At 40.9% G+C, this 119,254-nt stretch overlaps 5 protein-coding genes and 2 long non-coding RNA genes across 8 annotated transcripts; 5 read left to right on the forward strand and 2 right to left on the reverse strand.

Moving 5' to 3' along the window:
• Positions 1 to 4,161: 4,161 nt before the first annotated feature.
• Positions 4,162 to 9,585, forward strand: LOC100564338 (serine/threonine-protein kinase SBK1). Its single transcript, XM_008116487.3, has 4 exons — positions 4,162 to 4,335; positions 5,946 to 6,110; positions 7,108 to 7,310; positions 8,329 to 9,585. The coding sequence occupies exons 2-4, from the start codon at positions 5,948 to 5,950 to the stop codon at positions 8,920 to 8,922; spliced, it is 960 nt and encodes a 319-aa protein (XP_008114694.1). The 5' UTR covers positions 4,162 to 4,335; positions 5,946 to 5,947; the 3' UTR covers positions 8,923 to 9,585.
• Positions 9,586 to 15,544: 5,959 nt separating this feature from the next.
• On the reverse strand, positions 15,545 to 23,864 carry LOC134299878 (uncharacterized). Its single transcript, XR_010007126.1, has 2 exons — positions 23,624 to 23,864; positions 15,545 to 16,675 (listed from the first exon to the last, which is right to left on the reverse strand). It is a non-coding gene; the product is annotated as an uncharacterized LOC134299878 (long non-coding RNA).
• Positions 23,865 to 23,905: 41 nt separating this feature from the next.
• On the forward strand, positions 23,906 to 31,130 carry znf628 (zinc finger protein 628). Its single transcript, XM_008116486.2, has 2 exons — positions 23,906 to 24,045; positions 26,628 to 31,130. Exon 2 carries the CDS (start codon positions 26,643 to 26,645, stop codon positions 30,276 to 30,278), a length of 3,636 nt encoding a protein of 1,211 aa, XP_008114693.1. The 5' UTR covers positions 23,906 to 24,045; positions 26,628 to 26,642; the 3' UTR covers positions 30,279 to 31,130.
• Positions 31,131 to 36,264: 5,134 nt separating this feature from the next.
• Positions 36,265 to 41,917, forward strand: nat14 (N-acetyltransferase 14 (putative)). Its single transcript, XM_003224507.4, has 3 exons — positions 36,265 to 36,542; positions 39,374 to 39,478; positions 40,616 to 41,917. The coding sequence occupies exons 2-3, from the start codon at positions 39,398 to 39,400 to the stop codon at positions 41,156 to 41,158; spliced, it is 624 nt and encodes a 207-aa protein (XP_003224555.1). The 5' UTR covers positions 36,265 to 36,542; positions 39,374 to 39,397; the 3' UTR covers positions 41,159 to 41,917.
• A 2,537-nt stretch (positions 41,918 to 44,454) lies between these two features.
• ssc5d (scavenger receptor cysteine rich family member with 5 domains) lies at positions 44,455 to 63,084 on the forward strand. Its single transcript, XM_062983870.1, has 11 exons — positions 44,455 to 46,565; positions 47,341 to 47,529; positions 49,661 to 49,687; positions 50,863 to 51,177; positions 52,117 to 52,227; positions 53,121 to 53,435; positions 54,953 to 55,153; positions 57,909 to 58,223; positions 58,556 to 60,100; positions 61,047 to 61,196; positions 61,855 to 63,084. Exons 2-11 carry the CDS (start codon positions 47,505 to 47,507, stop codon positions 62,244 to 62,246), a joined length of 3,396 nt encoding a protein of 1,131 aa, XP_062839940.1. The 5' UTR covers positions 44,455 to 46,565; positions 47,341 to 47,504; the 3' UTR covers positions 62,247 to 63,084.
• LOC134299877 (uncharacterized) lies at positions 57,849 to 61,858 on the reverse strand. 2 transcript variants are annotated; one of them, XR_010007125.1, is made up of 2 exons: positions 61,526 to 61,858; positions 57,849 to 58,251 (listed from the first exon to the last, which is right to left on the reverse strand). It is a non-coding gene; the product is annotated as an uncharacterized LOC134299877 (long non-coding RNA). The 2 variants fall into 2 exon arrangements; XR_010007124.1 differs by lacking the exon at positions 61,526 to 61,858 and adding an exon at positions 60,939 to 61,075.
• A 20,872-nt stretch (positions 63,085 to 83,956) lies between the features above and the next one.
• sbk3 (SH3 domain binding kinase family member 3) lies at positions 83,957 to 108,036 on the forward strand. Its single transcript, XM_003224582.4, has 4 exons — positions 83,957 to 84,240; positions 102,429 to 102,626; positions 104,960 to 105,162; positions 105,727 to 108,036. The coding sequence occupies exons 1-4, from the start codon at positions 84,120 to 84,122 to the stop codon at positions 106,507 to 106,509; spliced, it is 1,305 nt and encodes a 434-aa protein (XP_003224630.2). The 5' UTR covers positions 83,957 to 84,119; the 3' UTR covers positions 106,510 to 108,036.
• Positions 108,037 to 119,254: the final 11,218 nt, after the last annotated feature.

Raw genomic sequence — 119,254 nt, forward strand, 5'->3', positions numbered from 1 at the left:
CTGCAACTTGCAGGAATACTTCAGCAAGCGAGAATCCAAATGTGGCAGGTTAAATCCTGGAACCTCAATCCATAGCTGGTACTGGATGAGAAATTCCCTTCTGGGCACACAGAAGACTGGGAGACTTGAACGGACTGAGCTGTGGGACCACAAGACACAAAGCTAATCTTAAGAAATAGATCTACAAAGTGGAATGCGAGTGTGGAGAAGAGCAAACCACAGACCATTTACTGCAATGCAGCCTGAACATGCATTATGGGGGACCTTCTCACAGCAACATCAGACGCACTCCAAGTGGCCAGCTTTTGGTCAAAGGCAATCTAGTACAATGTGAAGTTTTAACTTTGTGTTTTTTAAGAATACATTATAACTGTACTCTCAATTCACTTCTGACACAACAAATAAATAAATAAATAAACAAACAAACAAACAAACAACATGCAGTTAAGAGTTTACTGTAGTTCAAGTTCCCAGTCCTTTTGATACTCATTGCCCTGGCTGTGAAGTGAACACAGCTGTGTGGGTGTACCACAAGGAAAGGTGACCTGTTTTTCCCAGCAAACATCTTAGACTGTATTACAGTGCCCGTGGGGTTTGTTAAAAGCTCAGCTTGGATATTGAAACAAGCTTTTTATAATTTCTCCCTTTGCTTCGCCAGTGAGAAACCATTCCGGTGAGTGACTCTCCATGGAAACCCAGCCCTGGGGCACAACAAACAGTGTACTTAACACCTGCCCACTTAAGCCCCCCACGTCCGTCCCCAGAGGCAACTTGCATGTGGACATCAATAAGCCCCATTGGCAGAAGGCAGTCCGCATGTTAGGCAAAGGCTGCCAATGTTTAAGGAAAGGTCAGGGCAAATCTGTCTCCTCTTGAGGGACAAGTTACTACCAAGCAGGTGGGTATGAACGATTCTTCTGGAAACAGATGGGCCTTGCTGCAAAAAATAAAAAAATCTCCAGCCAGCAAAGTGGCCATAGTGTAAATTAACAAACCCACTGGGCAGACGAAACCAATGTTCTAGGAAAGACCTTCTCTATTTTGAGTTTTTTATGGTTCACCCTCAAGATCAATTATCAGGAATTTAGGCACAGGTTGGGTATCCCTTATCTGGAATTCCTGAATTCAAAACCCTCTAAAATTGTCCACTTGGGAGATTGAAATAGTAACATCATTGCTTTCTGATGGTTCAATGTGCACAAATTTGCACTATTTTCATGCACAAATTTATTAAAATATTGTGTATAAACGAACTTCAGGCTATGCGTAAAAGGTGCACATGAAACATACATGCAGTTTTTGTTCAGACTTGGGTCCCATCTCCAAGATACCTCATTATACATACCCAAGGTTTTCAAAAACTGAAAAAACCAGAAATTCAAGACTCTTCTGGCCATGATTTGGGAACAGCTCCTTTAGCTAAAATGTCTGTCCTAACTTTGTTCCTTTCCTCTTTCTGTTTGACAACTTGTGAGCAAGGATCCTTGGTACTTTTAATGCATAATGCTACATGATATTACTAGAGCTTGCCCCCAAATCTCAAGTTTTGACCCCAAAGCCTCTGGGCTGGGACAACTCTAACTCATATCTTAAATAGATGATTAAAGAAAATAGTTTGTGTGAGTGAATAATCTTTTGAGCCTCTTCTGTAATTTAAAGTGGTCCATATAAAACTTACCTGTATGATCATGGTGAAAACTAGGTCTACTTTTTTTGGTAGCAACCTCTTTCTCCCTATCTGAGCAAAAGTGGTATGTGTTTGATGCATCTGTCAGCCATGCGTACAGCTGTGAATGACAAATCAATAAAGGCCCTATAAAGTTCATAAATACATTTGGTCCAATTGCCTGGAGGGGTGATAGGGTCTCTTTCTCTGGACATCTTCATAAAAAGCTGGATAGCAACTTGCTTGGGGATGCTTTAGCACTGAGCCAGGGGGTGTTGGATGCAATGGCCCATAAGGTCCCTTCTAGCAATATGATACTATGATTCTGGTGGCAGTCATAAATCATGAGAGGGCTTTTTTATTCATTGATTTAATCTGTGTCCTTTCTCAAAGTATCCCATAACTTGGCTTCTCTTTGGAATGTGGTCTTCAGGCACTATTGTGCCTTTGAACTAGGCATCTGCCCAAGTGAAAAAGGAATGGTACAAAATGGCAGCTTCTTAATAAAATTTTTGCATTGCCTGTTATTTGATGGACAGTGGCTATTTTCAGCCACTGGAATGTGCCCTGGTGGGGCTGGAAAAGGGATAGCTTGTGCTGTTTGAATTTAGCCAAAGGAAAACAAGTTCCACTAAGATGTTCCTGGCGAGTAAAAGCAGATTTTTTAAATATTAGAGGGCTGGACAAATTATTCCTGTTTGTTTATTGCTTGTTGTTCCTGTTCATTTGTAAAGAAACAGATAATGCTAAACAAGATTTAGGTCTCTCGTTGTTAGTCCACTGAAAAAACTAGCCTTGTTAACGTCCCTTTGGTGCAAACTGAATGCAAAGTACAAGAATAGATTGTACACAATTAACTCAGAAGCAGGCCAGGAGAAAGCAAAATCTTGCTCTTCCCAGTAACTAGTGCATTTTTTCTCATTGATAACGTTTGTTATCTTGACCATACCTTGGTAATGTTTGGCCACATTTGTCCCAGAGCTATCCAAAAGAATTTGCTTCTTAAAGGAGGCATTCCTGCATTTTAGTTGAATTCAGCAGTTTGGAAGACGACTCATAGTTGTGAACTGGCAAGAGAAAGGAGCCAGCATGTTACAGTAGTCTGAGTGCTGGTCTAGGAGACCAGGGGTCAAATGGAAACCCAACAGGCAACCTTGGACATGCAATAATCTTGCAGCCTCAGGAGACTTTCTCTATTGCTACCAAAAGTTAACTGGAAAGTACATAATTACAAAGGAAAGAAGGTTATCTACCACTTTTTTTTAAAGCAGGAGACTTATTGATAGACTAAGGCTGTATCTGGGTGAGGCAGATAAAGCTAGGGTCTTTGTGCCCTAGATCCAGTATGTACCTGCCATATGTCCAGACAGTGCTGTCTGGACATATGTTCACTTTCTGGCTCATTACCTTATCTGTGTGTCATAGCTGTTGCTCCTTGCTGACCATAGAGGTACCTGCAAGTGTCTGGCAGTTATCTGTTATATTACTGGCCACGGTGGCACAATGGGTTAAAACCTTGTGCTGGCTGAACTGCTGACCTGAAGCCTCCTGCAGGATGGTAACACATCTGGGTGTTCCCTGGGCATCGTCTTTGAAGAAGACAGCCAATTCCCTCACACCAGAAGCAACTTGTCTCAATTTGTTTTTGACACGATAAAAAAAATCTGTTAGGTTTGCTGCAATTATAACAGGGTGAACATACCATTACCAAGGAGATACTTGAGACTCCCTTCTTTCTTTCTGATCATGAGAATAACCCATTCTGACCTCATCGGACACGGCAGGTAATGGCAATGTTTTTATAGGGATCTCTATGGCTGGCAGTGTGATACAAGAATGATCCATCCCCTGGAAAGGTGATGGCTGGGGTGTGCATCTGAACAGTGGATCAGGCTGAAACAGACCTGATCCAGATGTCTACATGCCCTCAAAGCTCCAACAGATCCCAGAGCTTCTTGTAATCTAGGGTATTCCTCAACTCTAAGCAAGTGGAGCAAAGTCAGGTTGAGAGCAAAGACTCAGGATGCTTACCGGACATTCCCATGTTTAATTTGTGTAGACAAGCCCTAAAACACCTGTCCTTTAAAAGAGGGGAAAGGCCGGGAAGCTGAGGAGTAACTGCTAGTGGGGGCTGCCCTTCTGCTGTCTTGCAACATCTGCAACCCATGGTTACGTTTTGATGTGATTTGGTGGGTCTTAAGAAGCTTGGACTAGCAAGAGAAAAAAAAAGATCAGCCTGTATAGGTGCAGGGGTATTTATTCTCAAGTCTGATATGCTTTGAGCCATTTATGCCTTGAAGAAAAAGAAGAAACAAGAGTCAATCCTTCTTTCCAGGAACATCTGGGACATAAGCATAAAAGCAGCTGGGCCACTGGAGGTAAAAATAACCTTGATAAGTGGCTGCTAATCTTGCCCCATGAAACTGCTTGGACTCCAGAGCCCTGACCTTTTAGAGCAGAGCAAGGAAAGTGAGAGGGGTGGCTTGGCCTCTTTCCCTGTTTGTGGGGCTGGACTGAACCAGATGGGAAATAGTCTCTATAAAAGGCTCATGAGGATCTACACGCAGCAGGTAGCAATCGAAGAGCTAAGGCAGGGGTGAAAAGCCCCGCAAGTCAACAAGACGCTCTGGACAAGGAAAGGTGCAAGTACTCCACCTCCACCGTGGCAGGTAAGTCAGTGTCTGAGTCACAGAGTGCTGCTTGCAAATGCCTGGGACTGTGATGCAAATGCAAAACTTAAAAGCTACAAATGCGCATTCAATTTTCAGTGCCTCTTTCACTTGTTTTCTTTTTTGCATCAAGAGCATTTGCAGGTGATGCACGCTGAGCTCAAAGGCACTTGCAGAGGCAATTCCCAACATGCTGCTGTTGTGAAAATGCATTATTGTTGCCTGAAGTGCAACAATTTAGGTTGCTTCCCCTGCCTATCCCATCCACCAGATACCTGTATTATATTGAGGCTGAAACCCACTTACTTGCAAATTGTATTGGTTGTGATTGTGGTGTGAAAAGTCATTCAGCACATAGAGAGTAAGGGTCTCTTCTTACCACTCAGTGTCTGAATTCTAGCCAAGGCTTCAAGGGAAAGAGCAACCAGGGCAATTTGCACTGGGCCCTCACAAAGCAGTCTTTTGAATTCCTGTTTGCAGCATTGTCCTCAGGATGAATTACGTTGCATTGTTGACTATAGCTCAGGCCTTCCAAGTGTTTTGGACTACAACTCCCACAATTCATAACAGCAGGTAGGAGGGCCGAAGTTTGTCCATGCCTGTTATAGCCTCTTGCACACATGGATCTTTGGTGAAGGCAAGGCCCCTACCATCACATCTTCCAAGGATCTTCTTTTGGAATGAATTCTTCTTTTGGAATAAATTCTACACCCAGCAGGACAAGGCTTTTGTGCTTTGTGCTTATGCCAAGATGAAAAAAATAAAAATAAAAATCAGACAGCATCTAACTGTACTCCAAAGGCAGTTACGTCTGCAACCTAACCCAATACTTTGCTCCCTGTTTATGTCATCTGTCCAGTGTTGTCATTTCTGAAGCTGTGCCAAAGGGAATTATAGCTCTCACATGGGACTACAAGCTGTTTTGGTATGACTTTGGAGATATTAGATATTGGAGTGGGATGGGAAAGATAGCTCATTCTAGGACAAATTAGTTGGAAGCCTCCTATTCGGCTCAGGAACTCCAGCTAAGGCTTCTCCAGTCAAGGTTGTTCAGCCTCTCTTTGAAGATGTCTTGAGAAAGAGACATCACTATTTCCACAGGAAATTGGTTCCATTGCCTTACTATTCTTACAATCAAAAAAGAACTCCCAATGTTCAATCAATATCTGCCTTTCTGAAATTAAAAACCATTAGACTTGGTCTTACACTTTGGGACAGCAGAGAATAAAACTGTGCCTTTCTGTTACACTTCTGTTTAGTTTTCCTCCGTTAAGTCTTCTTTTAATTAAACACGCACAACTCATTTTGTCATATGTTTCCAATCTATGTTTAGAATTTACTTCATGTTTAACTCCTTCCATAGATTTTAGAAGTGACACCAGGACTTCTTTGTCACACCCATCATATGGCAATATGTTTACCTTCTATTGTTCAAAACAGAATTATGCCATGTGTCTATTTCAAACTGAAAACCCAGGGAAACTATGGAATTATGAATCTATTGTCACTATTTGATAAGATATTATAGACATATCCAAGACAGTGCATATGGAAGTAAACAACCGCTTCTTGGTAGTCTTTTGAATTCACATTTATTGTCCCCTTTGCAGCCATGAAGCTCGTCTCTGGCGACATTGCAAAACGACTGGAAGAGATGGTGCTTCTGACAGCCCAGAACCTACCTCAGGTGGAGGTGGCTAGTAGTTACACCATCCTCCGTGAACTGGGCAGTGGTTCATATGGGCATGTACTAATGGCAGTCCACCAACTCCAAGGTATGTCAAAAGCAACGAGGTGGAGGAAGGGATGGAAAAGGTTATGATACAGAATTTGGAACTAATGCAGTAGAGCTGAGACCAGGGGCATAAGTAGTAAGAAAAAAACACAGTGTGCTCCTCTTTCAGTGTCGATATAGAGCTTAATTATCAATGATGTGATAACGTGTTTTTGGACTGAACCATACCAGATTGCAAGTGAGCTTACAGAATTGAAGAGTTCTGCATCCCATCTCCTTCACAAACAGATACATGCTCCTAGAAACGTATCACATCAAGGACAAGGCTAAAACTTTTCTATCCAACATACTAGCTTTTTCTGGGGATTGTTTATGCAGAGAAATAATTTTATTATGTGGACCCTCACATATGCTTTGAGGTGATAAAAGCCAACCACAAGTTTGTCACCTTATCCGTTATCCACAGAACAGTCCTTTGTTCACAGCGTCAAATGACATTCACGGTATTCTCCTATCACGAAAATTGTGGCATAATCTAAGCCAGCATTTGTTATTGCATTCGGAGGGCAGACCTAAGAGGGTAGATTGCTGGTGAAGTAGCAGTTTAAATGGTGAGTAGGGAGGGGGCTCATAGAGGACGGGTAAGAACAGACATTTTTCCCACTGAAGCCAAGAAACATGTATCTCATTTTAATCTGTCTCTCCAAAAGGAGAAATAGAATGCAGTAACATAAGGTGCATCTACATTGAAGATTTAATGCACTTTGACACCACTTTCACTGCCATGGCTCAATACTATGGAAGACTTGTTGTGTGGTGAGTCACCAGCACTATTTTGCAGAGAAGATTAAAGACCGTACAATACAACAATTCCCATGATTTCATAGCATTGAGCCATGGCAGTTTTGACATAAGTGCATAATTAGCAGATAGATAGACAGACAAGCAGACTGTTAATTTATATGAAAGGATGCAAGCTGATTTGAAGTGAGAACTCATTCATAAACTTAACATTTTAAATGTTTCTCCTCTTTCAGGAACTCCCATGGCTTTGAAATTTGTACACAAGAAGAATACCGAATTGCAAGATTTTTTGAGCGAATACTGCATCGCACTGACTTTGGGGGCTCATCCTTGCATTGCCACAGCACTGGGAATTGCCTTTCAAACCCCTAAACATTACGTCTTTGCACAAGAATTGGCTTTATCCAGGGACCTCTTCTCTCTCATGGTACCACAGGTAACGAGAACCAAACATTCAATTATACCGATAGCCAAGTATGGCAACTGGTAAATTATGCCTTCCAAAGTTATTAGATCTTTCCTCATTTCACTTAAAAAAAAAAACAGCCTCAAAGCATGCATCTACACCAGGGGTCCTTATACTTTTTAAGCAGTGGGCCGGTTTGCAGTCCCTCCACAGTTGGGGGACCTAAGTATAGTTTGGAAAAAAACAGGAAAGAAACTGCACATATCTTGTTTGTAGTGCAAAAAGACATGAAGGAACAACACAATACTGAAAATGAAGGACAATTTTAACCAATATAAATTTACCAGTATTTCAATGGGAAGTGTGGGTCTGCTTTTGGCTGATGAGATAGTCAAGTTAATTAGGGTTATTGTTGTTGTAGTAGTTGTTGTGTGCCTTTGTTTCAGACTTTGGTCAAGTCTAAAGTTTAGGATGGGGGATGGGTAAAAGACCTTGAAGAGTCACATCTGGCCTGCGGGGATGAATTTGGGGAACCTTGATCTACACTATAGAATTAAAGCAGTTTAACACCACTTTAACTGCCATGGTTCAATGCTGTGTGATCATGGGCACTGTACAAGGTATTTAGTCTTCTCTAGCAAAGAGGCTTCCCTAGCAAAGAGGGCTGAGGGCTCATCAAGTAACAACTATGATCCATAGCATTGAGCCATGGCTGTTAAAGCAGTGTTAAACTACATTAATTCTACAGTGTAGATACATACAATGACGAGATGAGAGCGAAATAGAGGGGACAAAGTATTCTTCATTCTCATGCCTCAGCATCTCCTTTCTCTAAACCATTTAAGATATTGAAAAATCTACCTTACGACTGTAATGATACAATGGACTCTGAGCAGGTGCCCCTCCGTATTGTAGATTTAGAATGTTCTTTTCCCTGGCTTTACTTACTCCTTACATTCTCTGTGGAAAACTGAGGAGTAATGCATGACATTTCTCACTGACTTCAGGGAGTTTTGTCTGAGTTTTGGATTTTCCTGTTTTTTTCCAGGTTGGTATACCTGAGCAGCGGGTGAAGCGCTGTGTCCTCCAGCTTGCCAGTGCCCTGGAGTACATGGAAACCAAGGGGTTGGTTCACCGTGACGTCAAGCCAGAGAACGTGTTGCTGTGTGACCCTGAATGTCGGCGCATCAAACTGACAGACTTTGGGCTAAGCTGCCCACGAGGCCGGGCCATTGAAGCCTTGCCCGAGAGCCTGCCCTACACAGCACCTGAGTTGTGTGTTCTCGGTCCTAAAACTCGCATGGAGGCCCAACCCAGCCTTGATACTTGGGCGCTGGGAGTGCTGCTCTTCTGCGTGTTAACTGGCTACTTCCCGTGGCTCACAGCTATTCCTGCTGACCGGCATTACCGCAGCTTTGTCACCTGGCATCGCAGCCCCCGCTTTGCCCCACAGCCACCCCATTGGGAGCGCTTCACCCCCGAAGCATTGGAGATGCTGCAGGGTCTCTTGAGACCCAACCCAGCTCACCGTAGTCATGCTAAAGAGGTCATGAATTACATCAAATTACCATGGTTGGTGCCAGAGGTCCAGAGCCGTGTCTGGTCCAGCAGGGAACTTCTTGGCATCAGTCGGCGATGCTAAAGACCAGGCTAGCCCAGTGGAGAAGGGTGAAGATGGTACCACCAATTCAAAATCTTGCCGTAGTGGTTGAGGGACCAAAATCATTCGTCATCAAGACAATACCTTGTTCTCGGTAGGGAGAAAACAAGGCCAGAGCAACACAGAAAAAGCTACCACTTTCAGAAAATAAAGCAAGTTGCCCCCAATAAGCACAGAATACCTCAGGGACTCTCACCCTCCTTTACTCATAGCAATGTTGCCTTTCTAGTCCTATCTTCAAACTCTAGATCAGAAATCCATAGATTTGGTTTTAGGCTCTTCTAGTTGGCCTTCTTATCTTGGAAATAAAGGAGCCACAGAGTCACATGTACTGGGCCCTAAAACCTTGATATTTCTTCTCACCTTTTCTTGAACTGACCAAATAGAGTTCACTTAGAATGGCCTTTGAATGAATGGGTTGGAAACGAGTTGCCTTACTTTCCACAACAGCACTGCTCAAATTTACAAAATGCGTATTTCTTATTGTCGCCCATGGTGTCCTGTCATTCAAAGTCTGCTTGGCATGGACAAGCAATTGATGCTGCTGTGATTTTATCACTACTTGCCTATGCACTTGTCTATATGCTGTTGTACTACTGACTCAGTTTGTATATTTGTAAATAAAGATGTTGAGTTTAAGTAAAATTAGGTGTTCTAATCCTTGGCTGGAACACTGTACTACTTCAGAAATTAATCCATCTGTTCCATTTTTTCCCTCACACTCATTACAAAAATCACAGAGTCTTTCCATTAAATTTAAAATGAAATGTAGGAATTTTCTGATAAAAAAAATAATGGAACAAAATTCTCAGTTTTTTATCTGATCAAGCTATGATTGTTGGCCCTTCATGTCTATGCATTCTCCATATGCTGATTCCAATATCCATGGATTGAACCTCCACCTAATCTTCAAAAAACCTGTAAATTTTGCCATTTTTAGTAATTGACACCATTTCACTATGCTGTGGTATATAATGGGACTTGCTCATTCATGGGTTTTGGCATTGATGGCATGTCTTGGAACTAAACCTCTATAGATACTAAGGGCCCACTGTATTTAAAACATGCTTCCTTATTCTAGACTTCTTTTTAAACAACACACAGTGTGTCCTGCTCTACCACTTCTTCTAATTTATACTAGGGTAGAACTCAGAATAAATATCTCTTGCCTACAATCTGAAATACTAGTTTACTCCATCCATTTACAATTCTGTCGTCACATTGTGCTGCAAGTATAGAGCCATTCCATTCCCCTTCTCACGAAGCATGATATATCTGGCATCATCCTTAGCTGCACAAAATGCACCATTCAGATAAAAAAAACACACAAGGATAATAAAAGAAATGCCCTCACCCTGAGATTTCTTTTATTTGTCTTGAGGACTAGAAGAAAAGGTTCTGGGTCCTGATATCTGGCAGTCATAGCAAAAAACTCTCCCAGAAAAAGAGCTTGGGAAATTGACTTTTGGGGATGACAACTTCTACAGCCAGAATTTTCCAAGCTCTTCCATAATCAATGCAAACCAAATAAGTCACAAAGCAGAGTAAGTGCCTTTGATCCAAAATGGTTGCTCTGAAGAGGGGGTGCTTCTTTATACATCACACTTGTCCCACACCCTGAATGATTTTTAACTTCTCGAGTCTTATCCAGCATGGAGCTCTTCAATCTATGAAACACAGACATCCAAGAACAGCTGTAACCGGAAACGATTAACAAGCGGCCAGTTTGGCTGGGTCTGGTGCATCCTCTCACGCACTAACTGCTAAATATAACTCAATGCTGAAGATGGCCACAGCAGATGGGTGGGAGAAAAATATAGTCCTCTTTTTTGATTAACTTAAGGAGAGAGATCAAACCATGGGGTCACAGACTTGAAAAGCTTGTTTGGAATTTGTGGACTTATCTACACTTAAGACCAGTGTACATAGATTTCCAAGTACTAAAGTAGCTTGAAATCAATTATCTCAGAAGGGAGGAGAAGAGAGGGCAACATTCTGCTCTTCCCAAGAGGCTCAGGCAAAATCAAACTGCTGCAGCCTTTTCTAGTTTGTGTGTTATTCCTCATGAACAACTTCGGCCATATTCACTGCACTCTGATGTTGCTTGGTCACGTGTCTCTCTGTTTCATCTGTGATGTTGGAGCACATGCAAATTTATCTTCTACTTATGGGGCTCTACACTAGAGAAAGAAGAGGTTATGTCTCTTGAAGCTGGGACTATATTTTGTAAATGAAAATCCCTAAGAAATTGAAGCAATAAGAAATTTAACCTAAGCAATTGAAGTTATCCAATATTGGCTTTCTTCACTTAATTCTGTAGCTACATTGGTTTCTAGAACTGTCAGTAGGAGTGCTAAGCATCTCTGCTTTCCTATGGACAGCAGACTGAAGAGAATAGAAACACTTCTGAGTTTTGTTAATGGAGAATCAATGTTTGTATAATGGGCCTTCAGTGTCCTCTGAGGTTTGATTCCAAGACTTCTTGTAGATACCAACATTCATGGATGCTCAAATCCCATTATATAGAAGGAAGTAGTAAAATGGTGTCCCTCATATAAAATGGCAAACTGCTTCTTCAAAGATTTGCTTTTCGAATTTTTCAAAAATATTTTCAAGCTGTTGATGGTGGAATTTGTGAATAAGCAGGTTCAACTGCACAGTTTTGTCTTGCTTGCTTGCTGCAAATGAAAGGGAGGAAATCACCATTCTTTTTTATAACCAGACTAGTTGCTGCTTTTTCCTTTTTCATCAAAAGTATCTCATAATGACATTAACAGCAGTTTGGTACAGTATTGGCATATATAATGAAGAGTCGAATGCAAAGAAACAGTGACTATTTATAAGGAAATCTACTGCAGACAATTGCATCCTGCAGCAGAAAAGGTAAAAAAACCTCATCACCTTTTCACATCTCGTGTCCATCCATCATCAGTGTCACTGCTTTTGCTTCAGGTGCCTTACAAAGCATCCCTGTATATTTCCAGCTGGTAGCTTCTGGGAAGCAAATTATGTGCGGGAGACATTAAACTGTCAGCCCCTGTGGTGAAATAGTGGAGCTGGCAGGGCTTGGAGAGTTTAAAACAGAGTAAACTAAGTAAAGTTGATACCATCATCTGGAGGCTAGTTTCAAATAAGCCTGGATAGTTTTTCTGCCACCTGGACCATGAATGTGTTCCTCCCATCTCCCCGCACACTGACCTCAGCTTTAGTTTAAAATAGATTAACATATGCCATCGATTAATAGCTTCTAAAGAAGGGTCTCTATGGGAAAGTAACTTCACATGTTGGGCCACTGATCTTCAACAGGTATGCCAGAATGCACTTAGTTTTGCTGGATAGTATTCTCAACAAATTTGCAGACTATAATTTGGGGGGGGGGGGGGGGTTGAGAGAAGAGAAGCAGGAGGGACTTAATATCCTAGAGGTCAGGATCAGGATTCAAAGTGACCTTGACATATTGGAAAGTAGCAAAACAAATTTAAACATAAAAGATGTGCCATCTAAGAGGGAAAATATATACAACTATAGAATAGGTAACACCTACCTTGAAAGTAGTATATGTGAAACAGATATAGGGATTTAGGCAGGCTACAAGAGATAACAATGTGATCTGGTGACCACAAAAAAAGTAAATGCAATTCTAGGCTGCATCAACAGAAGCAATTTCCAGATCAACGTTGCATTTTGTTCTGCTTTGGTCAGACCTCACCTGGAATACTATGTCCAGTTCTGGACACCAGAATATTGATAAACTACCATGTGTATGGAGAAGGAAAACAAAAATGATCAGAGATTTGAAAACCATGCCTTATGTAGTTCAACTTAGGGACTGGGTATGTCTAGCTTGGAGACTATGAGATGGCATGATACCTATCTTTAAATACCTGAAAGGATGCCATACATAAAATGGGGTGTGGTTTGTTTTCTGCTGCTCTGGAGATTGGAACACAAATCAGTAGATTCAGATGATAAGAAACAAGACTCCATTTAAAGATTTAGAAAGACTTCTATACAGTAAAAAGTTTTTGATAGTGGAATAAACTGCCTGAAATACTGGTTGCGTTTCTTTCTTTGGAAGTCTTTAAACAGAGCATGTTTGTGGAGTGCTTAAACTGTGTATTCCTGCATGGTAAAAGGAGAAAGTTTGGAATAGATGGCCCTTCCGTTCCCTTGCAATTATAACAATCCATGATTCTGTGAATTCTGACACTATAATTGGGGTCCATGATATAAACAAAAGAATTTTCACAATAAATTTACTATTACATACTTTTTTTGTGAAGGTAAGCAGTTTGATTCAAATTAGATCTAATCCATTCTGGATTAGTCAGATAATATGTAAGGTTCTACTCATTTGTTGAAGGATTTAGAATTGCCATTTCTTGAGCTAGTACTGTTACTGTAAATAAATCGCATTTCATTTAAGAATTCACTCAAATTAGAACTATATGATTCACTTATCATAACAGTACTATGTGCTTGATCCAGAATGGATTGTATCTCATTTTTTTTTAATCCCTGCCAGATTTACTATGGCTCCAACACTGTATTATGAGCAATCTGAAGAATGACAGGTTGGGAAACTTCTGGATTTTTCCCCCCAAAAGAGACCATGACAGACATTGGAAAATAGTACATAAGGGATACTAGGAAACTTGTAAAAACAACTGTCTTGTAAACAGCTCTTTTGACTTAGCAGCAAAACTTATTTCAATTAATGTAGAGAAGCCGACTTGCAAAATACTTCCTTCAATTTAATAAGCTGTTTTGGGGGCTATAAAATATTGTGTGAATGATGAAATAAAAAGATGTTATGAAACAGAGTAAGGTGGATTTACCACTTAATTTGTTACCTAGATATTAGAAAACAATTATGTTTGTCTCGTTACAAACATGAAACTATCTGTGATGACAACTAAAGATAGAGATATAGAGATGCGCAGGGTCACAGGTATATATAGAGATGTGTAGGGTCACAAACATAATTGTAAGGCCGAGGAGCACAAGATCTCTGCTCACCACTAGGCAAGAAGCTGGGGTTGATCTGATACTGAGGGCAGCACCCTAGACTTCACAAGAGTTGACCGTTTTATCACTAACAGCCAAGGAGAGAGTCTTGTTACTGCCAAAGGATTTGTTTTCTTGGATCCTCGCAAAGTGCAGTTCGTGGTTTGGAGTCAAAACATTAAATTTTGTTAAGAGAGCACTGGATGTACTTTGCTGCTTGTCAGTCTTCCTGACCTTTGGGCAGGTGCTGGTAGCTCTAATCCTTTGCCACTCTAAAAAGTTGCTTGAAAACTGATAGCTCAGGTGTGAAGATCTAAAGGGGGACGAAGACTTAGCCAAGGTGCTTATCTGAACTGTTGTGACAGGGCCACATTGGAAATGCTGTTCCTAGATTAATGTACTGTTTGCACAGCTCAGTTTTTATTCTTAGCTAACAATAGCCAAAGTCCACAAATAGCTAGCTGTAGGCCGTTGGGATTGGGAATGGGGGAATGATTCTATGCACCCAACTGCTCAACTTGGTTTTGATGCTATGACCTTGCTTAGCTTACACCACAGGGAAGAAGGATAGAAGGGGAAAATGTCATGATCACCTACCTTTGCCATCTTTTTTCAGCAAGTGCATATAATGTCCCTAAATCTGACCACCTTCTACTCCAACTTGTAGGTGGGTTGTTGTGTTTGCTTAGTGTCAGGGCATCAGTCAATTGATGAGTTAAATGTTTTCAGCTGGCCGATCAAGTGACACTGTTTGACAACGACAAGAGATTATTTAATCACCCAAATACTGTCAACAAGTTCCATGATGTTGTGATGTTGGGTAAATGGCAGCTGGCCATTTTTAGTGCACCCTGCAGTCATCTGATAGCTGTGTCAAGACTGAGGATTGCTGGCTCTATGGCTTTCCTAAAGTCACAAACTTAGGAACAAGTATCATGAGAGTCAATGTGGTATAGTAGTTTGAGTTTTGGATTGGGATACTTGGAAATCAGGGTTTAAAACATTACTCGGCTGTGGGGACCTAGTGGAGAACCTTGGGCACATCATACTCTTCCAGCCTCAGAGGAAGGCAATGGCAAACTGACTCTAGACAACATCTGCCAAGAAAACTCCATGCTAGGGTCGCCTTAAGTTTGCCATAAGTCAGAAAAGGAGCTCATCCTTGTTAGGCAGAAAACAGTTTCTATCTTGCTTGCTAGGACATCACATGGGTGACAATCTGAGGCATTGTTGAGAGGATGACATCCCAATAGAAAGCTACATCTAAATGTTTGGGCATACAATTGAATCATCATGCCTACTGGACTATCATACTTTCCTCTGTACAAAATGTGCCAAAAGCTTTATCTGAATAGTCAAGTATCCTGCAATCTTAGCCCCAATTAGTCTGTACCAGCCAGCTTTGCAGCTGACGCTAAGAGCTTTACAGAGGGCATGCAAGATTTGAAGTCCTCTATTCACTCTCCAGTAAACATCCACACATTATCACTCATTTTCCAATAGACGATTATTGTTGTTGGCTTGGTGTGAAAGTAAACTTATGTAGGCCAGTGCGTCAGAGGCTTCAGAGAGTTTTTAACAATGCCGCTCTAGAGCCTTCAAGAGTTAGTCATAATTTTATTGTAACTAACAAGCAGCTATTATTTTACAAACACAACTTTTGATCTTTACACACAAATATAAGGCAAAAGCCAAGTGTTATCAGTTCTTTAAAAAGTGTCATATTTGTTATGTTCACTCAGTATAAAGCAGTTTTCCCAGGGCATGGGGAAACAAAACAGTCCATAGAGCTAAATTTGAAAGAAAGTTATATAAAGTAAGGGTTATTTCTATAATTTTTACATTTAAAAAGCATGTTTAAAATACATTGCTATTAAATGCAGAGTACATATCCACACTATGTAAGTATAAGGAGCTAAGCTTCCAGGACATCTTGAGACACATCTTCTCACCCCATCATCTTGGGGATGTATTTTTATTACTGATTTAATACCACTCCAGCCCCAACATGATCTGTTTATTCTCAGCCCATTTACAATGACCCAACCCTTTCTATGTTTAGAAAAGGGTGGCTGTCTTACTAAGAGCTGGGCTCTGATGGAAGGTAAATAACGACAAAAATAAGGGGGTGAAGTTAGCATCTCTTTTTATTGGCTGTTACTAAGGCCACACGTTATAAGCATAGTCAACCATAACATTTACTTTTAACCTTGCATTAAATATTTTCACAGGTTCTATTTAGTGCCTGGTGGTTGGATTCTACAATCTAACATCACATTGGGAGTATTATGAGAAGGGTGAATAATTATCAACCAAGATGTGTTAACATCAATTTAACCAATGCCAGGTGGGCAACATTGAAAAGCAGTGATTTTTTGTTGTTCTCCTACAAAACAGAAAGTAAGTCCTGTCTCTTGGGCTATCTGGAACTGAAGTTGTGTTGTGACTCCCCTGCTGGCACTTCAGGAGAACAGCCAAAGGACTGTTGTGTAACAGCAAAAGTGTTTGTGTAATCTCTTGTCAACAATGCAGAGAATTTGCTCTCACACCCAGAGTCCATGGCACGATGGACCCTCTCCAGCAAACTAGAAGCTCAGGCTGGCCCCTAAGATGCCATTCAGCTGTTCGGACAACTCAACAGGTCATCCAGGTCCTCTCTCTCCTCCACAGCAGAAACAACACACACATACAAATAAACATGGTGTTTTTTTTAAAAGGCTTCCTTGACCTAGAAAGGAAGATACTGTGTTGAATCATGTTGATCAGAATGAATGCAAAATAAAAATATTAGAAGTGACAAAAAAGGCTATTTAGTACATTCCACCTGCTCAGTAATAGTGCCCTCTATCTATCCACTCTATCCAACCTATACAATACTTATCAATCAAAAGCTACAAACAAAGGCCTCAAGGAAGGTTACTCAAAGAGCAAAGCGACAGAAATGAACTGAATTTGCTGCCACAAACATTAAAACTTTTGGTAGTGTGATACTATCACTAAAAGCTCATATCATTATCTGTAATATATTTCAGCGCCAGCTTAAGGTTCTGTTCTTGAGCTTAATATTCTGAATGAATACACTGACATCTCACCAGGTCATTTGCCTTCCTTTCAGCTGTCAAATATTCAAATAATTTAGTTCATCATCTACTTGCCTACTAATCAGAGAGTAAGAATGTCGCCATGCCTTAGTCTCATTCAGGCTGGACTGTAGCAATATACTCCAGATGGAGGTGCTTTTGGGGAAGACAAGGTTTAGAAACAACATGCTAAAGGATACAAGGGACATATTGCTCCAGTCCACTTCACTAACTTCTTTGAATTTGAGTCCAAAAGTTTGCTAGGTTTTATTTTCAGTGCCCTGAACATTACAAGATTTGGATTATTCCTGTCCACTTTGTTACAGAAGTAATGTCCAGGAATACATTTACTTTGTTAACTAATGTATATCTGGAATTCCAAACATACCAAACAGCCTGCAAATTAAATGCAGCCCCTTTGCCATTTTACCCATTTTTGTAATCAACCAAGATGCTCCAAGTGCATTTTATCGGACTTTTTATTTAGCTGAAGATTCTCACCTAATTTTGGTAGAATGAGTGAACAAAACTGAGTGCTCTTCCCAAATGAATAAAGGATATTGTATAGTTTATCTACATTGTTTGTTCTACACCAGTGGTTCTCAACCTGTGGGTCTCCAGGTGTTTTGGCCTATAACTCTCACAAATCCCAGCCAGTTTACCAGCTATTAGGATTTCTGGGAGTTGAAGGCCAAAACATCTGGGGACCCACAGGTTGAGAACCACTGCTCTACACTTTTAGCTCAATGGTATCCTAGGAATGGTAGTTTTACAAAGCCTTTAGTAGTCTCTGCCAAATAGGGCTGGACCTTACCAAACTACAATTTCTAGGATTCTGGCAGGTAAGGTGGTTCCAGATTTCATTAATTCTACTGTGTAAATGCACCCTTAGCCAACCATGACTTCATGAAACATAACAGTTTTTCTCTGAGTTACTGTGTATGGTTCTGATTGACATATTGTTAATGTCCTTATTAACCAGTGTGTTTGGAAGAAATAGGACATGTGAGTTCTGGAAACGAAATCCTGTGCCAAACAGATAGATATGTTTAGCCTTGGAGAAATTTAAAGGGAGACATGATAGCTCTCTTTTATAAATAGAAATCTATCGGTCTCATCCTTCTAGTCCCCATGTGACACTCAAGATTGGATCACCGCAATTTAAAATAACAATAAAAGCGAGAACAAAACGCGTAAGAACAAAAGAAGGGACTACAGATAAAACAGCATCTATTTTTAAACTTAACTACAGGTAAAATCCCACAAATATAGAAATGTTATCATCAAATGAAAATATGATACTGACAAGGTGTACCTTCTCTGCCTGTAGGTGTACCTTCTCTGCCTGTAGGTGTACCTTCTCTGGCACTAGGTGTACCTTCTCTGCCATTAGGTGTACCTTCTATGGCATTAGGTGTACCTTCTTTGCCACTAGGTGTACCTTCAGTGCCACTAGGTGTACCTTCAGTGCCACTAGGTGTACCTTCACTGCCACTAGGTGTACCTTCACTGCCACTAGGTGTACCTTCTCTGCCATTAGGTGTACCTTCTCTGCCACTAGGTGTACCTTCTCTGCCATTAGGTGTACCTTCTCTGCCACTAGGTGTACCTTCACTGGCACTAGGTGTACCTTCACTGGCACTAGGTGTACCTTCTCTGCCACTAGGTGTACCTTCTCTGCCACTAGGTGTACCTTCTCTGCCATTAGGTGTACCTTCTCTGCCACTAGGTGTACCTTCTCTGTCACTAGATGTACCTTCTCTGCCACTAGGTGTACCTTCTCTGCTACTAGGTGTACCTTCTCTGCCACTAGGTGTACCTTCTCTGCCATTAGGTGTAGCTTCTCTACCATTAGGTGTACCTTCTATGCTATTAGGTGTACCTTCTCTGCCACTGGGAGTCAGGAAAGGGAGAAGCGAGGTCAAGCATTTAAAGGTTATTAAGCAGCCTTGCTTAAGAGGAAAATAATAAGACCAAGAGATGGAAATTGCAATAAAACTGACAATTTTAGTTAGAAATATGAGAAGAAACATCATAACTGAAAGAGTTGGCAGTAGACAGAAGGGTCAGGAGGCGATTCAGTTTTCTTGATTGAAGGAATTTAAGCCAATGTTGTTGCAAAATTTGTTGCATTATGCACAGATTGGATTAGAGCAGAGCTTCTTAAGCTTTTTCCATTCGTGATCCTTTTCTATCTGAGAATTTTTTACGTGACCTCACATATATAAAATAGGTATAAAAACCAAATATTTACTGAAAACAGCATTTTGTAAGGCTTGCTAGCCAGGCTGATTTTCCTTCTCATGAAGTACAGCCATAGCAATTTCCGCAAAGTCCACCGTAAACACTGCATGTTGTTGCTAACAGATTTACGTAAAATGGTGGCATTTAGAAACCTTTTACTGTTGCCAAATATTTGTGACCGCAACATTCAGCTAAGGGGATCTCATTTAGAGTCAGGGCCCACAGTTTAAGAAATGTATTAGACAATTTCCACAATGCCTTCTAACTCTAGAATTCTGCAATTCAACAAACAATAGCTTATGTGTGAAAAGAAGGGTTATGGAGTTGTTTTTCTCTTAAGATGTATATGCAAGTTGTCAAAGCAGTATATCTGTTTCACACTAGTATTTTTAAAATCAGATTTGTGTGTATTTTAATACCTACAGACTTCGTATGGTCTTTCTGCCAACACACATTTGTTTTTCATTTTATTTCTGTAACACTGACCAACACACAGTTTAGTATCTCACATGTTATAACAGTTTCTGGATATATTTCATGAATAATAATATTATTAATAATAAACTTTATTTATATCCTGCCCCACCTCCCAAAGGGACTCTGGGCGACTCACAACATAAATAATACAATAAAAATATAATACAATAAACTACATAGAGTAGGACAAACATAAAGATATTTGACCTGTGGATTCCAAAAATGGCAGTTTCCCCATTCAGCTCTAGTTTTTGAGACAGAACACATGCCATCTACCAGTTGCCATCAGCTTGCCCATAGAAAAATATAACTATATCTAAGAAACCAGAACTAATGCTGTCTATCCAATGCAATTTTATGAATGAGTGCTACAAATAACCTCAGAAATATGCCTTAAAACCATGGCACCATGTTTTTTTTGTTGGGCTGTGCAATACTTCAAAGCTGAAAAGAATGAGAGAAAATCGTCAGTTAAATTAATTTCAATTGGCTATCTTTAAAGTAGGTTTCTTCTCTATTTTATTTATGTAGATTTTAAAAATATGTATATGTGTGTATATACATATTTAAAAATTCTATATAGTAAGGAGGAAAACTACTTTAAAGATGTGTGCTTGTGTGTATGCATATATGTGTGTGTGAAGTATGTATGTATGTGGCAGTGTATGTTTGAGGCAGCTTTCCTATTGCCTCCCACTTTCAGACACCACTGTGACCCCCACCAATGTCTGATCTGGACCAAACTTGGCATACAGAACCCTCATTACCAACAGAACATGCTGGAGGGATTTGTGTGGGGACTGACACCCGAGTGGGAGTTGCAGTTCACCCTGCACCCAGAGAGCATTCTGAAGCCCACCAATGATAGAGCTGGACAAAACTTGGCACACAGATGGCCCAACAGAACATACTGGGTTTGTGGGGGGATTGACCCATCCTGGTGGGAGTTGTATTTCACCTTGCACCCAGAGAGCACTCTGAACCCCACTGATGATGGATCTGGACCAAACTTGGCACACAGACCCATCATGGTCAACTTTGAATACTGGCAGGGTTTGGGGTGATTGATTCACAATTTTGGGTACTGTAATTCACCCACATCCATACACATTTTGCAGTTTAATAAACCTTTCCCATGTGTTTATGATAGAACCAATTAGGAAATGAGATTTATAACCCAAAAACAAAAATCATAGTCCAGGAGAGGAGGCATTTCTTTTCACAAAGAAAACTGGGGAGGGACAATGGGCAGGAACAACTCTCTACAATATGATGGCAAATCAATGGAATAAAATGGATAAAAACCTGAATAAAACAGGTAGTTTGCTAGTGTGTGATGGAGGTAGGAAAATCATCAATTTAATTTCAAAACGGAGTATGCCTGAACTGTATGGTAATCTACTCTTCCAAACATTTGACATGTTGAGTGGGATGTTCAGCTTTAAAGCCCATGCTTGACTGATTGGTTGCTCTCCTCTGTCATGGTGCCTTTGTATTCTGCTTTGGTTAGACCTCATCTGGAATACTGTGTCCAATTCTGGGCACCATAGTTCAAAAGAAATACAGTAGAGTCTCACTTATCCAACACTCACTTATCTAACATTCTGGATTATCCAACACATTTTTGTAGTCAATGTTTTCAATTTATCATGATATTTTAGTGCTAAATTCGTAAATACAGTAATTACTACGTAGCATTACTGCATATTGAACTACTTTTTCTGTCAAATTTGTTGTATAACATGATGTTTTGGTGCTTAATTTGTAAAATCATAACCTAATTTAATATTTAATAGGCTTTTCCTTAATCTCTCCTTATTATCCAACATATTCGCTTATCCAACATTCTGCCAGCCCGTTTACATTGGATAAGCAAGACTCTACTGTACTGACAAGCTGGAATGTGTCCAGGGGAGGGCAACTAAACTGATCATAGGTCTGGAAACCATGCCCTATGAGGAGCCTCTTAAAGAACTGGGTATGCTTAGCCTGCAGAAGTGATTTTTTAAATCGTGTCAGAAGCAGCTTGTGAACATACTGCAAATTGCTTCTGGTGTGAGAGATTTGGCCGTCTTCAGAGACGTTGCCCGGGGACACCTGGATGTGTTGCTGGAAGGCTTTTTTCATTTCCCCACAAGCTAGAGCTGACAGGTGGAAGCTCACCCCATCTCATGGATTCGAACCGGCAGCCTTCAGGTCAGCAAACCATTGTGCCACTGCAGCTCCCAGAAGAGAAGTTTGAGGAGACATGATAGCCATGTATAAATACAGTAGAGTCTCACTTATCCAAGACTCGCTTATCCAAGTTTCTGGATTATCCAAGCCATTTTTGTAGTCAATGTTTTCAATATATCGTGATAGTTTGCTGTTAAATTTGTAAATACAGTAATTACAACATAACATTACTGTGTATTGAACTGCTTTTTCTGTCAAATTTGTTGTAAAACATGATGTTTTGGTGCTTAATTTGTAAAATCATAACCTGATTTGATGTTTAATAGGCTTTTCCTTAATCCCTCCTTATTATCCAAGATATTCGCTTATCCAAGCTTCTGCCAGCCCGTTTAGCTTGGATAAGTGAGACTCTACTGTATGTGAAAGGGGGTCATAAGGAAAAGTAGCAGGCTTGTTTTCTGCTGCCCTTGAAACTAGGCGCAATGGGCTCAAATTACAGGAAAGGACATTCCACCTGAACATTAGAAAGAACCACCTCAGAGCTGTTCAACTGTGGAACTCTTTGCCCTGGAGTGAGGTGGAAGGTCCTTAGAATCATAGAATGAGTTGGAAGAGACCTCATGGGCCATCCAGTCCAACCCCCTGCCAAGAAGCAGGAAATCGCATTCAAAGCACCCCCAACAGATGGCCATCCAGCCTCTGCTTAAGAGCCTCCAAAGAAGGAGCCTCCACTACACTCTGGGGCAGAGAGTTCCACTGCCGAATAGCTCTCACAGTGAGGAAGTTCTTCCTAATGTTAAGGTAGAATCTCCTTTTCTGTAGTTTGAAGCCATTGTTCCGCGTCCTAGTCTCCAGAGCAGCAGAAAACAAGCTTGCTCCCTCCTCCCTATGACTTCCCCTTACATATTAATACATGGCCCTCATCATGTCTCCTCTTAGCCTTCCCTTCTGCAGGTTAAACATGCCCAGCTCTTTTAAGTACTCCTCATAGGGCTTGTTCTCCAGACCCTTAATCATTTTAGTCGCCCTCCTTTGGACGCTTTCCAGCATGTCAACATCTCTCTTCAACTGTGGTGCCCAGAATTGGATACAGTATTCCTGGTGTGGTCTGACTAAGACAGAATAGAGGGGTAGCATGACTTCCTTGGATCTAGACACTATACCCCTATTGATGCAGGCCAAAATCCCATTGGCCTTTTTCACTGCCGCATCACATTGTAGGCTCATGTTTAACTTGTTGTCCACGAGGACTCTAAGATCTTTTTCACACATACTGTTGTCAAGCCAGGCGTCCCCCATTCTGTATCTTTGCATTTCATTTTTTCTGCCTAAGTGAAGTATCTTGCATTTGTCCCTGTTGAACTTAATTTTGTTTGTTTCGGCCCATCTCTCTAATCTGTTAAGATCGTTTTGAATTCTGCTCCTGTCTTCTGGAGTGTTGGCTATCCCAGAGCTGTTCAACTGGTGCCTGCGTCTGTCTCTGTCCCTGTTCTATGTTATGGCATTGAATGTTTGCCTTTATGTGTGCAATGTGATCCGCCCTAAGTCCCCTTCGGGGTGAGAAGGGCGGAATATAAATGCTGTAAATAAATAAATAAATAAATAAATAAATAAACTGTGGAACTCTCTGCCCCGGAGGTGGAAGGTCCTTCCTTGGAAACTTTTAAAACAGAGACTGAATGGCCATCTGTCATAGGTACCTTGATTGTGCTTTTCCTACATGGCAAAGGGATGGACTAGATGTCCCTTGAGGTCCCTTCCAACTCTTCTGATTCTCTGACTTGTTAACACTGCCTCAAAACCTTGAAGCTTCGTTACGTTTTCATCTCCCATTCCAGCCCCGCCCCCTTTTTGATCATGTGATACGGCGGCAAGATGGCGCCAAGGACCAGCAACCAAACCACAACTCCCAGGGTGCAGCGCGTGCCCAATGGCAGGCAGGCAGAGGGGCGGGGCCGCTTGGCGTCGCGGACGGTTAGTGTGAGCGAGATAAAGGTTGGGTGTCCCGCGCCGGCGCCTGTTGGGAGGGAGGAACGGGGGCCCCTCCCCCCCCGGGCCCGCCGCCCTCTTCCCATTACCTTTCCGTTGCAGCGAAGCGCGGGGAGGGGGAAAAAGCGGCCAGGTGAGGAAAGGAAACAACCCCACAGCGAGAAAGGTGGGGGCGGGGGGAGGAAGAAAGGCGTCGCGCGGCGGAATGGCAACCAAGGGGGAGGGGCGGAAGAGCTCAGTCCCTTAAAGGGGAAAGGCCTGGACTTAAAGGGCATGGCACACGGGCCTGTATTTTTTGCCCTCCGACAGAATAGGCTCATTTTGACTACTATATACACCATTATACGTAATGGGATCTGAGCATCTATGGTATCGGGGGCCGGGCAGGGTCTTGGAACATCATTATTATATTAAAATACAATATATTAGGAATAATAATACAATAATTGTATATTACATATTACATGTAATATTACTAATAATATTGCAGTATAGTGGTACAGTAGAGTCTCACTTATCCAACATAAATGGGCCGGCAGAATGTTGGTTAAGCGAATATGTTGGATAATAAGGAGGCATTAAGGAAAAGCCTATTAAACATCAAATTAGGTTATGATTTTACAAATTAAGCACCAAAACATAAGGTTATACAACAAATTGGGCAGAAAAAGTAGTTCAATACGCAGTAATGCTATGTTTACAAATTTTGCACCAAAATATCACGATGTATTGAAAACATTGACTACAAAAATGTGTTGGATAATCCAGAATGTTGGCTAAGCGAGTGTTGGATAAGTGAGACTATACTGTATATGAGGGGGCCCTGGTGGCACAGTGTGTTAAAGCGCTGAGCTGTTGAACTTGCGGACCAAAAGGTCCCAGGTTCAAATCCCGGGAGTGGAATGAGCGCCCTCTGTTAGCCCCAGCTCCTGCCAACCTAGCAGTTCAAAAACATGCGAATGTGAGTAGATCAATAGGTACTGCTCCAGCGGGGAGGTAACGGCGCTCCATGCAGTCATGCCGGCCACATGACCTTGGAGGTGTCTATGGACAACGCCGGCTCTTCGGCTTAGAAATGGAGATGAGCACCAACCGAGTCGGTCACAACTGGACTTAGCGTCAGGGGAAACCTTCACCTTTACCTATAGTGGTATATTGCCATATAGTAATATATAATACTAATATTCTGCTATGCTAATAATATATTATATGTATATATAATATTGATCCTAATATTGCACTCCAATATAATACTAATAATACAGTATAATAATAGAATAATCATATATGATGTATTGCATGTAATATTACTAATAATATTGCAGTATAGTGGTATAGAACAATATAGTAATATATAATGCTAATATGCTACAATGCTAATAATATAATAGATTGTATGTACATATAACTTGTAAAGTGCTCTGAGTCCCCCTTGGGATGAGAAGGGGGGGATACAAATGTCGTATGTAAATAAATCAAACTCCAGCGGATACAGACTCCACTTATTTTACTAAACCAGGCATGGACAAACTTTGGCCTTCCTCCAGGTGTGTTTGCTTATCATGGCATGACAATTTGGTCTCTCCATTTAAGAACTTCTGTCCACTTTGAAACATCCCATCCACCTTCTGTATTTAGTTTCCCCTTAATTGCATTGTCTCATGATATACAAGGAAAGGTCCCGTGGCAATAAAGCAGAAAAGATAAATTGCTATTAAAATTAAACAATTACATTACAAAAATTACATTTCACATCTAACCATTGTAAGACAAGACATAGGATTAAAAACTAGTGACAGTATAAAATTTAAGAGCCAACTTAGCCGAAATAACATGTTATTTCCATTCCGTAGTGTCTGTGCTAAAAGTTCCAGACAGCCTCCTTCTAAATGCTTGGGAGCATAGAAGAGGTTTTAACTGCTTTTAAAGGAGAGTAAGGAGGGAGGCCATTTTGATCTCCTTAGGGTTCCAGAGGCGGCGGGGTGGGGGTGGGGGTGGGGGTGGGGCAACCACTAAGAAGGCCCCCTCTCCTTCCCACCAGCCATGCTTGAGACGGGGGCGTGACCAAGAGTAGGGCCCCCTCTGCTGATTGAAGCACCCAGCCAGGCTTATACAAGGAGATGCGTAGTTTTGTAGATTTGTATGTTGTTCGTACATAAATGAGAATTGGAGTTTTTTTGTTTTTTAAGTAGCAGGTCTACAAGGGGGCACTTGTGAGAAACATTGCTTGTATATTTCTCGTTCATGCGCTGCTAGAAGAGATTTGACAGCTCAAAGAGCTGTCGCAATTTAAAACCCAATAAAGACCTTTCTCTTCTGGATGGTCTAGTAAATTTTTAACTATGAATTTTAAATTCATATTTTATTAAGATTGATGTTTTAATCTTTGTTCTGTGTTTTTTTGTTACATGTGTTTTTATGGTCCTTTGTTTTTATCTATATATTTTAACTGTGTTTTACCCCATCTCAAGTCATGAGGAGAGGCAGGTAACAAATACAGTTTATGTGATGGTGATGATGATGATGATGAGCAACTCAGCCATTATCATTTGTCCTGTGTGTTCTTATCCCCACAACTGTCTCCACATGTAAAAGTGAGGGGGGAAAGTTGCTGTGTATAAATGTCAACAACTAGAAACAAATGGGTGAAATGGCAGCGTGAGACATCTATGATGGTTATGACCAGAAAACATTCTCATTCCTTGTTTCTGGCAGGTTAAATCTGGAACAATGGTGGGAGCTCAGCAGCTAGAGATGCAGGCCGCAGCAGTGCCAGCAGCAGCGCCAGCTGGTGCGGGCCCTGGTGGCAGCAGTGGCGATCACCAGTACGAGTGCCTGGAATGTGGCAAGGTGTTTAAGTGGTCATCACGGCTCATCCACCACCAGCGAACTCACACGGGTGAGCGCCCTTACAAGTGCTCAGAGTGCCCCAAGGCCTTCAAAGGATCCTCGGCTTTGCTGTACCACCAACGAGGACACACGGGGGAGCGGCCCTATAAGTGTGGCGAATGCGGCAAGGCGTTCAAACGGTCCTCCTTGCTTCAGATCCACCAGAGTGTGCATACGGGCCTGCGGGCCTTCAAATGTGCCCAGTGTGGCCTGGCTTTCAAATGGTCCTCCCATTACCAGTACCATTTGCGCCAGCACACAGGGGAACGGCCTTATCCATGCCCAGCCTGCGACAAAGCCTTCAAAAACTCCTCTAGCCTACGGCGGCATCGCCACACGCATACAGGCGAGCGCCCTTACGTCTGCCCTGTCTGTAGCAAGGCCTTCGCACAGTCCACTAATCTCCGGCAGCACCAGCGGGTGCACACAGGTGAGAGGCCCTACCGGTGCCAAGACTGTGGAAAGGCCTTCACGCACTCATCAAACTTGGCACTGCACTGCAGATCCGCACATGCTGCCCGGCCTGCCCACACCTGTGTTATCTGTGGCAAGGCCTTTGCATCAGATATCTATTTGCAGCATCACCTGGAGACTCATGCGGATGTCGCGCCCCCGGCCCAACTCTTCCTAGAGGAACCAACCACTACTGTAGAAATGCTGTTTCGATGCAGCCTCTGCCATCTCACCTTCCCTCTGGAGGAGCAGCTTCTGAGCCACCAGGAAACCCATTTGGCCCCAGTGGACCCTTTGCCTCTACCACCACCACCGTCATTGTCAACACCACCCTTACCACCAGCCTCTGTGCAGGAGGCGGCAGCCCCTGTGGCATCCCCCATAGCCTCACTAGCTTGCTCTGTGTGTGGCAAGACTTTCAAGAGCGCAGCCGGATTAGCACGGCACCAGCAGAGTCAGCATTCTTCTGATCGCACATATACTTGCATGGTGTGTGAACGTTCCTTCCCAGCTTTGGCTAGCCTCTTGGGCCACCAACGTTCACATCCCCCTGCAGAGCAACGGCTGGAGGAAGCCGAGGTGACATGCCCAGCTCAAGCTGAACCAGTACCCACAGCGACTGTGACACCAGCCCCACCCCCTGAGCGACCTTATGTTTGTGGAGAGTGTGGGAAAGCCTTCAAGGGATCATCTGGGTTGCGCTACCACTTACGTGACCATACGGGAGAGCGTCCCTATGCTTGCGGCGAGTGCGGGAAGGCCTTCAAGCGCTCATCTCTGCTGCGCATCCACCAGCGGGTTCACACAGGGCTGCGGGCTTTCACCTGCCCCACCTGTGGGATGGCGTTTAAGTGGGCTTCTCATTACCAGTACCACCTGCGCCAGCATACTGGTGAACGCCCATATGTCTGCCAGGATTGTGGGAAAGCCTTTAAGAACACCTCATGCCTTCGTCGGCACCAGCAGCTACACACAGGTGAGCGCCCCTTTGCCTGCCAAACGTGTGGTAAAGCATTCACCCAGACATCCAATCTCCGGCAGCACCAGCGGGTGCATACAGGTGAGAGACCTTACTGTTGCCGGGATTGTGGCAAGGCCTTTACCCACTCTTCCAACCTGGCGCTGCACAGGCGCACCCATTCTCGAGAGCGCCCCTTTCAGTGCCCAGTTTGCTCCAAGGCATTTGTCATGGCTTCTTATTTACAGCGCCATTTGCGTACACACAACAGCTCTGAGGCAGCTAGTCGCCCAGCTGCTGCCTCACCTGCCGCTACTCAGGAGGTGCAAATCATGCCCAACCTGCAAGCCACACTGAATGTGGAGTTAAGCAGCAACCCAGCCCCAGCTAGTTCTTCCAACACTCAGAGTTTCCTGTTAGTGCAGACAGCTCAGGGCTTGCAATTAATCCCCAGTGTGCAGCAGCAACAGCCACCGCCACCCCAGAATTCATCTCCCAAGCTCATCCTGCTTCCTAGTCCACAGGTGGTATCTACAACGCCTGCTGCTCCAACCACCTTTACGCTCTTGCCAAGTGCTCCAACCATCTCTGCAAAATCAGTTCCACGCCGTCAAAGTAGGGGCAAAAAATCTGTGCCACCGCCTCATCTACCACCACCAGTGCCTGGGAAGCAGAATATCATTCTTGTGCCCACTGCCCCTGCACCCAACCTGCAATCTTTTCCTAATGTGCAAATCCAAAAAACTCCAGGGTTGCAGGATTGTGGACAAAACGTTTTTGTCCTCCAAAGCTTGCTAGAACAGCTAACGGGCACACTTCAGATCCAAACTATGGCAACCACTTCACCAGCAGGCACTATCCAGATTCAAGCACTGCCCCAGCCCCAGTCACTCCAGGGCCTTCCTATTGCTCAGCTAGGTGGCACCCTGCAAATCCAGGCCATGCCTGACTCGCAACAGACTGGCACAATCCAAATTCAGGCCATCCCACATACCCAACAGCCTGGCTTTGTGCAAATCCAGAGCCTGCCACTTGCTCCAAGTACTGTCCACATCCAAAGTTTGCCCAGTTCACAGCCAGCAGGCACAGTGCAGATCCAGAGCTTGTCCAGCTGTACCCCAGCTGGCACACTACAATTCCAGACATTTCAGCCTTCCCCTAAGATGAACACTGTGCAGTTCCAGGCTGTGCCATCTTCCCAGCAGGTAGGGACCTTACAACTTCAAACCCTCCAGCCTTCTCAGCAGGTGGGCCCTCTTCACATCCAGACCATACCATCACCCCAGCAGGCTAATACCCTGCAGATCCAGAATCTATCTCCTTCAAATCAGTCTACAAATGACATTGAAATTCAGGGTTTCTCGCCTTCCCAGCAACTAGATGGTACGATTCAAATCCGAAGCTTGCTGTCTTCCCAAGAAACTCGGCAGCTGCAGCCTTCAGAAGGGATGGATAGCATCCAACTCCAGAACTTGGGCCCACCTCAGGAGATAAATGAAGTGGGGACTACTCTGTCCAGCTCTCATGAACTGTCTGAAGTGGACCTTCAACCAGGACCCACCTTGTGGGTGCAGAACTCTCCGGGAGAGAGAATGGTGCAGAACTCTCCGGGAGAGGAGTTGTTAGGACCAGGGGCTGAAATTGAGGGGCTTGAGGGTGTACAGGACATGCACTTTGAGACGGTGCAGACAGAGGAAGGGCTTCAAAAGATATTGGTGCTGAGGGGTGCAGATGGGGAGCAGACCCGGCTGTGTGTGCAGGAAGTGGAGGACATCCAGACTGTACAGGAACTGCCTGACCTTCAGGTGCAGGGTCCTGAGAGTAACTCGGGGTCTGGGCAGAACCTTCTCATCATTCGCAGTGCTCAGGGAGAACAGACTCTTCAAGTGTTAGAGAGTGTCCCCACACTGCAGGTGAGCAGTCCGGACAGCACACAGCCTTCCCTTGACAACAACAGCACTTCCCAAATGGTGCAGCTTCTGCAGAATCCAGTGACATCTCAAGGCCTGCCCTCCATTCAGATAGTGCAGGCGGTGCCCAGCATGCAGCTTGTTCACACATTCTGAAAACGAGTGTGTCTCTGCATGCTTTGTGCTGGTGCATCAGCTCTCGCAAGTAAACAAAGAGGAGCAGATCCGGTCTACCAGTTGCTAAAACCAGTGCTGGTCAGGGTGGATTTTCTCTAGGCAATGGATGGGATTTGAAGTCTCTCCCAGTGAGCTTGGTTTGGGTTCTTCTCAGTGAAGTCTTTCTCCGTAAAAGCATGCTCATTGCTCTTCCCCTCACTGCTCATGGGTACGCTGCTGCTTCTTACTGCCCTTGCAGTCACAGTGGTACCCTCTACCCAAGCACTTGTATACCCCTATACTGCATGAAAGAAATATAATCTGATGAGCCCGCTATCTGTCACAGATCCACCCCTGCTCCCCTGTGCTTAAAATATTTTGTTCTGCAAAGATATAAATGTACATGCAATATAATGGTTTAGACAGCCAAGACTTTCATGTTTCTTGCCACATAAAACGGAAAATGTGATCCGTGGGTAGCAACTGCATTTCTGGCTTCTCTCACGTTTCCTTTCCATGTTACAGCATCAGATCAGAATCCTCTGGAACGGTGTAAACTCCTTTTATGTAACAGAACAATGGAACAATGGATCAGTTTTTTGGGGGAAGGGGTCTTCCATGGGGTCTGGATGCTGTGAGGGGCAGTTGCATAAATTTGTCTCAGGCTCCATTTCCCAGTCATACTGTCGTTTCCACTTAGGTCCTTCTTGTCTGTTCTTCCCCATTTCAGCCCCACCTTCACCATATGCAGAACCACTTTTCTGAGTGGACCCCAGTTTCTGGTGCTAACAAACACAAGCAGGCCACAGACTCTTGCCCAAGAAAAAAAAATTAAAAGGCTGATTTGAAGTACCTTTGCCTTTCTTTCAGTCCTGTTCTTGAATGCATCATGCATGAACTGGGTCCACATGTGTAAAATACATGGGTTTCTACTCTCTAAAAGATCTGAGGGTTTTACAGAATCAATTATATCAGTTTGATACTACTTTAGCAATCAGTGCTCTAAGTAATCCTTGGATTTGTAGTTCAGTGAGGTATTGAACTGCAAGAGAACACTAGTGAATTCTGCTGAAATCAGCCCATTTTGTGAACAACAGTGTAGGTGAGTATATTAAGAGCAGGACTTTCCAAGATATCTGATGTAATGGGCTAGCTTTTAATTCTTTTCCCTAATATGCCATGAATGAGTACCATATTTGTATTTGTTAATCTGAAACTGTCTTTTCTCTCCTAGAGAGTCTCTAGGGACCGGTAATTGATGGTTTGCCAAATAGACCTGATCCTTGTCCCGGGACCACCACTTTGAGTAGCATTGCATTACGAGTACTCCAGCATATTTACATTTAGAAAAGGTATAGGCATATACTATGATTTCTTGATATTTTGAAAACAGACTATACAATCCCCAAGGAACGTAGCTAAAGGAATGTGCAAAGCTGCCCTACATCTGGTTCATCTTGCTCAGTATTGTCTACAATTATCTGCAGTGACTCTCTAGGATTCTTTGCTAGTAACATCTAGAAAACTCTGAGGTAGTTCTCATGGGCTCAATTATTGAGGTGCCATGTATACTCATGTATAAGTTGAAGGCAGGTTTTGTCACCAAAATCTTTGATTTTGATGTGACCTGCAATTGTGGAGGGTCATTCCACAGAGAAGGGAAAGCACCAATCCTGACTCAATGGGCGTGGTATGGCCACCATTTCCCTGCCCAGGCCAAAAATGGTGCCACAGCAAAGTAGAAGACATTGGGGCTTCTTTTAGGTTCTCCTGAGACAGAGAATGAAATATTTCTCTTTTTAAAAAAAATAGAGTTAAGCTACAGTACTCACATTGACCCATGGATAAGTTGACAGTTTTTTTGGATTTTCTGACTAAAATTTCTAGATTTATATCAGAGTACCAGTATGTATGGTAACCAAATGTAAAATTGTGTCTCAAAAGTCAGCAAGTTATATCCTACATACTCTACATTGGGATAATTTGCATAATCAAGCAGAAATCTCAGCACAAAAATGCGATCAAGGTGACCAACTTAAAAATATTTACATGTGAAGAATACTGAGGCAAGCAATTATTGCAAAACCAGAATATAATAAATGGTTTTTAAATTGCAGTTCTATGTGGTATTAAGGAACATGTGCTGTTGCAAATCATACAGATCTACCAGTAAATCCTGTACAAGAAAACATCAGAAAGCAGGAGTGTTCAGAAATGCTACAGAAATTGGCAGGTGTGAGATGAAAACTTCCTGATATGCCTCTAAGCAGCAAAAAGGAACTTTTGGCCCTTTACACGTTTTTTTCCTATTGCACCAACTAGCCACATACAGTGCAGACAATGGTAAGGAACTGTATTGTCTTCATATAACTTCACTTGTTCTAGCAGTGAGTCCAAGTATAGAAAAAGATGAGGGGTGGGGAGACCTTTTGGCTCAAATTAAGTCCTATAGACAACATCCTTTAATTTACATTCCTTCCAGATTTAAGAACCTAACCTAGTAATTCAGGCTTTCCTGTTCATTTGTGCTTGCTTTGAGTTTTTCCCCCCAGTACTAGTTACTATACCATTACAACCCACAGCTGGCAACTTATATTAATCCCAATAGTTGAAGTGGATGCAGGTCTTGGGATTTTGGATGGATATTTTGGTGTGGTCAGTGGTTTCTGGCAGATCAGTTTTAGAGCTCAATAGCTTTTGGTCAATTCAGGAAACAAGTCAGCATAAAGACTACATTTCATGAAGTGAAGCGTGTATGCAGACCTTTTCCCCTGAAAACTCTACCAAAGTCAAAACTTGGAGCGGCCATTCCTATTGCTGGTTGGTTAAATTTTTTCTTGTGTGCCTCCTTTATAGTGTTTATTATAAAGCACAGTTAGATTTCCATGTGCTGAGTTGAGCGGAACAAGATGCTTATAATAGTGAAAAACCACACATTTTAAAAATGCTATTTTCTTACCTGCGAGAAATTTTCTATGTTCTCTGGCAAAAGAGTGCTCAACCTCCACTCGAAGTTGTCTATAGCATCACATTGGAGGATCTAGCTCACGGGTCCTCAAACTTTTTAAGCAGAGGGCCAGTCCACAATCCTTCAGACTGTTGCGGGGCCAAATTATCATTTGGGGGGAAAAAAACCCAATTCCTATGCGCACTGCACATGTCTTATTTGTAATGCAAAAAACCCCACAACAATGAAAGAACAATACAATATTTAAAAATAAAATGAATTTTAACCAACATAAACCAATCAGGATTTAAATGGGAAGTGTGGACCTGCTTCTGGCCAATCAGATAGTCAAGTTAACCCTAAACCTAAGACTAACCCTAACCCTGACCCTACGCCTAACTTTAACTTTTAACAGTAACCCTAACTTTTTAACCCTAATCCTAACCCTAAACCTAGCCGAACCCTAACCCTAACCCTAGATGAACCCTAACACTAACCCTAACCCAAATCCTAACCCTAAACCTGACCATAACCCTAGCCGAACGCTAACACTAAGCCTAACCCTAAACCTAATTGTAACCCAACACTAACCCTAATTGTAACCCTAACCCTAACCTAAAACTAACCCTAACCCTAATCGTAAACCAACCCTAACACTAACACCAATCCTAACCTTAGCCTAAACCTAACCCTAACCGTAGCCGAACACTAACATTAATCCTAAACCTAACCCTAATCATAACCCAACCCTAAAATTAACCCTAGCCTAAATCTTATCCTAGCTGAACCTAACACAAACCCTAAACATAAAAAGTAACTCAACCCTAACCCTGTCCCTGACCCTACCCCTAACTTTAACCCTAATCCTTACCCTAATCCTAACCCTTACCCTAAACCTAGCCTAACCCTAACCCAACCCTAACCCTAACTTAACCCTAACCCTAGAGATTCCTAGATATAACATTTTAATCAAACCTATGAATAATTAAGTTTGCAAAATTAAGCCCACAAATGTGAAGGACAGACTGTACTGACCACTCATCCAACAAAAAATTAGGGGAAAGTACATTTAGAGAAACAAAACTTAAACCAATTCACCTATAGGGTGTGTAAGTTAAGCAAATGTCAAACGCTACATTTCAGAGTAAGGGAGCTTCTCACAGATATGAATAACATGGGGTAAAGCATGGTAACCACTTTTTGCATTATCTTTTTTGCATGTGAAATTTCCACAAAGTAACTTTTTAAGATGCCAACATGGATCAGTTTCACTACCTGGCTCAGTTTCACTACATTCACTACCTGGCTCTGGCCACAGGAGGGTGCAAAATTCAGACCATATAGGTGCAATGCAATGTGCAGCTCTTTAAAACGTTTAAATTGTCCTATGGAGATTTAATTCTTTAATGTACATGACAAAACCGTTTGCAGATGCTAATGCCAGTGCCAATGTTTTTTCCCCCCAAATATTTTGAACAAAATGAACTGTTGTTTCAGAGCAGTAAAGAATTGTGGGAGTTGAAATCCAAAACACCTGGAGGGCCGAAGTTTGCTTGTGACTGGCCTATACTGACCATATAATGCAGTTCAATAGGGTTTCCATGAGTCTGAACACAACAACAGTAAAATACATTTCTGGTTTTCCATTGTCTTAATGCATGTTGGAATGCATGTTGCTTGGTCTGAAAGATGACGATAAGATTTAGGATTATCTATAGCAGCTCTTTAACCTTTAGCCATTTCAAAACAGTCTCTCTGAGATTTCCATCTCAAGGCCACTCTAGTGCTTCACCTGTTAAATGCCTCCCCTTTCACAAAGCACAAGACCCTTATTGCTATAGAGAGGCTGAAAACTGCAGATGCTGCATATCAAAGGCCCTTCATAGGTAAGTGGGGTTTATATATACAGTAGAGTCTCACTTATCCAAGCCTCGCTTATCCAAGCCTCTGGATAATCCAAGCCATTTTTGTAGTCAATGTTTTCAATATATCGTGATATTTTGGTGCTAAATTCGTAAATACAGTAATTACAACATAACATTACTGTGTATTGAACTACTTTTTCTGTCCAATGTGTTGTATAACATGATGTTTTGGTGCTTAATTTGTCAAATCATAACCTAATTTGATGTTTAATAGGCTTTTCCTTAATCCCTCCTTATTATCCAAGATATTCGCTTATCCAAACTTCTGCCGGCCCGTTTAGCTTGGATAAGTGAGACTCTACTGTATGTGGAATGTCCAGGGTGGAAGAAACCCCACTTGCCTAGTTTCCAACAGACCTCACAACCTCTGAGGATGGCTGCCATAGATGTGGGCGAAACATCAGGAGAGAGTGCTTCTGGAATATGGCCATACAGCCCAAAAGACTCGCAGCAACCTACAATCCCCATGTTTCCAAAGCAATAAGCCCTGCCAAACTATATTCCACACAGCCATATAACCCTGAATACCAAGGCAGGTAATCCATACTATCTGCTTTAAATTGGTCTGAATCCGCTATGCAATATAATCCAATTCAGTGTAATAATAATAATAAAACTTTATTTATACCCCGCCACCATCTCCCCAACGGGGACTCGGGGCGGCTTACATGGGGCCATGCCCAAAACAATACAATATAAACAGCATATAAAAGAACAACACATCACAACACAATAAGCAATACAATAAATAATATCCATTACAAAATAAATCAAGGAAACAATGAAAAACAAGGGCGGACCACATGAACATTAAGTTAAAACTCGGGGTGAGAGAGATACAAGAATAAAAAACCACAGCGAACAGGGTCATAAGGAAGTGGGGTAGTCTGGAGGATAGATATTAGAGGGAGCAACGGAAAAGAAATATAAAATAGTTACTCTCCAAAAGCACAAGGGAAGAGCCATGTTTTCAAGTCTTTCTTGAAGGCTGCTAATGTGGGGGCTTGCCTAATCTCAATGGTAGATTTTATACAGCTGTGTGGAAGGAGAGATCATGATTTCTACACTTTCTGTGTTCTCCTTTCTCTACCATAAAAGGGAATGATTGTCAAGAGCCCAACTACTACAGCTCAGGCTTCTCGCAGCTCACGAGGCCTCGATTCGTCCCCTTAGCAACTGTTACTAAGGGACTGAAGAGCGAGAGAAAGCAGGAGCGCGGCGCATGCGCAGACCACTAGAGCACACCTGCTGCAGGGCGAGAGCGGTCGGAGCGAGAGGGTCGGCACCCCCTCCCTCTTTTTGCCTCTCTCCAAGGGGGCGGGGCCTTCGAGAGACTCTGGGAAATTCCATGTCGCTCTGGAGGGGTGAAGGCAGCTCTTTTCTGCAGGCTGGGTGAGTCCATTGTGCAGGGAGGAGGGGGGAGTGTTAAGGTTCTGTGCTAAATCGAGCCAATCTATTTTTGTGCAGGGCTTTCTGTGGTTGTTCGTGGGCCATATTTTGCAAGGTCGATTTATTGCAGGATGGGGTTTATTATAGGATTGCCATTGCTCAGGGTAGCCTTTTATTTTATTTCGTTTTCATTCGCTAGCATTGTTTATGGGGGCAAAACATCCCCTATTTGGGTTAATGCTGAGCTGTGTGCACAAAGTGTTCATAACTGTAAGCAAGCTGATACCATGTGCATTTAAATATAGTGCACATAGGATTACGCAATACCACACAGTTTGAGTATCCCATATCCTAAAATTCTCCAAAATTGCCCATGAGTTGGTGACAACTTTGCTTGCTGATGATGACAACTTTGCTTGTATACAAACTTTGTTTTGTGCACAAAATTATTAAATTCTTACCTTCAGGCTATATGTCTTAAGGCAGGCATAGACAAACTTGGGCCCTCCAGGTGTTTTGGACTTCAACTCCCACAATTCCTAACAGCCTACCGGCTGTTAGGAATTGTGGGAGTTGAAGTCCAAAACACCTGGAGGGCTCAAGTTTGCCTATGCCTGGTATAAGGAGCATATAATCTGATCTCCCAAGATATTTCATTTTGTATATGCAAGTACACTAGACTCTCATTTGCCCGGAACTCAAGCAACTGCAAAAAAAAAAAAAGTAATAACAAAATAAATACTTTAAATATACAAACTGTTTTTAGAATACAGTAAAACTGTGTTACGTAACTTCGTCTTTATTTGTCTTCATTTGCTTTTAATTACTGGATTTCAGTATTGGCATCAAAGTCAATACAGAGTTTATGGTATGATAATAGTGTGGGGTATAGTATATAGCAGGCATGGGCAAACATAGGCTCTCCGGGTGTTCTGGACTCCAACTCCCACAATGGCCAGTAGACTGTTGGGAATTGTGGGAGTTGAAGTCCAAAACACCTGGAGGGCTGAAGTATGCCCATGCCTGCTATATAGGCCTATTTTTGATAGTAACTCTCAAGCGACCAGAAGCTACATTTATCCGGACATCTACCAATCCCCATGGGTTCCGATTATTTATTTTATTTATTTATTACATCATTTCTACCCCGCCCTTCTCACCCCTCAGGGACTCAGGGCGGCTTACAATATACATCAAAATAATTTATATCACATTTAAAAATCCATTTAGATTAAAAATTACATTAAAATTAAGAGCTTACATTAAAAAACCTACATATATATACATTCAGGCGCATTTCACGTCCAAGTAGGGGCAATCAGTGAGTCGTATAATTATCATATCTTATTTCTACTGCTACTCTTGCTCAAAAGCCTGGTTCCATAACCACGTTTTCGTTCTTTTTCGGAAAGACAGGAGGGAGGGAGCCTGTCTAATTACATTTGGGAGGGTCTAACTGAGAGCATACTGTATTTCAAAATCTGAAAAGATCTGGGATTCAAAGCACTTCTGGTCCCAATAATTTTGGATGATACTCAACCTCAAGTTAGTATAGCATATATTCTGTTTTGCATTACTTTTCAAGGTGATCCTGTGTGGCCAGGGCTCTCAAGTTAGAAATAAAAAAGTGGTTTGTCTCAAATTATCTAGTAAGAATATTTACTTTTCAGCTGTACCGGCTATATACTTTCACACTACAGTATGAATCCCATATCCACAAGGGATACATTCGTGGATACCTGAAACCGTGGATAGCAAACCCTGTGTTTTGACTATTCTTGGGCTGAATGTGCAGAATATGCTAGAATCACACTGATGGACCTAGGGTGCATCAGGTATGTGTAAACTTTGGCTCTTCAGGTGTTTTGGATTTCAACTTCCACAATTCCTAACAGCCAGTAGGCTGTTAGGAATTGTGGGAGTTGAAGTCCAAAAACCTGGATGGTCGAAGTTTGCCCATGCCTGATCTACATTGTAGAATTGATGTAGATCAACTCCACTTTAACTGGCATGGTCCAATACAATGGCCCATGGGAGATGTAGTTTTACAAGGTCTTTAGCCTTCTCTGGCAAAGAGTGCTGTTGCTTCACCAAACTCCAAATCATATAACATTGAGCCATGGCAGTTAAAATAGGGTCAACCGCATTAACTCTACAGTGTAGAAGCATACCCAATATAGGCCCACAAATGCAGAGGGAATGTGTTTTTTGGAATATTGGTAAGTGAAACTGTGGATATTGAATGTGTGGATAAGGGATCATTCTGTATATCTATAGTCATTTTTAAAGATGTTTTTGGGTGCGTTTTCTCACCTCTTCTACAATTTTATGGTATGCATTTCAATAGGAAAGTAATAAAGAGTGAGATGTTGGACTGGTAGTCTTTCCAATGTAACTGGAGTATAAATGTTAGTCCTACCAAGGGGTGTGGGATGATGAATGCTGCAGTCTCAAATTATATCTGAATGGCCACATGTTGCTTACCTTTGTTTTCAGTATGAAAAGATGGCAGAATTGGTGCTGGAGTTACAGTATATTCCTACAAAGGAGTCAAGTCAGAAATAAAAGTCAAATAAACAAAAGTTTATTTGTTTATGATTTGTTTTTATTGCTGAGTTTTATATTGCTTATTGCTTGGGCTTGGCCCCATGTAAGCTGCCCTGAGGCCCCTCGGGGAGATGGGGCGGGATATGAAAATAAAATCATTATTATTATTATTATCATATATCTTGTTTCCATTGTAGCAGGTGTGCTGACCATGATGTTTGTTCTCTCCACTTCAGATTTTCATGAAAACCTAAACCAGTCAACATCAACACTTCCTTTCCTTTCAGGTGCTGTTTCTGTTTGCTGTCAGCATGCCTACCCTGGAACCTGAGCAACTGGCCATCAGGGAAATGAGAGAAGAGGAGGCACCAATGGTTTTGGAGCTTCTGAAGGTGAGATGGATTGGAGGAGAATTGTTTCAGCTACATCTTTTCTTTCTAGTGACTTCCAGGGATTTTCCTGCTTCTTGCAGGGGTTTGGACTGGATGGCCCATGAGGTCTCTTCCAACTCTACGATTCTATGATTCTATGACTTCTGAATTGTAAGTCCCAGCAACCCCCACCAATAGTCCAGTTCACAACATCTGGATGCTCACCCGATTTCTACCTATGTTCTGTATAGGACTGAATAAGAACATTCCTTTAGAACAGTGGATTGCAACATTTTTAATGGCATTTACACTTAAAAATATATCTGTTCCGATTTACTTACACATCCAACTTAAGAACAACTTGGGGGCTGCCTGTATTCATTTTTCCTTTGGCTATGCATTAGGAGGAAAACTTTGTAAACCAGAGTAATTTAGTTATTGAAATGAGTGATCAAGGTCCCTATTTCCAAAACGCTTTCATTGATCCATAGAATTATGAAATCATAGAGTTAGAAGAGGCCATGCGGGCCATTCAGTCCAACCCCCTGACATGCAGGAAAAACAAAATAAAAGCACCCCCAAGAGATGGCCAGCTAGCTTCTGTTTAAAAGCCTTAAAAGAAGGAGTCTCCAAGGCATTAAGTTTCACTGTTGAACAGTTCTTACTGTCAGGAAGTTCTTCCTGATGTTCAGGTGGAATCTCCTTTCCAGTCATTTGAACCCATTGTTCTGCGTCCTTGTCTCCAGGGCAAGCCTGCTCCGTCCTCCTTATGACACGCTTTCAGATATTTAAATATGGCAATATACCTTCTATTCTGCAGGCTAAATCATTAGACTGTCCTATTTTTCATAGGGCAGCCAAGCATTGGGACTTCCATCAGAGAGATATGAAGACTGTCTCTGTCCATCTGCATCATGGGGGCCTTTAGTGATGTTGGCAGTCTCCGGTTCTTTCTTAACTCCATACAAATTGTCTCAAAGCCTATAGGCTGCCTTTCTTTGAAGGCTTGTAAGAAAAGGAATGGGGGCCAAGCATAGGTAGAGAAGTATAGTGTTAACTCCAGAATGTCCTGCTTCAAATTGCGGTGTTGCCACTCATTGGATCCTCCCCAGCTCTCTGATTTTTCCTTCATATACTTTATCATTCTTCTTCCACCAGGATGGCTTCAAGGATACCGAGAACCGCTTGATACTGTATGTGCTGACCCGGCCGTTGGCGTTGCTGCTGATGGCGGTGGTGAGCAGCGGCCTGCGTTTCTTCCTGAACTCTTTTGTGGTGGCTCTTGTGTTGCCAGTGCTGCTCACCGTAGTGGCACTGAAACTTCTGCTGTGGCGCTCGCCTGACCTGAAGCATTTGTATACTTACTACAGCGCTGGCCAGCGAGGGCTCTGGGTGGCCGTGTATGATGAGGACGATGTCTGTGGCTGCGTGGCTCTGGAGCCCCACAATGGAGAACCACGCACTGCCGAGCTCAAACGCCTGGCTGTCAACCGTTGGTACCGCCGCTCTGGAGTGGGCCGCCACCTCCTTCATTTCCTGGAAAAGCGGGCTCGTGCCCAGGGCTTCAGATTCCTAGTGGCCCATGTCTCAGTTGTTACCAAAGCAGCAATTGGGCTCTTTGAAAGCTCTGGCTACAGTGTGAGTGGTGGGCGCCAGTGGCTCGGTTACACAGTCCAGCAGGAGTTCAGAAAAGATCTTTAGTAGCCGAGCCTGCTGTTTAACCATCAGCTGTCAAGCTTAGGGAGCCAGGCAGAATAGCATGTGGATGTTTTGAATCATTTTGCTCCTGAAAGGGAAAAGTATAGAGCTCCCCAAACCAGCGGTGGTGGAAGAAGCGATTGCCAAGCTCCAAACAGGGTAGTCCTTGGCAGAATAAGGTGGCTCTTTTCAACTGCAAACGGAAAGTTCTGCAACCATCAGATTAGCAAAGCTAATCAGGGTAAACTATTGTCTGATACTGTCTGCTGAGTCTGGCATGGTATTCAGAATCTTGTGTTGTATTGGGATTTTGGTCCTAAATTATGAACGCACAGTTTGAGGCACAGGAACAACCTGTTCTTGTTCTTCAGTCCATGCCTTGGGCTAGATAAAAGCTGTGTGTCATTTGTATGAAACACGTTCAGATTTTACACCTAAATAACCTCAACTTCAGGAGTGCCAGGTAAATTATGCATAGAAAGCACATATGGAATTTACTATTTTATTTATACCATGTCATTGATGTGTGTTGCACTTTAGAAGATGATAGGGCCTGGCCCCAAGGAACTAACCATCTAAAATGTAGTCTCATTTTACTAATCACGTAAGAGTTTCAGAGAAAAGCTGTTAGAGTTCAAGTTGGAGGTATACAAAAAGAAATATATTACTGTTTTCTAATATAACATGTTTGAAAAATGTATTTGTAATGTGGTTACAAAATGTGTTTTAAAATTGTGGAAAATTAAAAAAAATGTAACTATTCCCCTTTTAGTAATTTTGAACACACATGCCACTTCTATATAAGAGTCATATGCTGATGTCTTTTATCCATCTTTCTTCAGCATCAGTGGTGGCTTGTTGCTCTCTTGTCAGAGGGACAGTGAGTTCACTTTGAGTTTTAATTGGAATTACGATGAAGCTCAAGCCCAGAGTGGCATAGCAGGTTAAACAGCTGAGCTGCTGAACTTGCTGACCAAAAGGTTGGCAATTAGACCTTGGAGGGATCTACAGACAGGGATCAGCCTTTGTTCTGCAGTATTCAGTGGTACATATTCCCTGGTAATTCAGGAAAGAGCCATTTTCTTTCTTGGATTCAATGGGAATTTGATCTGAATAGGCATGCACCAAGATTAAGATGTTGGTCATTTTTATTGCTGAAAGGCACATGTTAGTGCTTTTTGTGGAATGTGCAGATGTTCTGAAGCAGGATAGGCATGAAAAATCAAAGTTAAATATGCCCCCCAGGTCGTTGTTAGTTTTACAGCAGCTCTGTAAAAGGACTGAAACAGAAACCAATTTGCATTGCACATATCAAATTGCTCTTCCTACGAGAAGAGGATGCTTCATCTTCTGTTCAGAGTTTCAAATCTCTTCCAGATCCATATAAAAGAAAGAACAGGAGACCTCTGTTCTGAACTTAGTCATATTCTTGTAAGCTACTCCCCCATTTCAGAACACTATATTCAGATGGTGTCCTTAGAGATTGCGTGCTGCAGCCAGTAAATGCATGCATGTGTCCTTGTTTTATTTAAATTAGTTCATAGCAAGCACTTTTGTTCTGATCCTTGAGTTCTTGTGGAATTTGGGAGGGCTGCAGTAAAAAGAAAAGTAAAAAAAATTACCAGAGGTCACATTTGTTTTTTAAAATGAAGTTGTTGTTCTGTTTATTTTAATACTGTCAGTGGGGAGAAATGCATATAGGACAGCAGAAGAATGACTGCCAGGAATGAGGTTAAGCACCCCCCTCCTGAAGCTGCCTTTCTAACAGTCAAAGGAACCATTGGGATTTGCTACACTAATTGCATCTCATGCATTATTCAGCCCAGCTTGAAGGTGAAAAACAGCAAAGACCTCTTGTTCTTCCTGCATTTCTTTACAGTTGTCAAATTAGGTGGTTGCTGAGGCAGGGTTGCAGCTGACCCTGTGAGCTGTGTTACTGCATATACGAGTCTAGCTGGGTTAGATGTCAATTTATGTGGTTCACTGGGAACTCTGACATGTATAAAGCAGGAGTAAGAAGCACGTGGCTCTCTGGGTATTGTTGGGCTGCAGCTCCCAGTAGCCTTAATCCACATAGTGAATCCTGACTATTGCAATGTAACAAATCCAGAGGGCTGTTTGTTTTCCATTCCTACAAATGAAACACCTGGATTTAAAACTGAGAAATGAGAACATATTTACTGTAGAAAGGGACACAAATTACAGAGGAACATGGCATTCTTGTGAAGACTCTGTCAATGGAAACTGGGATACTTAGTGTTGAGGAGCCTGCTTTGTAGTAGTGCCCTCAATGACAGAACGTTACTTGAGGGAATGGCAAATATTCACTAATGTGAATAGAGTAAGGGAAAACTCCATTGGGAATGGGGCTCAAACCCAAGTACCTAGGTGTGTTGCACTGTAACTCTTGTTGTCCACAGCCAACAGTTCAGCCCATTCACACTGCATGATATAAATATATGGAATCTTGGAGTTTAGAGTTCAAGGGAGAATGGTATTTAACAATTAACAGATGCGGACTACTGACACCTCACCAAATTATGAACCCTAGTATTCTGTAGAATGCTGTCATGGCAATTAAAATGGAATCGTAGTGCTATCGTTGAATTTGTGCCTACTTATTGTAAGCCGCTTTGAGTCCCCTCGGGGAGAAAGGCGGGGTAAAAGTGATGTAAATAAATAAATAACTGTAATATGAATGGTCCTCTGGGAGGAACTAGGCTCAGGAAGCATGCCATACCATAATCAAATATTACAGCTTGGAAGGCTTCCTGCTTTTCTGTCTTGATCCTACCAAAAACATTTGGCATTCAATAGTCACTAAACCTACTCCATTCTCACTGATTTTAAAAAGATTTTTGGATTGGTTATGCCCTCAATTTTTGGTTTTTCTCCCCATAAAGGCCTTTCTGTTTGTGCAAACCTTGCTGATATTTCCACTGGTTTTTCAGTAGCTCCGTTGTGGCAATGTCGTAATTCAGCATCAGAGTTGCTATTTGTATATATTTCTATGTGGACAGCAGCACCACACCCTAAGTATCCCTTCTTCTGTCTAGCATAAATCAGTACTTTGTCTAAACCACCACCTCAGCTCTCACGGTTTATTATAGCATTGACATGGCTTGTAATAGGGATGAATAAAGATCAAGGTTGCTGTGATTTGCCACATTTCTAAAGTTACTTTCTCATGCAGTTGGAACCACACCTAGAAAAGAATATTCTCTTAAAGAAGAAATAAGAATAGGATTCAGAAGTGGAGGCTAAACTGGGTGAAATGAAGAGCTCTATGGCACAACCACAAATTGTTGTAATTTAAAAAAATCAGCACTTTCAAATATTGAATCCTATGCGTAGCAGCATTGTTTTGGTTGCTCACCAGAAGCTTAGAAGAAATGAGACCAGGCTAACTTACTTGAGTAGAAAGTTTTACAGTCTGAGTGCTGCAGTAAAGGCTCTGCTATGAGTACTCACCAATCTAATAATAGTTGTGTAGCATTTCTAGTAATACAATGACAAAACCTAACCAATTGTGATAATATTGCTTTGAAACTGTCCACTCTTGACAGCTGCTGTTAAATGTTTTTGGACCTCACCTCTAATTTTGCTCTCAGGGCTACCATTGGATTTTATAAAGGGAATAAAAAAGTGGGAATTTGGTACATTGTTTAACTGTATAGCACTGAGTTGCTATGGTTATTCAGCTATTGTGCCAAAAACATTGGAACTGGTCCAGCAGCAGAAAACCCTACTATGCAGGTGTCTGAACAAAGCTAATGGTCCAAAATCTAGAAAGGAACTAGCACGGGATTCTTGAGGCTGGCACAAGGTTAATTCTGTTGTTAAGACCTGGCTTAAGGTGGCATTTCTTCTCCCTCTGCTCCTTCCTGCACAATTCCACCTGGACCTTGCTATTTCAATTATTTTTTCCAAATGCAAAAACTGACCAGCTGCTTCTCTGTTCCCAGGCCGTCTTGGCTGGGATGAAGGCCGTGACTCATATTTCCTGTGACGCTTTCCCTATGGATGGATTTGGCTTGCTGCAAGAAGAGCTACCAGCAAGCATTAGCCTGCATTTCATCTCAATGTGGGTGTAACCCCGTGAAAAAGAATAAAACGCAGCATATTATGAAACGTTCAGTCCTCCGCAGATCTGAGGACTTCAAGAAGTAGCATCCTGTTAGGATTACTCCTATGAAGTCTAATTTGTATTCCACCCTTCCTCCAAGGAGCTTGGGTTTGGGGGAAGCATCCGGTTTTTCCAATTTTATCCAGTGGCAAATGAGCACCCCAGTATGATATCTGGGCAAGAAACCAGACAGGAAATTGAGATGGAAGGATTGCCACAAAACTGTTGCACTGGAAAACTGAGATGGTGTAAAACAGGAAGGTATTTTTAACATTCTATCCCATCTGGACTACCCTCCAACATTTTACAAATGAATATCAGAATATGTGTGGCAACATCAGAGTATGGTTCAGATGGCACAAGTTTTTTTTTAATGAGGAAGAACATACAAGCTAAGTAAGATGCAGTAGCTTGCTTTTGCCTGAGCCTATTGGGAATGGAAAGTAATAGGAACAGAACCAGAAGCTCACTAAAGTCAGAGGCGGAAAACTTGTATGTTGCATGTCCTCCAACATTTCACAGATGAAAGCCAGGAGAAATGTGAAAGTATGGAAAAGATGGCAAAGGTTGTTAACAGAGTACTTCCTTAGGCGATCCCTCATCCAAGTATGATGGTCTTCCAAGTGTAGTGTCTTGACGGTGGACATGTTGGTGACTGTAGTGCCCTATTCTTGACCCGCATGTTCTTCCCCAGTGAGGACATCTGTTTCCAGGTGGATGGCGGTCCTGGTCAGGGTTGGCTTGATGTGCCGCCTTCTTGGCACGTTTCTCCCTTTCGCCTTCCATTCAAACCGCTTCAATTTCTACAGCACTGCTGGTCACAGCTGACCTCCAGCTAGAGCACTCAAGGGCCAGGGCTTCTCAGTTCTCAGTGTCTTTGCCACAGTTTTTAAGGTTAGCTTTAAGCCCATCTTTAAATCTCTTTTCCTGTCCACCAACATCCCATTTGGGGGGGGGGGGGGTTGGGAGACCCCTGTGTATGAGTTTATTTAATGTGTGGAGGTCAGGGCACAACCTCTCAACATACAGTCTTCACAGAGTGAGGGTCCCAACCAGTGGCATAATGATGGTGGTTTCTCAATCTATTGCAGCCTTCTTCCGCCTTCACAGCCATTGTAACATGCACCATGTTATCTTCCGCCTGCCCCGCCGTTGAGGTCTTTCGGTCTTCGGGTTGTTCTTGGTGGTCTGGATCCTCCCTTGCAGCCCCTCCTGGGAGTACACGACTCCGGTGGTTACGCCCGCAGGTTCATTGGAACACACAAGCCCCTTCATCACGATAAGGTGACAATCCATCAAGGGGGTGTTAACAGAGTAGAATGGCTTGATCCTATACTAAGCTCAAAATCCAGCTTTAACTAGGTTGAACTCAGTAAAACTCAGGGAAAGGCAGTAGTTGAATTTAATTCATGAGAGAGAGCAGAAAATGTGTGGAAAATGCAAGTGTGGAAGGGGAAAGGAGAAACTTCAAATGAAACAGGATCTTGAAGAAGAGGTGGGAGCACAAAACCAAGATAAAAAGGAACAATCAGATGGGCTTTCATGTAACATAGCGTTTGCCTTTTACAGGTACAGTATGTGGCATACACAATTTCAGCAGCAGATGTTCAGACTGAGGATACATAGGGAAAGTTCAATTAGCAGATGTTAAAAGAGCAGGCACCCACATCTTTTATAAAAGTGATGGGGGCATAGATGAAAGAACACAGAAAGACAAGGGGGTGAGACATACTCCTGGAAAGATCTTGACTTTTTTCCTCTTGATCACACAAATATACGGCTAGACTCATAGGGTATGTTAAAAATTGCATGCATGATTACACTGACTTATGGGTCTTAAAGGATTCCTTTCAGACAGTTGGAAATCCAACACGTACCACCTCCATCTAAATACATCACATTCTCCAGTGGGACTTCTACTATCTCTGGGATTCTCTTGCAAACCTTCATAGAAATGTCCTGAATTTGGTTCTTCTAGGCTGGGCCTGCTGGGAACTCCTCCTATCATTCTCCCTTCTCTTTTCTTTCTCTCACTTTTCTCCCTCTCCCTCCTTCCCAGACTGTAGATTGGAGGCAGACAATCCAGAGCAAGCAGGGGTGTTTCCCACTTTCTTTTCTGCTGATCTGACTCACTGCCTGGGTCCTCAGCCTTCAATAAAAGTGCTTCTGCCTTGCAAAATTGCTTCCTTGGCCAACCAGGACGCCAACGCTGCCATTAACACCATGCAACGGTGCTTCTTCTTACTGGGTGAGTGATGCCCTCCACATGGCCAGGATGCAGGCACGATTTTCCTTCTGGCCAGCTGACCCTGCCATAGGAAAAGTAAAAGCTTCACTAGCATGGCTGGATTCCCCCTCTGGGATCTGTGTGTTTGTAGTGGAGGTGGGCAGGATGCTTAGGTTTGACTCATAAGTTTGGAGAGGGAAGGGGCTTTCTTTTGCAACTTCTAAAAGGCAATCTTTTCATGCTTCTGTGCCATAAAACTTTTAACATTTTACAATGAAAACTAGGGACCCTCCAGAGTGTTTGAATGCCTCATGTTTCCATGTCATTGAATGTATGTCTCAACTTCTTTGCCCATTATCTACTCTGGAATTTTTTCTCCATCTGCTACATCTTGCATTCATTTATTCTGCAACAATCTGTCCAGCATCGGCTTGTCAAGCAAGGAAATGTTAGTAAACCGACTGTGATAGTTTATTTTTTTTAAAAAAACCCAACCCTGAAATATGTCAACTCCCATTACAGATCCGCTTGCAATATTTATAGAAAAACTGCAGATGAACTCATTCTGCAATATTTAGTGCTTGGATCAGAAGGGTAGAGAGATATAAGAAGAGCCTGCACTGGATTTAATGTCCATCCATGTGCACGCACAGAGCTGCAGAGTTACTTTTGGGGAATTTTAGAAGTTGTAACCCAAAAAAGGAATTTTGCCAAGTAACGTAGAAGCACGTTATCCACTGGAATCAAAATATTGTCCCAGTTCCACCAAAATGGGATGTCTAAACTGGGGGAAAATCTGAAGCATGATTGCATGCCAGAACTTTTTAACAAAAGGCTTTTTCAGACTTCTTCTCCAAAGGCATAAAACAGATAGTATTCTTGCCAGGGATCTAGTAAGGGTCCACATGTTTCTAACAAAGACGAATAATTGGAGTGTATGGGTATGTAGATATAAGTATTAATTCATCTGGCATAATTTTAAGAACAAGGGAGGAATCTTTGAGGCATTGGTTTTCACAAACTGCAGTCCACTACATCAAATCAAAGTTTGTGCCAAAAACAATAACAAAATTATTTAATGTGTCACAAGACCCATTGCTGTCCTTTAAAAAAAATCTGTGTCAGTGAAAGAATAATGCATTTGCCTCTTCCTCTGATGCTATTCCATTCTAGATCTTCAGGAAGATGACTAAAGCATTGGATGCCTACATAGGTCTTGTTGGACACAACCATTCCTTGATTTTGGCTCAGCCCACAGATTTCTGAAAATCTGTGCCCTGGAAGGAGTTAGACTGCAATTGTTGCTAGTGGCAACAATACAAATAATAGGCACGGCAAGCCATTTAATTAAGGGCACCAGATCATAATGTGTCTGGGGGCTTAGACTTTGAGGAGGCAAACATACGGAGGCAAACATGCATTAAAAACTATGGCTGAATCACTCCACAAGTCCTTTAGAACTTCTGCATTCCTTTTCCAGCTAGGTGCTTCTCTAAAGCTTGAGAATCACAAGACAAGCTTCCCCTTTTTTTGGGAACCCAGATTCAAAGGGTTGGTCATGCATCTGTGTCATAGAAGCTTTGTGATTTTACAGTGGAAACTGGGGGCCCTTCAGAGTGTGCATTCCATTTAACCACCCTGGTGAATACTAGGGTATGAATTTGATGAACTTCGTGGCGAGGGAATCATGTGGCTAGCTAGCCTTTCACATGATGTTAAACTGCAACCTTGAGCATTTCTCATCCTTGGCTACGCTGGTGAGGGCCGCTGAGATTAGTAATCCAACAGCCTTGGGATGGCCATATGATTTCAATGCCTTCTTCTAGATAAGGAAGTTGATTGGCAACAAGATAAACAACATCTTGACAAAATGTAGACCTGTGACTGTAACATCATCAATTTTCCCCCAATTTCCTGGATGATTTTAACAATTTTCACTGATGAAGAAGCCAATGAAGTTCTGACAGCTTCTATGGTGTATTTCATGCTTTTTTTGGGGGGGGGGGCAATAATAAGTGTAATGCAGTTTTGTGGAATTTGGATGTTGTCTTTTGTTGGGTGGCTAACATAGCTATTCTGGATATGTTTTCATTAAACTAGCATGTCCTTCAACTTTTTTGACTTTTTTAAACTTATTACTTTATTTTTGCAGTTGTCTTCTTGAGTCTTCATGTCACAGGTAAAAACCAATTTCCTGTCTCCATGATTAGTACAACAGAAAATTATTGTCACATATGTTGCTGTGTACCTTCAGATTGATTCCAATGTACAGCAACTCTATGATTGTTTTCTTGGCAAGATTTCTTCAGAGGAGGTTTGCCATTGCTTTTCTCTTAGGCTAAGGGACTGTGACTTGTGTAAGGTAAACCAGTGGGTTTCCATGGCTGGGTAGAGGACTGTATCTTTGGTTTCCTGAACTCACTCATACCACTACTCCATGCTGGTTTACTGCTCATATGTAGCCTCACATATATCAGTAGCACACTTTGTTTTCTGAGTATAGCTGTTAATACAGTCAAAAGGCTCCCTGCTTGACAAAAGAATTATCAGCAGGCATCCGTAAATTGAATGACTTGTAGAAGTATCAAAAAGGGTGCAGTCAGAAAATGAAACTGGTTGAATAGTGGTACAGTAGAGTCTCATTTATCCAACATAAACGGGCCGGGAGAACGTTGGATAAGCAAATATGTTGGATAATAAGGAGAGATTCAGGAGAAGCCTATTAAACATCAAATTAGGTTGTGATTTTACAAATTAAGCACCAAAACATCATGTTATACAATAAATTTGACAGAAAAAGTAGTTCAATACGCAGTAATGCTATGTAGTAATTACTGTATTTATGAATTTAGCACCAAAATATCATGATATATTGAAAACATTGACTACAAAAATGCGTTGGATAATCCAGAACGTTGGATAAGCGAATGTTGGATAAGTGAGACTCTACTGTACCTAGATTATTTTAGCTTGCAAATACATTTTGGCTGCTGAAGAACATAAACTTTTGCATGCATTCAAAATGGGTTCAAAGAGGGGTCTGCTCTTTCATAGGCAACTCTTGGGGTCTGCAACTTTTCATGCAAGAAGTCCCAAACAAGCTTTGTAAGCAAGAAGAACTGAGGAAACTGTAATTTGCAAGTGTAGAAAGTGCAAGGCATCAATAAGCAAATAATCAAAAATGGGGGAAGCCTATAAATGTCCAAACTAAGTAACGACAAAGTCAAGAGAAGGAATTTCACAGTTAAGTGGGAAGGGGGCTTATCAACATTCTCTGTTTTCTATTTCACATAGCAGTGAGTGTAGACATGCCTGTAGGAATATGACTTTGATGGCCATTCTTTCTTTTGGCAGGTGCGTTCCCAGTTCGTCTGATTGGAGGCCCAAATCTCTGTGCAGGACGAGTGGAAATTTTCCACCAAGGCCAATGGGGAACAGTGTGCGATGATGACTGGGACATGCGGGATGCGGCTGTGGTGTGCCGGGAGCTGGATTGTGGAGAGGCTCTTTCAGCTCCCCATGGGGCCTGGTTTGGGGAAGGACCTGGGCCCATCTGGTTGAATGAGGTGCGTTGTGCGGGCACCGAGTGGCACTTACACTCCTGCCACCACCTGGGCTTCCGAAAGCATGTCTGTACCCATGAAGAAGATGCCAGCGTCATCTGCTCAGGTGAGGTTTTCGATACTCAAATTCAACATCTATACTGGTTTTACGAAAAAGAAAAAGGAAAGTGAATAGAATGCCATACAACCAGGTTTTCATTTTAAGTGGGACATAATCAGTTATCATCTCTGGACTGTGCAAGAATGTGAACTATAAGTTTCCTCAGCACTGAGGAACTGTAGCAAACTTCTGCAAAATTAGCATTGGTGTTTCCAGCTCACAGGATATAGCTTAGATTTCCCTTTTATTCTGTTTAGAAAGGGATCACCATGATGAACAGACAACATCCTCAGCAATAAACTTGTATTAACCTCTAGTTCAAATTCTGCTACATTTATTACTTTTCTTTGAAGAGTTCTGTTTTTTCAAAGCAAAGAGATTGCCAATAAGATATCTTCTATGAAGTTTGTTTTAAAGTTGACGTTAGGTTGAGGCTGTTTAAATGCCTTTTGAACTTCAGACAGGCAGAAGACCTGTCTATAGAAGCTTTCAAGGGAGGCACTTGGCTGAACTTTGGACGGGAGGCTTTTATTTCTTATGATGTTTTGTATAAATTCAAAGGCCCATCCTGGCATGTCTTTAAAGGAGAATCCCATATCCCCATCCTTCTTTCTCCTTTCAACAACAACAACAACAACAACTTTCGTTTTCTATCCCACCTCCATCTCTCCAAAGGGGTTCGGGGCGGTTTACATGGAGACAAGCCCGATCCAACAAGGATTAAAACCAAACATACATTAAAACATATCTCAATAAAATCAACAACTTTACAAGACAATAACATAAAAACAAGAAGATTGTATTCAGCAGGCTGAATGCCATGTAGAAGAAGAGTTGTTTCTGATGTTTGGGCTGCTTTGTCTCTTGGAGAAAAATGAAGCTTAGTGTTTTCCCTCAGCAAGGCCAATAAACTTATCTAAAATGTTCACCCTTCTTCCTTTACAGAGCAGCGTTTCCCTCCTTTCACTTCTTTTCCTCCTCACACAACTTTCAGGAGGGGCAAAATGGACGTAGGAACCACAGCAAGACCAGTGGTTTCTCCTACCCCTGCTCAGGGTGAGTGTCTCTCCAGGCCAATAACCCATTTTATTGCTGACTTGAACAATTTAGATTCCACCTAAACATTAGGAAGAACTTCCTGATTGTAAGTGTATGTTATGGGATATGTTGCCTTGGAATGTGGTGGAGTCTCCTTCTCTGGAGGTTTTAAAACAAGCACCGGATGACCATCTGTTTAGAGTGCTTTAATGCTATGTTCCTGCATGGCAAAGACTTGGATGGAATGGTCCTTGTGGTTGCGTCCAATTCTATAATTCTAAAGGTAAAGGTAAAGGTTTCCCCTGACATTAAGTCCATTCGTATCCGACTCTGGGGGGTTGGTGCTCATCTCCATTTCTAAGCCGAAGAGCCGGCGTTGTCCGTAGACACCTCCAAGGTCACGTGGCCAGCATGACTGCATGGAACGCCGTTACCTTCCCGCTGGAGCGGTACCTATTGATCTACTCACATTGGCATGTTCTCGAACTGCTAGGTTGGCAAAAGCTGGAGCTAACAGCGGGTGCTCACTCCGCTCCCCGGGTTTGAACCTGGGACCTTTTGGTCTGCAAGTTCAGCAGCTCAGCGCTTTAACACACTGAGACACCTATAATTCTATAAACAATATATTCTCCTGAGTTGAGTTGAAAGAGATAAGGAAGGTGAGGTCCATACTGATTCAGGTTCTGTAAACTATACTTGTCTCCTCCTTGGCAAATGTGCCTTGGGACAAATGTCTGCTTTTGATCATTAGCTTTAAGAATCATTTGTAGGCTCAATATATTTTAATGCATATAGTTTTAATGGCTGCTTCAACATAGAATTAGTAACTGGGAAGATCCTGAAAAATCAGATGAAATGGGATATTGGGACAATGCAGATATCTTAAGTCACTGTCCTCTTTCTCCATGCAGGGGCTCCTGCTCTCCGTCTTGTAGGTGGCAGAAGCCATTGTTCTGGCCGGGTGGAAGTCTTCCATGAGGGACAGTGGGGGACAGTGTGTGATGACATGTGGGACCTTCTGGATGTTGCAGTGGTCTGTCGGGAACTAGACTGTGGGGAGGCTCTGGCAGCACCAGGGGGTGCTTTTTTTGGTGAAGGGAATAGTGTCATCTGGCTGGATGATGTGCAGTGCCAAGGAGAAGAGCCTGCCCTGAAACAGTGCCATACAAGTTCCTGGGGAACAAACAACTGCAGGCACAGTGAAGATGCTGGTGCCGTGTGTTCAGGTAAGAATGGAACAATTGCACTTGTTGTTCAACAGTCTTTGGTACTCTGGTTCTTTAAGGGGACATGATTCTGGAAGTCTTCACTGGACTTCTGGTCATCTAACCAATTTATTCCAAGGAGTGTATTTCTGGATTTCTTTCAAAAGCAGGAATGGGGACCATTTTACAATTTAAAATAATAAGAATATTTACAATTCAAAGATATAGTTGTGTTAGTCTGGAAAATCAGTATGCAAACAGATGTTGTAGCACTTTGGGATCTAACCCTAGCTTTCATAAACCTAGGATGCATCCACACTGTAGAATCAATGTAGTTTGACACCATTTTATCTCTCATGTCTAAATGCAATGTTATGATGGGAGTTGTGGTTTTATAAGGTCTTTAGCCTTCTCACCAAACTATAACTCCAAGAATTGCATAACATTGAGCCAGAACAGTTAAAGTGATGTCAAAATGTATTAATTCAACAGTGCAGATGCATCCCTAGTTTACTTCATTCATTAGAAAGTAGTCAAGGGCTGGATCTACACTTCCAAGTAATGTAGTTTGAACTGCATTACATAGTCAGCATAGACATGCATAATGCAGATTGAACTGGATTATATAAATCTACACTGCCATATAATCCAATTCAATACAGTTAATCTGCATTCCGAAACTGCATTATATGGCAGTATAGGTCCAGCCTAGGTCTTCTTCTTTCTCACAGTGTCAAATATGCTACAAGATCCCTCTGCATACACAGTATATATAGTGAGCAAGAGATATGGGCATTGGATATAGCAAGTATACAGAATGCATAGATAACAAAAATAATGCTGCTATTTTTATCTCATCTCCTTATTATCATTCTCTCCTCTCTCCAACTGTCCATGTCAACAGCTCTATCCCTCTCCCTTCCATTGTATTTGCTCCTGTTGCCTTAGAAACCAATCACACCTACTCCATTCTGTTCCCTGCCACCTAAGTTTTCCTACATCACATTGCTACACACCAAACTGAGGTTTTGTAGTGATGGGTCACATATAAAAACAGATGAAGATTCACCAGATAAAATCCTATCTAGTCCAAAGTTCTGTTAAACAATGGGCAACTAGTTGCTTAAAATGGGGGTGGGAATCATGCAGTCTCCCATATGTTTTTTTGACAGCAACTCCAGATGCTTGGACAGCAACTCCTAGCAGTCCCAATTAGTTTGTCAGGAATCCTGGGAGCTGTGGTCCAACATCTGGAAAGGCCATATATTACCCTGACTAGTAGCCATTGGTGACACAAACTTTCATGAATTTATCTACTCCCCCTAGAAAGCTATCCAAAGCCATGACTACCATCGCTTTAACTGTTACATCATTGAACTATGGAATTTATTGTTGATTACCCATTTTTTTAAAATATATATTTGGCTCACAGGAAAGTAATTATTATATTCACACTGATACTACTCAAAAGTATTATTTGGAGCTTCTTTTTGCGCCTGTTGCTTGAGTTTGTTACATAATGTACTTTCACTCCACAGGTGAAATGCCACTTGCTATGGTGGAAGAACATGTGGCCATGCTCACAAGGACATTGGCACCTCAGCGATTCCGAACTGTGGCCCCCAGGAGAATCCCACGTCCCACTCGGCCTTCAATAACCCAAGAAGAACCTGTGGCTAATGAGGCGTCACACGCAGAAAAGAGGCTGAAGGGAAGTCTTTCAGAGAGAGTACTAAATGGTGAGTAGCAGCAAGAAATAGGTTTGTGGACTTCAGGCAATTGTTCATGTGCTGTTCATTGCCTAAACATTTATTTTGAATATTTATCTTTTGCACTGCTGTTTGTGAACAGGTTCCTAAGAAGAACATATGAATACATAATAACATTCTGCAACAAGCAATGGTGTTTTGTGAAGGCTTCAAAGCAGAGGCGGATGGGAATTGTCTACTTTGCAGACCTTAGAATCCAATTTATGTATGCATTTTATATCCTGTGTGTTTCCCAGCATGGGATCCAACGCCCTGCCGTGCAGAATTAAGCTACAGTAGAGTCTCACTTATCCAACATAAACGGGCCAGCAGAATGTTGGATACGCGAATACGTTGGATAATAAGGAGGCATTAAGGAAAAGCCTATTAAACATCAAATCTATATATATAAAAGAGTGATGGAATCGCGGCACCGAGCAAAGCAACTAAACTACGGGCCTCCCAACCTCGACATTGGACAATACAACCCATCATCCATGCCTTAAGGTTGAAACAACACAAAATCACTTCACGCACCTCCACATGGAGAGAACCCACAACGCACCATCGGGAGCCATGCCCGGGAGGGAAACAAAAAGTATAATGGCCGACCTGCAACAGGGAAGGCAGGCAATGGGAAAAAGCTGTCCCCTGGGTCCTAGCGCCCGCCCATCATCCGAATCATTTATCTCCACTCCAACCTTCTACAATATCCAACCCATTTTAATACTCTATATTTTAAATATATGCTATGAACCATGACAATCAACACAATCTCTCTCCTAATATTTTAACAAGCTTAAAATCACAACACCAAATAAAAAACAACACTCTTAAAACACGGGAATGCCAGACACTAAACAATCAGGGCCAGCGAACACCTCCCACAATCTGCCATGCAGGACACAATCCAAGCACTCCCAACAGATGGCCACCCAGCCTCTCAATAATAATAATAATAATAATAATAATAATAATAATAATAATAATAATAATAACAACAACAACATCATACAATCCTAAGGTTTGCAGAGGCTGACTATTCTGTGGCCCTTACATTTCACATCTCTTTTTATGTTTGGAACCTTTAGAGTGTTTGCTTATCTTTTTCACGTAGAAAGAAGATAGCTGTATACTAAGAGAGGCCTGACTATTTCTGTGGCCCTGACATGTCACATCTCTTTTTATGTTTGGAACCTTTAGAGTGTTTGCTTATCTTTTTCACATAGAAAAAGGATAGCTGTATACTCAGAGAGGCCTGACTCTACTGTACATACTAAACATAAAGACAACCATACAACAGACATTCAATACCACCACTAACTCAAATTTCTCACCAACACCACCAGACAACGCCACAGCAACGCGTGGCCGGGCACAGCTAGTTAGGTTATGATTTTACAAATGAAGCACCAAAACATCATATTAGGCAACACATTTGGCAGAAAAAGTAGTTCAATATGCAGTAATGCTATGTAGTAATTACTGTAGTTATGAATTTAGCACCAAAATATCACGATATATTGAAAACATTGACTACAAAAATGTGTTGGATAATCCAGAACGTTGGATAAGCGACTGTTGGATAAGTGAGACTCTACTGTATATTTATATTTAAATATGTTAGAACAAGCTGAAAGCAGCACTGAAAGACACTTAAAATGAAAACACAACACTCTCTCCTATTAAAAGCTTTATCTGCCACAACACACTAAAATCCAAAAGCTCCCTTAAATAAAAATGTTTTTACCTGCCAGCGGAAAGACAGCAGGGAAATCAAACTGTATTTTATACAGGAAACCCATTTCCTGCCTACCTGCTTGCTTAAGTGCAGCCAGGGGAGAAGTAATTGGGAGGTTGATCTATGTCTTTGAACAATACTGAGGAGGTATTCTTTCTTATGATCTCTCACAAAACTAACAGCTGCTTGGGGTGTGTGTGTGATGTAAACCAGGAAATGTTAGGTGAGAGGAATCAACAGTTCTCCACATGTGGTCATCAGAACAAATAGGTAACCTCCCACAGCCACATTTGGCTAGGAACCTTCCCCTGGTTTTGGTAAGAAAAGAGAAAGGCAATGGAACAGATCTTGGTGATGCTACTCACATCACATGTGGGAAGTGTCGCCCTTCTGTAGAGGAGCCTTGCTGGCTCCATTGGAAGCCTCCAGTGATGCTTCCATCCCGATTGGGGTGTGTGGCCTCTGCTAGAAGTCACACAATGTTGTGTGATGTCTGGAATGGGGCTCTGTCCCCAAGATAGGGTGGAAGTGTCCTAGGATGCCAAATTTACCCCATCTGGTGAGGCCCTGAAAGGCAATATGCTGGGAGATCCATTCATTATGCATCTTCCACATCACATCTATCTTGATCCAAGGTCACCACAGAATATGCTCCAAACCTACTTCTAAAACCCATCAGTTACACCAGTGGTTCTCAACCTGGGGTTCCCTGGTGTTTTTGGCCTTCAACTCCCAGAAATCCTAACAGCTGGTAAACTGGCTGGGATTTCTGGGAGTTATAGGCCAAAAACATCTGGGGACACCTGGTTCAGAATCACTGAACTACACCATCACAGTATCCAGATTGCTTGGGATACCTCAGCTTATGAATGTTTTTTGAGTGAGAAACATATATTCACTGATTAGAGGCTAAAGAGAACCTGTGCTCCAAGAAATAGAGAAATGTGATATTTTGGCTTTTAATTGTTAAACTGTTTCAATCTCCTCAATCTGTTTCAATTTCAGGCCAATGGCAGGTACGGCTGGTAGGAGGCCCCGGATCCTGTGCTGGTCGAGTAGAAGTTCTATATAAAGACCACTGGGGAACGGTGTGTGATGATGGCTGGGATCTGGTAGATGCAGCTGTGGTGTGCCGTGAGTTGGGCTGTGGAGCTCCTCTTCTCAGTCCGGGCAATGCACGTTATGGGCCTGGTTCTGGACCAATCTGGTTGGATGACGTCAACTGCACTGGGTCAGAGTTCACTCTACGGCGCTGCCGTTCTCAGCCCTGGGGCAAGCATAACTGCAATCACCACGAGGATGCTTCTGTTATCTGCACAGGTGGGAAACTACCCCATTTCTTCATGGACTAGAAAATACAATATTTTGGACAGAGAGATATGATCAGCTGTTCTGAAATTGCCATATAAAATAATCATAGTGTGTGTATTAACTGTTGAATTGGATTAAACGGGGATCAAATACATATATCTAATGTCAGCCTATGATTATAGTGGAATCCATCAAAAGATACCACACTATTTAACTTTCAAGCCTTTCTTCTGAAAAATCTGGTGAATCATATTTCACTGGGTCTTGTGAGAATCCTTCAAGACTTCTCACCATGCTAGGAATAACTATCAACACAGTTTTCATCTCTTTTGTATTTTCAGGGAAGTGGAAACGTTTGTCATTACTAAAGCCATCCAGTGATTCAGCTAAATCAACCACCACCATTTCTACAACTACTGCAACCACCACCATCACCCCTACTACTACTATTACTACTACTGCACAAAACATTAGGCCTGTAGATGGACCAGAGTTGCAAAGCACCTTGGATGTACCTGAGACTACCAGAACCACTCAGACTTTTCTAGATGAATTGGAAAAAGAGACATTACAATCATGGCACACTGATAACCCTTTGAGGCCCATACAAAATGAGGAGCTTGAACTAGAACAAAATACAATGGTAACAAGCCCCACAGACACAGCTGAAATAACCCCTAGTACAGAAATAGTACTGTTGTCTGTCCAAGAAATGGAATCAACCAGTACCCCTGAGAGAAGGCCAACTACATACAAATGGGTGAAGGAGGCCACAGATGAAACTACACCCGATCTAGAAATCCTGCAGCGTGTTCAGAAGACGTCTTCAACCAAGATTTCAAAGACAAAATCCTACATGAACAAATGGAAACAAGAGCCAAATTATGTCTCAACAGAAACCCAGCCATCCTCAAACATGCTGGATTTGGAATCTAAAAGAGAAAGAGAGATGCATAAAACTATAGTTGATCTACAGACCTTGCAGAATGGTCAAGGAATAGAATCAGTCAGCTCCCCAAAGAACATATCTCCACACAAATGGGAACAAAAGGCAACCTATGCTACAACAGTGTCTCAGCCACCTTCGACCATATTGGATTTTGAATCTAAAAGAGACACAATAACCCATACGCCCATGAATACTACCACACCTGATTTAGAAATTTTGCAGAATGGCCAAGAGATGGAATTAACCAGCTCCCCAAAGAGCACAACTCCACACATATGGGAACAACACTCAACTTACGCTACAACAACATCTCAACTATCTTCAACCATGGTGGATATGGAATCTAAAAGAGACACAACAACTCATATGGTCATGGATAGAACTGTCACTGACCTAGAAATTCTAAAGAACGGTGAAGAGATGGAATCATCCAGCTCACCAAAGACAATATCATCCCCACACGAATGGCAACTAAAGCCCACTTCTTCTTCCACTGAGTTCTTGTCACCCTTTGTCATAGAGGATCTGGAATCTGAGACAGAAGCTGAGTCAACCACTCCATCAGAAATGGATCTGCCCACAGTAACAGATACTGATAATCCTGCAACAGACATGGAGCCTCCCATACATTGGAGCAACATGTCTAAAGTGCCTCACATCACACAAGACGTAGAACCCATCAATGCTGTAGCCGAAGCTCAACCTACCACATGGATAAAAGATAGGGAGGCAACTGATAATTTAGGAAAAGAACTGATTCAGTTCTCAAAGAGATTAGAGGCTACAATGGCAATAGAACTGCCAACAGCCACAGAGAACATGCAACCTGTACAGCACATGGAAACAACTTACCCCAAAGTCCCAGACTCTAAAGAGAATACCAGTCAGAAGCAACAAGAGGGATCAAATAAAAATCTGCATGCCATACAGCCAACAGGTGAGACGCAGCCCTGGTACCATCTCTAGGGATGGGATGGGAATTCACCAGCTGTTCGAATGAAATTCCTGACCTCTTTAAAAATTGATGCAAGAAGGAAAAAAAACTGTCAAAATTTCAACACCTTTGAGGGGATTTGTTTTTCTTTCCAGCCCAAAGCTGCATAGATTTCATGGAAAAGCTTTTCCAGTTGATACACACTGGCTACTGTTTTTCTGCAACCCCCCCTCTCTTCTTCTCCAGCCCCAAAGTTGTGCAGAAATCATCAGCTATGAAAAGATGTTACAGCTGTCACATCAGCTGGGGGTTGAACTGATAAACATTCGCAACTTTCCTGCTCTCTATAAATTCCTGCAGCTCTCAAATGAGAGCTGTCAACTTTCTGGCAACTTATATTCTCCCCTTCAGCCCCCAGCTGGTTTGACAACTGTACGGTCTTTTCACAGCTGGTGATTTCTGCATAACTTTGGCACTAGGGAGGATAAAGGAGGGAAAGTTGTGGAAAAGCAGTACCTCATGCTTGTCAGTTGGAAAAGCTATGCACTTTTCAATAAAAGCTCCACAATTTCCAGACTGCTTCTTGTCTTCTCAGGAAATTTTCTCCACTGACCTATTGACTGGGCAGGATGGTGGAATGTTCCCCATTTGATTGGAAAAATAATAATCAAGAATTACCTCCAACTCCAAGATTTTGGGGATGGGGTACCAGACAAGGTACAATTTGGCCCCTTCTTTGCATTGATTGTGACTATTTTCCATCTTCCTCCCCATCAGAAGGAAAATGAAGATAGTTAGACTCAATGAGAAAGAGCAATAGCTGCCCTCTAACTCACATTACCTTTCTTTTCCCTTTGGAATAAAATCCTAGTAGGGAAGAGAGGAGATGGCAAAGGAAGCTTTCATTGTCATCACTGTTAACCACATTCTTCTTCTTCCATTACACCAGAGTTCACTCCCAGTGATGTGACATCTTTGGATGAAACGGATGCTCACAATACAACCAAATGGCCCCAAAGTCCAGTGTCACACACAGTCTCACCAGGTGGACAAACTGAAGATGGTTTGGAGAGCTCAGGGGATACAGAAAGAGAAACAAGTAAGGATCTCAGATAAAAACTTGTGATAGAAATCAGGAGATCTTATTTTTAAGGCCTCTTCTTTATTGCAAGAATTTTTTCCTTTGCAGCTCTTATGAGCACTGGGCCCTCGGTCATACAAGGGAGTAGCCCTCTTAGTGTGCTTCAATCCTTTAGTCATTTGGCACATGTTGTTTAAGCAAGGTGCCCATGAATAGTGTTGAGCAAAGAGCCCAGTTGCCTCGCTGGCCAGCTCTAAGCCAAGCAGCCAGGAATGGGATTTGTGCTTGAACTAGGTTAGTTTTCACAAAAGATTTCCCCTGCTTTATAATTCTTCAGGTATACTTACTGATTGTAGGCAAAGCCTAAGTCCCTGGAAAGGAGATTCCACCTGAACATTAGGAAGAATTCTCTGCCTCGGAGTCTAGTGGAGGCTGCTTCTTTGGAGGCTTTAAAACAGAGGCTGGATGGTCATCTGTTGGGGGTACTTTGAGTGTGATTTTCCTGCATGGCAAGGGGTTAGACTTGATGGCCCATGTGGTCTCTTCCAACTCTATGATTCTATGACATTTCTTTAGTTCAATTGATCACACAGTTTTAATCAAAAATCTATTTTCTATTGGCTGCTGGTGGTGGTGTCATAATGCAGTCATTGTTCCTTTTTTTTTTGTCTTGCAGACTTCACGGATATTGTCTCAACACCAAGCATGACTAAAGCACTGAGGCTGGATATTTCATCTGATGAGGCTGTTGCTAGTTCTGCTAAACTAAGTGAATCACCCTCTGGCTGCCCTATTAGGCAGGAGCAAAAACAAGAACACCAAGACTTCTGCTGTTCATCACCTGCAGTGAGGAACTTGGTCCAAGCCATGGAAGGCCTCCGTGGGGATCTGGGCTCCCTCTCCACCACCATTCAACATCAGGGTTCCCAAATGGAAGCAGTTGCTTTTAGTCTAGCTGAGCTGGCAGCTTCGGTGCGATATTTGGTGCAGGCACTGCCTACCCTCAGACTGCAGCCCTCAGTCCAGTCCCCCTCTGCTCCACATAGGCAGGATGAGGATCAGAGGTAAAACCAGCTACCCTTAAAATGAAAAGTGCTCTTCCTGGAACACAAGGAAGTTGATGCCAAGTCCAGGTAGAGTTGGAAGGGACCAAAATGCTATCTGGTCAAACTCTGCTGGGAAATGGACCAAGATCAACCCATGCAATTGTAATAGATATGTGATAAACAGAGATCACAAACATTGCAGAAAAAATTGTAGAGGAGCGTGGTCCAGTCATGGTTATGGCCAATTTATTATAACCTAGAGGTGCTATTGGGTGAGATAGGGTGATTTGAAGACCTGAGAAATACGGTATATTTCCACCAAAAGATGCATTTCCTGAGATATACAAGAACAATTAATTATTTCAGATGACTCTTTCCAATGTGTATCAAATGCCTTTCTTGTTCAGAATGTTCTCAAATTAAAGGAGCTGGTGGAAAATTAAATTAGCTGTGGCAATATTTGACATGCAGAATGAATTATGACTGGCTATTGATTGTCCTAAGATAAATTTTCAGATAGATGACTGGATTGTTTACTTGAACAAGTATTAACTACATCATGACTAATCAGTTTTTTCTACTAAAAAATCTTAAAACTGAATGGAAGGAGTAACAGATTTTTCAAATCTGAATATTCCCTCTTTATTTTTTCTGACAGGTCAGATACTCTTTCTATGTAATAAAATGGGGTGTACATAGTTTGATTTTATTTCTTTGTAAAAACAAAATAGCCAAAGAGATAAGGAATTGATGTTTTCTTCAGTCTGGATATTGGTTTGGAACGAGTAACAAGGATAATTCTCTTTGGTAATGTATACAGCATCTGAGTCCATGCCAAACAATAAAGTACTTTTATAGCAGATTTGTTGTCAGTTACCTTCCCAAGTTACCCACAAGTTTATAAAAGTCTTGGTTCTTTCTGTTTCACCTTTCTCTTGAAATAGAAAGAATCCTGGATTGGTTCTTTCTGTTTCACTTTTCCCTTGTATAAGTGTCCTATCTTATTATTTATTTAAAAGATTTTAAATGTTTCTTTTAAAGATGAATTGTCATAAGACATCATAATGAGATGCTAAATAGCTGAAAATCTAATTGCTATTTTAACATTCAAACCACAAAGCTATCCAACATGACTCTTAAGATGTAGGATGTCCTACATGTCCTAATTGCCTGAACTGACCGCCAGATGGCATCACAATGTTATAGAAACAAATTTGTAAATTGAACTTCTAGCCTCTTTAAATAAGATGCTTGAAGTAGCCTGAAAGTTTATCTGTTAAGAGAGTGTTGAAGAAATGGTTACTAAATGTAATGTCTCTGCTTGACTTTGTGAGTAAAAATGTAACCAGCTATCAACATAAGCCTAAATTTAATTGTTATTCCCAACTATTTATTTATTTATTGTGTCAGAAGCGAATTGAGAATACAGTTATAATGTATAAAAAACTACATACAAAGTTAAAAACTTGGCATTATACTAAATTTCCTTTGACCAGAAGCTGGCCACTTCAAGTGCCTCTGGTGTTGCTGTGAGAAGCGCCTCCATTGTGCATGTGGCAGGGCTCAGATTGCATTGTGGTCTGTGGTTTGCTCTTCTCTGCACTCAAATGTTGTGGACTCCACTTTGTAGCCCAATTTCTTAAAATTGGCTCTGCATCTCGTGGCACCAGAGCACAGTCTGTTCAGCATCTTCTGTGTGCCCAGGGGGTAATTTCTCATCCGATATCAGCCATAGATTGAGGTTCTGGGTTTTAGCCTGCCACTTTTGGACTCTTGCTTGCTGAGGTGTTCCTGCAAGTATCTCTGTAGATCTTAGAAAACTATTTCTTGATTTAAGGCATTGGCTTGCTGGCTGATATCCAAACAGGATGGGCTGGAGATGTCAATGTCTTGGTCCTTTCATTACTGGCTGCTACTTCCCGATGGATGTCAAGGGGTGCAATACAATTATGTCATCACAGTGATATAAGTGACGCCATAATTGGTTATTGTTACAACTCAAGGTCAAAGGTGGACTTATAGCAGTGGTTCTCAACTGCTATAAGTCCTGTTTTGGCCTTCAACTCCCAGAAATCCTAACAGCTGGTAAACTGACTGGGATTTCTGGGAGTTGTAGGCCAAAACACCTGGGGATCCATAGGTTGAGAACCACTGCCTTATAGAGTCAGTGCATATGTGTGTGTGTATCTTCAAATCACCTGGTGACTTATGGTTATCACATTAATTTCATAGGGTTTTCTTAGGGCAAAGAATACTCAGAGGTGGTCTTGCCAGTTCATTTTCTAAAGTACACCCTACAGCACCTAGTATTGATTGGTGATTTCCCATCCAAGTATTAACGAGGTCTGATCCTGCTTACCTTCTAAGATCAGACAAGGATCTGGTGCTTTTAGGGTATTCAGGCCCCTTAGGCAGATATAATCCAGGGAGGTAATGTAATAAAAGAGGATTGTAATCTGAAGAGCAAAAATAATAGTCAATCTGTTGCAGTGACAAAATGAATGATACTGTAATGAAAACCAGATAACACATACCTGGAATTTTGGTAACTCAAAAATATGTTCAAAAGACCCTGTTGTTTCCCAACATGTATTATCTTAGGCTGGATCTCCATCCAAATGACGGCTCAGGTAAAACTGATTTAATCCGTAGAAAACTGGGATATTACAGTTTTATCCAGATTAATTAAACATCTGGAAAGATCCAGACCTTAAGCTAAGGTCCGGATCTTTGTAGGTGAGTGTCCTGTAGAGATTGACTCTTGGAACTACTATCTCAGTCCCAGGGATAAATCCTTATAGTGATCCCAGTTCGTTGGGCTCAAAGAGTCTGAAGGAGCAGGATGGCACCCACCCTCTCCCCTTTTATCCCCTCCACTTTTCCCAAAAAAACTTACCCGAGGGGCCTGCCAGCAGTTCATGCTCCTCTGGAGAGATCTCCTGGCAGAAGCATCATTTTCACATATCAGGAGAACTCTTTGGAGGGGCCTCCACATTTTTGGGAGGAAATTGAAGGTGTCTGGATGCCCTCCTTGGTCAACCAGAGGTTGACCTGGATGGGCATGTAGTCATCTCCTATGGGAAAGTCTGGGGTTTCGGTTGGAACTCAATCTTGGCAGAAACTGAGATCTAATATCCCAGTTCCTCTTGGGATTTAGTCTAGTGTAGAAGCGTCCTTTGTCTTGGGCGAAATATCTGAACCTGAAGGACATTCAACAATTGGATTGTTCCCCAGATGGACATTTACGAGAAGGCTCCAGACTTTATAAATGAGAGGAAATTTCTAGGCCAGCCTTAAGGGTAGACCTCTCCCACAGGTCCCAGAACTGTAAGAGGTAGTTTCAAAGCCTTACTCTTCACTAAAAGGGTGTGAAATTGTGCATCAAATTGATAGTTCTCTTCCCCCCACCCCCCACAACTACTTGTCATGGACAAGGGACAAGCATCGGTTAAATCTTTTTCCCACACAAATCCAAGCCACAGAGCCCTTATTCCCCATTGCAAGTCTCCAAGGAACAATTTGTTAGCCTCTTCCAAGAGCTCTGGCTGTTGGAAAACCATATGATAGGATATAGGAGAAAGTAGCCCAACTCCTTATTCAAGGAGTTTGTGCAGGTATGTGTAATGAATGCTTAATACTGTCCTGCCTGGGAGTCTTGTGACAGAGATATAGGTTCGCTGGGCTGATAAGGCCAGCTTCTTCCTCCAAAACATTGCTTATGGCATCATCAATCTATGGTCCCATGTCAATCGTTCCTCAAGAGCTGCCAACAGTCAAGAATCTCATTAGTAACCCATACCCTGTGTGCTTGTGTGTTTCCCAGATGGCGGGAGGCCCCATGAGGTTGTAGTCAGCAATCATAGGGCCTCTCTAAAACTGTCACCTGTTCTAAGACCGGTACTAAAGTTACATTCCCCTTGATTTGTGGATGAAGGTGAAATAACTAGGGGAAGAGACTTATTTGGATTTTTTTTCAGAGGCTTTTCACTTATCATCCTTGCTCCTCTTGTGGAGTCTCTTGTAATGTAACCTCTGATCTAAATTGTGTCAGAGGCTGGAGTCAAAATACCCCATACATCTAAATGCATTTACATGCATTACACATACCTGCATAAACTCTTTTAACCTATCATTGCATCATCATCATCATCATCATCATCATCATCATCATCATCATCATCATCATCATCATCATCATCATCATCATAGATGTTATTTAAAGAGTAACCCAAAAGCATCAGTCTTATGAAAGCCTAGACACAAATTCCATTCTCACAGTCCCAGTCTGAGCATCAGTATGGTACAGTAGAGGGAATACTAGATTATGACTCTGGAGACCAGGATCTGAATCCCTGTTCAGCCATGACTCACTGGGTGATCTTGGGCAAGTAACATTCTCTTAAGGGAAGGCCATGGTAAATCCCTTCTGAATAAATCTTGCAAAAAACAAAAAACCCTAGTTATAAAAACCCTCTAAGGTTCCCATAGGTTGAAAAGGTCTTGAAGGCACGTAGCTAGAAGCCTAAATAAATAAATAAATAAATAAAGCTTTCCTTTTGCTTTTATGTTCCAGGGCACTCTAGCCCAAGAGGACATATGACCTGCTGGACTCCCAGTTCTCATCTGTCCTGATCAGGTATTGCCAGTGATGGAATTTGCAGTGTAACATCTGTAAAGTTATCCGTTCCCCAGCTGCTATGTTCAGTTATAAGACATCAATACATTTCCTAGGATAATATGCTTTTGAAGCATGTTGCCTCAATCTTTTCTTATAATTCCATTTGTTCCTAATGAAAGCACTGCCAATCTTGTGCCCCGGCCCTGTTCAAAGGAGACTGGCTATGCTCAGTTTCATTGACAAAATGCAGACTATCTCGAAACCATGGTGCCACATCTTTTCACTCGATTTCTGCTCGAGTGAAAAGATGTGAGTGACTAAGAGTCACTTAGGTTTTCCTCTGGGCTTTGGAATGCCAAAAAAGCAGTGAGATGGCACACGGGCCCTGAACGCATCCCTTTGACCCCACGGTGAGGACTCTGCCAGCTGCATTATATTTAGCACAGTGATTAGAGAATGAGAGGCGTGTCAGGTGCAGCTGCTGTCCAGGGATGAGAGGCAGCGGAGAGGTGCTAATTCACTCCGTCATGGCTTGGGAGTGGCAGCCCAGGTGCCGGGATAGAGGCCGGTAAGGGCAGAGTTGCTCTCCGAGCCATGAGAGGGTCCACTGGGGCCTTGCGCGTGACCCCATTATGCAAGGGCTCTGCTAAGACCACCACCTGTCCCCGCTTTGAGGAGACAAGAGGCCCTGCTCAGAGTGCAACAGTCCTGGACATGTCATAAGCACTGGTGCAAATAAGGGGCATCATTTTTGTTCTTTCAATCCACAATGAGGGCAGAGAAAGGAAAACAGGGCATTAAATGAAAGACTCCAGATATGTTAATGGTATAGTCATGTAGGGGTGTTGCAAAACCAAGATCACTTAATGTAGATCTTGTGTTTTTCCCAGGAATGGAACTCAAGGCAGCTCATGGTATATTCACCTCAACTTCTCTTGTTTTTTGTTGCTCATCTTCCATTAGACTAATTGCTATCTTTTCAAGTGTAGCTCATATTGTGTTTTCCTTTTTTGCTCATACCTCATCTGCTTTCTCAGGAACACCATTTCCTAGTTTCATTTCACTGGTTGATCTACTACTAGTAGATATTTCATTCCTTTGTCTGTGACTAATAACTCTATTCCTAGTGTCCATTATAGGTGGACAGGAGGAGATCTAGCATGTTGTGGTGGTTGGAGCATTAGACTAGGACTCAGATGAACAGGGTTTAAATCCCTACTTGGACAATTGAAAACCCATTGGATGATCTAGAGCAAGTCACGTCTTCTAAGCCTCAGAGGAAGGCATAGTCCCTCTGAACAATTCTTGCCAAGAAAACCCTTAGGGTCATCATAAATCAGGCACACAATAACAACAGAGATAAGTAGTGACATATATTTTCAGTTGCAGTTCTGTCTTGAAAAAGAGATTGCTTGTGAGTATATGAAAAATCCTTAACTTTAAATTTTAAGTCATTTTCATATGTGTAAACCCGTTTTACTTGCATCTCAGATCCCAGAACATAGGGTGAGATATATAAGTGAACAATAGTTGCTTAATACATGCAGTGGCTCTTTAGGATTTCAGAGAAGAGGGGTTTTTTTTCCAGCTTGAACAGAAATGCTTGAAATTGATCAGGAAGCATTTGCATGCAAACCATGTTCTTTGCTATTGAACTAGTCCATTTCCAGTGGTAGGAATTAGAGGCTGAGCCCAGTACAGAGTGCATCATTTTATATTAGGTTTTCAAGATCTAGATTATATATTTTTTGAAGGTGGGGGTGGGCCTGTTTTTTCCTGACACATTAAATTACAGCAGTACAAGAAACCTTGGCCATCATGTCCTCCGATACAGAAGTACCATAGTATCTCTGATAGATGGAAATCTTGTATCGACTAACTGTCCCTATTCATCTCCTGTCATACCCATGTTCACCTACTTTTAAAATAACCTGGTTTGTCTCTCTTTTGCACCACTTTCCCCCTTTTATCTGAGTGATGTCAATTGCTGCAACCTGAGTCCAAAGTGCCAAAGTATTTTGTACTGAATTTACTCTGTAGGAGGAGAAGTGGCAGGAAAGTGTTCCCTGTTAACTCAGGCAAAAGCAAACATTTCCTAGTTTCTTTGTTCTTCCTCATTAACAGCTTCTTCCTTCTTGAGCACCCACTGATGCTTCATGGCCATGTGCATTCCAGTTTTCAGCTGTAACATACTGGATGATACGATGCCCCATTTTTCTTATTTAACTTCAGCAAAGAGAAGCCTATAAACATCAGTGATACTTACAAGGCGTTTTGTACTCTGATGAGGTACACTGTCATCATCCCATCTACTTAAACTTAAACCCCACACCTCGCATTTTAGAAATTAAATCCTGTTGGAGATTGTTGTATTGGGAGGTTACTAAGCAGCTATCAAGAGCTTCCTCCCTGATAGAGCAAAACACCTATTAGCAGCCAGTAATATGTCAACAGCAATGTTATTCCCAGGAGAGTATTGCCAACAGAGAGTTCTCTGCATAGTCCATGCCACAGACTACACCGAGGGCAAACTGTACCAAACTCTGATAAAAGGTTTCAGAGGCTACACACGCCACTATTGCTAATGGCGTGTATAAAAATTTCATTTGGGAGACACAATGAGAAAAAATATGCCAATCTAATAAAAGAGCTACAGTATTGTTGAAGGCTTAGCTTTTGCCATCCCTAGTAGCCCCCAAGTAACAGCGGTTTGGGTCTCCTTCTGGTGTGTTGTGGAACGTCCTTCTGTCATCAGGCCTTCACTCAGCATGGCCACCCGGGGGGCTATTTACAGCACAACACATCTATTTATACCTCTGACCCATGCAACTACTCTGCTCTGCACTGCCCCTTGGCTGTTGCATTAGTTCTCACAGCTCCTGGAGATGTCACTGAAAAGAAGGCTGCTATCGTCTCCATAGGAGCAAGGGGACAGCAAGGGGCCTCAACGGTACCCACACGGGCAACTGTGGCCTTACAAGGGAAAGTCTCTCAGTGCAGGAACTAGAAAGAACAGAGGCTGGCACAGAGAGCCACTTGTCACTGCATATTTATTAATTAAAATATTTACATCCCACCTTCTATTCTGTCTCTTTTGTTGTGGTGATTGGTAAACAGGGAATCAATCCTTTTGACAACTTTCTGCAACACAAATGTGTTGAGTGAGGTTCACCAACAGGGTAGCGTAGTCTGATTACTAAATTCTTTGAGTCCTATAGATGCTTGGTTTTAGAAAGCCCAAGGCTTGGAGCAAACACATTTTACCTTTGGCCATAGTATGGCATCTTTAGTGGCTGGATTTCAGGGCAGAAGTTAGGCCAGATGCTCTTCTGGTCCTCCAAGGTATGGGATGTACATAGTGATCAGACACAGTTCTTGATTTCTCAAAAGAGAAATGCAAGTCCTTAAGCATATCTGAAGGACACTGTTTTGTAGTCACTATTACTCAGCTCAACATGGCCAACTCTTACACCCAATCCTGACCCAGTTGTCCGACCATTCCCTGCAAGGGAAGGTCAGACATCTTTTGGAGGACAAGCACGACAGGGTGACCCTCATGGTGGCAAACTTCCTTGCAGTGGCAGCAAGACTGAGAAAGAGTCTAGTTTCCAATCAGGGTATTACCTGACACTGTGTAGTATGTGTCTGTATTGTTTATTTCCCCGGTTATGAGAGATTTGTAAATTCCTGTATGCTATTTATTCAACAGCTGTGGGTCTATGGATCATAATAAAGTTTTGTATGGTCCCACCCCCACCTCATCATTCTAGAGTTGGGGAGGTTTTTTGTTCATAAGGTATGTCACACAATTAAGACTCTCTTTTATCATTCTCAACACTGACAGTTGGACATGGACTCTTAGAAATGCAAGCTTTTTACCAATGCTCTGAGCATGTTAGTAGGCACATGAATAACCTTTTCTCCCATCTATGGTTCTGTCAAGAAAGTCTTCCTCCAATCTGTCTTCCAATTATCAGTCTCCTTACAAAGTGTAAAGAAATTAACCAGGGCCTCAGAGGCAGGTCACTCGGAAGTCTTTGCAGGCATATGGCCTCATGCTTGACCTTTCCTTCTGCCAAGCCCAGGTGCTGCTAATGTGCTGTCACGTATTAATTACTTTACCAAGGAGGCCAGGAAGGTTGGCCTCTCTTTCCTCCAGCTGGTTTCTTCCAAACCAAAGCAAAACTGGAAAAGATAAATGATATAAGAGCATCCTCCTGGAGGACAATTCATCAGTTGAATTTAACCAATTGTGTATTATTGGTGTAATATGTTTAAAAGCAAGCTGAAGTGCACTTCACTCTCTCCCTTCCCTTTCTTTGAAATCATGCAATGCCACCATGCCTCAATTCTTTTTTTAAAAGTATTTTAATGAGGAAACACAAAAATAAAACACACCAACAAGCTTTTTAGATATATAAAATACCAAAAGGTTATTATTCCTCATTACTCTAGTCTAGTGGTTCTTAACCTGGGGTCCCCAGATGTTTTTGGCCTTCAACTCCCAGAATTCCCAACAGCTGGTAAACTGGCTGGGGTTTCTGGGAGTTGTAGGCCAAAAACATCTGGGGACCCCAGGTTGAGAACCACTGGTCTAGTCTCTTTAAAAGTAATTACACTTTTACTTTGGCAACGCTCTATTCATTCATGAACCCCACAGTTAATAAATATTCCTGGTATTGTTATGAAAAGGTAAGGAAAATATCCCATTTTTTCTTAAAATTTGCCAAAGATTTCTCCTTAATCAGTATAATCAATTTGTTAATCTCAGCTAATTCACAGATCTTCATTAGATCTTCTGGCATTGGGATAACTGATTCCTTTCATCTCTGAAACAGCAATCTCTCACTTTTTGTTCTTTGTCACTTCTAGTGCTCACACTCCCCTTACTTACTTAGTGCTCTTGAAAGGTCACTTCTTGTATACCTTCACTTTCATTACTAACCCACTCTTTCCTCCTAAAGGTAAAGGTAAAGGTTTTTCCCTGACATTAAGTCTAGTCATGTCCCATTCTGGGGCTTGGTGCTCATCTCCATTTCTAAGCCGAAGAGCCGGCATTGTCCATAGACACCTCCAAGGTCATGTGGCCGGCATGACTGCATGGAGTGCAGTTACCTTCCTGCTGGAGCGGTACCTATTGATCTACTCACATATGCATGTTTTCAAACTGCTAGGTTGGCAGAAGCTGGGGCTAACAGCAAGAGCTCACCCTGCTCCCTGGATTCAAACTGCCGACCTTTTGGTCAGCTAGTTCAGGTGCTCAGCAGTTTAACCCACTGTGCCACCAGGGGCTCCAACTTCATTCTTGCATTCTGACAATGAATCCCACCTTCTCCCACTTCGTTGCTTGTACTGTTCCCTTGTTCATCCCTTCTATTTTATTCCTTGCTTCAGTGCATGCCTGAAAGGCTGGGTCAAATTATTTTCTTGCAAAATAATTTGCCAGAAGGCTGTCTGCACATTTTGCCATGCATCCTGGCTTCTACGAGCACTACAGATGTGCTTTTAAAACAAAAACATGGAAACTGGGTGAGATTATGGTCCACAACAGCATGGGTAGCATGTCTAGAATATGAGTTAAACCCAACCAATGTGCTTTTCCTTCTAACAGAACACAGTCATGCTCCCAAGGAGACAAATGGTCAGGGATTTATAAGAAAAAGCAGAAACCATAATATAACAGAAAGAGGGAGACAATGGGTTGAATGGGAGCAATCAAAAGGAGAGAAGCCGGTATCAATTAAAAGTGCCCATGTGCCTTTTTAGGCCATAAGATGCCTGGTCTCTGGAGGCTGCTAATATGCATGTGCATGAAACACTAAATTTGGAAGGCCACTGAGTCTTCCAGAGAGTACAGCCAGTTCTCTTGATGCTTGAGCTATTTCTCACCTTTTGCATTCAATTCTTCTTCCAAGGTAGGCTGACCAGAAGAAAAGGAATTACATAGAAAAACAAATAATGACATTTGTAGCTTCTTTCCCACCACATTCTTTTTGGCTAACCCTAGTATGGCAAAATGTCCTTTTCTCCTCATCCATGAAAGGAGCAAGATTTTGTCATTCCTTTGCTTTTGGTCACTCAAAGTAAACTAACACTCCAATCCACCTGCTTTACCACTCTCTAACCCCTTGAGAGGCCTTCTTGGAACGATTCATGTTTATAATTAGGGGAGTTTGGCGCATAGCAACTGGGTACCTTCTCTTTTTGACATTAGACTACCCAATTCAATACAATAATACTCTGTTGGCAGGCGCAAAGTCGATGTGCTGCCAAAGAGCTGTTGACAGAGCACAGCCTCCAGAAATAGACCCTCAGGAAATTTCCATTCCCAGCAAGCCCAGATGTTAAAAGGAGTTGGGGGTTTAGCATGGAGGAGTCAGGATTTTGGGTGGTCACATTTGGGTGACCAACTGCAAGAACAGAGAAGACTCATAAATGTCCTCCAAGAACTGTGTAAAAGACAATATCTGAGGAGGCATGCAGGAAGGAGAAAATCTGTGCGTGCTATAATAATGTGAACATTGTTAAAACAGATGTGGAAATCCTCTAGCTATCTGAATGGTTTCAGCTCCCAGAAGGCCCAACCATTATGACCAATGGGGAGGATTAATGGGAGCCATTGTATAAAGCACCTTGAGGGTCAAATGTCCCCCACCTCTGTAATGAAGGATCACTAAATATCACCATGTATGTTAATTCTTGAGTCTATGGAGTATTGAAGAAGGCAGCTAGGTTTGGTGTGGAGTGGAAGAAAATGGCTACCTGGTAACTCTAACTTCTCCCTCCTAGAAGTAGAGCTTTTCCTTGTTAATGTCAACGTTTATGTTACTTGAAGGGTAAGTGGGTTTTTCTGAATGTGTTCACACACTTGGAAAGTCTTAATCATTCACCCGGGTTCTTTCATCAGTGCCCGGGCATGAGTGTGTGGGTGGAATCTATGCATGGCACCTCAGTCCCCTTGCCAGCCTCACTGAGCTCTGGAGGAAAGTTACATAAGCGTAACTGTCAGCATCTCAACATAGCCTTGCTCTCAAGGCAGATTAACTGTTCCTGCTGTAGCACCCCCATTTCCATCAGGAGATGGTCTTCCTAAAGCACAAAATCAATATGCTCTGGTGCCACTTAGGGCTCAGCGTTGGTGGTACCTTTGACATGTTACCTGTACCTCTGTTTCCAATTGATTCTTCCTGTACCGGTGGAGATCGAGTCAAAACTAGTAAGTCAGAATGGCGGGGCAACAGGGCAATCACAGCATCCCATGCCTGCCTCACCTGCAGCTGACGTTTTCCCATCCCATGTGGTGAAGCATTGCTGTATACTTGGCCCTGTGATTGTTTAAGGAAAAAGGGAAACTCCAGTGTTTTGAGGGAAGCCTCCTGCCATACTACCAGGGTGCTTCCTCCACGGAGCCCCGCTGTACATCATGTGATTCCATCCGGTGAACTCCAAGATGCTAGGACACTCATTTCTGCCCATGTGATGAGGTGGCCAATAGGAAGACATTTCTATCATAAACATTTGTGAGATCAATCAATTCCATCAGAAGCATCAAATTTAAACATTGCAGGAGAAGCTGCAAACAAAAGGGAGAATTCTAATTTACGACGTTGGAATGAGGAAGTGCCGTCAGAGTGGATGATGAAGCAGCTGCTCTCCCCTGTGGCCAGAATCGAACATCCCCTCAGGAGAAAGTTAAATTGCCTCTGTGTCTGTCTGTCTGTTGTCTCTGTCTCAGTTCGATGTGTTTATGGGCATTGAATGTTTGCCCTATATGTACATAATGTGATCCGCTCTGAGTCCCCTTCGGGGTGAGATGGGCGGAATATAAATACTGTAAATAAATAAATAAATAATTTCCGCTCAGCCCCAGAAACCCACTTGGTGACCTTGAGCAAGTCACATTCTTCTGAACTTCAGTAGGAGGGAATGGCAAACCTTTTGTGAACAAATCTTGCCAGGAAAACCCTATGATAGGTTCACCTTAGGATTGTCATGATTTGGAGGCATGCAACAAGAACAAATCTAAAACACACATCTTCTAGCAGATCCTCTGATGCTTTTCCTGCTGGAATTCATTGTATGTACCGCTATAAAATTTTCATTGAAACAGAAAACTTCTTGGCCTTCATGACATATCTAGACTTATTTGCTGCATTTTGTACTTCAATAAAATGTGTGAAATATTTATTATGAGGACAACCGCTGATGTAATGCAGAGTAGCTGAAACACTGTCTGAAATCTATATTTCTCAAAGTCTCGTGCTGACTTTGAAATTTTTTTATTCAAATTGATTTCAAAGCTTGCTTCAAAGGTTAAAGCTCACATAAAGGTCTGCCGCAGCTGTTCCAGTTTTTAAGTAACCGTGACAAAGCGTACTTTAGCTCAGTTCCAGATGCAAAAGCCAAGCAGTTGCGCATGAAGAATGTCTTCCAACAGCTGTGGAATTTTAAAGAAAAGCATAAAGAGAACAGTTTAAGTCATTTTACTAGCTTGAAATCAAACCGATAACTTAACTAATTATTGTTAGCTCATAAACATCTTTTTATTGGTAAGTTGTGATATTTGAGTTGAATACCTTTGCTTTCTTGAATTGTTTTGCTTTATGGATAGTATGGAAACGTAAATCAAATTGTGACAAAATGAAATGCAAAGAATTGTAAGAAAAAAGTCTCCCATCTTCTCTTAAACTCCAGGATTCCTTCTCTGTTGCATTGCTAAGTTTTATTATATTTAATTAGCTCATATTTTAGAAATCTGGATTGTTAGAATGCAGAGGAAAGGTTTTAAATAATCATGAGAATGTCTCCAAAAATTCAAATATAAGTGATTTGATTTTTTGCACAATGCTCATATTTTTAGGAAGGGACCACAGACAAAGCTTTTTATATTGTTGCCGGAGTGAAACCTGGAGATGGCTCTTGTACCTCTACTAATTCTGTAGAAGATGAAATTTCACCAGTTATTGCCTGTTACCTGCTGGTTGTGTGGCATACAATACCTGCTGAAATTCCCTCTTCTATACAACCATTGAAAATACAGAAGCCTTCCCCAGTTTTCATTCTAGCAACCCTAGAAATAAATACAAATAACTGAAAGTCTACGGATTGAACAATAACAACATTGATGCTTCATATAGTATAACAAAAAGAAGCCAAAGGATTCACTTCACTAAAAAGAAATAAAAACAGGGGGAATGATCAAACATGTATGAGCATTCTTGAAAAGCATGAGCAAAATTGGTTCCGAAACAAAAGAAAGAAGGGCAGGATCAGATCATGAAGAGAGGAGACGCTACGCAATTCCTTACAAATTAGGATAATAAAGATAAGGATGGAGGATGAAAAGGCATTTTAAAATAATCTGGAGGATAAAGCCCCCTAAAATTGTACTATTATGCAGACAATTTAGAGTAGTGAACCATATGGGAACTGTGTTACCATACAGTTATTTATGACTCCACAAAAAAGTAGCGAGTAATTAAAAGAAATAAGAAAACTAATTTGCAGAAAGCTGAAGGGATAAAAAGAGGAAAAATATTAGAAAGCCTACAAGGCAAGTAAGAATATAGACACAAAGAATGCAGAAGTGCTCAAAAGATTAAGAAGAGAAGAATAAACTAAAAAGGGAGTGTGATTAGTTCCAACTAGAATCAAATCTTTGAACAAATGTGACTTTTCCCCTTTTTTTGGTGTTTTGGGGAGTTTTGCAGAGTTAGGGAACTAAAAATACTGCATTTTGGCAGTTTTGCTTAAATTGGGGGCCAAAATCACCTTGAATCAATCTCCAATCTTTTTTCTTAATAGAAAGCTGGGGCCGTGGGGGTCTTCTGGGGGATCCCAAGAGTCACACATGACCCACAGACCATACTTTACCCATCCCTTAGTGAAATGATTTTGAAAGGTGTTACTAATACTGAGATAAGTTTAAAAACTTCATTCCTTATTCATTTCTTACTATTACGTTACTATTCTGTACTACAAATGTTTTTCAAAAGAATACCTATAAATTAAAGTTGATCCTCTATATTTGCAAAAAGAAAAGAAAAGAGAGAACAAATGTGACTCCTTAAATCCATGCATTAAAAATTCCCATTGATTGAACGGGTGTACTCTGTGAGTAACAATTGGATATTGAGATTTAGATATTAAATGCCTGAACTATGGGAAACAAACATGAACTTGAACTTGACTTAATATATCGTAAATCATAATCTCTACCAGCTTTATTTATTAAAAACGATTTCTATTGCACCATATATCAAAAGATATCAGGGTGATACATACATCATCATATATTTCATAGATTAAATGAATAAATTAAATTATTATTAAAAAATAAAAGTATGAGCTATAATGTCACCAAAAACACTCCATGTTACCAATTGAAGTAAAAGATATTAGTTACTGTTTTGCTATTTTTGTGGATTAGTTCAAGATAAGTATTAAACTCATTGAGAGTTTGGTAACTATCATCTGCACTTGTGGTTTAAATGTTCAATAAATATTCAAACAAAACTTTTTTTTAAAGAAGAAGACAGAATGACATATAGCACTAAATGCATCTGAGGCTGGATCTACACTGCTCTATAATCGAGTTTGACGATGTGGATTGATCTGGATTATAGGGCAGTGTAAACTGATATAATCTAGTTCAATGCAGTTACTCTACAGTCTGAAACTGCATTATAGGGCAGTGTAGATCTAGCCTGACTCAGTCATTTTAAGAACCCTCACTGAGTTATTTAGCAGAGCAAAAAAGAAGTTGTCAATTGTGACTGAAAATATGTGAGCATACATGTCTTAAATACATATAAATCCCTTGCAGATAATCCAAGTGTAAATCAGAGTAAGACAGAGCCAAGTTGAACAATGTTTCTGTCTCTGCATGCTTCATTTCTCTTGATTTTAATTATCTTTTACTCATGCAAAATGTATTGATAGAGGAGAATTTTCCATAGACCATGAACTAACAAAAACAAATAAAAACTCATAGAGCAAATAAATCCCAAATGCTCACTACATGCCAAAATGATTAAACTGCCAGGTCTGTCATGCTTTGGACGTATTGCCAGAAAAATCACTATTGGAAAAAATGATAATACTGGGAAAAGTGGAAAGCAGTGGCAAAAGACAAAGATCACATGATAGAAATCAAAGACATATGAGTTTATCACAAAGGCCAGGCAAAGTGTCTCACTTCACCTGGCTTCACCAAAGAAAAGAAGGCAGTGGGGCAAATGTCTCACCATGCACATCATTCCCCATTCACATGTGGGATGCGTCTCCCAAGCGGTGAGGATCCATGCTGAGGATCCATCCATCCAATGAAGCCAGCACAACATGGGTAGGCTCTCATGCTGGGAGGGAAATGTCGTACAACGCTTCTACTCCATTTATGAGCTGGCCTCCACCGGAAGCCCAGCAACACCGTTGCATACTGATGAGGTGGTAAATTATGTTATGCTTAAATATCAGTATACAAGGGAATGTTGCAGCACTTTAGAAACTAACTGAGGGTATATCTACAGTACAGCATCAACACCACTTTATCTCCCATGGCTCAATGCAATGGAAACATGGGTGTGGTACGTTTTCAAGGCTCAAATAAATGCATTTAATTTGTCAGAAATGCTTATCAGAGTGCAAGAGTTTTGCCTGATCAAACTCAAGGTATATCTAATCCAGATAGCATCTTTACCTCACCAAATACAGATTGTAGGAGACCTATTTGCAGAAGTCAGTAGCTGTCTAATGCTAATCTCTAACAATAGATAATTGGAGATATGTATGATGTCTCTGGTCCTGTCCATAATGGTTAGATTATCTAGAGGCCATTGATAAGTTACTCTTTTGCCTTTAATGGCTATTGATACGTGATAGGAATCAGCAGATGTCTTCTTACAGCATGGCAATTAGCACTATCTTCCACTAAAGTCTGTATGTCAAACTTGCATTAATGCTATAAGAGCAGGAGGTGCATCAGCAGTAGATGAGCAGAAAAACTTCAGGGGGGTGATGCTCCACTAATAGGTGTGCAAACTCCATCATCACTATCACAATCAACACTTAACTCATGAAGTCATAATGAGTTGTGTAGCAGTTTGTGGAGGATCTATGTATATTTGGTTGCAAGAGGCAAAAATTCCTTCCGCTGTAATAAAATGGATGATATGAGCAACTGAAATATGAAGCCATGGAATTTGTTGTGACATGGTATAATTTACTAATTAGAATGGGCACAGGCAGCATTTTTTTGATGCAGGAGTTGCTCTCATCAAGATCCAGATTTAGCACTTGTTTTGAATGGCGAGGCTCATTGCTGGAATTATGTTTAGTGATGTTGGAAGCTGAGCATGTGTCAACTTGTCTTCACCAATATACAGTCATTGAATGCATCTGATGAAGCAGATTTCATCTAATAGCGAATAATTATTTAGAGCAATGGACCTGTAGAATATTTCTCTGTGTTATCAACACTCAAAGTACAATTCCTATACCTTCAGTTGGGTGGAGCTATGGCTTTTATACATTACTGTTGTATGTATTGTCGAAGGCTTTCATGGCTGGAATTACTGGGTTGCTATGAGTCTTTCAATGCTGTATGGCCATGTTCCAGAAGCTTTCTTTCCTGACGTTTCACCCAGATCTGTGGCAGGCATCCTCAGAGGTTGTGAGGCATCTCTGTCAGGAGAGAAAGCTTCTGGAACATGGCCATACAACCTGAAAGACTCACCCCAACCCATTACTGTTGTGTTGCTTCAAATGGTTTCTGACCTATGGTGATCCAACCACAGAGTTTTCATGGCAAGATTTGTTCAGAAGAGCCCTTCTATGAGGCTGAAAAGATAACTTGCCCATGGTCAATCATAGGGTTGCCTGACTGAGCAAGGATCTAAACCCTGATCTCCAGAGTTGCAGCTCTATGTTTAAACCATTAAACCATGCTGGGTCTTTCTTCTACATTGAAATCTATTATTTAGGCTCATTAGAAATCATAGGGAATTGCCTTCTACACATATTTCAAGGCAATTTCCCAAAAATATACCTCTTAGAGAATAGGTTCCCATTTAAATTTCTCTCTGACTGGCCTTTTGATGATGATGATGATGATGATGATGATCCAAAATACCAGAGGCACATAAACTCAAAACTGAACAATTTAATTATGAAATCACCAGCACAGATCTAAAACCAATTTCTTTGTCTATTTTTATTCTGCAATAAGTCTAAAATTGGCGCACTCTTCCCCAAAAGCTAGCACAAAGGAACTAAAATCATAAATATTGTTGAAGACTTTCACGGCTGGAATCACTGGTGTGTTGTGTGGTCTCTGGGCTGTATGGTTGTGTTCTAGCAGCATTTTCTCATGATGTTTCACCTGCATCTGTGGCTGGCATCTTCAGAGGATCTGAAGGCTGGAAACCACACAACACCCCAATAAAATCATAAGTTTTATCAGGCTTCTAGATTTCAATGTAAACATCTCCTGTGTTTGCTTGTAAAATAAGTGGTGGTTTCATTGCCTTGTAAAGTAGAACATGTCCTAAAGCCTCTGAGGAACAGGAACTCAGCCAGCCATTGTAAATAGCTCAGACAGCTGCTAAGGATGGGCTGAGCTATCTTTTCCAAATGTTAGAAAGTGGGTTTATAGGATGATCCCCTCTCACACCACGAATATCTACAAAGGCCTCACAGTACGTGCCACCAGAAGGTTGGCTCTCATCTGTATAATTTTTGCCGAGTTGACTCAGACACAACATCTTGAACTTTTCTCTCACTCCTTGCTTCTCCCAGGACCCCTGGACTCATATGCTATTTGTAGGACTATTTGGTTTAACTTTTCTTTGATTCTTGTTCAGATCTCATTCACCAGGGCTATCGCCAGGGCTCTGATTCAAAGCATTGGCTTTCGGACATGTGAAGTAATGGCAAAGAAGAGAAGGCCTTCCGTCATCACCAAGTAACAACTGCCAGATTCCATTTCAGAGACAAAACAGATTTGTCTTCCAATATTCTCAATTGTGAAGTTGGATGTCAAATATTTGCTCAGAATTCAAACATTCCACAGCTATTCCATGTCTGTGTTTGATACCCAGTGATTTCTGCATCTCATCTTTGACTGGAAGAAACTGGCAATATTTGATAAATGGCATAGGCATTGTGTGTGACAATATTGGCATTAGTTGTGTATAGCAAAGTATTTTATAGCTTTTTACCTACGTGGGAGATGTGTCTCCTTGTCAAATTTTCTACCAATAATATTTTCATCTAGTCAATGATTCTACTTCTAATTTAGGCAGCTGGCTAATGTGAGATACAGTTATGGACTTCACTTTTAAAACCATTGAAATATCATATTTGATGGCTACTGAATTTTGATATGGAATCATATTTAATATTTTGCAGTTTTAGTTAACTGGCATATAGGATTTCGTATTTGATAGCTTCTATTTTAAGAAAGTTTTACATTTTACCCTTTGAAATGAAAACTGTCAAAAGATGCTTCTCCATATAAACCATCTGAAAGAAACTGCATGAAAATGGACGTTCATAATATGGATAGTAAAACAGGAATATTCGTGTAATTTTGAATACTTCTGAATACTTGCTTTGCTTTTGTTTCTGTTTCCTCCTCCACTACCACCAACATCACTATGGAAGTAAGCAGAAAGTGTTTACATCATCATATCAACCTACCTTGGTGATTGTGTCATTTAAATGATATGCCATATATTGCTGAAAAGAAGAAGATTCCATGTGGCCCAGGTAAGAAATGAAAAGCAGTACATGTGTAACTATGGGAATTGGAGAGGATGATTCAGAACATATGAAACTTTAGATAGGCTAAAAATGTAACAAGCTGCCAAGAAAATATAAATCAATCACAGAAACTATAACTTGATGACAGAGTATGTTAGTTATTTCAAAGTACCTAACACATCCCATCTTTATTTTTGCAGATGTGCAAGGTAGGCATATATTATAGGTTGAGCATTTCTTACCCGTCATTCTGAAATCTGAAATATTCAAGATTTTGGATTTTGCTTTAAAATAGATGTTTCAAAATACAGTTGTTTATTTGTGTAAAGTTTATCTGACCTCATTGTTTCATTTCACATCTACATATTGGGAGTTCTGAATAAATAGTTTGCCAAAATATATTGAACTGATTTGTGTATGTGTGATAGGCACCTATTTCTATTTTTTCTGTACTGCTTCTGTCTCTAGTGAATTATATTTGTATATTATCTATTATTTGATTCTTTTGGTACTTAAATCACATAATGATTCACATCTGGATGTACAAAGCGATTTAATTGAATAAAAATTCTTAGACAGTGGTTCTCAATCTATGGGTCCCCAGGTGTTTTGGCCTACAACTGCCAGAAATCCCAGCTGTTAGGATTTCTGGGAGTTGAAGGCCAAAACATCTAGGGACCCACAGATTGAGAACCACTGGCTTAGGAGGTAATGTCAATTGACTTGTGTGCTTTGATTCATGATGCCTCTTTTGTTTACCTTACTTCCAAGTTGCTTTTCTTTGCCTTCAAGTTGTTTCCTGTGGTGAACCTATCATAAGGTTTTCTTGGCAATATTTGTTCAGAGGGAATATATCATTCCCTCCTTCTGAAGGAAAGCAGGTATGATTTATCCAGGGTCACCAAATAGATATCTGCAATTGAATGAGAATTGGAAAGCTGGTGCTCTAGAGCTGTAGATCATCACTCAAACCACTATGCCACACTGGCTCGTTCAAGCTGTGTTACATATTAAAAATATTCACAGTTCTTCTAGACTAGTCTAATGACGCATGAATTCTTGTGATATCAAGCTTTGCTATCAGCTTTTGCCCGTTGTCGTCACCTCTGTACCCACTTATTCCATTTTTTAGAGTTGCTTGCAGAAATTTTTGGATTTGTATAAAAGGGTCTTCAAATGTGGTATTTAGACCTGTGTGGTTTTGCTGAGATGACCCTGCGATTTGAAGAGCAATTTTAATGTTTAGTCCCCCCTTCTCTAAATTTTAGCATTATAGTGCAAACATGCTATTTCACTAGTACCTTATTATACTACAACACCTTGAAAAATATTTAAAAGAAGGAAGGAAGGAAGGAAGGAAGGAAGGAAGGAAGGAAGGAAGGAAGGAAGGAAGGAAGGAAGGAAGGACGGAGCAGAACAGAAGAGCTTTTCTGTTCCTCCAATATGTTTTAGAGTAAAATAAAATTTCTGGGGAATTTCCAGAAATACTGCATTGACTCATGTATAAGTCTAGAAATGTTATTAAAAATATTGTCCTAAAAACCTGGGTGGACTTATCTGTGGGTCAATGTAAGCATTACTGTATGTGTTAGGTCTTATCAAAAAAGGAAGCAACTAATATGAGAGTTTAGTTTGTTCTGGGAGAACCTAGAAGCATATATTCATTTTCCTTCCCCGACACAACATTACTTCTGTCCTTTTTGAATGTCTGGATGGGGAAATAGCAAGAGTGGTCCCCTATGGAGGTGCTGACACTTTCCTCTCTGTGGAATAACACTCAGCTTATCCATGGGTCATATCAATACCCATAATTTGGGTCCAAAAACCTGTCCTTAACTTACCCAAGATCAACTTATACACATGTACATATAGGACAGTCTAGTACAAAAGAAACATCATTAGATATTAAAGAGCAAGAGAACACAGAGAAAACTATAGCAGCAAATATAAACTCAGAAAACATTTGCCCGACCTAAAACAGCTGACAATTTGCTTTTCTCCCCATCATGACTCTCCAAACAAAAACCATATGTGGGGAAAATAATCAGACTAAAATGCATTAAAGATATGACAAAAACATATTCTTTTGACCAATTGTTGGAAGCTCAGTAAGAATGGAATTAGTCTGTCTTTGGTGGCGAGGAGTTCTGCATTTTATTCCCATATTTATCCTCTCTATCTGGGATGTGAATCCACTGTTTTATTCAGTACGCAAACTTCTATTGCCCAAAGGTGGAGGGCTGTGAGTCTCCCCTAGCACCTTGCATTGTTACCAGCATCTTGCTGCCTTCCTTTTGCCTCCCCGCCTATCTTTGGAAACCTGCCCGACTTGTGTCTCAGCCAATGACACATGTTGCCTTCCCTTCACGGTGAGAGAGATTACAACCAGCCAGGACGGCCTCAGCACTTACAAATTCAACTGACAGGCTGAGGACAGAAACAAATCTGACTGTTTTGGGACATCGGGTCCACGGAGCTCAAACCAGAGCCGAAGCAAAAGGGACGGCACCAAGAAGAATGACACTGGGACAAACAGATGCCATAGTGCAGGAGAGACAGGTGACAACTGGAGAATGGCCGGCTGCTGTCCTTCCCCAAGAGCCTTCCATTACAGCCCAAAAGTGCCTCCCAGAGCAAGGTAAGGCCTTGGAGATATGGGGGTGGGGAAGAATCACAACAGCCCCACAGTGCAAAGGTTTTCTGCAGGATAGATCATTCTGCAATAAATAACAAGAAATTATGTGCCCATTTACTTGGTACTTAAACTTAAGTGGTTTTTTTACAAGTTTCTGAATTGTTTTGTTAATATTCTCAATTTTTCAGAATGGTATGTAATAAACTATGCCTGCTTCTAGTTTTTTACTGTTTTTCTGGACATTATTTTATTCAATTTGCACATTTTTGCTAATCTATATGTTAAAAACAAGATCAGAAAATGTAACACTTGGATTGCTCTTCTGACTTTACATAAAAGAAGAAATCAGTTTTGTAAATAAGGATATTGCATATGCCTAAATTGATACATGCATATCTGCAAAATTAACCAAAATTCAAATTTTTATATTAAAAGCACACTTTCTGTTTGTTGATGCTGGGGAATATAAGTGTACAATTGCTTTCCATTATTTTCTGCAAAAAGGACCTATCATACAAGCAGTCTTAGCTTGGTGCTTTTATTGGGCTTTCCCTCTTTTACTGATTTTTTATATTAAGTAAAGAAGATGAATTCTGTGCAAATGCTTTATAATTGTCCAGACATAGATAGGTTGCAGAACACATTCAGACATGATTGCATAAAGTATATATATTAATATTTTAGTATTATAACGGGGGTAACAGTTCTACTTTGAATATTTTTGATACAATACTAGATCCCTCCTTAAGTGGTTCAAACAACTGAATTCCATAGCGGGTATACAGATATAATTTAGACTAAATGCATTTAGTCAGAAGCAGTTTTCACTGAGTTCTATAGGACGTACTTCAGTTAAAGGCACACAGGGTTATGAAGATAGCCTCTCCCCATTTGTTGTTGTAAGAGGCACAGGACTGCCATGAAAGTGGGAAGAAAGACAATTATACTATTTTTGAAAAAATTTGAGATAGCACTTCTCCAGGAACTCTGAGTCTTCCAGGATTGTTCTATGGTGACTTTCCAACCTGGAAGAAATTCCTAGAGAGAACATAATAATAAAATCTGTAGTTAATCAAATCCACAAAAGTTAGAACCAGAAATGTAGATGACCATGACCAACTGTATAATCAAACCCAGCTGTATAATCAAACTCAGCCAGTCCATAATTGTGACTGTCAGATCAATCTATTAAATATGAACTTCTGCTGATAATCTAACTGATTGTCATCTGGATTATTATGGCTACATAATGGTGCTTTTCACATTCTATTTCCAAGCAACTACTGACAAAATAATATAAATCTCCCTTTTGGGATATGGTGGTGGGATATAAATAAAGTGTTGTTGTTGTTGTTGTTGTTGTTGTTGTTGTTGTTGTTGTTGTTATATCAAATGCATTGGCTTCAATTTTTTTTTCTGCTAGAGGTGATTACATCTTTGTTTAAATATTCTCCTACCTCCTGTTTGTCATGGTGGTGAGAGAATATATGAGATTCTTCGATTTAGGAATTCCGATAGCAACTTCTTTTCACTGTTCCCCTTTGGTCTGGACTGAATCATAAGCATGAAGGCATTCATCTCTTGTTATCTTTATTGCTTCCTTTCTGCAATTCATTTTCTACTTTTCTTCTCGCTCCCACAATCTGTAAACTCTTTGATACAACAACTGGTTGTGAAAGAGGGATGAGGCAACCTAAATATTGGTGATGTGAATAGGGTTGCCATGTGAAAAGCAGAATTTTAGCTCCTGTAACTTTATTACTTGGGTGAAAGAGGGGGTTCCACCTCCTGAAACTCTTTCTGCAGAACATTAAGGACCTCATCCAATGAGGCAGGGAAAGCGGGTAGAAATAACATCTTACCATTGCATTTTGTCACTTTGCGTTTAAAAACAAAATTGTATTATTTCTCAGAACCTATTACACAGCCTTATTTCTTGGCCTTTCTCCCATACATTCTCTGAGTTATCACATGGGTGAGTATAGTTCCTATCCACTCCTAATTATTTTCAAAAACTTGGAAAATTTCAAAATCACGGAAGTTTTACCGTATTACCAGGAGTTGGATCCCCGAAGTCTCAAGACCCCCCACCCCCGGAAGACATAGTATATAGTATTTATTTATAGTACTTATTGTTCCTGGGCTTTCTACATATCACTACCTCTAGTAAAAGAAAAAAAAAAGGGAATTAAAGCTTAAAAGCCAACAAAAGCGTGATTTCAAAAGGTAGGAAAAAGAAAAAAAAACCCCGAAAGTAAAACAGAGATCTCCAAAAACTTTAAAATTTCTACTTGAATACATTAAATTAAAAAATTACCATGCAATAATCATACAGATAGATTTTGGGAATTTTTTTGTGTCAGGAGTGACTTGAGAAAATGCAAGTCGCTTCTGGAGTGAGAGAATTGGCCGTTTGCAAGGACGTTGCCCAGGGGACGCCCGGATGTTTTGATGTTTTACCATCCTTGTGGGAGGCTTCTCTCATGTCCCCGCATGGAGCTGGAGCTGATAGAGGGAGCTCATCCTCGCTCTCCCCGGGTGGGATTCGAACCTGGCAACTTGCATATCAGCAGCCCAACCTTCAAGTCACAAGGCTTTAACCCACTACTCCACCGGGGGCTCCTAATTACTGGGGTATCAATGCTTGGTAGGACACCATCCATAGGAACACCCATTCCGGCATGTCACCAAATGTGATGACTCATGGGCCATGTAGTCCCGTTCCTAGTGCTGTTGTGACAGATGAAGAGGAAAACTTGGGTTTTCCACCATTTCAGCCAGAAAAGGAACTTTCCCAGCCAGAAATGGAGCCCTTGCACCTGCAGGAGGTTTGTCTTCCAGAAATCTGCCAAACAAGCCCTGAGTCAAAATCTCCCCCTTTTTCTCACCGTAATTATTATCTCCAGCAAAAAGGAGTGCAGCAGGCTAATCGCAGGAGCTTGAGAATTGCAGCAAAGCATTCAGATGATTAAGCCTGCTCCCATGAGAAATTTTAGGGAGTCATACATCTGGACACAGAGATTGACTTTCGTTTCTGATTCCCCAGAGAAGTGTTCTCTGGTGGGAAAACGAGGCCTATTTAGGTTCCTTGCTCCCGAAGGAATCTTGCGGAGTCAATTCGTCAGCTACCGGAGCAGCGTGTGTGGACAGCTACTCCTGCTCTCAAGCCTTTGTTCCTGTTCCAAGCCTTCGTTCCCAGCCTTGTTTTCTCCCCGGATCTTGCCTTGTTTCCCGGACCTCGCCAAGTAATTACCACGGATCTTGTTCTTGCTCCTCGTTTCCTTGTTGCCTTGAATCAAGCTTTGTGTTCCAAGAATCAAGTTACTTTCTAGCCTTGCTCAAGTTCATGGACTAAAGGACCTTGTCATCTCCCCTCACTTTGCTTGGCAAAGTGAGTGTTTCGGTTATTGGATTACAACTTTGGACCTTAATATTTCATATTGGACATTGTTTCTTGGGACTAATTATGACCTTTCCTGAAAGGTCTATTTCTGGACTATTTCATACACTTGCTTTTATTAACCTTATATATTCCTTCAATAAAGATATTAGATAGATTCTGGCCTCTGTGTATGGTTATTGGTGCTCTGCAGCCTGGGTTGTGACACCAAAACGGTTCAACACAAACAAATCTGACAGATTGCACCACACTTGTAAACAAGTGCCTTCTCCTGTTTCCAAGCAAATCATGAGCATAGAAGATGATTTCTCCCCAGCTCCCATCTCTCTCCACGTGTCCCCCCATTTCTAAACACTTTGAAAACAATTAACAGATGAAGTATCACAGACGACAGGCAGAAATCTATACGCGTCATTTGATGGGACAAGTACTTTGTCTCTTAACTGTTTTAGAAGTGCAGTGTTCCCTCACTACTTCGCGGTTCACTTTTTGCGGATTCGCTGTTTCACAGTTTTTCAAAAAACTCTAAAAGACTATTATAAATCATAAAAAATTACAATTTACAGCCTAAGGAAGGGAGGAAGGAGAAGCCAAAGGGAGAGAAAAGGAGCCCAAGTGGCAACGGGAGGAGAAGGAGGCGATTTATCTACACATGATTGGTTGATAAAGACTTAAAATAGTGTATAACTACTAAAATAATGTATAAATATTAAAATAAATATAGCGTCCCTACTTTGCAGATTTTCACTTATTGCGGGTGGTCCTGGAACCAAACTCCAGTGATAAGTGAGGGAACACTGTATTTAGAAACTGTGTCTCTGTGTGTACATGTGTTGGATGACTTTCTAAGAAGATTAGGAGACCAGGTCCTGCTGTGTTTGTGATGAGAAACAGTAGTATGGCCAGTAATGCAAGATAGGATAGCCTGAATATCCTTTATTCAAAATGGTTAGGATCTGAAATATCCCAATATACATAGTGAGATATATTGGAGATGGGATCCAAGCCTAACATGAAATCTATTGAGGTTACCTTATACCTTATACACATAGCTTGAAGGTAGTTTTATCTACAATATTTTTAAAAGCTTTTCTATGTGAAATGTTTTTTGTGCATTAAACTATCAAAAAGCAAAGCTGTCCCTATTCCACCCATTCATATGGACAATTTTGTATTTTGACGTATTTTGAATTTCTGAATAATAATGTTTATAAGATTTGCTAACTGAATGCAGTTTGCTAATTGAACAAGTCCTAGATTTTCTGTTTTCTGCAAGAATACATTTGGGCTAAAGCTTATCAACTTTTAGGTACAGGAAAGTAGTTGAAGTGTCTCTGAGTATATGCAGATATCAAACAAACTTTAGTCAGTACAGATAAGTTTTAGGAAGAAGGATATCCAAGCAAATGTAATGAGCTTGAATCCCAGGAAGCTGAATTTTTGAAATGAATGATTTGTTATTGTTTATTGCTCACACGTTTCAGTCTGAAGACAAAATAAGGTGCGCGTGCAGTTCAGATAGCAATGAAACTTGTTATAGTACAACCCATGGCTTTATCTCCAGTGAATATCTTCCATGACAAATATTCTGAAATGGCTGAAAATTGTATTTCCTTGTGAAATATCTGGCATGTGACCAAACTGTTCAACAGAAGGTGATTGAAAAGGTAGACCTGAAAATAAAACCAATTTCAAACTTGATCTAACATACAAAATATTTTGGAAATAATGTTTAAAAGGCATTTAAAGATGCTGATATATTACACCTGTTTTAAAAGTGTGCATAAGCAAAATTAGATGCTGTTAGGAATTATGGGAGTTGGAATCCAAAACGCCTGGAGGGCCAAAGTTTGCCCATGCCGGGTGTAGAAGCTTTCAAGACATTTCAATTATTTGAAAGTGGAAACTTGGTATCTTAATAGAGAAATCTCAGTATGGAATCAAACTACCATTTCCCATATTTTATGGGGAAAATGACAAAGTAGAATTAAAGCAGTTTATTTTGTAATGCAAATGTGACTTCCTCTATTTTCCTCCTTCTATACACACTGTGTTCTGTTTTTGATGGGTCAACATATACAAACTTTGTTTCATGCACAAAATTGTGAAAAAAATATTGTGTTCAACATTATCTTCCCGCTATGGCTATATGGTGAATATGACCACAAAATGAATTTTATATTTTGACGCAGGTCCCATTTGCAAGAGATCTCATTATGCATAAGAAAATATTTTAAAATATCCCCAAATCCAATATACTTCTGATCCTGAGAATTTTTAATGTGGGAGACTCAACCTATATTTGTTTGCTTATAATTTCTGTGAATGGCATTTTTCTGCTTTTTCCTCCAAGTAGCTCAGAAGGACACATAAATGTTGTCTTTATCCTCCCTAGACATGTCTTAGAAGTTTAGTTTTTTGTGATCAGTTATAGATTATCAAGTGTGCATCTATCTACACTGTGGAATTAATGCAGTTTGACACCACTTTGACTGCCCATAGCTTAATCCTATGGAATACTGGGTTTTGTAGTTTCATGAGGCATCAGCACATTTTGGCAGAGAAGACCTTGTAAAACAACAATTCTTATGATTCCTTAGTACTAAATTAAGGCAGTTAAAGTGATGTAAAACTGCATTAATTCTACAATTTAAATGAACCCCTAATGACCTCCAAGCTCAGGTATAGATAGATATTAATTCAGAAATTCCAGGATTTCATAGTCTTAACACTCTTAAGGAATGCTGTCTAGGACCCCTTCTACAGCTGTATAAAATCCACATTATCTCCTTTGAACTGGATTATCTGGCAGTGTAGACCTATATAATCCAGTTGATAATCTGGATTATGAGGCAGTGTAGAAGGGGCTTGAATGCGGAGACTCTTGCCATTCATCATTAGAGACATGAACAAACAAGCATCAGTGGCCTAGACCCAGAATGGTAGATTTCGGTTTTTAAGCTTTAGGTTTTTGTTATCTGCTCAGAAAAAGTTTGCTTTTGGTTGAATTAATTTTTACAATAGAATACAGCAAATAAATCTTCTGCTTTTCTAAAGATATCAGTATAAAACAGAGACGTGGAGAAGAATAGGTTGGGTTATTCTTTATCAACTTCAAACTCCCATGGAATGCTTAGCATTTGGCAATCTACAAGAAGCAAAAGTCAAAAGTTGGAGCAGACAGAGTTTGTCAACTAGAATAGAGTCGGGAAGGAGATGCCTGTTGCTGTGGGATGTTGTCAAAGCTAAAAAGATAATTGGGAGCAGAAATGGATTAGACATATTCGCGAAGGATCAATCTATCAACACCTACTAGCTATCATGGCTAAAGGGAGATTAAAACAGTACTTTGACCCCAGACAGCTGAAAGCCGAGGGGGAACAATAGTAGGACGAAAAAATTCATTGCAAGGAAGGCAACATGTTTATCTTAGAATTGCTGGCTCATGAAATGTATTCATATAACAAACGCATTTTGATTAGGCTCACATGCTCAGAGAGAGCAACAGGACCTTTGGTGTTTCTTTGAAACAAGGGACAACATGAAGTGGTTCTGTTAATTGAATTTGGAATTGCATTTGATTTTAGCCGCTGTTACCCTGAGCCAGAGATCAATCACTAATTATTTCGATCTGGATGGTATTATTTAGAAGACAAGGTTACCGAAGGTCTTCTAATTTAAATATTTCTGGCTTGATTTTTCCCACTGTATTATCTTAAGGGGGATGGATGGGTATGTGTGTCTATATTTAATACCATGGAGTCTTAGTTCGTGGATGGGTAGAGGGAGGGAGATGATTATTTATAAGCCAATTAGCACATTCCTGTGGTCCCTTGTTCCTTTGTTCTAAAGAACAGCTGATTCAGATGGATTAGTGCAGGGTGTGGATCAGGATCCACTGGAAGATCACTGGGTGACTTCAATTAGGCTGTCAAGGATTTTTGTCTCTTGTTTGTCTAACTATAGCTGTGTAACAGGAGTTGGTTTGGTTAGGAAAAGGTTTGGATATTAGCTGCTTTTTATTGGTGTTAGTCTTGTGTATATTTTGGTACAGTAGAGTCTCACTTATCCAACATTCGCTTATCCAACATTTTGGATTATCCAACACATTTTTGTAGTCAATGTTTTCAATATATCGTGATATTTTGGTGCTAAATTCGTAAATACAGTAATTATTACGTAGCATTACTGCGTACTGAACTATTTTTTTCTGTCTAATTTGTTGTATAACATGATGTTTTGGTGCTTAATTTGTAAAATCATAACCTAATTTGATGTTGAATAGGCTTTTCCTTAATCTCTCCTTGTTATCCAACATATTCGCTTATCCAATGTTCTGCCGGCCCGTTTATGTTGGATAAGTGAGACTCTACTGTATATGCATTTTAATAGTGTAATGTTTTATCTGCCTGTTTTAACTGTGTTGTACCACACCTCAAGCCACAAAGAGAGACTGGTAACAATTATTATTACTGGTATTATTTTATACACAACAAGGTAAATACACAGCAAACAAGATCACTATGCCGGCTTTTGTATTGCATCACACCTAGCGTCTAGGACTATGTGGTGTATTGGTGAATAATGTGTTCACATCCAAGTAGCTGACAGATGGTAGTTTTGTCAGCACCGATTGTTTTAAAGTGCTGGCCAATGTCTTTCGGCACTGCACCCAGTGTGCCGATCACCACTGAGACCACCTTTAGTTACTTGTGCCAGAGTCTTTGCAGTTTGATCTTTGATCTTTAGATCATGTCAGATTTTCCAGTTGCTTTTTGTTGATTCTGTTGTCACCTGGGATTACAACATTGACGATCCATACTTTGTTTTTTTAACATGAGCGTGAGGCCAGGAGTATCATCTCCTCCTCCTCCTCCTCCTCCTCCTCCTCCTCCTCCTCCTCCTCCTCCTCCTTTTTCCTACTATGGGCCCTGGTATCCACTGGGGCTTGGTTCCACCCCCACCCCCATTCATGCATACAAAAAGCTGTGGGTGCTCATTTATTATTTAGTTATTTACCCCATTTATACCCCGCCTTTCTCTACTCCGAAGGGGACTCAAGGCAGCTTTACATATAGGCAACTATTTGATGCCTTAAAACAACAAGCAATTAAAATAAACATTTAAGATAAGAATTAAATTAATGCACATTAAAACATTCAAAAAAGTATTTCATTCACTGTTAAAAACCACACCATCCACAATCGTAATCCAGAGCCATTCCAGTAGTTATTGCACATAGTCCATATCTATTATTACTCTGCAATTATTCTCCGAAAGCTTGATCCCAAAACCACATTTTCACTTTTCTTCTGAAGGCCAGGAGGGAGGGGGCTGATCTAATCTCACTAGGGAGGGAATCCCACAATCGAGAGGCCACCACTGAAAAGGCCCTGTCTCTCGTCCCCACCAGCCGCACCTGTGAAGGAGGCGGGACCGAGACCAGGCCTCCCCAGATGATCTTAATCTCCAATGTTGCATTATATACAATGGTGTAGTAAAATGAGAATGTCAAGGTTTGCTTTTTGGATCATTATTAATTTTTATACAGTAGAGTCTCACTTATCCAACATAAACGGGCCAGCAGAAGGTTGGATAAGCGAATATGTTAGATAATAAGGAGGGATTAAGGAAAAGCCTATTAAACATCAAATTAGGTTATGATTTTACAAATTAAGCACCAAAACATCATGTTATACAACAAATTTGACAGAAAAAGTAGTTCAGTACGCAGTAATGCTATGTAGTAATTACTGTATTTACGAATTTAGCACCAAAGTATCATGATGTATTGAAAACATTGACTACAAAAATGCCTTGGATAATCCAGAACGTTGGATAAGTGAGTGTTGGATAAGTGAGACTCTACTGTATTTTCAAGCCATGGATGGTTAAATCTGTGGATTCAAAATCTGTGGATGTGGAGAGCCAACTGTTTTTATCACAAGCACGTCTTGGCCCAATTGAGCTGGCATTTTGCACACGCCTCTGGTTAGTGGATCTCAGGAGTCAACATCAACAAAAATCCTGTCTTCCTGAAGTCTGCCCATCATACTTACTGTATGTGCCAAACATATCCATTTTTAAAATTTATTTTTGTTCCAAACACCTTCCCGTACTCAGCAAAATCTGTTGGCGCTAGGATAAACATAGTTTCAGAAGTGGGTGCCCTTTTCAAATATTGCATAACTGCAGTCCCCAATGAAGCCAGTTTTAACATGGGGTGGGTGGGAGTGAGGAGAGCTAATGGACTGTTGAATAACAGGTGGGTTCAAGGCCATGATGACCAAAAAGAAATCAGTTATGCAAGTGTGAGGTCTAGTGGAGTACTGCTAGTGTTCATTTACACTGTGCTAAAAGTATATGGTATCTTGGTCCTTGTATTGAAGATGGAGTTATAATATTCACCCCCAAGAAATCTCAGAATGATTTTACCCTGCCTCTGTCTCCCCATTCTCATTATGTACACACATCAAAGATAAGGGAGTGCAATTGAAGAAAAGATTCTGAAACTGTTTCTTAAAGGATTTATTGAAACATAACACCTAGTCCCCCACCACCACATTATGGTGGTGGGACTCCACTGAGATAAATTATACTGATTGTAGCATTACTACTTGCAGAGGCTCCTTCCACACAGCTGAATAAAATCCCACATTATCTGCTTTGACCTGGAATATATGTCAATGTGGACTCAGATGACCCAGTTCAAAGCAGATATTGTGTGATTTTCTGCCTTGATATTCTGGTTTATATTGCTGTGTGGAAGGGCCCAGAGACTCCCAAATTGGTTTTTGCCAAGAATCCAAAGTAAATGTGTCAAACAGCTACAGCCAATTATTATATGTGGATTGATTCAATCATGGAAGTTACAGCCCCACATGTGCCACACCTGATCAGGACTGTTGATGTCTAGGGACCCTTCCACACGGCCATATAATGATTTACGGCTACAGCACGAGGATTTTGGAGGAATGGATTTTAATCATATGTTTTTATATTTTTTATATTGTTTTAATTGTTTTATTGGATTTTTATAGCTGTTTTAATTATGTATAGGCATCGAATTGTTGCCAATTTTGTACGCCGCCCTGAGTCCCTTCGGGTGAGAAGGGCGGGATATAAATGTTGGAAATAAATAAAAATAAAATATAATCCAAATTATCAAATCAGATAATCCACATTATCTGCTTTGAATTGGATTAAATATGAGTCTATACTGCCATATTAGGTAAAGGGTAAAGGTTTTCCCCTGACATTAAGTCCAGTTGTATCCGACTCTGGCGGTTGGTGCTCATCTCCATTTCTAAGCCAAAGAGCCGGCACTGTCCATAGACACCTCCAAGATCATGTGGCTGGCATGACTGCACGGAGTACTGTTATGTTCCCGCCAGAGCTGTACTCATTGATCTACTCACATTTGCATGGCTTCAAACTGCTAGGTTGGCAGAAGCAGGGGCTAACAGCAGGAGCTCACCACACTCCCTGGATTTGAGCCATTGACCTTTTGGTCAGCAAGTTCATCAGCTCAGCAGCTCAACAGTTTTATCTGCTGCACCACAGATAATCTGGATTTTATATGGCAGTGTAGAAGGGGCCTCAAACTCACATGCAGGACTTCTCATTTTCCACCCTCTTTTGTACTGAATCTACACCTGCAAAACCTGCCAGTGAAGCATCAGGGTGAGATACCTGTAAAAGGAATAATATCTGAGTATCTGAAAAAAATAAGATAGTCAAGTAAGGTTGGATATCTGTATGCTTCCTATTGGCTTTTCATTAGAGATTAAGAGATGAACCACAGTTGAGATTAAGTTAGAAATATTTCCAATATAATATGATTCCTGTATTTGTGGGATAGACTTTTGTGGGGTAGTTTCATTTATCCATGTTTGCCAAAATATGTCCACTATAGGTTTTTTCTTGGTCCTCAGAATCTATGGTAAGTTGGATGTCCTTCATTTCAATAGGGTTTGCTGTTATCCAGGTTTTCACATATCCACACCTTCTACTGATATGATGGTTGCACTGTATTTGGTTCCAAAGGAATGTAGCTAGAGATTTCCCCTTGACATCTATGGAAAAAGATCTGTCCTTGTTTTTCAGAATCATTTGCTGACCAATCAGCCAGGTGGGTAGCATCCAAAGGGTCCAAACACACTCCTTATGGCCTTGTGAACTGGACCCACGGAATGTGAGATTGTCTCTCAACAAGAGCTCTAATATCACTCTGCAATTGCAACCCAGCACCCAACACCCCGTCAGCAATTTCCCACAGGGAAAGAGCATATCTTCTCCCACCTTTGAGTATAGGCTAGCTTCTTCCCTTCTCCCCTGCCCCTTTCTGGACTGCTGTTCATGATACTGAAACTCATGCTTTATTGCACCTCTCTCTATCTTAGAAACTGCATGGGCATTAGTTTCATAGTGAGAGAAAGCCAGATCACATTTAATTCTAAAAGGAGAGGTGCTATACATTTAAGCCAGCCTAGAAATGTATCTCTTTGCTTTAGATATCCTACTTGTTTTCATTGGTGTGAACAAGTTAGTTCTCATAATTCAATGAATGGACTGGTTATGTCACTCCAAGAAGAGAGAATGGCATTTGGTAAAAGTGCAAAAATCATCTTTTCCATTTCACTATTTTGTTCTCATTCCAGAAGCACAACATACTATACTTGTGGTTTTCTTGCTTTTTAAAAAATCTGAACAACCACCTGTGAGAAAAACAGATCCAAGTGAACTTGATGGCTGAGCGGAGATTGAATGTCAGCAGTCCAACCATTATATGATCCTGTTTACACCAGTGTGGGTATTGGTGGTGTCCTAAGTGTGTGTTACTTTTAAATATCTGACCCTGAGATCTCCCAAATGCTCCCAATTGAGGACAGGGAATAACTAGCCAAATATCGAGCTAAGTTTTGAAAAATTAGGGGTTCCTCTTTATGGTCTCTGTGATTTACAAATGGGTGCAAAGCTGCAGTTGTCTGAGTTCTCATATCTGCTCTCAAACCTAAGTTACAGGTAAATAACCTGTTCTTTGTCTTTATGAACTCTGTGACTTACACAAATGGGGTTTTTGCATCCTTTAGTGTGAATTTACAGACAACGATATAAAGAACCAAGTTATAGGTAAGCAATCAGTCTCTCCGTTTTAGTTCAATAATGCAGAGCCTTCTGTAACCTATTTAAAAGACAGGTTGCCACATTTGAAGTCTTTTACAAACAGAAACTCATTTTTTCTTGGCCAGAGAAATGTAGTCTTGAGTAAATTTGAAGAGGCTGAGGACTGCAAAAGCAGGCTTGCAGCCAATGCCTAAAACAACTAATCCATATCGAATAATATAGCAGCCTGATCATTACGTGTTCCCACACGCCATTTCATTTTAGACAATCTCAACTACACCAAAACCCAGGAGGTCAACTTCTGTGGAGCTGTAAGGCAAACCCATTCAAGTGTTTGCAAGAGATACAATTTTGATAGCTTTTGATAACAACAGGAACAATCTTTTTGGTGACTGTGTGAGAAAGTAATATTTGGAGTTAGTACTTTAAAGAATTTACAATCATTACATTTTAAATGTATAGTTCGTAGTTTTACTCTTGGTATCACATAGTGAACTAAATAGCATTGTACATCCCTTTACAAGTAAAGGCTAAGACCAACTGATTGAAAACTCCTAGATTTTATCCCAATGCGCTTTCTAAATGTCCAAATTCATTGTGTGCATTTGGTGAGAATAACAACAACAATTTTGTTTCTTACCCACCTCTCCTCACAGTTTGAGGCGGGTCATAGCACAGTCAAAAACACACAAATACTATAACAATTCTACAAACACACATATTAAAATGCAGTTCAAAGCATTTTTATCAAATACACATTAATCACACAGGACAGAGACCAAAACACAATATGTGATAATATCCTGTCACCCAACGTTAATTTTCTTGCATCTGATAATCTCTTTTGTATATTGTTTTCATATAAAAACATTGACTTTCCTTTGAAAATAATAAATGTGCTTTGGATTTTTTCACAGATTTCTTGCTACTTTCATATGCAGAACAAAAAGTCATTTTTATATATTTTGTATAGCTTGTAATGTTAAAAGAACACTGAGGGGAGTGGGGCTGTTTGAAATGACACCTTCCTTTTCCATGCTTATGCACTCTCCTTAACTCTATGCTCTTGCTACTCCTTGTATATTCTGACCGCTGTGTACATTCTGAGTTTAATTTTTAAAATGTGTATGTCACAGTGTGTGTGTGTGTACACACACACACACACACAGACAGAGTATATGAGGCAACCTAGAACCATGAGAAATGCAAAAACTTTACTGTTAATAACTCATTCTCAATCAAATTGTCCCCCTATGGAGCTTGTGTCTCATGTTGGGAATAAGGGCTCTAGCCAAAAAATCCTAATCAAGGTCAATCATTGTTGCTATGGATTAAGGGGAAGAGCAATGTTTACTGATTTAGACATGGGGGAAATAACTGGACAGTTAGTACCTGGTTAATCTTATACTTCAGGATCATGCCTGTTGTTTTTCAGCCATGTATCATATGTAAAATGAATCATGATGTTGTCATAGTCCATGTATCAAATGTTGACAAGCCATCCCGTACACATATTTTCAAGTCAATATCTCAGATTAGCTAAAGATTCGGCAGTTTTAGTGCCATGTGTCACAACAGATTATTTGTAACTTTTAATAGCAACATGGAATTGCATTCAGGAAGAGGAAGAAGAATGTTTTTGGCTGTGGTGGGTAAGGTGGTACTTGAGGGTGTTATATACAGTGTCTTGGCTCTTGCTTCGTGATCAGCAAATCCCTGTGTGATGTCTGTCCTTGCCAGTGTATTTTATGGTGCCGAATTTACAAAGTGACTCATCATTGTCACTTCACAGACTTTCTCTCCCAAGTGTTGAAGGCACAAAACAGTTGATGAGGAGGCTTTCTCACACAGTTTGAGGAATTTCTCCTCTCTGTCTATTAAAAAGGTGCTTATTGTTCCCAGCTTCTATCTGATGATGACCCACAACTGTGAGTACCAAGCACACCAGGCCCAAACTTGGCTTGTTGTGTTTGTGCCATTGATTTCAAAAGATACACAAAGGAAAATATGGGACTAGGCTTTCAGGTCAGATATTTTCTGATAATCTTAAATCCATACACCTTTATCTTAGTGTTGTCTTAAGGGAGCAGACATAAGTTGCTCTTTTTATATCATGGCCATATGACCATCAGTGGCCAGTGGCCAGTGGGGAAACTACTCTGGGAAGCAGGGTTGTAGCGCGGTTGAGATTAATGTGTATTCAGTGTTATATGAACTATAGCTCCCTTCTGATTAATTCTTTATTTTAATAGTGTAATTGAGAAGTTTTGCAGAACAAGAGAGACCCAGCAGATTATAAGAGGTGAATGCTTCCATGTCTTAAAAAGAAGAGAATTGTAAAGACTTCCAATCTCCAACCAATTAAAATGGTGTATATATTGGGAAAGTTTATTGAACATTACACACCCAGTCCTTGAGGACTTAGAAAGGAATGTTATTATTACTAAAACTCCACATGGGTTTCTCAAAAATAAGTCATGCGAAAGTAATCCAATTCTTCTTTTTTTGGACAGAATTATAAATTTTGTAGATTAGGGAAATGCTGTTCATGTAGTATGTCTTTGTTTCAACAAGACTTTGGAAAGGGTTTTCCATAATAGGTTAGTCAAATATGAGCAAGGCGATGTTTATGTTGGACTGATTTTAACAGCTTGGTGGACATAACACAAACAATGCAGATAAATGATTGCTTTCTGTCCTGGGACTGATGTTGGTTAGCATTTTTATAAATGACTTGGATAATATAATACTTGGAATGCTAGCCAAATTATGAGGGATGGCTAGGAAGAATCAGGATTCAAAATAACTTTAACAGATGAGAATTGGGTCAAAATTAACAAAGTGAATTCCAACAGGGATAAATGTAAGCTACTACATTGGGGAAAGGATGTGAAATGCACAAATACATGATGGCTAACATCTGGATTGACAACAGTATCTATATCTATATATCTATATCTATATCTATCTAATACATGACAAGCTAAACATGTGAGGAAAGCAAAGTGGTGGCCAATAAAGAAAGTGTAGTTATAGAATGCAACAACAGGGATATAGTGCTCAGATTGAGGGATGTAATAGTACCATTCTGGTTTGGTCAGATCTTATCTGAAACACTAAGTCCAGTTCTGGCAATTACAGTGTAAGAAGTATACTGACAAGCTAGAAAATGAACAAGATGGTAAAAGGCCTGAGAATCAAGCTCTGTGATGAGCTGATTAGGGAGTCACATATTTTTAGCTTGAGAGGTGATGAAAGATCTGAAGGGAGCCAGCTTGTTTACAGCTGCTCCTGAAATCAGGATATGGACCAGTGGATTCAAGATGCTAGAAAAGAAATCCCTGCCACACTTTAGGAAGAAGTATGTTCATCTTATTATTTGCCCAAATATTACAAAATACCATTATGTATCCAGTTATTTTGCTTCAAAAAAAAAAAAGCCAAACGTAGACTTCACCATATGAGGAAATTTTAACATCCTAGGACACTTTTGCCCCAGTTGAGCCACAAAGACACCCATCAGGAGATACAGGCTCATTTCCAGTGAGGCTCCGGGGCTTCCTACAATGCTGCGCTGGAAACACAGGAGCCTCCCCAAGTTCCATTAGGAACAACAGGGCTAACATGGGGCAAAGCTGCATGGAGACACTTTCCGACGTGTGATGGGAAAGTGTTGTTGACAGTGAGGTGGGGTGTGGGGTGTGGGGCACCGGGATTGCCCTGTTGCCCTGCCAATTTGCCACGAAGGCTGGCGAATTGGAACATGGGACCTCATCAATAGTCAATATAGTACCTAAACTTTCCCACAGTTCATAGACTTGAGAAGCACATAGCATTTTTGTTTCAACAAATGGCAAAAGTTCACAAATTGGATTGGAATTCATAAAGTGTGAGCATAAAATTTGAATGCTGTGAATGCACTGGAAAAAAAAAAAACAGATGTTCCTTGTCAGCTTCCATTACATCTTTAATTTTATCATATTTATAAGGCTAATTGGAAGCATGAATTTACCGAGTTTCATATTTCACATATCTTATTTCTCCAACAAAGAGAAAATAAGTGGACAAAACTCTGAATTAGGAAAAAATAAAATTATTTGGTAAGGGCAACAAATTTCTGGGAAGAAGAGTTTTGGATTTTTTTTTCATTTCCCGTCGAGATTATAGTTTCACCTTGAAAATAAACAGCATATAAGTGTATTTATAGAAATATTGTGATATCAGATGACAATTGAACCAGATTCTATCTGTGCAGAATAGGATAAATATGGAAACACTGTCAGGTGACAACCTAGCTGAATACATAATCTTTGTATTATTCCTAGGGGCTATAAACCTCTCTCCCTTTTCTGCATGTCCTAGCCTGCAGTTGCCAGGCTTGGTTAACTCACTCTGAAGGTCTTCTTGGGATTCAAAACTGCAAAGTCATTTGCTAACACACATGCAGGCGGTATGAAGGGAATGTCCACCCACTGTGTGCGGGATGATGGAAGGATGCCATTGAGTTGGCTCAGATTCAATTTCAGCAGCCTTGCTTGCTGCTAGGTTAGCTCCTTGCTGCAGATGTTTAATAGAAACAAAGGGACACTTCCCACTTTTTGTAAGCACATACTTACTTGCTAGCCTTGGATTTTAGAAGATTCAAAATAAACTACCTTTAGGAAGTTCTGCTAAAATAGAATGTTCAGGTCAGTTCGCAAAAAAAATAGTGTCATAAGATTGCTCAAGAGAGCTTCTCATTAGATCAGGGTTGCAAGCCCATATGCCAATTTGAGATCTTCATATGTACAGAAGGGACGGCAAGGGAATCTCAACCTTACCTTTCTTGTGATAAACATCCCTTTTTTCTTATATGGACACCAGATATAATTTCTCCTCAAGAAAGTGCTTTGTAGGAACAAACCTGTTCTAACATTCATCCATACTCTTAATTCAGGCAGGAGTTGTCCCTTATACTTGCACTACAAAAAGAAATGTAGGATTATTTTCCTTGCTTCTTTGGACTTTATAAAACTGCTTTTTCCTTAGATGCTCCATCAGCTGCACCAAAGGAAGAATAATATTCTCTGCCCCATTTTCTTGAAGTTGGCAGCCATCAGAACAGAAAAAGAGTACAACATTTAGCCGTCTTGTCAATACATTGTTTGTGCATATCATTTTGTGGATTTGTAGATCACATTTGAAACTGCTGCCTCTGAGAAAGTAGTGAGTGCCAAATAATCTGGCAGTGAACAAGTTTGATTATTCACATAAAGATACTGATATGCATGTACGTATAATTCATAGTGGGTCTTGGAACCAAAGCCCAATGGTTACCAAATGCCCACTGTACTACATCAGAACACATCTTGAGCCATACATCTTTCTGTAGGGTGTAACTGCAAAAAATGTACCCAAGACACCTCCAAGGTCATGTGGCCTGCATGACGGCATGGAACGCCATCACCTTCCTGCCGGAGCGGTACCTATTGATCTACTCATATTTGCATGTTTTCGAACTGCTAGGTTGGCAGAAGCTGGAGCTAACACTGGGCACTCACTCCACTCCCCGGATTTGAACCTGGGACCTTTCGGTCTGCAAGTTCAGCAGCTCAGCGCTTTAATACACTGAGCCACCGGAGGCTCCGATAGCAGCCTTCATATTGCCTCTTCTGTCACTCTATAGATTCTGCTGCTGAAGTGGACTCCAGATCAGCTGAGAACCCAGAAGAAGCAGAGGACAATGAGGAGTTCCTAGAGAAGCTCATGTCCATTACCTCAGACAGTTTACCTCAGCTGGAGATCGAGGAGAGGTACAGCGTCACTAAGGAACTAGGGAGTGGCTCTTATGGACACGTTCTAGAGGTTCAGCATCGTGAGAGAGGTAAGAATCTTTAGGAGCCATTCCAGAACAGTCTTTGAAAGGAAATGTTTTCTTTTTACTGACTTTGGAAGCATCGATACGGAGGCCTTTTCTGTATTTTTGTCCACCCTGAAATTCTGTTCTGCCCAATGTACAGGAACCTAGTATTTATTGCCACCATCAACATGTGATCTGAGCAGGAAGGGTGTCACCACACTGCACTTAATCTCCTTCAGTTTCCTACTCTTTCTGCCTATACCTTCTGGGAAATTAGCAAACAAAATGAGCAAAAACTGGGACTTTCTCTAGAACATAAGTGCCAACTTGAACTCATGCTGGAGTAGGAATGTAGCCAAATATGTGTGGCTTTGCTGACATAACTTGCTCACTGATTTCCACTTCTGATTTCCAGATAGGATATGACCTATATCTGGGGATCTGGTATCCCTGATTTCATTTATCTAGGCCCAAGAAAGTATGTTATCTCTTGGGATTTTCTAGATCTTGCCAAGGGTGACTCTATGGTATTATTGTGCTGGAGGTCCTTCATTTCAATAAGGTTCATTATTAACTATTCTCCCTTGAGTAACTGTCAAATGCTTTCTCGTCTTTTTCCTTATATTTTTCTGCACACAAGAACTGTTAAAAAGGGGGGAAATCTCACAGGAGATTAATGTTATCTTTTGAATTATAGCATTACAAATGCTGCATCTAGAAGTATCCAAAATGCCAATTTCTGCAGTTCTTTAATAAAATATTAGAGAACAGTTGATTTCACCACACAGAAATTGTTGTGGAAAATGAGAGGCAGACCTGATTAAATAAGGACTATTCTTGCCTCCAAGTTGATCTTAGCTTTGGAGAGGAATAAAAGTACTGGGATAAAATCCCGACTTAACTTAAATCCTGACTGAGGTTCACTAGCAGCTCAGACCAGCCCAAGCTGCTCCCTTGACCTCCTCTGGCACACATGTCATGTCATTAATTAGTTGTGTCATCCCAGGCATGCAGGCAGCTGCCAACAAGCAGGTGCTGTGTTGGCCAGGCCAGGCTCAGCATCCAGGGTAGCAAGCCAGCCAGCTACACAGCTGGAAAAATAAGATGTTAAGGAAGGAGACAACTCTGTCTGCACAAGCCTGCAAGAGAATGTCAAACTTCACAAAAGATTCAGACCAAATCCCAGGACAGGAAAAGAAACAACCTCTCTTCCTTGCCCAAATGAACCAGGACTTCTTTCACTATGGTAAGCTTGTGTCACAGTGCCACCTTCTGGGGAATAACTAGTAAACAGTAGTCTTGTGCATTTGTATGGAATTGCTATCATTTCTGTTTGTCTCATTCACATGGCCCCATTTCCATTTCAGTCCTTCGCTTTCAAAAAACAGATGGCTATCTTAATGAGCTTTGCTGTCCAAGGTCCGAAAAAATGAAGATTTTCGGCCTAGGGGCAGCAAAGCATCAGGGCCTACATCTGAGTGTGCCGTGCCCCTAGTGCTCAGCTGTAGGCCCTGCAAGCCAGATCTTGCCTGCCAAGCCTACAGGCCTTGAGCGTTCGGCTGTAGGCCCTGCTAGGACCTGTACTAGGCCCTGCTGGCTAGGGCCTACATCCAAGTGTGTTGGGCACCTGGCGCCCAGCTGTAGGGCCTGACAGCTTCTACAAGCACCAAAAATCAGCCAACCGAATGACTACAATTTCCACTTTTTTCCGTTTCACCGATATTTCCATTCTGGGGTGTGTGTGTGTGTGTGTGTGTGTGTGTGTACTATTTTGTGCATTCCGAATGAACAAACTGTACAAAAACACAAAATAAACAGAAGAGACAGTAACTGGGCCCATGACTAAACAGTTACTTAAAAAAAACAAAAACAAGTGAATGTGGGGGCTCAAGTGAATTCAAGCTTCCATCCATAGAACAGATCAGAAAGTTCATTCTCTAGAAATGTGGGGGGAAGCTGTTAAGATGATCTAGGTACATATACATGGTAGAATATAGATGTACCTAGATCATCTTAACAGCTGCCCCACCACTATAATTGCCTTGGCTCGATATATGGAATCCTGGGATATGTAGCTAAGCGAGGACTTGAATTCTGGTCTCCAGAATCGCAATTCAGCACTCAACTTACTGCATCACACTGGTTCTCCAATTTAATGTTCCTCTGCCACATACATTTACTCATCTGATGCAAGTGGTAAGCCTTGTTATGGACTATGTAAAGCCTCTGGCACATGCTGCTGTTAGACACCTGTTAGGCAGAAATTCGGGGTGCATATTAGTACAACTGTTGTGATTGCAGGCACCTAAGCATCACCTGATAGTCATCTACTGACACTTTGCCTTGTCTGCTTTCAGGGACCTCAATGGCGTTGAAGATAATGTTGAAGGAGCGCACAGGGAGACGGGAGTTTCTGCGGGAATACTGTATCTCTCTCTGTCTTTCCTCACACCAGAATCTTGTTCGGTCCACTGGCAGTGCTTTTGAGACATCCACACATTATGGATTTGCACAAGAGCTGGCACCAGCTGGGGACCTCTGCTCTATTCTGAATTCAGGGGTATGCAATATGCAAAGATTTTGCGGGTGCTTATGAACTTGGTAGAGTAACACAACAAGATGGGAAGGTCGTGGAATTTCCCTTGAAGACATGTAAGGTGTAGGCATTGATAATATAAAATCATGGTATAAAAGGAGAACTTCCTCAGATGTAGTGTAAGTCCAGCTTGCAACTTAATGGCAGAAGTATATCACTGTAGATGGTGTGAATGTTCAAATGTCAGTTTTGGCTGTAATTCCTCTTAAATTGTGTTCTTGCACCAAGGAGCCATAGTACACATTTCCATCCCTATTCTTTATCTTATTAATACTTTTTAAAAATCTGACCCAGTACTGAGCAGGTGATGATGAAGATAGCAATTGAAACATGCAAAAATGTTTGAGGGAAGTTGTTGTGTCATCATAGGTACTAATCAGCACCATCCACTGTTAGCCTCTGTGGCAGAGCTTAACCACACCTCATAACCAAAAACACTTTCAAAGAAAAGTTACATTTCCACCAATCACATTGAAAAGGCTTTTGGGATCTTACTTTTCTTTCAATCCCCTTTCTCTTCCTCAACAGGAGGGCCTTCCTGAAGCACAGGTGAAGCGCTGTGCAGCCCAGTTGGCTGAAGCTTTGGATTTCATGCATGGCAAGGCTTTAGTGCACAGGGATATAAAGCTGGACAACGTGTTGCTTTTTGATAGAGAGTGTCATCGTGTGAAGCTGGCTGACTTCGGTTTGACACGGCTGGAGGGCACAAAAGTTGCTGCCATGTCTGGCACCTTGCCCTATTCCCCGCCTGAGCTATGCCTGCTCGAGGGCACAGAAACTCTATCTTTGGACCCCAGCCTGGATGTCTGGGCCTTTGGGGTGCTGCTCTTCTGCCTCTGCACTGGCTGTTTCCCTTGGGATGTAGCAATGAGCCCCGACCCTCAGTTTGAGGAATTTGGCATCTGGCAGAATCGCACAGTGCCAGGAGAGACACCAGGCCTGTGGAAAGGATTCACGACTCATCTCTTGGGGATGTTCTGCCGCTTAATGACCATTGATCCTGATCGTCGCAGTCCTGCTATTGAAGTACACAAATATTTACGTCTGCCTTGGCGGGTGAACACAAATGGGGGTACACAGATTCCCCAAACTGATGCTCTCAAAGGAGGAGATGCAGATGGCTTCTCCAATAACCCATCCAAGGACAGTATTGACCTGGGCAGCAGCTCCAAGGGGAATTGTATTGGGCAAATACAGCCGGACCTGATTATCCCAGAGAAAACACGCACCATACAAATGGGTACTAGTTCTGGAAACAATTCTAGTCCCCAGACTGGCTCAAGACTAACTGAGCCTGGGCTTCAGCCCTGAAGAAAGCTTTGGATGACAATGCAACCCCCCTCCATGAACACCTCAGAGGCAGTTGACAGGCCCATGTTCAAGCATGAGGACTTAGCAGTAGTTTGACTAACTAAGGAGAAGCTTCCAGACACTGAGAGAAGTAATGTCACCTTCCCACTTTATCTGTTGGTTAGAGTAGTACTAGCCACTCAGTAGAAATCGTTTTGCTCTGTGGGCAGACGGCTGGTGTTGGTTGGTAGTGGTAGAAATATGACAATTTTGGGGATGTCAGTCTGCTTATTTCATTTTCACCTAACCAAGAGCAAATAATTTGAAAAGCTTTTTGCCTCTTCTGGGCAAGATTATGTGAATTTTTGCACATTTTGATGATTTTTCAGACATTTCCAGACTTTTCTGTATGTGCAAAAAAATCATTTGCACATAGTGTTTTTTATGGAGTAGACAGTATTATCAGGTCACTGAAATCCAGTGTTTTCTGTGTGCGGTCTGCCCCCTATATCCACAGATTCTGCATCCATAGATTCAGCCATCCATTACTTGAAAATATATTTAGGAAACCTTGATTTTGCCATTTTATATAAAGATCTGCCTTGTATTACATCACTGTATTTAACAGGACCCAAGCATCCACCGCTTTGGGGATCCAAACCACAGCAGACACCAAGAGCCCACTGCATTGTTTTTCTAAAGTTTCCAAAGTCACATAGGCTTATATGTATGTTAGCCACATTGTTCCCTAAACTTTACCTCCAGGGCCAGTGTGCTCTTAATCTACAAAGTAAGTGTCAACCAAGTAAGCAACTTATTTTTTTTCTCAAGTAGTTGTCCTTTATCCCTAAATCACCAGGCAGAATGATGCAACAAGAGATTATGGGCAGTGAAATTCCTTTGTTATTTTGATGTTTGTTTATTGGTTAAGGCCTACAGCATAACTGGTCTGAACGATAATGGAGCCACGTCCAATCTTTATACATCAGTGGTACTCAAAGTTATCGTTTGTCGACTTCCCTGCTTTGTGAGCTCTTAATTGCTGATCCACAGCAAGTTTCCAGAGTGAAAAAAACAACATACACAGGTAGTCAATGGAAACAAATATGGTGCCATTTCTTGGCACATTGTGGAAAAAACCCTGCTAGCCTCCATATCAGTTAGCTTAAGAAGCACTGTGCAGTTTTAATGAATAGGAAACCATAAAGTAGCCAAAATGTGTGAGCAGGAAACCTTTAAACTTTCAACAAATCTTTTTTATAAATAAAGGGACTTCCTTGCGAGTAAATATTATAGAAAGATGCTGAAAATTGTGTGAAGTTTTTTTAAACGTATCACATAGTGCTAATAAAGTGCAATTGAAACTTTGTTTGAATGCTGCTTCCTGTTTTGAAGTTCTGAGGTTTGCAATAAAAAGAAGATACACAAATCTTGGTCAGTATAATAAAATATTGATTTGTGAAATAAAGTACCATGCAGGATATTGTATGTATATTAATGTTATTGTATTATTGACTGAATTTCTATAATAAATTTTTAGCAACAAAACTGGCTGTTTGGTTAACTGAATTCCAGATTAATTCAAAAAATACTCTAGTGCAGTGGTTCTCAACCTGTGAGCCACGGTCCAGCAGTGGGGCATGAGAACAAAAATTTGGTCCGCGAACCTCCCTCTTTATTTATTTTATTCCCACTCCTTTCCACAGAGCTGACCATTGCAATGGATAGACCACATCAGCTCTAGATTAATAAATATGGTTTTCTGTGGGTGAGCAGATGGCGACTACTGGATGGCATATGTTCTGTATCAAAAACTAGAGTTGATGCGGTCTATCCAATGCAATTTTCTGAATCAGCACTGCAAATAATCAAACCAAATCTAAAGTTGACCAAAAACTAATTTGTAACCCCCTTGGTACTAATGTTGGAGAGCGGTCCCTGGTCAAAGTGGCCCCTGGTCAAAAAAAGATTGGGAACCATTGCTCTAGTGAGAACAACATCCCTATCCTACACTTAGATGCTTGGATGATGCATCATACAGCATGAAGGTAATGGTTTTGCCTGTTTTAATCTTTCACCACCCTACACAGCATGAAATGTGTGAGAGTTGTACTGAAAGTAATGCTTGTCAGGTCAATAGCTCTCCTTTAACTCCTTGTGTAACTCCTTGTCTACAACATAGTCCTATTCAAAGTAGACCCCACCTTAAAATTGTGTCACCTTTGAAGCCACTCACCAAATCTACTTTGGAAAAAACTCCTTTGGGCACTTCCTGGTCCAATGTCTGAGAGCATCTTTTGCTTTGTCTGCATAATTGAAGGATCATCCCTGAAGGCTTTTCCCCATCAGGTGAAAGTGTGAGGATGCCAAATTGGGTCCAAAAGATAGCAATGGCACTACTGGCCACTCCATTTGTGCAAGAACCTGTGATGTTCCCAAAGCTGTGGAGTGGTGCATTATTGTAGAGTAAATTGATGCTTCCTTTCTTATGGATGGCTTCTCAAAGTTTCCACCATTAGTGGAGACTATTTTGAAAAGTACCATGTTATAGACAAAGAATTACTTAATTTTTAAAATTATTTATTTGATTTAGATGCCACCCTTCTCCCAAAGTGAGACTCAAGGCAGCTTTCATATGCAGTTATATCTGGCTCATGTTTTTAATCAGGGAGTTATTATGACCTGACAGGCATGACTCTTGAATGAGTAAAGATTTAGTATTGCCTAAGGCAGTACAATGCCACTGCAGCAGTATGGGAATATGATATAACACAATCTATAAATGAGTTGGGATATCCAAATGAATGTTTCACTCAACTTGTGTTAGTGCCTACCTCTGCAGCACTTTCAGAATAAACATGTACAGCACTATGGTTCTGCTGGGTTATTATGACAACATCCTATAAAATCTTACGGTTTGCCGTTTGGAAAGGAGTATTTAATATTTTGGAAAGCCCACAAGATTATAAACCCCAGGCTTCCCTAGGATGTAGTCACACCAGTTCAAGAGGAATTGTAGTGCTATATCAGAGTGTGCGAAATCTCTCAAATAGCAGTAAAAGTAGTTTCAGACTTTAGTCACATTGCTTTTGCTCCCTTTTATATTTTAGGGGTTTTTTTTCTTTAATTTGTCTGTGCCAACTCTTTTTTCTACAGTCTTTTATCAGAGACTTCTTAACACCCCTGATATGTGTAAGAAGTTTGCAGGCTCCAATAGATATACGGGCAGGCCTCCACTTTTGTGGTTTAACATTTGTGGTTGTGTAATTTTAAAACGTCTGTAATCCAAAGTCTACCATAGATTCAGTGCTATAAAACTAAGACCCCCTTTACACTGCCATATAACCCAGATTGCCAAGTCAGATAATCCATATTATCTACTTTGAACTGGATTATATAATTTTAAATTAAACCAGTTCAAAGAAGAAAACCAAGATTGTATATAGCAGTGTAGAAGGGACCTGGGAAAACTTAAATTGGGCATAGATACTAATGGGGATATTAAGTTTATCTATCTAGGTGTTATTTTGTTGTAAAAAAATGGGGGGAAAAGTAGTCTTGGACTCTGAAACAAGGGTTCAAATCCTAACTCTGCCATGGAAACCCACTGGTTGACACTGGATAAGTCACCCTCTTTCAGCTGCAGAGGAAGACAAGAGAAAACCTCTCTGGAAAAAAAATCTTGCCAAGTAAATACCATGATCAATAGTTTAGAGTTGTCAAAAGTACAAAAACAACGTTGAAGGCTCACGGGGTATCTGCCTGTAGCATGCATTATCAAATTGAGTCATCAGCTGGCAGACTAGAGGCTCCTCAAGAACAAAAAGCACTGAGATCTGTTACAGATGTTTGCAGCTGGTTTGATGTTTACAGCTGCCACAAAGAGGGATAGATTTTGGCCTTTTCTTCTACTGGACCAACAGAAGTTCTAAAAAATGCTGACAGAATACTGGTAGTTTTTGAAAGTCTGAAGGTGGGGCTTGTTCTGATTAACAATATTGTAACTTTCTCTGTCAGCAAAGTTCAGCTGAATAATGGAGTAAGAATGTGTAAAACAAACCATTCTCACTTTTTCATTATCTCATCCATTAGCTTGTATGTATGCAACATATCTGTTTTGTTGTTGTTGTTGTAGGTAGATTTCCCCCTGACATTAAGTCTAGTCGTGTCCAACTCTGGGGGTTGGTGTTCATCTCCATTTCTAGGCCAAAGAGCCGGTGTTGTCCGTAGACACCTCCAAGGTTATGTGGCTGGCATGGCTGCATGGAGCACCATTAGCTTCCCACTGGAGCAGTACCTATTGATCTGATTTGCATGTTTCAAACTGCTAGGTTGGCAGAAGCTGGGGCTAACAGCAGGAGCTTACTCTGCTCCCGGAATTCGAACCACCAACCTTTCAGTCAGCAAGTTCAGCAGCTCAGCGGTTTAACTCGCTGTGTCATCAGGGGCTCCTATATTAATGGTATTAAAAATAAATGGTCAAAATCCTTAAAATCTGATTTAAAGCATATTCAAAGCAAGTTTTGCTATACAAAGAAAAACTGTCTTTTTTTTGATAAGATACAAAAACGTTTTGGCAGTTCTACTCTGAAGGAAGACATTGAACCATGCCTCTTGTAAAATATATTCTGGGTGCATCTATACTGTAAAATTTAATACAGATTTCAGCATGGATCCTAGCTTGCATCTCTTTTCAGCCAATCAGAGGAGGGAGTGGGAAATCTGAATAGCTGCCAGAACTGCCATACATTTTTCTGTGAATTTATGGTTGTATTCTTTGCATTTTTTGGATCCACCAATGGCTTTTATAGGAAGAGTTTCCATCTAACTGAAAGAGAGAAAGAGTAAAAAATTGTCTATTTAGAATTCCTGTTTTTACAATGAATATATATGAATATATATATAGGGCTTCTTATTTTTAAAGTATCTCATAGGTATTTCATTAATCTAATCAAAACCCCTCATTTTGGGCTTACGACCTTATAAATGAGTTGAAACAGAAACCTGAAAATATAACTGAACATAAATAATAAGGGACAGAAATGATAGCTACATTGTTAATCATTACCGGTTATCTCTATGGCTGTGAAACCTGATTTTCCAGATACGAAGAATCTATTCAGAGTAGGTCTCAAGCAAATTTCCCTTCCTCGAATAATAATGGAGAGGATATGAGTAAGGAAATAGTCAACAAAACCCTTTTGCCACTCTGTCCTGGTTCTTGTTTTGCATAGACAGTCATTCTTGACAGAATAAATCCCTTGTGTTCTTGACATAAAGTATCTAGAAAGGGAGTTTTTAAATGATTTTTTTTCCTGGGCTGTATGGCCATGTTCCAGAAGCATTCTTTCCTGACATTTTGCCCACATCTATGGCAGGCATCCTCAGAGGTTGTGAGGTATATTGGAAACTTAGCAAGGGAGGTTTATATATTTGTGGAAGTCCAGGGTGGGAGAAAGAACTCTTGTCTGTTGGAGGCCACTGTGAATATTACAATTAATCACCTTGATTAGCATTAAACTTCCCAAAAGCTTTTAAACTTCCCAAAAGTGGCCTCAACTTTCTCTCATCATATTCAATCTAATGTGACCTGAATAGACATTCATATGCTTATGGTTAAATGTTTAGAAGGGTGAGAAGGAAACCTGACTTCCTGCAGATTTAAGGAGTGAGGTCCATACCAGATCTATATGGCATCTTTCATGTGAATATTGTGCTTCAAAAGAAAAGGCCTACTGCCATCTCATGGTACAAAGTGGTATATAGTATGCATTAGTAAAATTCATGGATCAGGAATGAGAGAAACATCTAATCCAATGTAGCGCTTCCATTATTCTTAAAATGTTATCGTTATTATTCTGTTGATTTATACCCCGCTTCATCTCTCCTGAAGGAGGCTCAAAGCAGCTTACAATTAAAAGTAAAACCACACAATTTAAAAATGTTTTCAATAATGGCAACCTGGCAGTTCCAGGTCATAGTATTTCTGAATTGTATATATGATTGGGAAATCTTGACAGTGAAAAAAACAGGCAGGAAGAAAATCAATTCATTTGAAATGTGTGGGGGATGCACAGCATGGAGTGCTAAAGTGGCAAATGATGATGATTAAAACCTTTATTTATATTCCGCTCCCCAAAGGGATTCAGGGTGGATTTCAATCACAGAAAAGCAAATATGACAACCAATACACAGATATCAGTCTTCCGCAGGGCATGTAAGACACACCTGTTTCGGCAGGCTTTTGATCTCCGTTATTGCTGTTTTTAAATTGCTTAGATTTTAGCTTGTTTTTGTAAGCCACTCCGAGCCCTGGGGGAGTGTTTTAAAGATTTTTTTAAAAGATATTCTAAAGATGTGTTTAAATTGTTAGATTTTATCCTTTCTTGTAAGCCGCCCCGAGCCCTTGAGGAGTGGCGGCATATAGTAAGTTTAAATAATAAATAAATAAATAAATAAAATAATAGTAAAAAATAATAACCCCACATATAAAAATAAATAACATCTAAATTAAAATAAAACAGAACCTATCAGATAAATTTTATCAACATAAAAAGAGGCATCAAACAGAAGCATCAATTTCCCAAAACTGACAGAATTCATTGGGGGTATATACGGTAAGCTGATTAACTGGGCTAGCAGGATAAACAGAGCCCGGATACAGATTTTAATCAGGGATATAGTAGCAGTATCATTATCTAATCCTCCTCTTCTTCATAAGCCAATGAACAAAAGTATGTTTTCAGTTGTTTTTTGAAAGTGAGGAGGGAGGGGGCCATCTTTATTTCCTTAAGGCGGGAGTTCCAGAGTGGGGGAGAATAACCCACATATTATAACTAGAGAAAGGCAAGTATGCTTTTACTGCAATAAAATCTTTGATGCATAGGAAAGGAAGTGATAACAATGTGTCGGTGAAGTAAATATTTGAATTGTCTATTCTTTAATGAAACATCAAATAATTTTTAACATTTCTGCCCTAAAGGCTATATAATGTGACTTTTGCTCATTTTAAATAGTTTTTTTTCATATTTTGGGACTCGTGTGTGTGTGTGTGTATGCCCGCGCAAAAAACCAAATCATTTGTGGAAAAACAGGCAATTTTTTGCCTCATACCCAAAAAAGTTTTTTTGCAAAACTGTCTCAAAGGATAATCCTATATTTTGTACAAAAGCCCTGAAATGCAAAATACTTTGAGTTACCATTTTTCTCAGCAGTCTATATCAATGTATTTGGATATTCTTTCACTTTAAAAATGCGATAAAATGCAAGTATTGTTTATACCTGTATAACACTTTTCAAAGATAAAAGCTTACTCTTGGATGTGGTCATCCTACCAAAAAGGACTTGTTCAAATATATGTTGCATTTATTTTCGATTTTGTACAACAGCAATGTAATCAATACAGAGAATCTTTAGCTCTGACTGCTTGCAACTGCAAGAAAAGTTTGTAGCTTTGTATATCTAATGAATAGACTTGCTTAACTTTATATTATATTATATTTATATTGCTACAAGATCCCTTTACATCCTGATATTCCAGACTAACCAAGCTATTTCTTTGAATTCTACTCAGTTTATAGTGAGTTTTCTCATTTCTTGTCAGAGTTATAGGTGCTCCAAGGAGTGATTAAGTATTGGCCCTGGCACTAAATCCACTCTGAGTTATAGTCTACTCTTTAAAGGAGCTATCTGATACATAGAAGTGTTCAAGTTCAATTTCACTTTATTTGGTTAGTGACTAGTTTGAGAGGGACTCCCTGATGTCGCGGTAGATTAAACCCTTGTGCTGGCAGGACTGCTGACCTGAAGGTTGCCAGTTTGAATCCAACCTGGGGAGAGGGTGGATGAGCTCCCTCTATTAGTTCCAGCTCCATGCGGGGACATGAGAGAAGTCTCCCACAATGATGGTAAAAACATCAAGACATCTGTGTGTCCCCTGGGCAGCACCCTTACAGACAGCCAATTTTCTCACACTAGAAGTGACTTACAGTTTCTCAAGTTGCTCCTGACACAAAAAAAAAAAACCCAGTTCGTGAGAAGAGGGATGCAGTTCCGTATAAGCGTAACACAGTTAAGAGTTAAGATATTTAAATCTTTAAAATAAATGTATCATTGTTAGGACATTAAGATAATTAACTTAAGAATCTAAGCTAAAAGCTATATACAGGGTTATGTTAAGACGCAATACAATTTATGGAATTAAAGGGAAAGGAATCTGAAGGGAGGGAATAGGGGTGCTCATGTGGCACGCAGAAGGGAAGTCCAGTCAAATAGAAGCGGGAACAACATCCATATTATACTTAAAAGTCTGTAATCCCAATTTTCTGCTAGTATGAAGTCCTGGCTTTTACTAGCTTGTGCTGTCACTCAGTCATCAACCACTGGATTTTAATTGCTTCTGTGCAGAACTTGGCTGTGCTAGTGTCTGAAAGCAGCAGGAGATGTAAAATTGTCCAGAGTATCCTGGCTATGTGTATAGCTATGGTGTAATGAGATGGGATTGAATCTCTATAGAACAGGCACTGAAGAACCACATGTTCTGTTGCCTCTATGTGTTCTGAGTCACAGTCTCTCACAGCATGGAGTCTTCCGGTAATGGCCTTCCAATACGGCAGATGGGAGGGCATAGCAACATGCCAGAGTGAAGGCTGGAAACCTCCAGCATGGTTAGATATTTCATAGGGGAGGTACAAAACCTATTGATTCCATTGATTATAAAAGATGGGGCACTGGATAAGTCTGTTTGGTGCTCTTAGCCAGCTTCCCATCCAGTGCCTATTCTAGAACACATAGAAGTGTTCTAGCATCTTTGATGGATTCTCTAAAGCCTGGGCTAAACGCTACAGCAAATTCACTTCCTCCTCAAAAACTGAAAGAGAGAAATGGTCATACTTTACTACACTTAATCCAGTCATCAATACAACCACTTGTCCATATAGTGACATTTAGAAAGCATCATACGAGTAGAAAAAAAAAAAGAAATAGAAAATATCAGAACTAGTAAATTATAGAGCTGGTAATCTCTGAAGTATTATTAGTCAATGTGCTTTCCAACGTTGGGATCAATTAGTGTTTTGGCTGAATAAGTAACACATTCTAGCTGAAGCACAAGCGAGGTTTAGGATCAAGTGGTCAACCATTGATCAATGGTAGGCCACTTGATCCTAAATCCTGCTAGTCCTCTGGTGATCTTCAGACCCAAGTATGAGACACAGAAAGTGATTTTAAGGTAAAAAGCCAAGGGAATGAGATGAACCTGGGTTGGAACCATAGGCTCTGTCTCATTAGGTGCCACTGGTTTAGAGACAATAAAGCAGAAGGTACCTGATGAGAATGTCTGCAGATGTCTTTTTTAAAGGTTAAAAGCATTGAGAGTGCTGTTGGTGTTAGAGCAGGAAATATAATTTGTTTTCAAATAATAACAATAAGGGCCCCTTCAAGGGTGGTGTGGGAGAAGCATCTGAAGAGGGCACCAAAAGGAACACCTTGACACGCATAAGGATATCCTTTCCCACTGTGAGGGTTCAGTATAGCTGTAGGGATGCCAACAGTTTGGGATGAAAGCCAGGAGATTCCAGTGTAGTGAGGTCTAAAGAAATGACCTCAGAGCACAAGAGGTCCTGTCAGTCCGCAAGAGCAGCAGCTGGCTAAACTCAAGAGCTGGCAAGTGAAAAAAAAGGATCCCAAAGGGAGTCGCTGCCTGCTCAGTTCCTCTCATCCCTTTTCCACCTGCTGGGAGGGAAGGAAGAAAAATTGTAAGATGGGAGAAAGAGAGATGTAGGTGGAGAAGAAGGCTTAACTGTGATTTATTGCCAGCAGGAGGTGGGAAAATGTATTGGAATGCTTTGGAAGGGGAGAATAGCATGCTCTACTCTTCTAGGGTGAAGCCAAGAAATCAGGCTGCGGTTTTGTTTTAGTGCTCTCTACCATCACTAATGCATTGCTTTACAATATCATTGCTAACCATGACTAATCCCATGTTTAAAATATGTCATTAGGAGTTGAATATACATTGATCCAACACATAGATGTTTCTTTGACCCATTAAAAAGGCCTTTCAAGTTCACTGTCTGACCTCATTGTTTACTTTCACAACCATTTATTTAAGACAGTTTACAACATAAGGTATGAGAAAAGTACATAATCTTTGAATAGGACATCAAATAAAATGGAAGGGGGGCATGTCAAAGTTTTATCCACCTATGGGTAGATACAAGGATATGTATACTGAACTGAAAAATTAAGAGTATAAAAGATTGCTATTGTTGTTGTTACGTATATTTAAGTTGGCTCTGATTTTTAATAACCCTAGCTAAGGTTTCCTTCATAAGATTTGTTAAAAATAGCAAGGTGGCAATTTAAATCTTGATCTCTTGGCATTCTAATTCAATGCTCAAACTGTTACATTATGCTGTTAGTCTCTAAAAATGATGCATATTGTGTTGTTGAAGGCTTTCATAGCAAGAATCATTGGATTGCTGTGAGTTTTCTGGGCTGTATGGCCATGTTCCAGAAGCATTCTCTCCCCATGTTTCGCCCACATCTATGGCAGGCATCCCCAGAGGTTGTGAAGTCTTCACAACCTCAGACTTCACAACCTCTGAGGATGCCTGTCTTAGATGTGGGCAAAACATTAGGAGAAGATGCTTCTGGAACATGGCCATACAGCCCAGAAAACTCACAGCAACCTAGTGATGCATATTGCTTATTACCAATGCTTATTCTAACTTATTTTCCCCATTTTGTAATAGGATAATTTGGAGTGCAGTTCTATTCTGGAGTTACAACAAACTGTCTGTGATATTGGTAAAGCAGCAGATATGTAACCAGCCTGACAGTCCGTCATGCCACTGGCAAAGATACGACATAACACAAAATGTGGCAAAAATGTCAGAAGAATAAGGAAGGTGCACAGTTATGGGAATATATATTGCTTATAAAAACTTATAAGAAAAGACCCAACTACATTGCGATGGCATAGTTGGAAAGATATGGCAGAGTTAGCACCACATCACAGTGTATCATTACACTGGCCAACACACATATTGGTGTATAAAACGTGAGACCTGTTTTTGGGTATATTTGACATGCTAATTTCAAAAATGGCACCAGTTTTCACCTATTGGCGCTAGTTTTTAAGGTACAGAACACATACCATATACTAGTCACCATCTGCTCACCCACAAAGAATCATGACAACCATATCTAGAAAACCAGAGCTGATGTGGTCTGTCCAATGCAATTTTCTGAATCAGCGCCCCAAATAACTCCAAGAACAGGCCTAAAACACCAAGACAACAAGATTTTTTTTGTTGGGCTATGATATCAGTAAATAAAGCAGATCCAGAAAATCAGAGTTTAGAAAACAAGTGTATCTATTGCAATTTGACTTCTGAAGATGCCGATGCATTGGTTTTGCGGTAAATGCTGGTCACGAGAAAAAAGACATTTTAACTGAAACAACCTGGTTTTATAATACACACACAAACTTCAGTGCTCTATGAATGCTTCTCTGTCTAGAAGTCTAGCACTTGCCATTTCAATTTTTAAGTATGGTATGTTGGGTTTTTGTAGTTCTGTGGGCTCTAAAAACTGTTCTAACCATGAAGCTCCTTGGATGACCAGGAACATCGAATCAAAGCTCCTCTGCCTCGGCTTAAAAACCACCAAATGAAGGCAAGGAAAAATCACCTGTGCTACTGCACTGCCTTGGAACATACTAAGCTACTATATAATGAGTCAAATTACTGGTCTATCTAGTGAAGATCACTCCAAGGCATATTGCTGCCTGTGACAGAACAACCTAGGGTTACCATAGTCAAGGTGCATAATAGCCAACCAGTCAAATTATTTAGACTCCAAAATTAGAACACAACACAAAAGTTAACAAATTAAACTACTAACCACTTGCTAATTTCTCATGACATCAAACTCTGTATCTATCAGCAACTTTCCAGTCTTTCCCAGTTCTATTTAAAGATGCCAGGGACTGAAACCAGGACATTCTGCATTCCTACTGAGTTACAGCCCTCCTCTGTTTTAGAAATTACATGATATAAAGATTATTGGGAGCAGAATCAAGCTTAGGAAGGGAACTTCTATGCCTCTTAAAACACCTTAGATCAGTGGTTCTCAACCTGTGGGTCCGCAGATGTTTTGGCCTTTAACTCCCAGAAATCCTAACAGCTGGTAAACTGGCTGGGATTTATGGGTGTTGTAGGCCAAAACGCCTGGGGACCCACAAGTTGAGAACCACTGCCTTAGATCTTCTCAGAAGTTCTAGTATCTCCTGATTTGATTCAGCTGTTTTAACATCGTGAGCAATGTGCCAGGAATTGCTAAGGATCCACCAATGGGGATAAAGGCTGAGCAAGAACATTATAATTTCTTGTTTGTTTTGATAAATCTTGAATAAGAGAACTTCCCAGTGGACTTCCCTTGCTATGAAAATGTGCATCTTTGATCTTTGATCTTTGGACTTGCTTCTTTACACACATGTTTTAAATGTTAATAGGGAAATGTTGCATTAGATGTGATTGCAATGCTGGGAACAAAGCTCCAGTTATCTTCTTTGACTATATCTCACCCACCTCCAGGCCAGGGCAGCTGTTGGGGTGTCACTCTACCCAAATCATTCAATGGCTAATTGAAAAGCTTAACAATGACCTCAGCTACCAAGGGCCCACTGGACTGTTCCACATTCCATGTTGTGATGGAGTTAATCTGCCTGAACTAAAGTGAAGGTTCTGCTGAGGCTGAGCACATT

Source organism: Anolis carolinensis, chromosome 6 (genome assembly GCF_035594765.1).
Source record: "Anolis carolinensis isolate JA03-04 chromosome 6, rAnoCar3.1.pri, whole genome shotgun sequence".
Classification (NCBI taxonomy): domain Eukaryota; kingdom Metazoa; phylum Chordata; class Lepidosauria; order Squamata; family Dactyloidae; genus Anolis; species Anolis carolinensis.

Bases quoted from the DNA above. Each gene is read 5' to 3' on its own strand.
- nat14 (XM_003224507.4), top strand. From the start codon at position 39,398: ATGCCTACCCTGGAACCTGAGCAACTGGCCATCAGGGAAATGAGAGAA. The intron at 39,479-40,615 runs GTGAGATGGATT...TTCTTCCACCAG, and splicing joins TGGTTTTGGAGCTTCTGAAG to GATGGCTTCAAGGATACCGA.
- sbk3 (XM_003224582.4), top strand. From the start codon at position 84,120: ATGACACTGGGACAAACAGATGCCATAGTGCAGGAGAGACAGGTGACA. The intron at 84,241-102,428 runs GTAAGGCCTTGG...GTCACTCTATAG, and splicing joins AAAGTGCCTCCCAGAGCAAG to ATTCTGCTGCTGAAGTGGAC. The intron at 105,163-105,726 runs GTATGCAATATG...CTTCCTCAACAG, and splicing joins GCTCTATTCTGAATTCAGGG to GAGGGCCTTCCTGAAGCACA.
- ssc5d (XM_062983870.1), top strand. From the start codon at position 47,505: ATGCAACGGTGCTTCTTCTTACTGG. The intron at 47,530-49,660 runs GTGAGTGATGCC...TTATTTTTGCAG, and splicing joins ACGGTGCTTCTTCTTACTGG to TTGTCTTCTTGAGTCTTCAT. The intron at 55,154-57,908 runs GTGAGTAGCAGC...TTTCAATTTCAG, and splicing joins TTCAGAGAGAGTACTAAATG to GCCAATGGCAGGTACGGCTG.
- znf628 (XM_008116486.2), top strand. From the start codon at position 26,643: ATGGTGGGAGCTCAGCAGCTAGAGATGCAGGCCGCAGCAGTGCCAGCA.
- LOC100564338 (XM_008116487.3), top strand. From the start codon at position 5,948: ATGAAGCTCGTCTCTGGCGACATTGCAAAACGACTGGAAGAGATGGTG. The intron at 6,111-7,107 runs GTATGTCAAAAG...CTCCTCTTTCAG, and splicing joins GGCAGTCCACCAACTCCAAG to GAACTCCCATGGCTTTGAAA. The intron at 7,311-8,328 runs GTAACGAGAACC...GTTTTTTTCCAG, and splicing joins TCTCTCTCATGGTACCACAG to GTTGGTATACCTGAGCAGCG.